This window comes from Pagrus major, chromosome 2 (genome assembly GCF_040436345.1).
Source record: "Pagrus major chromosome 2, Pma_NU_1.0".
Lineage (NCBI taxonomy): Eukaryota > Metazoa > Chordata > Actinopteri > Spariformes > Sparidae > Pagrus > Pagrus major.
In genome coordinates this window covers 4,560,603-4,699,562 of record NC_133216.1, presented here as the reverse complement: position 1 = coordinate 4,699,562, position 138,960 = coordinate 4,560,603, and the positions used below count along the sequence as shown (strand labels likewise).

The 138,960-nt window shown below is 39.9% G+C and overlaps 13 protein-coding genes across 16 annotated transcripts; 9 read left to right on the top strand and 4 right to left on the bottom strand.

The window, feature by feature from the left end:
* The first annotated feature begins 11,120 nt into the window (after positions 1 to 11,120).
* Positions 11,121 to 18,619, top strand: ppp5c (protein phosphatase 5, catalytic subunit). The gene is made up of 13 exons (XM_073493676.1): positions 11,121 to 11,217; positions 12,784 to 13,025; positions 13,681 to 13,828; positions 14,031 to 14,152; positions 14,239 to 14,304; positions 14,541 to 14,639; positions 14,872 to 14,977; positions 15,153 to 15,295; positions 15,602 to 15,689; positions 16,229 to 16,269; positions 16,408 to 16,586; positions 16,681 to 16,762; positions 17,460 to 18,619. The coding sequence occupies exons 1-13, from the start codon at positions 11,121 to 11,123 to the stop codon at positions 17,520 to 17,522; spliced, it is 1,476 nt and encodes a 491-aa protein (XP_073349777.1). The 3' UTR covers positions 17,523 to 18,619.
* An 804-nt stretch (positions 18,620 to 19,423) lies between these two features.
* On the top strand, positions 19,424 to 23,310 carry LOC141013691 (THAP domain-containing protein 5-like). Its single transcript, XM_073487514.1, has 5 exons — positions 19,424 to 19,594; positions 21,312 to 21,495; positions 21,739 to 22,547; positions 22,753 to 22,939; positions 23,105 to 23,310. Exons 1-5 carry the CDS (start codon positions 19,521 to 19,523, stop codon positions 23,222 to 23,224), a joined length of 1,374 nt encoding a protein of 457 aa, XP_073343615.1. The 5' UTR covers positions 19,424 to 19,520; the 3' UTR covers positions 23,225 to 23,310.
* Positions 23,311 to 25,592: 2,282 nt separating this feature from the next.
* Positions 25,593 to 31,817, bottom strand: gipr (gastric inhibitory polypeptide receptor). The gene is made up of 14 exons (XM_073485266.1): positions 31,767 to 31,817; positions 31,190 to 31,286; positions 30,943 to 31,050; positions 30,707 to 30,828; positions 30,504 to 30,610; positions 29,451 to 29,595; positions 28,651 to 28,810; positions 28,385 to 28,445; positions 28,229 to 28,298; positions 27,588 to 27,676; positions 26,827 to 26,965; positions 26,653 to 26,694; positions 26,382 to 26,483; positions 25,593 to 25,751 (listed from the first exon to the last, which is right to left on the bottom strand). The coding sequence occupies exons 1-14, from the start codon at positions 31,815 to 31,817 to the stop codon at positions 25,593 to 25,595; spliced, it is 1,452 nt and encodes a 483-aa protein (XP_073341367.1).
* Positions 31,818 to 40,740: 8,923 nt separating this feature from the next.
* LOC141009733 (claudin-3-like) lies at positions 40,741 to 45,523 on the bottom strand. The gene is made up of 2 exons (XM_073482428.1): positions 44,907 to 45,523; positions 40,741 to 42,027 (listed from the first exon to the last, which is right to left on the bottom strand). The coding sequence occupies exons 1-2, from the start codon at positions 45,395 to 45,397 to the stop codon at positions 41,364 to 41,366; spliced, it is 1,155 nt and encodes a 384-aa protein (XP_073338529.1). The 5' UTR covers positions 45,398 to 45,523; the 3' UTR covers positions 40,741 to 41,363.
* Positions 45,524 to 49,414: 3,891 nt separating this feature from the next.
* On the bottom strand, positions 49,415 to 50,083 carry LOC141012570 (claudin-4). The gene has a single exon (XM_073486080.1). The coding sequence runs from the start codon at positions 50,081 to 50,083 to the stop codon at positions 49,415 to 49,417; it is 669 nt and encodes a 222-aa protein (XP_073342181.1).
* Positions 50,084 to 58,231: 8,148 nt separating this feature from the next.
* LOC141008623 (claudin-4-like) lies at positions 58,232 to 75,129 on the top strand. 3 transcript variants are annotated; one of them, XM_073481077.1, is made up of 3 exons: positions 58,291 to 58,316; positions 62,415 to 62,446; positions 74,357 to 75,129. In XM_073481077.1, the coding sequence occupies exon 3, from the start codon at positions 74,384 to 74,386 to the stop codon at positions 75,017 to 75,019; it is 636 nt and encodes a 211-aa protein (XP_073337178.1). In that variant the 5' UTR covers positions 58,291 to 58,316; positions 62,415 to 62,446; positions 74,357 to 74,383; the 3' UTR covers positions 75,020 to 75,129. The 3 variants fall into 3 exon arrangements, with proteins under 3 accessions (XP_073337171.1, XP_073337178.1, XP_073337185.1); XM_073481084.1 differs by lacking the exon at positions 58,291 to 58,316 and adding an exon at positions 58,594 to 58,626; XM_073481070.1 differs by lacking the exon at positions 62,415 to 62,446 and having other exon boundaries at positions 58,232 to 58,316.
* Positions 58,266 to 63,796, top strand: LOC141008648 (claudin-4-like). 2 transcript variants are annotated; one of them, XM_073481095.1, is made up of 3 exons: positions 58,266 to 58,316; positions 62,415 to 62,446; positions 62,547 to 63,796. In XM_073481095.1, the coding sequence occupies exon 3, from the start codon at positions 62,626 to 62,628 to the stop codon at positions 63,259 to 63,261; it is 636 nt and encodes a 211-aa protein (XP_073337196.1). In that variant the 5' UTR covers positions 58,266 to 58,316; positions 62,415 to 62,446; positions 62,547 to 62,625; the 3' UTR covers positions 63,262 to 63,796. The 2 variants fall into 2 exon arrangements, with proteins under 2 accessions (XP_073337196.1, XP_073337205.1); XM_073481104.1 differs by lacking the exon at positions 58,266 to 58,316 and adding an exon at positions 58,597 to 58,626.
* Positions 59,640 to 60,767, top strand: LOC141008659 (claudin-4-like). The gene has a single exon (XM_073481110.1). The coding sequence runs from the start codon at positions 59,714 to 59,716 to the stop codon at positions 60,335 to 60,337; it is 624 nt and encodes a 207-aa protein (XP_073337211.1). The 5' UTR covers positions 59,640 to 59,713; the 3' UTR covers positions 60,338 to 60,767.
* On the top strand, positions 65,825 to 68,454 carry LOC141015290 (claudin-4-like). The gene is made up of 2 exons (XM_073489273.1): positions 65,825 to 66,463; positions 68,056 to 68,454. The coding sequence occupies exons 1-2, from the start codon at positions 65,825 to 65,827 to the stop codon at positions 68,452 to 68,454; spliced, it is 1,038 nt and encodes a 345-aa protein (XP_073345374.1).
* LOC141008614 (claudin-4-like) lies at positions 71,575 to 72,240 on the top strand. The gene has a single exon (XM_073481058.1). The coding sequence runs from the start codon at positions 71,575 to 71,577 to the stop codon at positions 72,238 to 72,240; it is 666 nt and encodes a 221-aa protein (XP_073337159.1).
* A 1,797-nt stretch (positions 75,130 to 76,926) lies between the features above and the next one.
* Positions 76,927 to 78,181, top strand: LOC141018113 (claudin-9-like). The gene is made up of 2 exons (XM_073493006.1): positions 76,927 to 77,639; positions 78,113 to 78,181. The coding sequence occupies exon 1, from the start codon at positions 76,927 to 76,929 to the stop codon at positions 77,608 to 77,610; it is 684 nt and encodes a 227-aa protein (XP_073349107.1). The 3' UTR covers positions 77,611 to 77,639; positions 78,113 to 78,181.
* Positions 78,182 to 79,168: 987 nt separating this feature from the next.
* Positions 79,169 to 81,305, bottom strand: sbds (SBDS ribosome maturation factor). Its single transcript, XM_073484435.1, has 5 exons — positions 81,085 to 81,305; positions 80,768 to 80,897; positions 80,487 to 80,687; positions 79,971 to 80,135; positions 79,169 to 79,749 (listed from the first exon to the last, which is right to left on the bottom strand). Exons 1-5 carry the CDS (start codon positions 81,210 to 81,212, stop codon positions 79,624 to 79,626), a joined length of 750 nt encoding a protein of 249 aa, XP_073340536.1. The 5' UTR covers positions 81,213 to 81,305; the 3' UTR covers positions 79,169 to 79,623.
* Positions 81,306 to 82,179: 874 nt separating this feature from the next.
* tyw1 (tRNA-yW synthesizing protein 1 homolog (S. cerevisiae)) lies at positions 82,180 to 133,542 on the top strand. Its single transcript, XM_073491633.1, has 16 exons — positions 82,180 to 82,268; positions 82,537 to 82,664; positions 82,813 to 82,935; positions 83,347 to 83,448; positions 84,813 to 85,007; positions 85,215 to 85,505; positions 86,897 to 87,016; positions 94,052 to 94,184; positions 98,690 to 98,742; positions 98,834 to 98,952; positions 100,941 to 101,050; positions 105,961 to 106,138; positions 109,031 to 109,166; positions 114,621 to 114,731; positions 126,635 to 126,802; positions 131,837 to 133,542. Exons 1-16 carry the CDS (start codon positions 82,205 to 82,207, stop codon positions 132,056 to 132,058), a joined length of 2,253 nt encoding a protein of 750 aa, XP_073347734.1. The 5' UTR covers positions 82,180 to 82,204; the 3' UTR covers positions 132,059 to 133,542.
* Positions 133,543 to 138,960: the final 5,418 nt, after the last annotated feature.

Sequence of the window (138,960 nt, the reverse complement as noted above, 5' to 3'; positions counted from 1 at the left end):
AGCCCCTAGCGTGCCTCTATTGCATTAGCATCTGTAACTCAATGAGTTTTTAATAGTAGGTTTCTTTTGACGGTCTTTTCTAAACTCTGGAAATCTTTATGGAGTTTTCTGTCCACGTTAAAAACTAAATGCTTTTCAACAATCATGATGCTGTGTAAAATTTAAATAAAAACAGAATGAAATCATTTGAAAATAACCTGTTTATACAATCATTTTTTTCACAAAGTGGCGAACCTCGCTCCATCCTGTGAACATCTGAGCCCTCCAGGATTCCTCTTCCATACCCAATCATGATACAATCACCTGTTATCAGTGAACCTGTTTACCTGTGAAATGTTCCAGACAGGTGTTTTTGGAGCATCCACAACTTTCCCAGTCTTTTGTTTGAAACATGTTGCTGGCGTCAAATACAGAATAAGGATATATTCACAAACAATTAATGAAATTAATGAAGTAAAACTTGAAATACAGTATATTGTATTTGTACTGTTTTCACTATATATGCCGAAAAGGCTTGGCAAATTATCACATACTGTTTAATTTATGTTTTACACACCTACCGGCTTGTTCTGAATAGGGGTTTTAACTACCATTCTGGCTGAAAATATGTACACCACAACAACAATTTTGAATGTGCATCAGTTATTTTTGGCCACTTGGGGACAGAATGATTCTAAAGCTGAAAGACAGATAGCCTTGCTTAATTATTACCTACTTGTTCACACTGTTTTGTTGCACCAATTGCTGAGAAAAATATCCCACTGTATAGCTAGATATTTGACTTGACTGAGTTAATCAGAGTTTGTTTTTTCAAAACAGCTACCTGCTGCTGCTAGTAAATGGGCTGGCAAAACCAAAACAATGAGCTAAAAGAGGCTAAAAGGCTTTGAAGAGCTCAGATTTGTCACTGTGAGTTCGCCCTTTCACATGACTACCCAGAGAAATTCTTAATTTTATTCAAGTTGATGGTGCGTTTCATCAGGTCGTCTGTCGCTCTAACTTCCTGGAGAGAACCAGAGATTGAAGAAAGAAGTCGGTGAACATAACTTAACTTAACTAAAACTTTGAAACATTACCTCGTCTGTGAACATTTCTGCCTGGTTTCATCAGCAGCGGTGGTTGTTTAGCAATGAAGACAACAACTCTCATGATCCCACGCTACTTTGTTGTACTGTTGAATCATTTGTGCCCTCTGTATAGGGTAAATTAATTATATCTCACATTAAACACCATGTAGTGCACTATATAGTGAAGAGTGGAAGATTTTGGGCACAGCCAAGTAGTTACAAAAGCAAGTGGAACAAAAGCATGCTGGGAGATGAGGCCGGGCTTCAGCTGTCCAAAAACCTGAGTTTGGCTGAACTGAGGCTGTGACCCACACCAGTGGGAACAAACTGAAGTTCAGTCACACTCTATTACTCATCCCACTGCCTCCTTCATCAACACACACACACACACACACACACACACACACCCACACACACACACACACACACACACACACACACACACACACACACACATACACACACAGTAAAAACTGCTGACTCCAATTAAGTGAGGTGTGACTAAAGTCACAAATCACACAGTGGCGTTAAAATGACACAACGGACAGGAAGAAATATCATCTTCCTGTTCTGTGAAAGCACACACACACACACACACACACATGCCTACATACACTCATATTGTCTGTAATGTATCACATGGTAACCTGACTCTTCATATTGGATAAATGGGAGGTAAGGGAGGTGTTAGGTTTTCGAGGAGAGCTTGGTACAGGGTCTGTTTTAGATTAGTCAGCCGTGATCCGTGGCCTCCTGTGTCAGTGGCGCTCTCACATGTATTGATGGGCTTACAAGGGTTATGACAGCAGAGAAAAAGGCCCGGCAGCCTGTTCCTCCATTGCCTACACTCAGTTGGACATTAGGTCAGCGTGCCCCCACCCCTCCTTCCTCTCCCCACTGGCTCCGAAATTCCCCAATGAACAACACATTCCTCCTTCCCAGTCCCTCTGTTTATGACACGCCATCCTTTGAAGCAGCATGTCAGTGTTTGTGTACGTGTATGTGCTTGGGTGCACGAATGAGTGTGTGTGTTTGTTAGCCTTGAGCAACTCAGCCTTTGTGAATACATAAACGTTTCAGCATGACGCTATCAAAGTTGGAGCATATGTTTGAGCATTTTGTGAGTATTTTGCACATCAGACGCACCTGAGCAGGTATGATAAGGGCATACATCTGTGTAACAGCTGTTTTTTTACATTGCTGCACCAAAGGCAGAATCTAGGCCAATTGAATTACACAGAGAGGGAGAGTGCATGAGAGCGATGGGTGGAGGAGAAAGCTATGACTCATCACCAAACTTGGGATGCGCTCCTTTTAAAAGGAAGAGATTGAGAGGGGCAGACTGGCTGTTGAGACTAAGAAAAATAAACTTGTTGCTTTTCTAATTAAAGCAGCCCTGAAGGAGAGGGTGGGGGTGTTAGGGAGTTGGGGGGTGGCGGAGGTCAAAGCAAGCTGAGTCATTCCTTTACACCCATTTCCTGTGATCGGGGCACTTTGGGAGCGGGCAGCAGGGTGAAATTATGTGTTTGGTTTATGCAATCCTTCCTCATTTCTCCTCCCATTCAAGCACTCTCACACGCAATCATATTATACATGTACACCCATGAGAACTCTTTAAACGCACACGTCCATACACGTGCAGTATGTACGGCATATATGCATGCGTGCTCACACACAACTCATTTCTGTATGAACAATGGAATACATCACAGAGCTTTTTGCAATATCTGCACTAAGTTACTGATAACGATTCTCCTCAATCCGGCAAGTCAATCAGTGTATTTTTCAAGCTTTACTATTATTTGCTCATTTTCTACTGATATGTTCTATGTGTATTATTTTGCACTTTTAACCAGTGTTGGAAAGTACATTCACTACACAGCATTGTACGACTTTGAATTACCTGTACTCAACTTGACTATTTTAATTATTTGCTGCATTTAACTTCAACTCTAGTAATATGGTAATCTTTAGTCCATGTTACTTTGCAGATTTTACCTGAAAAAGAATTTGATTCAATATAATATGATTAATTTCTATATGTTAAACCACACAATGGTAGGTAAAATTACTCCATTCCAACCAGTTACATTAAAATGCTGTTTACTCATGAATGCACCAGTAATTGATCAATTATCGAGCAGGTTAACATGTATTTTAGATATAGTACATTTCTATAGGAAGCTGAGAACGGCCGTACTTGCAATTATTTTTTTAAAGCTGTTATGTCGAGATCACAAGTGAATTATTATGCAATCTTAAGATAATCAGATAATCAACCAGTCATAATGAGAAAACCGAAGGTCATCATTGTGTAATAAATGTATTTTTCATATAAAAACAACAGCGCCATGGCAGCATGCATAGATTGCATATTGACAACTGCGGCAACTGATGACTGATTACAACATTACTGATTAATTCATCAGATTGTACTTCAATCTTACTTATTTATTTCCATTTTTTTATACAATTAGAACACACAACAATTATTTTGGTTGTAGCTTAGTGTACAGTAACACATCTGCTTTAGGTTGACCAATGTATGTAAGCCCATTGTTTCATTCTGCCCTGTCTTTATACTATACAGACTGAACAAATAAAGTATTTTCCACTTACACTATTTTTAAATCCATCACAGCTTTACATACATAGTGTAATGAACATTCTAGCCATCTTTATAAAGTCTTAACTTAACAACACTATACTGTTGGACTTTATTGTATATAATTAGCTGCTACGTCAGTTACGTACGTCGGTTACATATGTCAGTTACGTACATTAGTTACGTAAGTACACATTACAACTCTCAGAAACCTTGTGCACTGTGTGTTTACCTTTTCATTATGGAGGACACTATACGGGGCTAAATCCAAACGTATCCCTTACAGTGATTAGCCATAATGTAAAAAGGTAAAACAATCCAAAGTTCATAAACAGCTCATATCGTTTGCTTTAAAACTCCCACCCCACAGAGCAGTGTGTGTATGCCATGGTCCACTATTATAAATCTTATGAAATAGTCTTCTTGTGGTAAATTATCTCATGAACTTGAGTCAGCTATATGTTTCCTCAAGATAATAAAATAAATGAAGCCTTTATCACGAGAAAACAGGCTTTGTTATCTTGAGATAACAAACATCTTGAGATAATGGCACGCAATCTTTTTTTTTTTTTTGCAAGTACGGTCCTTGTTGGCTTCCATACATGTCAAATCTGTATAATGACTACTTTCAATATATAAGTTAATTTCTGAAGTTAATACTGTTAAAAGTTTGAAAGCAGGACTTGTAATTCAAATGGAATTTTTATTATTTATTTTACAGGAGGTCCAGATCAAGATCAAGATCTCTTTAATAAGAGAGACCGGGCCAAGATAGCAGCCGTATCAAAGTCACAACATAATAAAATGCAGCATATAAAACATGATATACAGTCATTCACAATAAAACAGGAGAACAGGATGTAGCGTTATTGATACTTTCATTTACTGCACACTGACAAAAAAGGAGTAGGGGTGGGCACATATAACAGAACCTGGACTTTAAAAGCGGGCACTAATTCAATTCAGTCTATCTTCGAATCGGCACCACAGTCCGGCCCTCCGGCACTGCTGAATCACAAAGGCTAACGCTCAACACACTGGAACCCGGAGAGCACCACACACAGCCCGTCTTCCTTAGTTGCATTTGAGCAATCTTTGACAAAATGAATTTTGGCTGATCAGCTTTTTCGACCACAGTGATGATAAAGAGGGAGATCATAAAGTCTACTGCATTCCACTGAAGTCCAGTGAGAGTTTGAAAGATGGTATCTGTGACTGATTACTGCTTCACACCACCTGATGAACACATGTGGTGATGCCATTGAGTGTGGTCCTCATTTTCTTTTGGATATATACCCGCTGGTCTCTGCGGTGCAAATAGGTGCAAAGAGGCCGTCTGCTCCAGAGGATACCTACAACTAACGCTGTCTCCTCTGCCTGGCCACCCAAGTGTACAGGATGTGAACTAATACTTTACAGTAAGGAATCATACTCCCTAGAGATAAAAAAAAAAAGGCTCAGGGATGAGTCTGGAAGGCACCCAAAGGTCTGTCAGTAGTTAATACTAACTGACAGGAAAGTCCAACAGTAAGAGCAACAGGAAGAGGAAACTCTCCCCCACAACATCCTGGATGGCCTGCCTATGTGTGAATGGATATTTTCAGACCCTGCGTAGGGTTTGTGAGCCTGTATTTGTGCCTCACAGCTGGTATTGACATGGCAAAGTTTTAGTGTATCATTAGTGACTTAAAAAGCATCTGTGTTCCAGTTTGTGTGTGCCCACTATTATGCTGCGGTTAGGAAAGTAATGTTGTTCTACTGACGGATATTTAGGGTTTGTCTTAAACACTTGTGACATGTCAGTCTGTCTGCTGTTTTGCTTGACTGTTACTGCCGTCTCACCACATCAGATCCCAGCTATTCACGCCACTTGAGACAATTCAGCCCCGTTAGAAGAGGCTGGGGTGGTTTTCTCAACAATCCGTGTCTCTTTCCACCTTGTTTGCGGAGCTCTATGGAAGTCTTCCTTCCCTTTTAAGTCCCATAGTCATCTAATAGTCCAAGTATTTGCAGCCCAGACATCCTGAGTCACTTATGATGCGGGTTCCTTTCTGTGGGAAAGCTTGACCATGTGGGCCGCGCTCGACCGTTCATTGCTCATAAACAGTAGGAGCACAGCCTGCGATGTAAAATAAACTAGCTGCCACAACATGTCGTCGCTACCGTTAACTAGCGTGAAAACAACAACCGCACTGCCAGATGAAAGGTTTGCAGCGGGTCACACTGCCCTGCTGGTGCGCCACTGTCGCTTTGATAGATAATCCTAAGGCTCTGACTTGTTTTATGAGCTCAACTGCTAGAGGGTTGCCGTCTGGCACATTAGTACAACTGTGAGACGTGGGTGTGATGCAGAGCCTGTTGCAAAGCTGGTGTTACCTCCAGGTGAAAAGAGCAAACACTGCACTGTCTGACTCCAAGTGAGCTGTTGGTGTCTTCCACAGCTTGAAATGGGAACTGAAGAGGTGTCTTTGAGATTGAGAAAATGAAGATGAGATTACAGGTGCAGTTAAATGGAAGTTTTCGTCACCCTCGATGGGTTTCAGTGGGATGGTTGATGTCATAGGGTGAGACAGAGCAGCATCTGGGGTGGTCACTGTCTATAAATATCATACTTGGGGTGTTCCTCCTCTCTCTTTGCTCGTGCTCACACAACAACCTTTTCAACTCGAAAATACACAGCCTCTTGATTCAGTGTGTCTATTTCACATCCTCCACCGTCTGCCCCGCTCTATCTATCTGCATTCCTCCCCGCAAGTTTCTGTCTTTCTCTCTGAGGCACACAGACACGGGTCTATTTGCTTGAATTTCTCATTTCCTGTTTGGGGTGTGTATCCGATCCCTTGTTCTCGTGCCCAGCACACATCAAACACTCATGTTGTTCAAAATGAGAAAAAAAAGACAGAAAGGAGGATACACAGAAAGCATATAAATGAGGGAATGATGGCAAAAGTAGATGGGAGAGGGTGTGTGTGTGTGTGTGGGGGGGGCGAATCAGGATGAACATGGAAAATCCTGAGTAATGACACAGTGTTATACAATGGAAAATGAAAAAGGAGTAGAGAATACAAAGTGGTTAATTATCATTCCGTCCACAGATATGGCCAAATAAGGCCAGACTCATGCCAAACAGAGTTAATACAGCAGAATCCTAATCTAATTTTCAAGGAATCTGGCCTGCTTTCACTTCCCGTAGCATTTGTTTTTATTTATTTCAATTATCTGTTTAGTCGGTCATTTTCTAAATTTGCTTTAACAGGCCCGTGGTGCCAGTCGATCGGGGGAGCCCGCTGAGTTCGAGCCATTAAAAGAAAAACAACCTCACATAGTCTGTTTCACATTTCCACAGTCAAGAATTCCATTCAGTCTGTGTGTGGGCTCACACTCAGGTATGGAGCTGTGGTTTCAGTGGCTAATGCAACTACTCTTATTGCATTAGTTTAAAAAAACCTGACTTGACTTGTATTAGTTTGCAACGTTCTGTACTGGGCTCTATAAAATGGTTAGGGGGGGGCTCATGGTATGGAACAGTCATATTCAATTTGTATTACAGCTTTGGGACCTGTCTGATGAACCAAATTAACAATCTGAACTGATCGTATCTGACAATTACACACCCAGACACACGCTTCAGCTTGTACGCACCCAGACACACGCTTCAGCCTGCACAATTTTCATATTTTCTGTTGTTGTTGTGTTCCAGAAAGAAAGAAAATGGACATTTCATTTGGTTGGAAAATAATTCTAAAAATGAGCCACATGCCAGTGCATACTCAAAGTCTGATCTACCAGCAAATATGAAATAAAACCAAACACTAGTTTTGGTTCAAACTGGACTGGATCAAAAAATGTTTTCTATGTGGAAAGAAGTATCTGTTCAAAATCAAATCAGACTCCTCCGCAACAGTCATCAACTTATGCATTTATACTAGCGAAACTTGTATTTAGTCATTATAATTAAACATAGAAAATGACTGAACTGTTATTTGTGGTTATTTATTGTACTCAAATAACTTTAAACTGGCAATACACAAGGTTTTTGCCTTAACTTATCATTATGAAGTAAATGCTGATTGCACAGTGTAATTGCTATAGAATAATGACACATCTGCATTTAGATTGGTACCCTTTAAAACTGGTTTCACTATGCTTTTCTGTTTGCCACTGGGTACAAACTCTCCGGGAAAACGAAGGCAGGCCGCCTGTAACCATTTTGATCTGCTTTCACATCTCATGTTTCATTCTAGACTAAATGAATAAACTCGTTTTTTTTCGCCCTGTGTTGTTTGTAGTTGCTACTCTGAAGAGAACATAAAGCAATCCAGTTGTTTTTGAGACAGTGGCGCCAACAATAATGCCACTTGAAAACACTCAAGTGGGTAATGTTGTCTGCTTCCACTTTAAGTTCAGCAAAAAGCATCAGCCATTGCCTTTTAACTAAGCCCTATTAATAGCTTCATAGTTTCCAAAAATGTGTGTTCAAATGCAAAAGTTAGAAATTAATTCTCTTTCTCTTCAAATCACAAATTGTTATTGTTAATTAACATTGTTATAAAATCATATCTGGTCACCAGGGCTTACACTGCAGCTGCTTTTATTGCAGGACAACCTTGCTTTAAATTTAAAACAGCCCTACATGAAATGTAAACAGACGCTCAACAAAATATAAACACAATTGCGTTATATACCCTCCTCCAGTCCCCACCCCTGACCACCCTGGTTTAAAGTCCCAGAAACAAAGGAGAAAACAGAGGAGGTTTTAATGTGGAAAGGTAAAGCCCGCAGCAGACTCTTTAGGCAGGTATGCATCATGTTTCTTTTTCCATTTCCATGAAATTTCCAACTCATTCCCCCCGTAGCACAAATAACTGTAGTGAACATGTGATGTGTCATTTCAGGATGTTGAGTTACACACTGGCTGATGGCTACACTGATCAACAGGAGCTCCCACTGAAACACGGAGGAGAGACTTGGTAATGCTCTTTTATAATATGAGCAACCCACGCGATTCATAGATGACTCAAAGAGACGATCAGCAAAAAACGCTGGCTTATAGAGGAACCAAATGGCTAAACCAAGCATAAGCAAGAAAGAGGGAAATAAGAAAAAGGAGGAAGGGTGGAGCGCAAGAGGATGGGTTTTTTTCCCCAATTTATCTTTAATTTTGCTTGAAGTCCTTTGCCCTGCCCACTAGAAAAACATATGGTTCAAATAAGTGCGACCCCCCACAGACCCCCTGAAGTCATGCTCTCATTAGTGAATTATTTGGGCAGAGTGGAGCTGAGAAGGGGCAACACGACTTTTTCAGCTTCTACAAAATACTGGCAAAGTCCGACACAACAGTTAAAGGAGTGGAGTCAAAGACACATTGGTCTTACATGCTACAGGATAATAAATAGTAAGAAGGTCTAGATCAGGCCTATGTAACATATACTCCACTCGCTCTGAGGCCTCATCATTCATTGGCTTGCGACCTTGGAATGTCACTCACATTCGCCCTGACCTTCATCTGTCTCTTTCTCTGGTTGCTCGTATATCTCCTCGCTCCTCCATTCGTGTTTGTTTTAACTTTCTCAGGACCCCTCCAAAGCCCACGCTCATGCATCGCGCACCCAAGAGAACAGCAATTTCCCTCCTCAGTCCTCGCAGCAAAGCCAGATTTTCTCTACCTCTCTTCCTCCCACACTGTCTCTCCCACTCTCTGTCTGCGTTTACTCTCATGTGGGGCTGAGGCTGTAACGTCAGCTCGGTCTCAGGCAATCCTTTTTTTCCCTCCCGCAAGCGCTACTAGTAAAACCATCACAGAGCTAGACGTGTTATGCCTCACAGAAAAAAGGACGACTCATAGATAATCTTGCTAAGAGAAAGTGAACTCACACTCTACAGTAAGTAAGTGTTCGACAGGGGTCACAGTGAGTCACCCGACTGTTTGGCCTCTTACTCTTCACTGCGGGATGTCGCTTATGAGTCAGGGCAGCAGACTGGACTGGGCTGTATCCTCTGTGTCACATGCTTCTCTTCAGCGTCTCTTACTCTGTTGAACTTCTAACCCTAACCATCTAAAACCCAAACACACCAAACCACAAACCTACGTCTCAAATTGTTGACTTTTCCTTTCTGGTGCACATGACAGATGTCCTTTTCTTGACTCCAGTGACGCAAAGTACTATTTGACAAGAGTTTCTGGCAAAGAAAAAGGTGTCTAAGCTTGGATGTGTTTCTGCTTAAGGTTGCGTGTTGTTTTTGCAAACCAGTTATTTGAGGCTGGGGTGCGTCAGATGCCATGTGTGAGTGAGTAAAAGTTGTGGAGATGTGCACCTGTGCCATGATTGTCCCCTCGCTGCCACATCTGTGGATGCCGGAGGCCGACATTGCTGCGTTCAGATGGCAGGAAACTTCCACTTCAACATGCTCAGGCCTTGAAGCAACTGGAAGAATACCAACAGGAAATGTGACCGAGGCTGTACTTTTGTGTCACAGGAGCAGGCATTTTAATTGATGGAAATTGTATTGCAGTTGAGCCAGAGAGGTAGGACTTGAGGACAGGCTTTCACTCTAAATTAAAGTAATTATTCCAGAGAAGGCAGGGAAAAACGGCTCCCCCATGAATCATTAACCTAATCTTAAACTAATGATTCGGTTGTAACATATTACTCACCATCAGAATATTTTTTTGGTTAACCTCATAATGAACACACCGGTATTTTCCTCTAGGCCCCTTTCCCAACCAGTTATGCTGCTCAGTTTCATGACAATGTCATGGTTATTTCAGTGAAGGTCTATATTGACCCCTGCTGGTTAATAAACTTAAAGAACGAAAATGTAAATATTATTCCTGCTTGATATTTTCTACCTTCTACCATCCTGACTTTATTGTCAATGCCTCTGTCTCACACCTAGCAATCCACACACACACACACTTTACTTTTATCAAAACTAATGGGACACTTAATTATTATTATTGGACAGTGTAACACAAAACTTAGCTATAGCCACAATCAGTACAGAAAGCCCTCTCAAAAACAAGCAGTTTCCTCAACACAGGCATGAAAACATCAACACATGCTACACTTGTGATTTACCCACATAGGGCTATAGTTAACCTGATTAATTAGCGTAATGTAGTTTCACAATTAAGCTTAATTGAGACAAACTCAATCAAATTCTTTATATTTTCCTTTCTTGTTTTTGTATGTGAGAGATCTTTGTACTACATTGTCATAGGTTGTATTTTAGTGAGAGAGGAGTGGGCCTGTCTTCACTTACATCTCAAATAATTAACTTACAATGTTACACTACGGGTTGTTTTCCAGTTTCTGTGTAAGGTTTTTCTTTTGAGGTAAACTTTGAAAGTTATCTTTAAAAAATATATATAAATATATATGTTTCCTATTTATTATGATTATTCAAAAAAAAAAAAAAAAGGCACTTTGCGACCTTTGCGACCGTCAATGGCGAACGGATCGGAATACGGCAGTGAGAAGAAGATGGCGGAGGGAGGTAATGATGCAGAGCTGCTGAAGGAGAAGGCGAATAAGTACTTCAAAGGTAATTTGACAGACCTGTCAAGTCGGTGGCTTTTACCAGCGGTTTACAACAGACAGAGATGTGACCACTAATTACAGCAGCGACATAGTTATGTTGCAACACGCTCCGGCTGGAACCGGTCGCTAACGTTAAGCTAAGCTAACATGCTAGCTGTAAACCCCCATTCATTGGATTACGCGGCGCTGAATTGAAACGGGTTAGCGGATTTAGCTAACGCTAGCTAGCAGCTAGTTTAACACCAGCGTGTTAACCCATGCTTGTCACGCGTGTCACGTTAAACGCACCCGCTAACTTTCTCAGATTTGGTCACGTCTTTGGGTTTTAAAACGCACGGCCCCTCCGATGTGACCACCCATTTTGTTTGTATTCAGCCGTGTTGTCAGATTAGCGTGTAGCTAGCTAGCTAGCTGTAGGTGAGGATCAGATGCAACTCAACTAGAATATTCTGCTAGCCAGCGGGCGCGTGTGTGCCAGCAGCAGGGCACAGCCTCGTTTTCACAGAGCTCACAGTGGAAACAGGTGCTGTAATGTTCAGCAGTATGTTGCTTTTGAGCCATTATTCCTGTCTAGTTGTGCATCCATTCCTTTCTAAGCGGTGGGATATAAATATTAACAGTGATGTTGCGCCTCCGCTTTAATCATTAAGGAAGCATCAATAATGAAAGTCAAGTTATCCGACTGTGGGCCGCTGTGTAGTCTTTGTGATGTTTATTTAGATACATTTCAAAATGTACTTCTAATGCGAAATATTACAGGATTTTACTTGTGCATATCAAGTGTTTCTTCTGAACATACTTCCTGATGAAGTTTGATTTCTGTAGGCCTGAACATTACCAGGGCTGACACCCTCATGAGTCATAGCAGATGTAATGTGAATGCTGTCTGTTGAAGGATGGGCATGATTGCCTTTTTTTATGTCTTATGCAGCATAAAATAAGGGACAAGGTTAGATATTTACCCATAATTACCAGGCAATTGCTGTCCCAATATAAAACTTCATGAGACTCTTCATATAATATCATAAATGACAAAAAACAGCAGCAAATCCTCACATCTCACAGCTGGAACCAGACAATGTTTAACATTTTTGCTTGAAAAGTGACTGAAATGATTAATTGATTATCAAAGTAGTTGGCAAGGTTTTCCTTTCTTATTGGTGAATAGTGATTCTGATTTTCTTGACTACTGGAAAAGGGAGGCATACAATTAGGTTTTCATAAATGTTTTATTTGTAACAAATCATTACAACAAAATTCAATCAAGTTATTGTTATAAAATTCAGTCAACAAGTACACTGAAGCATACCAAAGTGGGAAGAAACAAGCACTTGCAAATTAATACCAAACACTGACATATTTCTGAGATTGATACAGTGACATGAGCCCAAATGTCGTCACGATTGTTTCAGCACTCCTTGTATTTTGGCCTTAGTGTTCAGCTGTACTATCACCCAAGTAAGAAATAAAATATGCCTGTACTGCCTGCAGTGTTTGTGACATTTTTATAGGATCTTTGTAGAGCCACAAACTCTGTTTGCCAGTGAAGATGTGACATTTTGTTTTTCAGACAAAGACTATGAAAATGCAATCAAGTACTACTCAGAGGCCCTGGACCTCAATCCATCCAATGCCATCTACTACAGCAACCGCAGCCTGGCATACCTACGCACAGAGTGCTATGGCTATGCCCTGGCTGACGCGACGAAGGCCCTGGATATAGACAAAAACTACATTAAGGGATATTACCGCCGTGCCACCTCCAACATGGCACTGGGCAAGTTCAAGGCTGCGCTTAAGGACTACGAGACGGTAATAAATGCTGCGTCGTTGACTGTTAGCAGCTGCACACTTTAACTGCCATGATGTCTAAACCTAGAATGAATGAATAATGTGCACAGTACAACTACATGTTTTTCCCTGATTTTTCTCAAAACAAAGGACACCACAATTCCATCTGTGATCACCACGAGTTGGGCTCCTCATATTGCTTTAACAGCTTGGAATAGGGATCATCCTTTAATCCAGCCATGATGCCAATTAGACTCTGTGTGAAGGCACTCATACCACAGCTAATATGGTGTCTATTGTTCATGGTGTTCTCATAATTAGAAATATAAATATACCAGGGCTGTGGTAACAAAGACCTACAAACTAGACGAAGCACCATGACAACAGAACATGAGAGCTAATCCTCATGAACTGATGAGAGGTTAGAGCTAAATTTATAGGTTTTTATAGGTCTCTGAAATGTATCGGGCATAAGAGTGTGAATGTTTTAAATTTACAGTACCACAACGAACAAAATATGTATTATCCATTTTAAACTGTTTGCATATTTAAGAAATTAAAACCTTGATATACTTTAATTAGCATTTACATCCGGTTCAGTTTCTCTGTCAGCCTCAATGCCAGTTGATGATTAACCAGTGTGTTTAATTCCTATCATTTCCCTTTCTGATAACAGGTAGTGAGGGTTCGACCGAATGACAAGGATGCAAGGATGAAGTATCAGGAATGTAACAAGATTGTGAAACAGAAGGCTTTTGAGAGAGCCATCGCCAGCGATGAGATAAAAAAATCTGTTGTTGACTCTCTGGACATTGAAAACATGAGTAAGTTCCCTGTGTTATTGGATGAATATATGAAAAAATATATCTGTAATCACATTTGTCCTGATTGAGCAAAACATGTTGTATGTAAAACAGGAACTAATGATAACAACATCCACTGGTGTGAACATTGTGTAAATCATTGGATTCTTAACTGTACTTGGTGATTTTTTAAATCTGAAATTAAGATTATGTTTAATTGCAGCGATTGAGGATGACTATGTAGGCCCCAAACTTGAAGATGGGACTATCACATTGGCGTTCATGAAGGAGATGATGGATTGGTTCAAAGACCAGAAGAAGCTGCACAGAAAGTGTGCTTATCAGGTAAAGATGTTTATTCATATTAAATACACTCACTGAAGGAAACATATCTGTATTTGTAATTTAATGTTTTTTTGTACTCCTTTCAGATCTTGGTGCAAGTTAAAGATGTTCTATCAAAACTACCAAGTCTTGTTGAAATCTCATTAAAAGAGGTGAGGACTTTGCAGATACTCACTTGTAAAGAGACATAAAACTGTGTTTACTTTATATATAGTGAGTGCAACAGTATAATTACATTCTTCAGTTACCGACTCTATGATCAGCCCATAATAACACTACAGAGGTTAGTCACCGCATGAGCGTAAATAAACCATGCAGGTCTAAGATGTTATTCTTCATGGCTGTTTGTCATCTTTTTTGTGACTCTTTTTTCTCTTCTTTTCCACAGACAGAAAAAATAACTATTTGTGGTGACACCCATGGGCAGTACTACGATCTCCTCAACATCTTCAAGTTGAACGGCTTACCCTCAGAGACCAACCCTTATGTATCCTTTCTTTTTGCAGCAGCCACCTATCGGCTATTAAATTTGTGTCCAGGTTTAATAATTAACCAGTGGGCCTACCTGTAAAGGGCTGGGTGAAGAATACACAATATTTTTAGTGTATATCACACTATATATATATATATATATGTCTCAGAATCTGTGTCTGTGTCCAAACCGCCAACAGCCTCAAATCCAAAACTTGTTTGTCATAATTCTTAACCACTGAATTCAGCTGTTCAATGGTGACTTTGTGGATCGCGGCTCTTTCTCTCTCGAGGTCATTCTTACTCTCTTCGGCTTCAAGCTACTCTACCCTGACAACTTCCACTTGCTTAGGGGTGAGAGCAGTCACACTGTGCCTGTGCACGATGAATGTGTAATATCTGCTGAAACACGCCATATTAACGTCTCACACTTTATACATGGGTTGTCATCAAGCTTAAAGCACAACGCAGAAATTCATTTATTAGCCCTTTTCATATTGTGACATCTAACCAAGCTTTTTACCTACAGGTAACCATGAGACAGACAACATGAACCAGATGTATGGATTTGAAGGGGAGGTCAAAGCCAAGTACACAGCCCAGATGTTCCAGCTCTTCAGCGAGGTCTTCCAGTGGCTGCCTCTTGCACAGTGTATCAACAGCAAAGTTCTGGTAAGCAGTGGCACTCACAGGGCCACCCCACTAGTTTTGTTGTTGTTCACGTGTGCTGTTTCTATTTGATAACTAAATTCTACAGACAGTTGTGCTCATGGTGGATTATTTGATTATCTTTAAATACAGTGACTGTTACTGAAAACTGTGTGTGTGGGCTTTTTGTATAATGGACGAACAGCCATAATTTACCCCAATCTTCTCTGAAGATTCGTTCTGTTATTAATGATTTTTGCAACCCTTAATAACGCAGTGGTTTGATATGTTGTACTGTGCACACAGTCCTAATAAGATTCTCCATCTCAGGTCATGCATGGTGGACTGTTCAGTGAAGATGGTGTGACATTGGACGACCTCAGGAAGATTGACAGGAACAGACAGCCTCCAGACTCAGGTAGGGTCATATTCCAGATGTAACATCAGTGTAAATTGGGCTCTAAAAGTGTTTTCGCACCTGTAGTTTCGCTGATATGGTTTGGACGAACAGGAAAAAATGCATTTTAGTTCTGGTCCGGTTCCTGTTCGCACTGAATTTTTACTAATGAGGAGTAACAGAGTGCAGCTTTGGCACACCTTAGGGTCGACATCGACATTATCTTGGGGAGAAGACAACCTGATGAAGGTCTAAGTACCGAAACGTTGTTGTCAATAAACTTAATCGCAAGTGAAGTGGCCAGTGTGCAGGAGTCTTTTCCTGAGGAGTAAACATCAACTCTTGTGGTAAGTTGTGATTGCAGATAGGATTGTCTTCCTGCATCATCAGTGCTCTAATGGGGAAATCAAATTCTGTTGAATGACAGAAGTTTATGCAGCACTTCAATGCTTCTCGTGTGTATATTTATGTTCTTTGGTGTTGCAAAGACCGCGCAAAAGAAATAACTGATTTTAAAGGAAAATTCGTCAATTTCAACGCCTTCCTCTGCTCTTTCACAGGTCCCATGTGTGACCTCCTCTGGTCAGATCCACAGCCTCAGGTCAGTTCCCACACAGAACATCATTAGGTCTATAATGTCAGAGTATGCAGTAGTTTGTTAGAGTAACATTCAGTGTACTTCTACTTTGGATTAATAATTAATTGTCCACTTCTCTCTCTCTCTCTCTGTGTCTTGTAGAATGGCCGGTCCATCAGCAAGCGAGGAGTGAGCTGTCAGTTCGGGCCAGATGTGACAGAGCGCTTCCTGGAACAGAATAAGCTGGACTTCATCGTGCGTAGTCATGAGGTCAAAGCTGAGGGGTACGAGGTCACTCATTCAGGGAAGTGCATCACCGTGTTCTCAGCACCCAACTACTGGTACGTTATTATGCTGGCTAACTTAATTAAGAGTGTGGAATCATCTGTTACTGTTCATTTTAACTGTTGTGTGTTGTATCCTGCCTTCCCTCAGTGATCAGATGGGAAACAAAGGAGCTTATATCCACCTCAGGGGATCAGACCTCAAGCCAGAATTTCACCAGTTCACTGCTGTGGTCAGTATCCTGTACTCTCAATTGTTATATTTATTGTAATTGTCACCTTGTGTCAACTTGCCATCATCATCATGCCCATTGGCTTTGGTAATTACTCACCCAGAGGCTTCATGGCACAGATTTTTTTTCTTATGTAAACTGGTCCTGTTCAGCCCATTTGTCTAAATTGCTGTGCCTTCTTGCTGGTTGATTAGAACTGGAGCCCACTCACCCAGCTCCATTTCTATTGCACCTGAAAACCTCCTCCTCCCATTGGTTCAAAACTCCTGTGCTACAAGTGTAAATGCCAACACCCTGGTGCTCCAAGCTCCCAGTTTCTGGTCTGAGCAGACTCACCTAGCAGCACAGATATCGTCAGCTACAGTTAGCGGCAGTCAGCGGTTACTTTAGCAACAAGTAAAGCTTTCTGTATAAGTCATAGACTTATCATAGTGGGGGACAGAGGACATGAAAGGAAAAAAAAACAATTTCTCAATAAAATATCAGTTTCACTGACACTGGTAGTGTGGGACACAGTGCTCTAAAGTGTCTTGCACTTCTCATCGTTCCTTCTCACCTAAGTTGCATTAAAATGATATTTAAGTGGTTAATTTAAGGTAAAATGGTAACATAATGTTTGGAAGCCCAGCTAGAAAGCTCCTAGAAAGCTTGTTGTATCTTGATCTAATTTTTTTTTGCCTCTGATTCTCTTTTACAGCCTCATCCAAACGTCAAACCCATGGCGTATGCCAACACGCTAATGCAGTTGGGGATGATGTAGAGGCCACGCTAACCTGTCTGTGACACTGACGACCTCCCATCTGACCTGAACCATCCCAGCCACCACACTCCCTCCAGTGCTCGGACATGCTCTTGTTCATGCTTAGCCTAAGGGATCCCTCTCCCCAACAAACTTCCACTAGTTGTATGCAGAAAGCACGTGGTGTAATTGAGATGGGAAGAGATCACTTACACCAGCCCAGTTCAGAACTGGGTCTGTTCTTTCATGTTATCAGTTAAAACTGGAAAATCCCCCATTCCGTTGTCCATTTACCTAATCGTGTGTTCCATCACTGGGTAAAGAAACCAACCCTGAGAATTTCAGATGAGTCTCCTTGGAGCTGTTTGGTTTTTAAATATCTGATAAACTCGGCAGATGGATCAAATAGCTGGTATGTACCAAAGATCTGTAATGAAAATGATTGTTCAGTTTTTACAAGGAGCATCCTCTGATTCTGAAACCTAGCACTGTTGGCCTCTGTACACAGCTTAGAGCATTGTAAACTGGGTTAAGAGCAGCATGTTTATCAGTGTTTCTCAAACCAACCTGCAGTATATCAGTTAATTTTTTATTTTACAGGAATACAAAATGATGATTGATTGATGTATTATCCCAGCCCCCAAAAAATAGATTGATTGTCCCTGGGTACACTCTTAAAGGTGCTGTTTGCCATTAGTGGTGTATTTAGTTGGTTCGGTCATGTAGCTGGTAACATTTATTTTGCACTGCTTCCTGTTGAGGAAGATACTGCTGCTCTCCATGTTTTCATCCCCGACCGTCATTGTGCCACTCACCTGGCAGCTCCTGCACAGTCTCCTCTCCAGACTAGCTTTGGTGTAAAGGCAAACACTGATGGCACTCTAGTCTCCAATACATGTTCGATTGCTGGTGACTTATTATCCCCATATGTGGATTTCTTCAGTACACAAACGTCCAAAATGCAATCCTGTCTTGAAACGCACAGCTGCATTGTCCAGTGGCCCTCAACTTTTTAGATAAAGAAATACACTGATGTGTATGTATATATACTGTATCATTTAAAGATTCCGTGTAATGTTTGGAGAAAATTATTGAATAAAAAAAATACAGTCCGGTGATTTTAGAAACAAGCTGGTATCTTTGTCAATTTAGCAGTCATAAAAAAAGTCATATTAGAGTAAAAGTAAAGATATTGTGTGTGACATATTACTTTGGTTAAAGTGAGAATTACTCATATGAACAGAACTTCAGTAAAAGTCTTAAAGCTTTTTTAATATCGAGACACTTGAGTATAAAGTAATTTTCTGGCTATAAATGCACTTTATACATACATGTCTATATTTTATACTATGGGTCGGCCAGATTATCTCATCAGGTATTCTGCAGTTTTATGATTATCAGAATCATTAGGTTTTCTTTATCTGATTGGCCATAAATTAAATTAATTTTAAAAAGTGCAACTCTGGCTCTGATGCAGCATGTAATCTGCAGAGTAACTAGTAACTACAGTAAATGTCATGTAAGTAGTAAAAGGTACAATATTTACCTTCAAAATGTAGTGCAGTGGAGGTATAAAGCAGCAAAAAAAAAATGGAAATACTTAAGTACAGTATAAATACCTAGAAGTTGTACTTAAGTACAGTACTTGAAAAATAAAGTAATTTTATTTAGTTACATTCCGTTGCTGCAATTAGAGAGTCCACTTGTTTTGGGGAAAGGGGGTTTGCAGTTTAAACTACCTGATGTCAACATGTTGATTTAATAAAAATCCTTTTGTTTTATTATTTGATCATAAATAATTTACTGCGGGTTTCATAATCGATCCGTTTCACGAATGAAAGGCTGCGTCACGCCGCTTCCTGGTCGTGTGGCAGTCGCATTTATTTGACGTCACGAGCCTCAACAGCTGATCCGTCAGTCGTCAACTATGCGCCACGAGTTGACAACACAGCACGAGTTTCACCTTGTTGTGAACCCAGTTGGACACGAAGCCATCGGCAGCAACGACACCGAACTGAGATGCCAAAGTACTGTTCGGTCCCGAACTGCAGGAATGACTCCGGGAGCGGCAGCGACAGGAAAAGCTTCTACAAGTAAGCCGGTTGTGTTTTCACAGACTTTGAGCTAGCTTACTTCAGTGCTCAGGTAGTTCAGGTAGAAGCGTCATCTAACTTTATCCAGCGTCTTCCTGTTTGATGAGTCACACTTAAACAACGTCGATTTTTATAACAGGTTTGTTGACTGAAATACATCATTGTTATGAAATATCATTCATATATTTTTCGGCGTTTTTTTATCACCTGCTAAGTTTGTGTCCTCTTGGTCTGCCCGGTGGGACAGTCCGAGTCCTGATTGAATCATGATTTGAGACTGTCAGCCAGTCTGGAGGTTTACTGCCAAGCAAATTCACCTTATAAATACTTGTATGTAAGGGTGTGGGAGCTTACATAAACACATACATCTAAGTACATATGATGTCGTCCGTACTTATTTTACTATTATTACAATAGTTACATGCTTTATAGTAGAAAAAAGTACTTAAGTTACTAATAATACAGATAATAAAGTGAAAACAAAAAAGAAATGACAGAAGTAACACAGGCTAGTATGGTGGTGTTCATTCTTATACATACTCATATATATTCAGATATACAGTATGCCATCTGCACTCGGCAAAGTGTTTTAACTCTTGATTTCCAATTCTATAAATGAACCTTTACATCTCTATAATGCGGTTTACAGATGATTTCCAGTTATTTTATGAAGGTAGAGTAGATTTTTACCAGTTCGTTCTTATTTGTCTCATAGCTACAAAGTGGTATTCTGTATAGCTTACTGTCTATTTCTGATATAAGCTTGGGTGTTGATATACATAAAATAATGCGCTTTGGTTCAAGTGTTTGTTAAACTTGTTTTTTATTTACAGAAGTTATAACTGGTTGCCAGAACTTTTTTAGTTTCGGGGGAAAAAATATTCAAAAAATTCAACCTGAGATATGCATACAGGAAAAACCTGATTGATGAGAGTAGAAAGATTACAGTCGGGGGCTCTGTTATGCTGTCAGGAGCATTTTGCTGGCATGGTTTCGGTCAACTGGGAAGGGTCACTACTGATCAATCAAAGTGGGTTTAAGTGATCGCCTTTATCTTATGGTGAAACACCGCGATCCTGATGGGACTGGTCTCTTACATGATAATGCTCCCATTCATGGGGCATGAGGAGGGGTCACTGAATGGTTTGAAGGGTGTGAAATCAGTGTGGATCATATGCTGTGGCCTTCGCAGTCACTAGATCTCTACATAACTGAACGCTTACGGGAGGTTTTAGACACGCGACGATTTTACAGGGAGTTTTGGCTTTCATACCCAAATCCTGGAAGTCCTACAGTGAAATTAGATATTACTTACAGTGAATGGGAGAAAATCAAGCTTTTTAGTAACTGTTTTCTAATATTCTGTCCACCTTGCACCAAATATTAGAGACGTCTCTCAATATAAACTTAATCACTTCCAGCACCACCACTAACTCAACCTCATAAACTACCAGTGTTGTTGTCTTACACTATACAGAGTGTAATGGCACAAGCCAAAATGTGATGAGTCCACAGAGTCAGTCAGTTACCTGATCCCAGCATCAGTGCTGATGCTCTGATTTCCAGCTGAGGCAGGAAGTTATAATGCTAATAAATATTGACTTTACTGTCATATCATTGGAACAAGCACAGTGTAAATTCTGTTTTTCTTTGCATTTCTGTTCTTTAATATTTCTGTGGTCAGTGTCTCACATCACTGGTCTTAATTGTATTCTAGGTTCCCTCTGCAGGACACGGCCCGGCTGCATCAGTGGCTGAGGAACATTGGACGTGAGAACTGGACTCCCTCTCGACACCAGTATATCTGCCACGAACATTTTTCACCTTCGTGTTTCAAGGTGCGATGGGGTATCCGTTACCTGGAGAATGATGCTGTGCCCACAGTCTTCCTGGAGGCCGAGGTAAAACAAGAAGAGACCTACCATAGTCTCTGAAATGTTAGGGCTACTGAATTACGAAGATAGATATATAGATAGACACTGTACTGATTGAATTGATCAGCTGCAGTACGTAAAGACCATGCTGTGGCCAATTCTGATGAGTTTTCTGAAGTTAGTAGGACAGTTTTGTTTGCAACACTACACCTGCTCTGTAAAACAATATCATGTTGCTTTTGACAAACACACACTCCTGCTTCTTTCTAGAAACGGAAAGCTACTGATCACTGTGAGAAGAAGGCAAAACGGCTTCGAGCTGACAGCAATGAAAGCATAACGGTGTCGGATGACAGGACGGAGGCTGTTGACGCTGCAGAGATGGAGAGTATGTTGCACACAGTACACCTGTATGAGATCACTGTGGACCCAGCGCAGCAGGGAGATGCCAGCCTGCTGGAGTCAATTGATGTTGGAGAATCTGACCGTTCTCTCCAAACAGACATGAACCCGCTGGCATCGGTGGACGCATTCAAAACAGTGGCAAATTTCCCTTTGACTTTATTCCAGACAGTAACTGATCTAAGTAACAGTGGAGAGAACACAGAGGTGGTGCTGATGTCTGAATGCCCTGCTGGTGAAGGGCAAGATGAGCTGGTGAATGGAATCATTTTAACTCAGGGCCACGGGCTGGTCCTGAATGAATCCACACTCGGCTGTACAGACGAGGCTGTGGCCTCTCTCTGTGTTGAAGATTTGACTTGTACCACCGAGGAGCTCTCAGACGTCCACGAAGGCCATGAAACTCAAGTCATTGCATACTTCGAGACAATACCAAGCGTGTTCCCCAGTGAAACCGCCAATCACATCACCTTCACTCCGGATACCGTGCTGTCATCCGCTCTGAGCTCCAAACCCATCACATCCACTCTGCCCATAGTGTCCAAACATGTACCACCTTCCCCCACGTCCCTGGTCCTCACTGTGGAAAGACTGGACACAGACGAGGGAGAGGGAGACGATGGCCAGTCAGAGGATGACGGTGTAGAACCACTGGATCACCAGCTGGAGGAGCACTGGTGAGCAATTTCAAGGACATGTCTGTACTTTCACTCAGGGAAATATTTATAAAGAATTGGTTGCTGCAATGATTGATAGATTACTCTAGTCAGTCTTGAATTCAATTTCAATAAAGATGTATCAGTCAATAACTAAATATCAAAAATGGATAATTTAAATGATCTTTCAAGCTTTTACAATCGCTTTCCTTTTTTATATGAACAGCTACCATAGGAACAGTTTGAGTAAGGAGCAGCTGGAGGCCATTGTGTCTGAGCTGCAGAAGAAGGTCAAAGTGCTGCAGCAGCGACACCGCCGACACCTGGAGAAACTTCTGGGACTGGAGAACACAGTCAGCCAGCTGAGACAAAGTAACCTGCTGAATGAAGAGCGACTGCAGCTGCTTGAGAGGGTGAAGAGCTTTAAGTATTTACATGAAATAATACCAGATTATTAATTTTCTGTGCAATATACGCAACAATTAGCTCAGCCAGAGATGACAAGGTGTAGGCATCTGAGTCATATTGTGAAAATGTGAAACGGTACATTCCCTTTTTTGTGTTCTCCTCTTTCTCAGGCTTACATACAGACCAGTGCAGCAGTGTCGGATGCTGGTGAGACTGTGGCTATCATCTATGAAGAGGATGATGCTGCATACTTGTACACACCACTGAACAACGCAGATGAGAAGCTGTGAGGCCGGACTGACTGCAGACGTCCCGACTGCGTTTCTGTCTGCTACCCACTGTGCCAAAAGTGATATGGCTAATTCATTTGGCAACTAAATGCTACCTTATTTTTCTGTTAACAAAATGGCATCTATGTATGAAATGTGGTAATGTTTGCATAGATCTGTGGTGAACTTTGCACAAATATGGATGATTAATTAGGGACAATGTTGAATGTGTTTTTTATGGTTTCACTCGTTACCTCTTTTTTCCTTCCTTTCAACCACTTTTGTTTGACTTTTAAAGCGTTTTTGTTGGTGATAATGTTCATATCCAATTAAAAATAACTTCCATTTTGGTGTATTCTTCATTTCTTTCCTTACTGCACACAACAGCTATTAAAAGACTACTAAACCTTTCATTTTCTTCATTTTTTTCTCTTTGGCAGTAGCAGCATAGAAAATGAGTCTACACAGTATTCATACCCTGGTTAGGTCAGCTTAGGATACGTAGTTACAGTAAAGATATCACCAGTTGCAGGGTTGGTTCATGCAAGTTAAAACTCCTGTTTCCAAGTAACATTGACAGCATGTTGCTTTATAGTGATTTAATTAACTTTTTGCTGAAACTTTGTGTCAAATAATTAAGTGTTGAGTGCAGTCAGGGTGTTGGCACAACATGTTTTCTCCAGTTTTCTTCCTTATTGGTGAAATATGAATATGAAACAACACCATTTCAGTTGTACAGTGGTAGTTAGTTTTTTCTTCAAAGTATATTTTTATTCAGGACATCTTATTAAAGGAATACTTTGCAGGATTTGTTGACTGCAGTTTGTAAACACACCATTTAAAAGGTGAAAGGTGGCTGATTGTTGAGTAGCTGTCTGTGTATGAAAGAGACTCAACCATCAAATGTCTTTCTCCAGAATCACCAATGCTACGAAACATCCTCAACAACAAACAAAAAATGATAGAGGCAGAGAGCAGGGTCTATGCAGGTGCAGACACCATCACACACTGCTAGTGGGTCAGAAGTGATGACTGAGTGGGATTACTCTCATACGAGTCTATACATTGTTTTTTAGGAAAATCCTGCATAGTTTATCTGAAACAGGGAAGCAGTCCAACAGTTTTCCAAGAAGAAAAGCGATACTTAACAAATCTCTTTTTACTTCAGTCAGTGTTCAAGATTTGAGGCAGGTTTTGTGTTTTACTCTACAAAGTTTACTGGACAAGATGACTCATTAAACATGCTTCTTGGCTTGATTTCATACAGTGGCTGCTTTCCCATTGTGGCCTGCTCCCACTCTATGTCTCCACTAGATGGCGATAGAGGCTGCTGTTTCACCTGAATTCCAGGTTGTATTCCAAGTATTCATGTTATATTATGATTCGTGACTGGACTCATTTTTAAGAGTAATAAAAAATGTTTTAATGCTGAAAAGAAAGACAAACTACACAACAGGAAATGAATATGTAAAGTGTACTGTGGGGAGTGGAATGACGGCTGAATACCTTTCAGGACGGTTGATAATAACCAACAGTAGATTATCTTAGATGACTGAATAGAGATTTGGCATTTCTCAGAAAGAGAATAATAGTGATTTTATCCACTTTATGGTAAAATTGTTCAATTTAGTTGTTGGGCACATTTCCATCTATAAACAGAAAATAATTACAGAGGTAGTAAAAAAAATGAACTAATTTAATTTCCCCCCTTTTGACAGACTGTTAGAGTCACCAAGGAACCCAAGAAGAAGAAGGGTCATCACGTCACTGAATCTTGCTTTGGTGCCAGACTGTGTTGAGGTCAATGGGAGATGCATGGAGCAACACACTAAAAGCAGTGTATGTTGGGTTTTAGTGTTTCTCCATGCATAGACTCATGACTTGAATACAACCGGCACCGCGGTCTAGCCCCAGAGCAAGATTCAGTGACGTGATGACCCTTCCTTCTTTTTTAGGTTCCTTGAGCTACACCAGGAAATGCTTCGTATTCACCCTGTTGCTTGAGGACTCTTCAAGAGGGTGGCTAAAATGTTGGATACCTAAATACGGATCCTTAAGCTCAAGGACTGTGCCCACACACCTTTCTCTATAATCTCATCAATTTCTGGCACTAAAGAAAATTTGAATCCATGAATCTATTTCTTTTAACACTTATGCTGTATCTGCTTTATCTTGGTAAACAAAACAAGTGTCTTTAGATCCTAATGAAATAGTTTTCTGAATCATAAATCCTCTTAGTCAGTCAGTCATTGAGTGATTTCCATTTAAACATTTATCACTGATATTTCCTTATTTTACTTTAAAGGCTGTTTTGAATTGTCAGCAGTAGCTGATCACAACACGTCTCATCCTCCATCCTTTACATGAGCAGAAATACAGCAGCAGGTCCTCAGATGTTTGGCTCCCAGCTGGTCCTGGTGGGTGAAGGGGTGAGGAAGTTGGCGCTTAGGGTTAGAGGGAGGAGAAGAGGAGTGGGGTGGGATGGAGAGGCAGCTGGTCTCTCGGCATTGGGCGGGTGGCACTGGCTGTATGGTGGCACACTATCAACCTGCATAATGACATAACATTATTTCAGTTTTCTGTAAAAAAGAATCAAGTGTAAAAAACATGAGTAAACTTGGCTGTATGTATTTTGAGACTTTTTCACTTGAATCGCATATTCTTTGTATACCTTTTTAAAGTGGTTGAACTCTTTGTAGCAATCACCATCGGTACCAGTAGTATCTGTTGTAATTTGTGGTTATATTTACTGTACATGTGAAAGTCCCTTTCCTTTCAGCTTCATTAGATAGATTAAATAATTGCGACAAAATCAAATATGTGGCTGTGGCTCATGAGGAGCCATCTTTTCTATCAGTTTCAAATGATGAAAAACAACCTCCTCAAAATTTGTTAAATGACTGAAGTAACATCTAAAGTCTACCAGAAAAAATACGAGATATTCAGGAATTGCTTGCACAGTGTGAAGCCGAGCTTAAGTGTTTCCACTGCTCATCCTTTAAAATGCACGTTTGTAATACAAGCATAGTTTCCATATTTACTAGTCTGCCTGTTTTACTGGCCTTCACACAAATATATTTGATCTAGAGATTGTCTCTCAGATACACAAAGCCTGTAAATAGAAACGCAGCAGGGAAAAAAACTTTTTGTGTAAATATAAAGCATGTATTTACTCGACAGACTCAACCTTCGGCGTGTGGCTGCCAGTGTTTCTCAGGTCATCCAGGTCAGTCATCCCCAGTTTCCACCTCTGCCATTTCTTCTTTATCTCTGCCTGCACCTGAGTTACAGAGAGAAAGAAGAGTGGAAAAGGGTTATAATGCTGAGTACATTTATCATCAGGGGATAAATGAGAAATGACACAAACGTAGGAAGTGACTGCATACTATTAGAAATGAAAACACTGCATTTCCTTACTACACACACACACACACACACACACCACGTACCTCGGTGTTGACAAAACAGTAGAGGATGGCTACAAGTAAACCCTGTGAAGAGGGGAAATGACTCTTAATGTCAAACCAAATGTATAAATACCATGAAATCGCTGCTTCTATCCAGAGAAACTCTTCAGAGTGCAGATATCTTTATACAAATGATATATAAAGTCCTGACATTACCTGGAAAGAGTTGAAGAAGAGTTGGAAAAAGAGAATGATGTAGCGGAGGACGCCCTCCATGTGCTCCTCTGCCAACACTGCAAAGACCACTTCATGGATCCCCAGCAGAGGGATCAGGGTCAATGTGGATTTGGCCAGTCTGGAGTGAAAGCACAAAACAGAAGAAGTTCTTTTTGCTAATTTGTCCATTTAATTTTCACGGACAGGCATTAACCAGGAGCAGCCTTAAATCCAAACTGGATTAGCATGGCCCCCGTCCTGGATCTCCCTTCTCTCCTCCCTGGGGCGATCCAGCTATTCAGGGTGGATATTAAACTACAGAAATACAGTGATGGAGTGTTGCCTTTAGATCTGTTCAATGTTTGCTCTAATACACTTCAGCAGGGTAGATGCTCCACTTTGTTTTTTTCCAGTTGAAGGACAGTGTCATACAGAAACCCAGCTGCCCATGAACTCTGATCAGGGATAAACAGAAAAGTAAGTATCCTTTCTCCGGCAGAACATTGCAGGCGATAAGACAGTAGCACTGCTGGATGGAAATTGTTCCAGTAAATCCCTCCATTTGTGCTAGATAGCCATCAGGATGTGTGTGTGTTTGTGTGTGTGTGTGTGTGAACAAGGTTATGTCGGGACATTATAAGAGAGGCCTCTGTATTTGTAGTGGGAAATGTATTTTTAGTATTTTTTCTTCAGTGTTTTCAGGGGGAGTGAATATAACTTGGGCAGTGTTGGGGCACTACAGCCGTGCCCACGTGTCTTACCTGATTTTGTAGTCTGTGTATCTCATCTGATGGGATTTCAGTTTGGACACCAGAATATGAATGATGCGTATAAAGATGAAGAAGTTCACCTGAAGAGATAAAAACACATCATAGTGTTACAGATAAGATTATATGCCAGTTCATAACACAAATTTAACACAGTTTTTAAATAATCTAATGCTTTGTTGAAGGAAGCTTCTATGAGTCAGCCATGAAACCAGATATAACCACAGAAATGTCCTGCCTCATTATATGTACATGCTGATGTGCATGTGTCCTGTTGGAGTATGTATTTATGTGTGATAATCTGAATAAGACAGTGCTGCATGTCATGGATGTACAGGCATGGTATCTGCACTATATGACAGCTAGCAACCCCCAACACTTCCTGAAGAAGAACTGTGAGGCGGCAGAGAGAGGAAGTCAACACGATGCAGATGAGAAACATCACAGAGAAACACAATTTACAGACCATATGTACAACAGCCAACCTGAAGCTCACAGGGCTGTGATGTTTCTCTTCTCTGCTGTCTGCATTTATTTTATATTTAACGGAGAGAGTAATAGGCTCTGAAACATCCTGAAATTGCCAGTTACCCTGAGTCTATTTGAGTGTGTGAATGCCCCTGGGTGTACATTACCAGAATGACGAGCAGAATGGGAGTGCGAATTATCCACCAGTGTACCATGTTCACATTAATTTCCCAACATCTACAAAGAATGAACACATTAAAAGGCAAAATTGAGTTTAATTAAAATCTGTGGAAATGGCGCACACAAAATTTATTAAAACTTACCTTGTGTTTTCAAACAGGTAACGTACAATAATCCAAGGAACCACAAATAACACTGGAGTGCCTGACGAAAACAAACACATTTAAGTATAGAAAGTTCACAAGACAATTTAATTTATAACAATGTGACAGATAATTAATAGCAAAACCCTTTTTTATTCAATTTCCTTTCAATTTCAGCTGTATTGTGTGTGACTATTTGTGTGTGTGTGTGTGTGTGTGTGTGTGTGTGTGTGTGTGTGTGTGTGTGTGTGTGTGTGTGTGTGTACCCCAGCCTATGATTAGGTATCCAGAGAAGTAGCGGCTGTCAGAGAAGACCACCATCACCAACAGGTTGTGCAGGTACAAACCTTCCACCAGCAGCCAGTAGTAGTTGGCTCCTACACAGTAATGCATCAGCACCTGAGCCACGTGGCAGCCTGTCACTGCCTAATGTGTGAGTGTGAAGGAAGAGATAAAAAGTTCTCGAGACATTACAAGACATCAACAGAAACAGCTCCTAAGTCTTGTGGGTCAAATCCAGTCAAGGCCGCAGCCTCTATGAGCAGATACCAAGTCAAGATTTAAATCTCTTTAACTGTTGTCTTTTTTTAAATGTTTCTCGGATTTACCAGGTCAAAACTTGAAAAACATGATTAGTATTCCTTTTGAATTTCAAGTCAAGCCTCTAGAGAGTCAAGTCCCACAGCAATCAAGTCCAACTTTTTGTGATACAAGTCTGACTACGAGTCCAGAGTTATGATATCGACTACTTAGGGAAGCCCTCAGATGGGAAAGAAATTCTGATGATCCATTTGTTAAGTCTGATCTAAATTATTTTCTCTGCTGTGTTAATGACCAAGAACATTTGGCAGGTGATAAGAAGGATTCATTGTTGTAATACTCATTTTGACCACAAGAGGCAGAAGCACACCACTTTCAGGACTTTTGGAGATACTTGATATAAAAACTTGTTGACTTGTGTATCAGCAATAACTTTCGTTTCCCAAGTTTAGACCTGGTTGAAAATTGTCTTTTGATGCAATTAAGGGTTGGAAAATACAATCAGCCATGTTTTCTGTGCCCCAACCTGATCACTGAGTACATCTGAGACGTCCCTGAGCTCAGGAATGTCTCCACTCAGCAGAGCATCTCTGGTCAGGATGGAAACAGCTCGCAGAATGAACGATGCAAACAAGTTGGTGTGGATGTAGTTTCTGGTGCAGCGCAGCCTCCTGTAGACATCACACACGCACACAGTGATGTTCAACGGTGTTCTAGATTCAGTCGGACTGCTAAATATGTAACACACTGAGTGAAATTTTCAACATTTTAAGAAAAGCATACACTGTGTTTCTTGGGGCCAAACCTGGTCAGAGATTTGCTAAATTCAAGTTTTAATCTGAGGTGTGTTTATTTTTTTTATTTTTTTTAACCATTTCTCATTGTTAGTGCATGCTGCTGTTATGCTTTTACGTTGACACTAAACAATTCAGAGAAGCATGAAGTGTTGGCTGTGTTTTTTTCTGTCAGAATGCAGAATAGGAACAGAAACAGCACCAGAGGTCTGAATTAACTAACTAACTATCTTTATATGGGAGAAAAAACTGTATTAAAGTGTGTAGAATTTAAGGGGCTTTAATGGGATCTATTCACAGAGAGGGAATATAATATTCAGAATGATGTCTTCATTAGTGTAATAATTACCTGAAATAATCACCTGAAACAAAAAATGATGTTGTTTCCAAATAAGAATAAGACTTTTATATCTACAGAGGGAGCAGGTCCTCTTCCACAGAGTCCGCCATGTTGCACCGCCATGTTTTTACAGTAGCCCAGAACGGACAAACCAAACATTGGCTCAAGAGAGGGCCTTGTGCATTTTTAGCAGCCACCATAGGGGATGGGGAGACCAGGGTTATTTCGCTGGTTGCAGCCACGAAGCTAAATGCCACTAAATCATGCATGATAAGATGTTCTACAGAAATATACTGGTTGTGGCAATAATAGCCGTGGTTTACAACAATAATTAACTTTAGCTATTTAACATTTCTAAAGAAAGTTACAAAATGCTTCACTGTGAGTTAACAGAGTGCAAATGAATCCTAAAGCAGAAAACAGATTGAGGAGAAGATGCACCTACCTGAAGAACAGCAGAATAATCAGAGCCAGAGACAGACTAGCCAGACTGATGCAGTAACCTACTGTGTACATGACTCTGAAGTAGGCTAAGATCATCATCTGCCTCTCCTGTGAGAAATGCAACAAGAAGGCAAGAGTGGGTTAATACCGTGGGCAAGAATGGAAAGTTAATTTATGTGTATGTTTATGTTTGTGTGTGTGTACCTGAGCTTCCTGTTGGCTGTTGTCAAAGTTACACTGAGAATGGTCCCTCCAGGTGCTGCTGGAGGTGCTGGCGGTCCACTGACCATCAGGTCCACACTCCCGCAACACAAAGCCATTACGCACTGCACAAACACACCCTTGATTATAGTACATACCTATAGTGAGAATAACACTGTGTGTGTGTGTGTGTGTGTGCGTGTGCATGCGTGTGTGTGTATGTGAGACGGCATTCCCACCTTGATTGTACCAGGGCAGGTACCAGGGGCAGGGCACCTTGACTGTAGAGTTTGGTTTTCCATCTGACCAGCAGGCGTACATGTCAAACATACGACTACAAAACACTCCTGAGGAGAGGAGAGGAGAGGAGAGGAGAGGAGAGGAGAGAAGAGGAGAGGAGAGGGGAGGAGAAGGTACCATAGGTATGGGTGGCTGAACATTTTTGGTATCATTCATTAATAAAATGCACATGTTTGTATTTGTTACCTTTGGGTTTGAGTTCTGTGCTTATCTGGAGCAGACATTCAGTCCTGTAGCGGTTCCATTTCTCCATCGTGTCCTTCACAGTCCTACCTGACACACACTACACAAACTTTCAGTCAAAGGTTAAATACATGATGTTTTAAACTTTAATAAAGCAGCAAACTATTTGCTATGTAAAGATAGAGCGGAGTGATGGCATGAACAGAGAATGACATCGAACTCCCTCTAAAACCATTAAATCAGAGCTTCTCTGTTCTTTGTTTTGGTAGTCTCGACGGCTGCAGCACGTGTATGTGAGTGCACTAACACCTGTCCTCCCTGTGACTGTGTTCGACATGACGATCTGGTAAGAAACATTCTCATATTACATTAACTGTACACTAAAATCTGTTTCTGAAATCATTTTGGGTGAGAAGTAGGCTATGTAGTAACAGAATATTGATTCATATTTGATCAGCACTGTCATTTCAGTTTGATCTGACATACAGTATGTTTCAAGGACTATGTACTAGATTGCATTACAATTAAACAGCTCTACCCAATAAACTGGCATGTCAGCAGGATGTCTGTAGACACATACCAGAGTCCTGTAGGCGAGGAAGATGATGAGGAATATGTGAGAGGCCTTCATCATCCCAGAGCTTTAACCACAGGGATACTGAGAGGTCAGAGGTCACTTATCAGTCCTCTTCCACTCTGCAACACACTGCCTGGAAATACAGAAAAGATTACTTGACAAACAAGAATGAATTCAGGGCCTGACTATGAAGCCTTAGGGTGGGCTCACCAAAGAGCCACTTGGGCTGACCAGAAGGAACAAATGCCACCCAAATGGTCTTCTGATGTAACAATAGGACATTTTTGAATATATATATTTAAATATGGTATTTTGTAAACAAAATCCCACGTGTTGTAGAGTACACACAGAACAGCTGCAGTCTGTGCCAGTACTGTTTTAGTAATGGTAATTTGATTTGAACAAATGTAAATGCTGAATATGAAAAATGTGTTTTACATTGAAAATGTTCTGAGATGTTTAAAGAGAGAAAGAAACATTTTTTGGAGCTAAAATTTCTCATATAAATATTCAGACTGGATTACATTTTCTACAATCCAATGGATAACATCACTAATTTAAAAAATACAATGTAATTTATATTCAGTAACTGTGAGTGACTATATTTCAAATTAATCTGAGCTAACCCTGCTAATGTCATGTAATGTGTCTCACTGTATGAGTTCTTCACAACTTTGGGTTTAGGGAAAGGGTTAGAAACACAACAGCACAACTGTATGAAATTAGATTTTAAATCATTTTAAGAGTTAGCTGTTACTGTGAAAAGTCATTCTTCACCAAACTGGAGTCTATAACCAGATATTTCTCATTTAAGATATCCAAATCCACACAGTTTTATCTATTATTAAGCTGTAGCTTGAGAACTGATTTCTCAAGTCAATAATTATGTCTACTGTTACCTAATAAAAAGACTTTTAGCGCACAGTAATGAAAGTATTAATCAAGATTCAATATCTCTGAATTTAATAAACGCTGATATGCCTTTAGCGATGCAAATGTGCACCATCTGCTCAGTATATTATCTTCATGAAATTAAGTTCATATGCAGTGTTAACTCATAAAAAGAGACACGGGGGAGCGAGAGAGGTTCTAATAATGAACCGTAGCCATTAAAATGAGCCTCTTTCCATGTTAAACAAGGTTCAAATGTTCACTCTCTCCTCTTGTAAAGAGACCACTCCCTCTACATTGGCCATCAATGTTAAAATAAAGGGGGTGAAATGTGTCACATGAGGAGAGAGGAGTTTATTAGCTGGAGACAGAAACATCTTGGTGCTCGTTTAAAGGACAACACAAGCTAAACAAACTTCAGGTGATTCGATGATCATCATCAATTAAATGATCAAATGATATTCACTTGCCTGACATAGAACAGTGTGAGTGACATTTTTGACACCAGTGAACACAGACTAGATATCAAAGCCAGATTTAATGACAATTGCAATCACGAGAAATAATGTATGTGGCTTTTTTTCCTAAAAAAATACAGTATTGTACTGTAAGATGTCTATAATGTAACTGAAGATGATTAACAACAGCTTCTTTCAACAACCAACAACCTGGAGTCCTCCTTGACCTAAAAATACATCAATTTGATCTTGTCCACTGTCTCACCTTCAGCTCTTCTTTGTATTATTTGAGGACAGAAGCTGTGCCCCTATATGTGACCATGTGCACATCACTGCAATGATCCAAATATTCACAATAGCATCCAGTTGCTATATCGTTATCCATACGCTTTTTTTTTCAATCGTCAGTAGAGGTTTTGTTTACTTGTTTACATTTGTTTGTGTCTTTGTCTTGTTGTTTCTGTCACTTCCAATCACTCTGCAGTAAACATGCTTACATATTGCCCACAGGCTAAATTATCATGCGACAATAAACAATCACAGTGTGCTATTCCCAATTATCATTCAGACAAAAGAGGCTTATCAACACTAGAAATGGCTGTGCAGTGGGCACAAAATGTTCATCATAGCACAATTAAAGTAAAGGCTGCATGATCATGTGTGTAACGACAAAGAAGAAATGTGGCCTCACCTCTAGAAAAGTCACGTCGTCACTGTCAAAGTCTGCAGCCAAACCCAGCTCAGCTGTGCAGGAGAAGAATAAGGTCTGCGAGTCAGAACTGTTGTCCTGAAGGCTATCACATCATTCTCTCTCTGTGTTTCTCTCTCTCTCTCTCTCTCTCTCTCTCTCTCTCTCTCTCTCTCTCTCTCTCTCCTCCATCTTCTCTCATTTAAAACAGCTTCTCACTCAGTTTTCCCCCCAAAACGTGGTTTTATTTTACATGACTTTAATGAAGCAGAAATTCAAACTCAGAATTTAAATATTTAAAATATTGATGAGGTAATAATACAAACTCAGAAATATTAATTTTTTCCATAAGTGAATAAAACAAGCTGTTCTTGGAGGAAAATAAGGTCCCCAGAACACTGTTCGAAGCTAGAAAGGTGGCAGGGTCCACCAAATATAAACAAAGTAAAACAGTATGAAATTGTGTTGTCCTTTAAGGTCAGTTTGTTTATTCAGCCATGAAAACAAAGAGAGTTTGTTTATTAAGTTTGTTTTAGCATCAAAAATCAGTCAATGAAGATCTTTCTCTTCTGATTAAAATGTCTTCCCCAAAACTGCATATTGCAGCTTTAAGAAAAGTAATCTTGATATGATTGTAGGACGCTATTGAATTCAATTTAATATGTATTGATCATTGAGAAATGACTGAGTAAGAAACTTTGATCTCCTTGGTTCACTACTACTACTACTACTACTACTACTACTACTACTACCCAGTGAGCAAAAAGTGGTCTAGATCACGTCTTTTAGACGTCCTCTGGGGGGCCAGAATGGAGGTTTTTTATACGTATTTTCTGGACGTTTATATGTCGTTTATCGACTAATTCTGGCTGTCAATGGACGTCCAGATCATGGCCTGGCCCGACAGACATGATATCAGCCTGTTTTGGATGTCCACAGACGTTGCCTGCTCAGTGGGTAATAACAATATTAATCATAGTAATAAAATCAGTCATGCACCTAAGAATGGACCGAATGGACCGAATAACTTACATCTACACCACCTGCACCTAAGTTGCAGGTGGTGTAGATGTAAGTTATTCTTTAGCAGTATTGTAGTGGCAGATTTGACATAAAGCAGGCTAGATAAACACATTTATACACACACAAACATGCACCATGTCATTTCACTTGAATCCATCTCACAGTGGCGGAGAGATGATACTGATAAAATAAAATGACGAGAGCAGGTGATGAGATTTTTATTCTCCTCCAGCAGTCGCTTATTATGATTTTTTCATTCCAGCACTCTGCGGGGGATTTAAGTATTATGGGATGCCAAAGTAATGAAGATGAAATATAGCCCTATTATACAGAACAAAGAGAAATTGCTTCATGAAAAGGTGTGGATATAATGTCCTGAAGGTATTATTTTGGTCGATAGCTGATCAAAATTGATATGCTCTAATATCACCAAGTACACAGAATGAAAGCATGAGTGTGTTTTTCATGTACTTTCACCGTGACTCTATTACAAGCTTATGACAGACACAGGGACATATTTTAGGATGGCGCTCAGTGCGTTATGTGGAACATATTTAGGGGAATGTTTAATCACCCAAGTAATCTATACCCTCAGCTTTGATCAATGAATACATGTTGCTCTAATGGCCTCATCAACATTAAAAGCTGTATCACTTTAGAAGAATATCTCCTATAATACGACATCATGTTAGAAATTGTTGGCTTGTATGGTGTTGACAATGTGTAGTAGCCCTCTTCACATTCATTGCAAAGCCTTGTAAGTGTTTGTTGATATAATTAGAACAGTTATCGTCTCGCTCTGATTACTGCTTGGGGGATTATGTAAATTTGATTGAACTTTACTCAATCCAGTGACAATGATCTAACTGTTATCTACAGTAGGCGCGCTGGCACTCTTAATCCATTTAAGATTTGTGAATGTCTACAAGCTGCCCGATTTGTGTGCAAAAAGCTTAATTGTGCATGTTCATACTGTGCTGGCACACAGTTTGGTATACACACATTTTTGAGTCCACAAGGGGTGGACAGAGTTTCCATTTAATAATGTTTTTAACTAAAGTAGTGCATGGAATGAAAATACAAAACACTGATTAGGAAAAACTTCTTTTTTTTTGCCACAAACCTGGAAAATGTTGATGGAAGGAAACCTTTCAATCTGTGACAAGCAGGAGGTGATTGAGAAAAGGTGCCTCTGTTGTTTATATAATCAACAGCAGTACAGTCTTATCACTGAAAAGTAGTATATCTTTTATGTATTCAGGTAATATTTTGTCATTTGTCTGATCTTTTAAAATTTTTTTTCAGTTTTGGGGCTCCATAATGCTGAGCACAAACTCTTCAAGGACAAAAACTAAATTTTTGCAGACATACCTCATGCTGCAGTGCATTTTCTGGCTCTATTTCCTCCTTCCAAATTTTCCAACTGTGTTCATGTGCAACATCAGCAAGTTAATTTGTCTGTTTTCTGTTAAAAAGCACTGGAAGTTTAGTCATATCAGTTATTAACATTAACATACACTATATATAACCTGTAAGAGCAAATGTATATTTCTTCCACATTACACTGCTGTAAATGAAGGACCTTCTTACAGACCACTGGAGGGCAGCAGAATGTTTTTCTCTGATTGTTTGTCTTGGTGCTATGGCAGATTATTTTTATTCCTCTCATCTCCAATACTTTTAGAAATTAGGGAAAATATATTAGTATGATAAAAGAAATACACTTCTCCTATACACTCAAACATCAAGACCCTTAATTCTCAGACTGAGAAGGATTTTTTTCTCCTTCTGAAGAAGAGTCTGATTTTTGGTGGTCTTTTGGTGTGATAGCACAACATCCATTTATTTTTTAAGTGCCTTGCTTAACTCCTCTCAGCCAGTAACTGTTCTATACATGTTACTTTACTCTCCGACCCACATTTTACCAAATGTGTTGTGATGGTGTTTCTTTTTGAACCAGTGACCTTATATATTTAGCTTCCTCTCTCACTCAGCTACCGCCACCCCAAACTGCCTTAAACTGGAATAATTCTGCTGGAAAAGTGAAAGGTGATGAAGGCGAGTGTTTCTTATCTCTCCTCAGCTGAAAGAGACACACTGCTGGAATGTAACAGGGAGGGGAACTTTGTGAGCAGGTACATTAGCTCACCAATGAGCTAATAGGTCAACCAAATCAACACAGATGCTCCAAAATATGCACACACACGCACACACACACACACACACACAAACCATTGATATTGGCAGTACAACCTGACCCAAATAATCCTGTGGCTCACACTCTGTTCCTGACCTCCTCATAATATTTTGTTGAAGACAAACCGCAGCTTTATTTATGATCAATTCAGAGATTTAATGAGCTTACACCTTGTTGCGTCTTTCCTCTTGAAAACTGTACATTTTCAGATATGTACTTAAAATTTTACTTTAAATATTTACATCTTACTAGTCTTAAAGGTCCCACATTTTGCTCTTTTTCAGTATGTAGGTGTCTATTAGAAAATGTTTACATGCTTTAATGTTCAAAAAAGTGCATTATTATCTAGTTTCTGAATACAGACTGTATGCATTTTTTAGATCCTTTCAAACATGTGATGTGTCAGAATGAATTAAAGTGCTATGAATGAATAAAATAAGATTGACAGCTGTACAATATACTACAATTTAATACCACACTATAAACTAGCTTAAAAAATCACCACTGTGTGACGTAGTCTCAACAGCCTTTGTTTCAGGGCTGTTGTGTCGTCTGTTATTGTATTTATTTTCTGGACATACAAAAGTTTTTAAGATTAGTCAGCCTCCTCATATGGTTTTATATTGTTGTACTGTTGGTCCAAACAGGAATTTCCAGATTTTCATGATAAACTTCCTTTCAGGATGGAAAAGGTTCTTCAGTAGACTTCAGTAGAAAACGCTTGCTGAGAAAATGTATCTTATAAGGACAAACAGAATAACCTATTGTGGTTCTATAACTTTGATTTGAAGAGAAGAGTTCTTGTTGAATCTTTTCCTTTGTGAGTCTGCTGTGGTTTAGATTTGGATTTAGGTTTCTTGCCATTGCAGGTAAAGACCCCGGTGAGTTTCCGTTCCCACTGAGTGGACACAGTGAGCCTGTGTTATTAGAAAGAGAAAGCAACGCCCCTCCTCCCTCTGACTTCAGGTGCCAGGCAACCTCTCTGCCCTTCACATTCCCCAGTATCGGTCATGTGACCAAAGTTTGGACAGAGCCAGCGGAGCATGACCACAGAGACTCACAGAATGGCTTTTTTCTTTCCTCTCTTCACTCTATCACTTTTGTTTACAGTCAACCAGGTTTAGGTATTTGATGAGATTCAGTTTCATTATAGCCTCAGGATCTTTAGGTTTTGCCCTTGTTTGCCTCATACTCTTGTCGTTTTTTTATTGTTTCTTATTAAAACATGAAAAATCTCACACTCTCTCCCTTACACTCACACGTTAAATAATTTAAATGTTTTGAAGTGTTTCAAGTTATATACTCATTGTCGGAGGTTACTCAGTACATTTACTCAAGTACTATACTTCTGTACAAATTTGAGTTTTTTATTTGACAGATTTGCAAATTCAGTTTTGTAACACAAAATATAATCAGCAGATAAATTATTATGTAATATTATAGATTAAGATAAATTGTATTGATCCCTGTGAGGAAATTCACAAGCCATCCAGCAGATAAACTTTATAACTTATTTAAACCACCCTTACCATCTTCAACACTAAAGTAATAGAAATAATAAATCATCAATATTTACAATCCAATAATATAATAGACATTACATCAGTGCAATACTTTGAAATATGCCATTCTGCATAAAGAGTACTTTTACACTTGGTACTGTGAGTATATTTTGATGCTAATACTTAAATGTAAAAGCATTACTTTTACTTGTAACAGTATTTACACACTGTTTTATTACTACGTAAATACAAAATCTGAGTACTGCACCTCTGGATGTGCTACCATTTGGATACCAGAAATCGTGTGTATTTCTGGATGGCTGTGAGGTACACCTGTGTGAGAATCAATGATTAGCTTACGGTCACCAAACATGCCCGAGGCTCTCAGACAAGTCACTGGAACAGCACACATGCTCTGCCATCATGATGCTCTGTCACGACTCTGAGGAAGGAGCTCAGTTTATTTGTTTTGTATTTTGTGGTTTGTGCTGATTTATGTTGGTAAGTGTGATGTGCACAGATGTCCTCACTGTAGCAGATCATTTGTCATGCAGTCACAGACCAAAAGAAACAAAGAAATTGTCATTAACACTAAATTAAACAACAGATTTTAATGTGCGTAGTGTTGCATTTTTAAATTAAATATAAATTGAGCAGGCAAGACAGGTTTATTTACAGTATATAGAACCATTCAGATACAAGGCAATTCGAAGTGCTTTACAGTGGCATAGACACACATTAGAAATAGATTATTATATACATATAATTAGCTTTTAAAAGATAATAAAACAAAGCAAACGAATGAGCAAATAAGTAATTAGCAATACATTCAAAGAATGCTGCAATTTTAACAACACGCCATAGTTTATATTATTTGCATTTGTCATGACAAATGTCACAGCATTCAACAATCTGACTTCTCCTGAACACAAATCTATAAAAAATGTGTTTTGTCCAATATACAAAATGAATGATATGTCCTCATTTGTCATATTGTCTTAAAAAATCTCTTCCTGAAAATCTTAGCACTAGGAAATATTTTAATATATATGTCAACTTATACTATGTTACTTGATATTTATTATGTGTGGTATTTGGATGCATCTGAATTTAATGGAAAGAAAAGATTGATGCATCACCTGCACATAAAATTGTAGATTTGTGTGTATGTATTGCAGGAAATATGAAATTCTTCTATCTGTATGAAGTAACTGGACTGTAAATGACTGTCACATGCCTCAAAAGTCACAAAGAAAAAAAACTTCTACTACTTTTCATGAATACTCATTAGAATTTAAACGAGCTCTAATCTGTAGTTGCTGTAATCATGACCAGATGTCAAGCAGTGTCTTGTCCTTTGTTAGAGGCGACATTGATATGGCAGGAAAAGACAACAGTTGGAAAGTAATGTGATATTGCACTGAGGGGCCTCTCCCATATTTACGATGAGGCGTTCATTAAATTTTCAGGTCGCTGCCTTCGTCAGGTGTGACTTCATGTGTTAGGCTTGACTCACGTCTGTTCCGGAAACTCTGGCTGATGTTTTAAATGTGCCGGCGTCTGAATAACTATGTTCTACTTCGCTGCATATCATCATCACTTAAAGATCAGAGGGATACAGTAGCACTCGAAACAAGACAGTGAAATATTGAAGGGAAGTTAAATGAATGACCTAAAAGAATCTAGGTTGAATCACTGGATGACTTTATAAAAAGAATACTGTGTGCTTTTTGAAGGCACTCCTAATTTTACCAGTTCAGAGCCCAACAGGCAGCTCCCATGAATGATCTGTGTAATGGTATAAGTATGTGTCAGGGTGTAGGAGAGAAGTTTGCAAGCTCAGCCGAGCATCCAATGATAACTAATGTCTAAAGATTAAAAAAAAACAAATGAATCATGTAACCTGTTTGGAAGGACTCCACTCCTCTGTGCTCACACTTCTCACCTCTGCCCGTTAACTGATCCTGTGGCTAATTGCTCAGAGCGTGTGCGGTTAGAGTTGCCAGTTGCCGGTAACGTACCCCTTGGGATCAAATGTCAGGGTACTCTTACGAAGACACCTGTATAGACCGTACTCTGTCATTTTTGTCACCGGCCTACTCACTCATGTGGAAGTGAACATAGAGCTTGATCTTAAGCATGAATGAATCAAAGGTTTAGTCACGGTGAGACACGAGATAAGACAGACACAGCATCTTTAAAAATCAGTCATGTTTATTTAAAAAAAACTTGTGAGATACATGTCCTGCAGTTATAATACACAAAGGCTATACACAAAGTCCCCCCTCCATCTCCACCCTTACCACATTGCGCTAAAAGCTGCGGTGAATACGGTTATCAACTGTCTTGACTGCTGCAGGTGATTAATGATACTCTTACTACAGTATTTACAACACATAATCCTGGTGATAACCCTGCCGCACTGTTTAACACATCCAGTTCTTCCATTTTGTAAGCAGTGTTGCCTTATTATGTAGGTGGCAAATGAAGCAGTCATGTCAGTTTTTATAAAAAATAATCAGTGGTAAACAACAGGACTGTATAAAAAGTATTTGATTATTTAGCGTGTTGACTTTTAAAAGCACAGAGCATAATTTTCCTCGCTTTTTGTCTTGAAATTTGATTATTGGAAATTTCCACTCGAGTGTCCTTTTATGCTTTTTCAGTCTCTGAAAAACAAAGAGCCTACGTCAGACATACGTTACACTAAAGGCAAAATCAAACACATTCTTCATTGTGGAGTCTTCTTGCTTCCTTGAGCTCTTTTCTTCAGTACACCCTCATTTTGGTGTGGAGAGCAGGTTTGAGATTCAATAATGTCTTTTCCTCTTTGACCTTCATTCATACATAGTCTTTCCTTTCTAACCCTGGTCCTCCTGTGGACCTTGGGGCAGAGTAAGCCATTCGTGAAGGGTTGTATCTGGTCTCACGTGGCGGACAGGAGCAGCAGAGCAGTCCACCACCGAGAACCAGGAGGGCAGCAGCCGCCCAGCCAATGTAAAGCGCAGCCCCCAGCTCTCTTCGCTGAGCATCAGTGAGTAAAGGGTTGTAGAAATCCCTGATGATGGTGTTGGCCGACCAGGAGACAGGAATGAGCTGCATGACACCGGAAACAATGAAGAAGACTCCAGAGATGATCATCACCTTGGCCTTGGATGCTTCATCATCAATGCAGTTGGTGCACTTGGCCCCTGCGATGGCAATGAGCACAGCCAGGATGGCCAACAGGATGGAGATGACGGTGAGAGCGCGGGCCGCTTGGAGGTCTTGGGAGAGGGCGAGCATGGAGTCGTAGACCTTACACTGCATCTGACCCGTGCTCTGGACCACGCAAGTCATCCACAGGCCCTCCCAGATGATCTGAGCAGTCACGATGTTGCTGCCGATGAAAGCCGTCACCCTCCACATAGGGAGGGCGCATGCCACAATGGCAATAATCCATCCCAAAATGCAAAGGGAGATGCCTATCAACTCCAGCCCTATAGACATACTGAGATGTCTTCCTCTTCTGCTGCTGAATGTGTGTTACACCTGAGACGAGATCACAGAAAAAGAAGCTGCAAAGGGGAAGAAGAATCAACCGGAGACCAAACTACTAATTAAGTTAATTTCAGGCCTTGCATCTGTGCGTGTGTGGTGATCTGTTGCCTCGACTTCACCAGTATCCTTTATAAGGCAGATCAGGTGGAGGGAGGAGTCCTTCAAGGAGCTGACATCACCAAAAGGGGAGGAAAAGACCTGGACACACTCTGCTCTCAGCTTACATGGCCAGCTTCACAATGGGCCTGGCCACAAAGAGGCCTTATACAGCTGAAAGGGCACACAAGTATTGCATGTGTTGTAATAACTAAAGAAACAGTTCTAAGGTTCTAGGGCTCATTGTAGGATTGAAAATAAGGGTATTCGATTTCAATTCAACTCTTTTATTTATCGTGCTAATGAAACAGGTTGTAAGTGTAATCTTACCTTTTACAGAATCAGTGTATAACATATTTATGGGTTTCTTATAAAGCTGTACATTTAATATTCACTTAAGTCTTAAAGGGGCTCTGTGGATTTCCTCTTTAAAAGGGTGTAATTAATGTCTTTTCAAATGAGTTTGGGATCTTGGGGCTTCTGGAGACTTGGATTACACTGGATGAACATATGGAGCTGTTACATGTTGTGTATAGCATGTGGCTGTGTAGATAAAGGCTGACTTCTTTTTGTTTTGGATAACCTGCTCCTTTTATGCTTTTCAACCATAAAAGTTAAGCATTTGCTGGTTCCACCTTCTTAAATGTGAGGATGTGCCTCTTTTCTTTGTCATTAATGACATTACATGAAGAGTCTTTGGGTTTTGGACTGTTGTTTGAACAAAAGAAGCAATTCAATTAATTGAAGATTAATTTAAAGATGTTGCTTTTGTGCAGTTGTCATGAGTGTCTTTCACAATTTTCTAGACTACACAATGAATCAGTTCATTGTGAAAATAATCTGCAGAATAATTGATACTGAAAAAAACAACAACTAATCTTGCTTTCAAGGCAGTTCATTTTTCAGAAATCATCCACTGGATGATCCAATGAGGATTTGAAAAGGTGTCATAAGACCAAGGATAGGGCAACATTCTCAAACTTTACAGCAATACAAACTCCTTCAGTTTGAGCTGGAGTTACGAGGCTTTCGCCTGACCTGTCTGATGGACCTTAATGACTCTGTCTGTCTGCAGAATGCCCTTGAAATTCTTCGGGGTTAGGATTGTCTCCCTAGAAATGCCCCCACCCCCACCAGCATTCTGTAACCAAGCATTGACAGTCCCCCCAGTCTCCCCCTCTGCCATGAAACAGATCCATTGTCTGGGAGGGCAGTTCAGATAGTTGAGTGTGGGGAAGCTGACAAAGTAGCGGTTCTTGTTATCATAGAGCCAACAGACATGTGGGAGACAGCCAGGTGGAGAGGGGCTGCGATAGAGACTCCCCGTCGTCAGACTAATGGCTGGGTATGCAGGGTGCATGGGATCAGAGACTATCTTTGCACCTGTTGATGTGAAGATCAAACATCTTACTGAGTCTATTTTTGAATGTTTTGTTTCAATTTCCCTTTTGGGGTCAGTTTTGTCATGAAAAGTTTATCTGAACGTACGACCGGCCAATCCAAAATGACCTTTAATGACAGTTTTTTGAAGTATATTCTATGGACAGGGTTGGGTCATTAGTCATCTTAGTGATCATTAGTTACATAATACATTAGTTTCTAAAACATGTAATCAAATATTGAAAATATTGCACCTGATACTAAATAAATGGACGCAGCCACTAAAATTTGAGTTCCACAAATAATCTTTTTTCTCTTTAAACATCTCAAAATGTGGGATGTTTTTTCTTTAGAGAAAGTTTTTGTTGCTGATGGTTTTTGATCAAAGGCCACAGGACCACTTATAACCACTGCTCTTATCACATGATATACATCTGTCCATGTGTACTGTTAAGGTTTGGTAGTAATGGTTTACATGTAATTGGAATTATGTAATCAGATTACATAAAAATAAGTAACTGTAATCATTCCTGACGTTTGCAAATATGTGTCATTAGATTATAGTTATGTATGCAGTTAAGTATGGTACAGTCGGGACATAGTTTGTTCATGAACATGATAAAAACAGACCTGAAAAAGTAATTGATAGATATTTTATATTAAGCCCCTCATCCTCACCAATGATAGTGAAACAGACAAACTGAAAAGATAATTGTAATAAAAGATTTTAATTATCGAGACAATTTAAAATAAAAAACATGGCCTTTAATTGAAGTCGTAACATGTCAGATATTAAAACATTCCAGATGAACTGTTACAAAAAAAGTAAAGACAAATCTTCATACGTGGCGTCATGACAGGCTTCCTCGAACTTCTTAATCAAAACTAAAGTTTCTTTATAAAACACACACCTCAGTGGATACAGTAAAAAAACAAAGTATAAATGCAAAAGTAAAGTATAAAATGCAGGGCACATCACATCACTAACAGTTGTTGGTCTCAGTGCTTCCTACAACTTCATAGTTACACACAAAAAAATAACAAAGGAAAACACGATTGATGCAGGCTCTGTTCAAAAGAACATACATCATGTGGTGGCATGAATATAGAAGTTTTCTCCATCTCAGCATGAAGACAGGTGTGTATAAGTGATGCAGTGTTTTCCATGAAGGCAAAGTCGTGAGAAAAGAGCAGCTGCGAGTTCAAACATAATCTCTCCTATCGTAACCACTCGGAGCGATCGACCTGGTTTGGGAGTACACCATCTTTGATGGAGGCCCGTACCTTTTCTCAGGTTGTGGGGGGCAACTGGAGCACAGGATGCCACCTCCAATGAGCAGAAATGCAGCTGCAGCCCAGCCCAGGTACAGAGCTGCACCTATCTCCCTCTTCTGTGCCTCAGGTATGACTGGATTGTAGAACTCCATGATGATAGTATGTGCGCACCAGGACACAGGGATCAGCTGGGTCAGAGAAGCCAGGATGATGGCCGACCCGGCAGCTATCATCACCCGGGCTTTGGCTGACTCTTCTTCCACACAGTTAGTACATTTTGCCCCCATTACGGCCACCAAAACTCCCACAATACCCACCACGATAGAGATGATAGTGAGAGCACGGGCGGCCTGGAGATCCCCGCTTAGAGCCAACATGGAGTCGTGGATTTTACACTGCATCTGACCTGTGCTTTGGACCACGCAGTGCATCCAGATGCCTTCCCAGGTGATCTGAGCTGTGACAATGTTCATCCCAATGAAAGCTGACACTCTCCACATGGGTAAGGCGCAGGATACAATGGCTAGGATCCATCCCAGGACAGCCATAGTCACTCCAAGTATCTCCAGTCCCACTGAAGGCATGTTTGAACTCTATTTAGTGCAGGTCCTCAAAAATCTTGTCTATCTCTGTAGTTAAAAGTGGAATGAGTGTCTCCACAATGCTGATTACAAATATAAGCAGCAGATGCCTTTAGAGCAGAAGGTGGAGTCACTTGGTTATTGGCCGGGGAAGAGTTCGAATCATCTTCTGTCCCTCCTCGTTTGTCTAAAAACTCAGCCTTGGCATGTAAACGGCCTCAGCTTAATCATTCAACCTCCTCTGTGCCGGTAGCTCTCCCACCTATTTGGGTGAGGGGAGAGTAAACAGAGGGTGTGTATCTCAGGTCTGGAGTAGTTAAAGAATAACAGACATGGTAAAGATCAGTGGATGAATGATTGAAGGTGGAAGGCTCTGTATAAACTCCTGCAGATTTCTCATTATGATGCTCTCTTAATTGGATAAAAAAAAGTACTCCTTGTTCCTTAGCCCACATAGTAATATCCTTTATGCAATCATGTGTTTGACAAAGTGGTGAACCTCATCCCATCCTTGCTTGTGAACATCTGAGCCTTCTCCATACCCAATCATGATTGCACAACTTTCCCAATCTTTCCTCTTTCCAGTATTTCTGGCATCAAAGTCTGAATCAATGAAGCTGATGAGGTGAAACATTAAGTATATTTTGAGTATATGTCATAAAGGATTTGAAAATGATCACATTCTGTTTCATTTATGTTTCACACAGCTTCCCAGCTAAGGGAGAGGCAAGGAGAGGCATGATGGGAGTGGTTAAAATGACTTTGAATGGGTCCAGAGAATTCTTTGGAAGAAAGTAGGAGTGCTCTGATTATCTAAAGGCGAAATTTCTGTCTGTCTGGCGAAAGCCTCTGTATCCTTCCAGCAAATGTGATGAAACCTTCACCTCCTCTTGTATGGAAGATCAGCAAATGTCCATTTACTGTAACCATTGACTTTAAAAAAGCCTATGATAGGAAATTATGTTTCTTTTTAGCTGCACATACTGTGTGTGGGAGAAAGCTGCAATCTTGTCATAGAGAAGCTAAATCCAGAACTTGTTTGTGGGAGAGATGACACGCAGAATCTTTCCAGTAAAAATGCCTGACAGAATTAACAGTTCAGATGCACGTTCCCTAAATCGAAGCAGTTATAAACGGTGATAGTGTTGTTTCTCTCCACACCTAATGAAACTTCAGATATCAGAGCAACACCTGAAATAATTTAATCAGGAAAATCCACAAGATGATGAAATATTACTTATCAATGTTGGAGAGTGTGCTTCAGTGTGTTGTTAAAAAACAGCTTTTCCCAGCTGTCTCCATGGGAAGTTAATGACTGAGACCACATGTGTTAACTGCAGTGCAAACAACAGACAAAGCCCTCTGAACATACATGTGCAAGGAACACAGAACTCTGGTGAAAATCATTTATGAAAAACATATGTTTGTCTCTCAGGACAAAGACATGTGTGTAATGATTATTCTAAGGAACAGTCATTCAAAGAGAGAGCATACCAGTGTGTCGAAGCTGAAACAATTGTCTGCATGCGTGTGCACAAAGCTGATGGGTCTTATCAGTGTCCTTGTTCTGAAGGGCATAGTGCATCAGGATTTTCAACCTTAGTTTAACTTTTGCACGTGCCACAGAAAAAGGTGCTCCTAAATACACACCTCCAGTAGTTTTACCAGCATCCCTTATCACACTGTGTTGAATCTGCATAGCACTTTGTCAATTTGTAGTCATGCGTTTAACAAAAAAGAAAGAGATTGGAAAGAAAGAGAAGCTGCTTTACCAACGTGACACAATGAATTGAGTCAAAAGCATTACTTCACCTTTAAACACAGCGTGTATTTGATGATTTTTAGAAGTTTCTAAGAGGACAAAAACATTTCTTACCCCAAAAGGGTAACATTTAATTTCTTTTCTCATTTCTCATACTCTCTTTGCCATGAGATGATGTCTTCATAGTTGTACACATCTTACTTGTATAGTATTCAGAGTTTCAGCTCCAGTATCAAACTGCAAAAAAGATCAGCAAACAATACAGCAAATAAACACTGATTTAAAGAGAAAGACTTAATACCAGTCAAATTATCTGTCCATGTAGCAAGATTATTTTTACTTTACAAGAAATCTTCAAATAAGTTGGTTCTGGCCTAGAAATAAATAGGTTCAAAGATTTGAAATTTAAATAAAACATTTTTGCATTCTTGACTTTCGCACAATGTCACAACAAACATCTTAAAATAAGAATAAACCAAAACAGAGTTGCTTATCAAGACAAGGCAAGACATTTACTTGAGTTAAATCCAAGTATGTGCCTTTGAAAGCACCAGATCATACGTTTATTCTTAAAACAAGACCAACTTGATTTTGTATCTAAATATATGTTTATTACTCGTGGTTAAATCTGTAGTTTTTGCAGTGTCTGTTGAGTTTTGTTGCAACTCATATGAAGTGAGGTGGTACTCTTGAGGGTAGAAGTTTATGTCCATTACTGACTGGACTGATGTACATTCCCATTTACACATGACTGCACAGCTAGTAACACAATCCTGCCAGCAGGGTCTGTGGTCACTCAGAGGGAGTGTTCAGGATATTAACCTTTCCTTTAGATCATTAATCTCATAATTCAAACCAAAGAAAGCAAAGAAAGCAAGAAACCTTTTCAACATCAACATTATTTCTTGTTCTTGTATTTTTACTATTGCTTGTAAGGAGTTATGGACTACTTACATGCAAGTCTATATATCTTCCACACATTGTAAATATTATAGTTGACTCAGATTGCCAAGCAGCTAGTGGTCTGGACTGGGAGCACAGGGTGAGCGATTAGTTCAGACCAGGACTTGCAGGTTCAGGCCGGGACGGGAGAGGTGTGAATCGGGAGAGGAGCGACAGGGAGATCAGGCATCAGTCAGCGCCTGCCTCTGGAGGTCTGGGCTATACTAAGGCCTATCAGTAGAAAGTGGCATTACAAGACAGGACTGGCCGGGGATAGCTAGTTAGCATGCTAACTTCTATAGATATCTCCACATTTATACATCATAATATTGTAATCTGACTTCACCTTTAGCTTTTAGTGTTTGATGTCATGATTGTTGTTTGACCCTAAAGGCATCAGGCCCACTGGCCTAACATCTACTGCGGTTAGCAACTTTCTGCAACAAACTGTTTTTTTGCTCCAGTACCTCTTTTTGTTTTTCCATTTAAATTCAAGAGACTCTTTGAGCATTTAGATACACAGATTCCAGTGAGTCCTACCTGGGCCAAGAAGGTTAACAGTAGCAAACCACTTTATCAATGGGGTCTTTGTGGCTCAGTTACAGTGCAGGGTACATCCCCTTGCAGTTGGAGACTTTTATCTCTGACTCAGTTTCACTCTCGCACAGGCTACAATGGAAGGGAAGCATAAGGCCCTCCTCTGAAACAAGCCACCCATTGTTTCTTTCCTCCATTTAAATTGAAATAAAATACCTAATTTCTACGTGCACCAGTCCGGCTCTTATTGGTCAGACTCTGCTGAACTCCACAGCTGGTATCTGCCCTCATTTCCAAGTACCAACGAACGTAAGCAGACATAGTTGTTATGTTACACTCAATTTAAGCATCCATTTCTGACTCTAGTAAGGTTGTCACGCCAAAAAGAAAAAAAATCCTAGGCACACAAAATAGAATATTTTTTTCTTTTCTTTAATCAACAACCTGCACACGTTGCTGGTACAGAAAAAGTGACTGAAAGCATATCTACACATTTGTAAATCAGATTGTGGATCTGTTTTTTACAGCTTTGGTACTTTCGATGCAGATATAAATGCAAAGTTACGAACGGTATCTCCACTATGAAGAAGGCTTCAAAAGTAGTACATTCTTGACAGGTTTTTTTCTTTTATTCATAATGTTTTGTAGAATTATTCAAGATCAGACACCATCTTAATGTTTCTTAAAAGAAGCCAAAATCAACAAGTAAAGTGTACTCCCTGTACAACCCTCTCATGAGCACAGATTTACTAACACTGTCATCATGTGCACCCACATGCTCATACATAGTCCCTTCTTGTGTATCCATTGACTGACATGGTCTTGACGGGTGTGTAGTTCACCCGGGGAGGCACGGAGCCACCACCACTCGGCGCTGTAGCTGCTGTCTGTGGGCAAGAGCAACAGAGCAGGGCTCCCCCTAGGATGAGCAGGCAGGACGCAGCCCATCCAAAGTACAGAGCATTACCAAACTCCCTCTTCCCCGTCTCCTCCAGCATCGGGTCGTAAAAGCCTATGACGATGGCGTGCGCAGTCCAGGACACGGCCACCAACAGCAGCAGTCCAGCCACCACAAAGGTGACTCCAGCAGATACCACGAGCCGAGGTTTACTGCTCACATCTCGGCTACAGTTGGTGCACTTGGCACCAGCCACCGACAGCCCAATGCCCACAATGCACAGTACCATGGAGACGATGACCAGGGCACGGGCTGCCTGCAGGTCCATCGGCAGCCCCAGCATGGAGTCGTGTACTTTGCAGTGCATCTGGCCTGTGCTCTGCACCGAGCAGTTCATCCACAAGCCTTCCCAGATCACCTGGGAGATGACAATGTTCTGACCGATGTAGGCGGCCACCCGCCACATGGGCAGGCCGCAGGCCACCATTACCCCTAGCCAGCCGGCCACGGCCAGGATCATCCCGAGGATCTCCACGCCTGCAGAGTACATATTTAGAGCTGGGGATGAAGAAGGAGCTGAACAAGACTCTCTTCCAGGGATAGAAGGCCCTCTGTGTCCGCAGGCTCAACCCTCCTGAGATGAAGGCGATATCGGATCCCGTTGGCTCAAAGTCCTGCGTAAGACTTTTAGTGGGAGAGAAAGTGAGACGGAGAAACAGATTCTACCTTCTTTATACAGCTTAGACCACTGAAGGTGGAGTCTGCTTCAGGTGGCATCGTGTTTACCTTCAAACTGCACTTGTGGTGATACGTTGATATTCGTTACAAAACTGTGTTCAACTGGAGTTAGTGTCACATGGGAAAACCATTAAAAATGATTTCCGACAAAGTATTTGTCAAGTACATGTAGAGTCTTAGATCACGGTGAACATAAATAATACATATAGATTCTGGGGGATAGTGTTTTAAATCCAAACCACATTCACACAGAAGCAGATTGTACACCAATCATTCATGCACTCAGTCCTGAGTACACTATGTAAAGGTGTTTGTACCAGTCTTCCGTTTAAGTCTTCTGAATTTAAGAAAGAGTATATGTGTATCTGTATGTGTGACGTGTGACAACCTTGAAGAAAAACGCTGAATCACAATCTGAATGAGATCTCCGTGCAAGAAAAAAGAGCAACAATGACAGGCCTTGTTTTTTTTGTTGGTCAGCTACATAATCCCTCCTCGGAGAAAAAAAGACACACACACTGAGGTAATAAGCTTCATTGTTAGTGGGCATGTTCGAGGTGTTTTCCTTAAAATGGAGCACGTATGGTTAAAACAAGCCAAAAATGCACTGAGAATGGTAGTTTATGACATGACATAAGCAGACAACTTTTGAATCTCCAAGGGACAAACGTTGCAAACGTCAAACCATAAATACATACCTGGGACTTAATGGTAGGTCGTCTGCGTAACTAATCCCCTCAGTAAATACCCCCCTTTGTATAGTATCATTTTTGGGAACCTCACAGAGAGACCATTTAGTTTTAGGCTAAAACATTCTTTGTGAGCAAGCATATGAAACAAAAACCAGATCCTACATTTCATGTTTCATTTTAATTACTGTTCTATCTGAAGCTGGAAATGCTCAACTGAAAATCTAAACAAAAAAAGTAAAGTGAAGCACAAAGGCTCTTAAATATCATCATGCTGCACACTGAATTAATCAAAGAATATCTTGTTGTTACTAAAGACAACAGGGCCGTTGATTTAGTCGAGCTCTGTGTCATTACAGGCTTTCCTCTAATTCACAGAGGTCAGCTGGGGTCAGCAGTCAGGATCAGTATCTCTGCTAACTTGTGGTTAACCCCCTACACTGATACACATGGACACACACATGCACACCCTCCCATCCTCCCACACATACACAGACACACACCTGATATACTACCCTAGTACAGAGCAAAGTGTAGTGCTTGTGAATGCAGCCTTGACTCAACTCCTCCCCCAACAAATTCCCTAATCAGGGCCAAGTTATAAGGCACCTGTGTGCCATTGTTCTGCCTCTGCGGTGGCTGGCAGTGATTGGTGTCCCAGGTATGCTGGAAAACCCTTTTCTTTAAATGCATATTCCCACCTGACGTGTATTATAGTGGACTGTCTTTGTTTGAAGCGGCTGTCCATGTGAGGAATCCCTGTTTGCCCCTTACCAGAGTGCTTTCTGTATTTATTTATTTATTTATTTATGAGTGCTTAGTAGGCTTAGTTTTTAAAATGTATTTTAACATGCAGTGAGCCTAGCTAATTTTAGTTTCCCCTTTTTTTTTTTTTTCAGGTTCACTTGCACAAAAACACTGCTGTTTTGCCCACAGTTTTGCCTCTAGTTTAGTTGTGTTTCATTAGTGTTGTAGTTTGAACTATTTGTTTTTTCCTTTTTGTTTAGCTCAATTTTTAGTGCTCCTCGCCACATTCACATATGGAACATTTATGATTTTTGTATTTTTATTTCTGTACAACAGATTTGAAAAAGGTTTGGAGGATAAGATAAAGATAATTATTATAATTATAAATTGAGCTCAATCCTGAGCCAATGTAGTAATATCCTTTTATACAATCATGTGTTTCACAAAGTCTTGAACCTCGCCCCATGCTTGTGAATGACTGAGCCTTTCATACCCAATCATGATACGATTACCTGTGAAATGGTCCAAACAGGTTTTTTTGGCGCGTTCTACAACTTTCAGTCTTTTGTTGCGTCTGTCTCAACTTGTCTGAAACGTGTTGCAGCCATCAAATTCAGAATAAACATTTTTTTACAATCTTTACATTATAAATCAATTTACAAATCAAAGGGGTTGATGAGAGAAAACATTAAATATAATGTCTTTGTACTGTTTGCAATTGATCTGTCAAAGGATTAGCAAATGATCATTCTGTTTCATTCACGTTTCACAGCAGCCTCACTTTTTTTTTTAAGAAATGGGTTTGTACATCAGTAAGAAGCTCTTTCCTCATCGAAACAAAATGCTTTTTTTTTTTTTTTCCATCAGCTTGAATATTTTCATCCAGTTCACAAAATATGACTTTTTGAAACTTCAGCTTGAGTGACTGTTTCCTCTTTTCTGTAGGTGTTTTTGGCCTATTAATCTTAGACCTCAGTGGACCATGTGACAAAGATGGCAGTTTGGGCACCATAACTTCCACTGCTGAGGAAAAGTTACATTTCAGTAGACGGTGCGTAAAGTAATGGCATGTAACCAAGTACATTTAATGAAGTATTGCACCTAAGTCCAACTTTGAGGTACTCGTACTTTATGTGAGTATTTCCCTTTTTACTTTACTTGCTATACTTTAGACCTCCACTCCACTCCATTTCAGAGGCAAACATTGCACTTTTTACTCCACTACGTTTTTGAAAACTCTTAAAAGAACAAAACGCTTTTTGACCATCAGAAAAATGCTGAATATTATATCCAGGCTGATTGATCGACCCATAGACTACAGTTTAAACATACTTGTAAATATGTACATACATATAAGTACATTTATTGTACTTTTACTTAAGTACTATTTGTATGGGTGACTTTCACTTTTACCTAAGTAATATTGTAATAAAATATCTTTACTTTCACTCCATTATGACTTGAGTACTTTTCACAATGAAATGAAAATGTCCTATAGTAACAACCCCATGTCCGATTTAACCAAGAGCAATAAAAAGGCAAAATTCAACAACTAGTGTTGAGAAATTCTGATGTATGTAAAATACTATGAAGAAATACAAATGGAGGGTTAAAACTTTTGCTCAGATTATATGATCAGATTATAGAGGGAGGTCAGAAACAATGCATATGACTTTGGCTACTTGACTTAAAACAAGCCTGTCAAGTTACTGTTTGTGTGCATCATACTGTAAATGTGTGTTTTTACAGGCAGGGGGAGCCACTTTTACATTTGATCAGTGTTTTGCTGACCATATTTGGTTTAGGAGGAAGCACCTGTCTGTCTGGTTACGGTACTGGTGGATTTGTTTATATTTCTTGCCTTGTGTAAATCCCTCTGTATCTTGTGTTTGAAAAGTGCTCTATAAATGTATTATTATGTTGTTAACAAAACATTGCTGGTTTAAGGGATTCTTGATTATTTCTGAAGTGCCTAACACACAAGGCGCTAATGTAGTGTCCTCCTCTTTGGTTTCAACTCGCAGCTGGCAGCCATCCTTGTATTCTGAGTTCTCAGTATTGGGCAGTTCCAACGAAAAACATTTTTATGTCTTGGTACCACCAGGGTTCAGAGCACTGTGCTACCCTCTGGTTTGCCAGATGCAGTCAGATAAAACCAGACACAGCTTGAATTATTACATAATATTTAGAGGAGGATGAGGCGTTCTCCCTACGGGCGTAATCTGTATTTTTAACCTTTTATCAACGGCAGTGAGCTAAACAGGTCTTTTCACACCCAGTCAAAACCCTTGGTAAGAAACCTGTTACCAAAATATCTCAAAACATCATAAAAATTAAAAAAACAAGCAAAAAAACCCCAAAACATTGATGCAAATACCCTGAGATAAACGGTACAACTTGTGACTAAGGTAAAGAAAATGTTTAACATCAGATGATGTGATCAGTGAGTTTTGTATGAAAGTATTTGGCGCTTAGACTCTACAGGGAGATTTGGTGATTGAGAGATGTCCCTGAGCAGCAACAAGAAAAATCCCCTCACGGAGTCCAGACACTGTTGGAGGTGGTGGCTGATGACTCTTCTGAGACTGGAAGGCTGATGAGATGATGAAGCTGGAAACATAATGTAATTAATTTTGTGTATTTACTCTTTAACAGAACAGACTTGAGACTGATTCTGCCTGAGACGAGATGTTTGTGTGGCTTTGGGCAATCCATAACTTTAGTTTCAAAAACACACTGAGAACATCAGTCATTTCTTTCTCTTAATCAAACAATAGGCCCAATGTTACTCAATGTGACACAAAGAAAATGATTCACATTGCAGTGACGTCTTTTCTTGACTTTTGCAACACTTTCCCAGACAACACACAAATCGCAATATAACAAAATGCAGACTTTTAACCAAAGCGTAATATAGTATACATCTTTGTGTCCGTGTAACATTTGACTTTTGCATTTTATACCTTCCGGGGTCTTGATTTGCACCTTTAATCAGCTGAGTGTTGTGTATGGAGGTGCCTTTTTTAGATTAACCTACAGTGAAATGTTTTGTACTAAAATTCAACAACAGCATGATGAATTGTTCGATTAACTTTCCAATTTTTGAACAACTTTTCTTATGATTTTATGTGACGCAGAGACTTTTTATTTGAATCAAACCACTGACATTTATGCAAAAATGTATTTAAATGTTAAATTAACCACATCCACTGAATGTCATACTATATTTACTGAGAGCCATGCATGCCCACAGTTTTTGATCTCATGTACAGATGTGGTGTTTGATGGGTATACACACAATAGATCTCCATAGATCTTTATCTCTGAATTACAGGCCATTATGTGTTGCAGGTGCAGCTTCTTGATTATAGTATATCCTGGAAATATACATGCAGCAACTTGCAGAGCACCTTGCTTAAAGTTCACCTGTGATGGGAACAAGAGCGAGTCAGACCGGTTTCCATGAGGTTCTGCTGTCTACTGTAGGTTGTTTTTTCACAACACGCTCTCCTTTTATACGAAGAAATATAACAATATTCTTTGTGACTTATTAATTCAAACCTTTATTTCTTTAGCTTTTGTTGTTGTGTGTGTTTCACCACCAATGTGCCTGAATAAACAAAAAGTATTTTATTTAAGCCCATGCTGTGTCGTCTATGGTGGATGATGGAAAAAAACATGTATTAGGAAGTTGTTCAATTACTTAAGAAAAGGGAAGCAAAAGTTGTTCCTTTTTTTTTTTGTTCAATTTCAGCAAATCCCACTAAGAAAAACACACACGAGGAACTGAAATTGTCCTCGGGCAAAAACAAACTGTCACTCCCTGTTTCACAACCAAAATGGCTTTTCTATTGACTTGCATGGCAGCTGCTTTGTGCTGTGCTGTTGTATTATTTTATAGATAGCATCTACACTACCTGCCTCTACACATTTACCTGAAATTCTCTTAAGACAAACAGATGACCTTTGCTGATGAATGAGTCCAAGTCACCAACATAACAAAAAAAAAACCTTCCAAGAACACAAAGATCTGAGCCATTATGTCCCGAGAATAGAAAGTGATAATATATTGTTTGATATGAAAACATATTCTACACTCTGGATGTCATAATTTATCAGATATTCTATTAAAGAGCTCTAAAAATCTCTTTCAACTCTTCTGCAGACTCTTGAAAACTTCAGGCACCTGTTTGTGTCATGTGATAATGTGTCATGTCTGAACATGTGACTCACTGAGGAGATACTTGCTGTGCTTAAATTGCCTACTGAAACTGTGACTGTGCCTGAACAATGGCCTCAGGGCTCAAGCTGTGATGGCATCACCAGCACACACATTCCTCCCACTCTGATACATGAAACTACTCGGCATGCTTTTATCTCTTGAAAAACCAAAACAGTGTAACTAAGGACAACTGTTGTAAATTATTAATGCGGTACAGTTTTGTATCTTACACTGAACTTAAAATTCTGTAATACTTAAAATACCTCACACAGGACACAGATCTATGTCAAATATATAGAATTCTGCTACTTATGTCAAGTTAAGCATAAAATTAAACATTTTTGTAATTGTTTAAATTGACAAAGATACATATTAAAGAGAAAGGGGAGGCAGGGTGTGGTTTCTTGATGAAAATATATAAAAATGCATTAAGAACTACTTTATTTGTGTATTTAAGAAACACATTTCCCAGTGCCGGGCAACTTAACTGAAACTAATTCAAGAATCTAAAGGCATATACTACATCTTTAGCTTTATTCAACTTTGTCTGCTTAATTCAAGCAGTCCTGATGAAGGCCACAGACCAAAACGTCTTGGTCATATAATAAAGTTGTTCTGAAGCAACGGCGTATCTTTGTGTTTGTGTTTTTTAAAAATATTCTTCAACATATGTAATTTTAGGCAATGCAATGAGGGATGGTATGAGGTCAGAGTATGTATTTATGATGGGAAAAAAGTTGCATATTGGGGCATCAAAGTTAATTTAATCTCATTTGTTAGTTTACATTTCTTGGTGCAAGATAATTTTTAACTAATTAAGACATGTCCCCAGCAGTGTAAATGACACCTATGATCTGAAGCGTTACTGGAGTTTTGACCACTTTAGACTTTTTCTCTTTTCCATGCACCCTAAAAGTAGCTGAACTTGTGCCATAAATATCAATTAATAAATGCCTGGCTATGGGGGAACCTAAGAATTGCATAGAAGTGGCCCAAGGATGACCAGTGCCACAGCAGGTGAAGTCCAAACAGACTTGATTTATTCATCAATCAAGGGTAGAACAGACTTCAGGCTGAGCACAGCCAAAGAAAATACAAATAAATTAACAGCACTATCTATAAGATTACTGACTAACTTACCTAAAAAGAAAACAACAACAACAAAAATGCAGGCAGCTCAGAGACTGTAACTGCGAACTGAAGCTTACATAACAGGGAAAACTGAATCTGAATCTGCTTAATTGCAGTTACACACCCTGAACATTCAAACTGTGTTTCTTTATGCACATATTTAAACGATATCTAATGAATTACTTTATTTAAAACCTTGGGAAACTTAAAAAACTTAAAATCTAGAAAACCTCACCATCGGGGGAAAAAATAGCTTAATTAACACTCCTGAACTTTTGTCTGCACTGATAGATAATGTTCTTAATAACCCCGCCAGTTTAACTGAAGGGTCCAACCCTCCAGTTAAACTGGTGTGTCAACTCGAGTGACAGCCAAAGCCAGCCGTTACAGTTCGGTTTGGGCATGCCTCAGACTACCTGCTGACACTTGTTGCTTCGGTTCCCTCTGGCATTTTCTCACGGATGTTTCTCTGTTGCTGCAAAATTTGCTATGCTCCCTTTTGCAAAGTTGCCTCAATGAGGAATAAAGAGCTCAAAAGTTTTCTGGGACCGTTCAATGTATCCGCTGAACATTTTCAAGTAATGACACTGTTCAGTTCCTTTACTCTCAAAACACAAAGATTTATATTAGAAACTAAATTTAGCATTTTACTGTCAGTCTGATTTTTAAAAGAATGGTTATGCACATATGAGATTATTCAGTGCTTTTTATAGTTACTAAAGTTGCAGCGTGTGTAGTAACTACTGTGATTTTTTTTCCAAAACATGACGCATGTGATTGTGGCGTCTCGGAGGCCTATCAGTACGTACACATCAGGACTAATCTCACCCTGGAACCATCTCTCCTCAGATTCTTAATTGTGGAAATTCCTCGCTGCCTCCTTGTGTGTGGAACCCAATCTCCTTAGCCAGGCTGAAGTAGCTTTAATGATCCTACCTTGGATAAAATAGAGGCATTATAGTCCTAACGGTAGTTTTGGCTCTTAAACACTGCCTCCATTCATTTCTGAAACAATCTGATTCTCTCTCTACCTCTCTTTGCCCCCTCTCACTATTCCCTCTTTTTGCAACAGTCTGTCAACTGGAATCACTTGGCAGAGTGTTGTCCATTTCCCCAACATCTCCCTCCTGCTGTCTTCTCACTGCTGAGGAAAACTATCGATAAATCAAGTGGGACCCCCCGACTGCGGAGTGCACATTTTATCTCCCAGAACAACCTATAGGAGACGACTACAACCCTTCAGACATCACTGCAAGGTCAGCTCTTATCTCCCTCTATTTCGCCTACGATAAATATTTTCTGTTCATTACTGTTCATATAAAATACTTAATTGAAATTATTTCTAATGGGAACACTGTTAAAAATATTGAGTTCCTTGTTCTACTGATATATTTTCATGGGCATGTCCTTTGGCTGTGCAAATGGCCCTGTTCAGTTGCACTACTGTGTGAGAAGGCCTGTTAAATCAGTTTGATCAGTTTTTAATGTAATATGGACTTGATGAATACCAGAATGGTCAGAGCATTTACACAACCGGTTGCATTCTGTGGTTTAGATCTTATCAAGGTTAGTAGTGGTAGTTGGTAGTTATTAAGGACAAGTTAAGCATGATGTGTTTCTGTTTTCGACATCAACAGTTATCTTGATGTTTTTAAAAGTGTCATTTTCATAACGGTGAATCTTATTACATTCTGTGAACGAAGTATAACTTAACCAAGAAATAATGAAGCAAAGAAGGGAAATTAAAGTATTTAATTTGTACTGAAATGCATATTCAGACACATAGACATTTTCAATGGTGCAATTTTCTATCTGCACAACTGAGCAACTCTGGTCAAAAGTTTTTCTGCCTTTGTCACAAACTGAGGCTCCCACCGCTGAAAAGATCAGAGACAAAGGGTTAAAGGTTAACAGACAACATCACTGGCAAATCTTCGACAAAAGCTGTATTCATTTATTAATTTCAAAAACCTAAACTTAAGACCCTTGTTTTTAAAAAAAAATGGAAATGACAGATATAACTGTTTCATTAAAACCCTGAGACTGAGGAAATCTTTCTTTTTCTTTTTTTTAATCACAAGTGAAACATTAAGTGCTCCTTTGTAGACTGTTAAGTACAATCTTCAGATGTAGGAAACATTTTGAGAAAGAACAACGCTGTTCCTCTAAATTTCCTTTAAAGCTGACATTTTGCACATGCAAGGTTTTCAGCAAAGTAGCATATTCATTGTTATCGCAGTACATAACAGAAAACATGTAAAAAGAAAAACAGGACCAATAAAATGCGAAAACAACTTTGAGGGTGTGGCTGATGGTATTTTTTTTTTAGTCTGCTCAACTGATCCGAGTACCTGTGAGTCACAGAGTGGCCATTCCACCTGTAACGATTACTTGACTGAGACAAAAACTGACATGATGACACATGCCCGTGGCTGCGGGTGGGGAAGTGGTGGTAGTCATCACGTCACAGCCGTGTGACAGTGTGCGTGTGTTTATGTGCCAAGCCCCTCCCGGGTCAAATGTATATAAGACCCACTCCAACCTTGCCCAAACATTCACTCTTGGGGATCTCTCAAGCAACTGACTTCCAGAGACACAACACTTTTGGACGTTTTTTTTTTGGACAACTGTGCAAGAATCTTTCTGAGGAGACATGGTGGCAGCTGGCTTACAGATGTTGGGCATTGCCCTCTGCATTATTGGATGGATTGGGACCATCGTTGTCTGCGCCCTGCCCCAGTGGAAAGTGACAGCCTTCGTCGGCCAGAACATTGTGACTGCTCAAACAACTTGGGAAGGCATCTGGATGAGCTGTGTGGTCCAGAGCACAGGCCAGATGCAGTGCAAGGTTTATGACTCCATGCTGGCCCTTTCCCGTGACCTCCAGGCTGCCCGCGCCCTCATCATCATCGCCATCCTGATTGGCATCCTTGGAGTCCTGCTGTCCATCGCAGGGGGCAAATGCACCAACTGCGTGGAGGATGAGGGTGCCAAAGCTAAAATCGGTGTGGCATCTGGCGTGATCTTCATCATTGCTGGTGTTATGTGCCTCATCCCTGTGTGCTGGACGGCACACACCATCATCAGAAACTTCTACAACCCACTGACAATAGGCTCCCAGAAAAGGGAGCTTGGAGCTGCACTCTTCATCGGCTGGGGGGCCTCAGGCCTCCTCATCGTGGGTGGTGCACTCCTCTGTGCCAACTGCCCTCCCAAGGATAACTACTCTGCCAAGTACTCAGCTGCCCGTTCAAATGGACCCAAGGACTACGTCTGAGGAGAGAAAAGATGAATGACGGAGAGACTGAAAAGAGACTTAAATAAATGCTTTATGGTCCATGAAATTAATTCATACTGCCAAAATGAGCATGATTTGAATTTCATTTTTTATGCTTTCATGTTGAGTTACAGCACTTCAGGATTTGATTCATCGTTGGCAAGATAAAGAGACAGGCACCACACCCAAACAACTCTTTATGTGGACTGAGATTCAAAGTGATTGAATCAATGAGAGTGCAAAAAAAGATACACATTAGAATATTAAGAGAATATACGAGATATTGGAGCAACATTTAACATGTCACTTTGATTAACTGAATTTGTATTACTTTTCGTTCCTTTTCATCCATTTTAGATATCATTTCATTTTACTGTGTGAGTAATTTGTGACTGTCTGAATCTGTAAATAAAGATTTTTTTTATCAACATCTAATTATCATGTTTGTGTGTTCTTTTAGATTTTTATAACATATTAAAACAGCTTCATCTTAAGCTAAAATGGAGGTTACAGAGGGAAGACATAGGGCGTGGCACTGCTAGACACAACGGGTCAATAAGCTTCAGCAACCCTTGACACAACCCATACATTTTATCTGATTAATAACTAAAAAAATAAAAGTAATGATAAATATTTTACAAATAAAATACTAAATTTACTAAATACTAATTCACCTACCATGAAAAATCTGTTTAAAAAGAAGTGTGAAAAACGATTTAACTGAATTGAGTCTTTATATGAGCGGCTACTTTATAATACAGCATAATCATGTTAAAAGCAATAAAAGACTCTAGATTTTATGCACATCTAATACAAATTTGTTAATAAATTAGTCTAAATTTTCATATTAGTCTCATGAATTATGAGACGCATGTATTTTTTTTCAACAGGAAGTATTCCTGATGACTCAGAAGTCATCACCTGTGCAACACTGCCCCTTGCTGTAAACAAAACAACATGTCATGTGGTTTGTCTCACATCCGATCATGTGTAAATACCCAGGTAACAACAGGCCTACTTTTATGACCTTCAGTTCAATCATTTCAAATTCAGAAGTTTGAAAGTTAAGAAATAGGAAAATACCCAAAATAGAATAGGTTTAAAAGAGACTAGAAAATAAAAGCCACAGTGCAGTTTGACAGCACTGAACAACAGCTTGAAAATCATGTTGATGTTACAGTGTCTTGTAACAGGGTGAACGGTGTCTCTGTCACTTGTTTCTACACTGTACTTCAGTGACAGTTACATACATGTTTACTTCAACATACAAGTTTTAAACACATAACATTATGAGGCTGTAATGAGTTATGTTTGTCGTGAGCACCTACATTACGTCTGACAAATTGTTATGGATGTGGGATTTGTAGTAACGACAGTGGTGTTGCACTCAGAAACTGTAGGGGGCACCAAGTTGCACAAAATGCAGATTTTTACATAATGTTGCTTAAACCTGCAGTTGCAATAACCAGTAATACATCTTAGTGCAGAATGATAGATGGCATCCAAGGGCTTTAGAGTTGCAGTTGAAGCATATTATTGTGATAAAAGGTACAGTTCATCCAAAATTATCTACTCACCCCCATACTGATGGAAAGTCAGGTGAAGTTTTGTAGCCCACAAAATATTTCTGGAGCTTCACAGCAAAACAGCGTTGCAGCATTCTCCTAAACAACTGAAGTAGCTGGGGACTATAAAAGAACATCAACAAAAAATTTTAAAAAACTAAACTAAAAATAAAAATAAAATGGCTTCATAAAGCTCAGCGTGCATGGGTGCACAAGCTCGACTACATGTAAAGGTGTAAATCACATCTTTTTTTAAATCAATTTGAAATCTCTGAGCTTCCAGAGACCTACACCGGACCACTGTAGGAGCCTTTTTTTTTTTTTTTTTTTTGCTGTGATGCTGTGAATCTCCAGAAATGTTTGCTAGATCATTTTCATTTTTGGGTGAACTGTTCCTTTAAGGGTTTATAAGGTTGTGAATTTAGAAGAAGACTCATTTTTCACATGCTTTTGTTGTATTTGAAATTGTTGTCAGTTGACAGTTTTTCTTTTGTTTGTGTCTGACCTTGAAGGTTTGGATTCTGGCAGGTCAGCGCTACTAAAGGTCAGTGGGTCTCTGTTTGTGTGTAAACTCCTTCCAGCCAATAGGAGCTGAGGTATGTGGTATCACATACCCTCATGCCTGTGTCCCACTTCTCACACAGCACCCTATAAATACAAGCTCACCTCATTCCACTCGTCTTTTTTCTGGGATTTTCACGTGTGAGGAACGAAGCCGGCAAAATGGTTTCTCAGGGGATCCAGATCATTGGTATATCGATGGCTGTGATTGGCTGGTTCATGGTCATCGTGGTGTGCGCGTTGCCCATGTGGAAGGTCACTGCTTTCATCGGAGCCAACATCATCACGGCTCAGACCATCTGGCAGGGCATGTGGATGAACTGTGTGGTGCAGAGTACAGGCCAGATGCAGTGTAAGGTGTACGACTCCATGCTGGCTCTGCCCCAAGACCTGCAGGCCGCTCGGGCCATGATCATCATCTCCATCCTGACCGGAATCGTTGGAGTGATGTTGTCAATCGCTGGCGGGAAATGCACTAACTGCATCGAGGAGGAGCAATCCAAGTCAAAGGCCTGCATCCTGGCTGGAGTTCTGTTCATCGTCTCAGGGTTGCTCTGTCTCATCCCGGTCTCCTGGTCTGCCAACACCATCATCACCAACTTCTACAACCCCATAACTCTCAATGCCCAGAGGTACGAGTTAGGAGCGGCGCTGTATATCGGCTGGGCAGCTGCTGCACTGCTGCTGTTGGGAGGGGGCCTACTGTGTTGGAACTGCCCGCCCAGACATGAACACCCTCACTACGTGCCCAAATTCACACCTGTGAAGTCAGCCTCCACATCAAGAGAATACGTATAAGATGATTAGCACTTCCTGCACGGACTTCACTTGACTTCAACAAGCTGAATCCTGAGATTTGATTGTGGTTGTCATGTGTCAAAGTGACCTTACTCACAACGGACATTTTGTCCTGTCCGGCAAGTTTAACCAGAAGCGTAAACACTGGATTCATCTCATTTAGTTGTGCTGACGGGTCCCTGAGGTTGTGCAGGCTGGCTCACAGTCACACCTGTAGAATAAAGCCTTCATCAATGTTGCCACTTTGCTTGTCCTGTTATGATCATTCAAAATTGATCTTTATATTCATGTCTCAGTCTAATTTTTAATTTAACTTAATTTTTTACATCCAAGTTGTATTGCGGCTGGCTGATGAATAACAAGGATTATTATTTTTATTATAATTAGGCTAATCTATGTAAATATTTAGTCAGACCATTTGTCAGCTTCCTTCATGTATAACTTCAGCTTAATCAAATTTTGCATTAATTACATCAACAGAAAGGGGTGTTGGTAATTGTTACCCCTTAAGTAAAGTCTGTGCATTTTAATCTGTTTTCCTTTTCATGTTCACACATCCTGCAAATACCACACTTATATTTCTGTGTTTCTGAATCTTGTGAGGTTACTGTAAATAAACTATATACTCACTGAATGATGACTGTTTACTTGCGCATGAAAAAAGCATTAACATTTAATAGCATTATAGAGATTAAAGAGGAGGGAAGAGGTGTTAAAATCAATATCACAAGTTAAGCCTAAGAGATGATTAAGCAGCAATGCAGTTCACATGATGTGATTGTGACCATAATATGCTAGGAGGTCAAAAAAACAGATCAGATTAACATAAACCATAAACGACAACTGTAAGTCTGTCGTATCTTCAGTCCGGCAGAGATCTTCATCAACATCCTGGTAAGCATGATCAGAAAACAAAGGCACTTACTGCATCCATGATGAACCAGTCATATCATGTCTGGGAGTTTCTTTATCTTTGATGGGCTGCAGCCAAAATCATCATTGAGGACTTCAACAACCTGATCTTGTTCAACCTGAGACATGTTTATAATTTTTTATGAAAATATACTCAAACTTAGTTTAAACACAAGTAAAAAGTTGCCACTGTTTTAAAATCTGTTGGGCTGTGAAATAGTAGCATAATGGGTTCTCTCTTAGCTATCATCAGCTTTCACAAACACATTTTCTTCTCTGGATTCTAGTAAGGAAATGGTTGCCAGTGCAGTATCACTGGGTTAGGTGTGTGAAAATGGAGTATCTGTTTGTTTACCCAACAGCGGTATCTGCAGGATGTAGTACTTCTTTTTCTTTTCAAATGCAAAGTGACAGCGTCACTAGACGTGACTGGCTTCCTGTATGTCATCACTCCATCAAACTGACTGTTATCAATGCTGAACAGATAAAGTCTCCTCCTCAGCTTAAGGCTTATTGTTTGTATTAACTGGGCCACATCCTGTCTCCTGTCTCTGAACGGGCCATATTAAGATCTGCTTGCTGTTCTTGCTTTCCATCACCTGTCAGACTGCCACAGAGCTTACAGTCAGCATCAGGGATACAACTAAGTCCATTTCCTGTGTCTTGTGTCTTATTTATCTAGCCTTTAAAAAAATCTAACAAGCCCAGTGGAAAAATATAGAGATACATGATATTGGATTTTTGCAGATATGTGATATGTCAATATATTTCAACTCATTTTGCATTTTTTCCATCTAATTGTACATAAAGTCCCTCCTTGTGTGATGCAATTAACATATTATCTCTACTGAGAAAAAAAAGAAATTATGCATGTAACCCTCTGCTGTGGTTGTATAAAGATACTGTGGTTTACAGCTATAATTCAATGACTAAACCGAATACCTAAACACACTCAGCTTCCTTTGATCAAACCAATTATTGTCACAAAATCCCATCTTGTGAAAACTCTTTAAAGAAGGAAAAAGGAGAAGTAAAAAGCTCGCAATTTCCTTCCATCCTTTCCTAAAACGTTGTCTCAATGTGGTGGTAAATAAAACAGAGTAGTAGTCTTAAAAGACTGTGCATTTCTCTATTCCAAACAATAGACTCTTTAGACTAAAATGAAATATTGACATTAACTCCATAGTAAAATGAGATAATCTCATGAGCTCTTATCAGTTGTGGATTCAACATTGTATTAAATTGCCCCACCACTGCTCTGATTTTAAATTGGCACTGCAAAATGCCTGTTTTTGAATAAAATAACTAGATATAATTTAATTATTTGCCATCTTTTACAGCCTGAACTGGTTTCAGGACCTTTGAAGTCACTGAGTGGTTGTAACTCCATCCAATAACCCCATCCTTACTGAAATCTGCATATGAAAGTGCGTTTTCCAAGAACAAAAGCAAGTCATTGTTTAGTAATGAGTGCCACTCCTTTAGCTCTAGGAGAAGGAATCTTGTTTGGCCAGAAGAGCTCATCTGACAACGTGACATCCCGCCTCTTGCACATTTTCTGACAAACAACAAGTGAGAGAGCTGTGTTATTTCGAAAGAGAACCGGACCTGAAACACTTCTCTCTCCTGCTTTGGACAAAGCCTCTTCAACATGGGGAGGATTGGCAAGGAAGTGGCAGGCCAGGTCATCAGCTTCATAGGTTTTGTCGGGGTGGCAGTGACATGCGGGGTCCCCATGTGGAGAGTGACCTCCTTCATTGGAGCCAACATCGTGACGGGCCAAATAGTGTGGGACGGTCTGTGGATGAACTGTGTGATGCAGAGCACGGGGCAGATGCAGTGCAGGCTGAATGAGTCTGTTTTGAGGTTGTCCAGCGATCTGCAAGCTGCCCGAGCCCTGGTCATCATCGCCCTCATCTTCTGCTTCATAGGCTTCATCGTCTCCTTCATCGGAGCCAAGTGCACCGGCTGCCTGAAGAAAGATTCATCAAAGGCCAAGGTGGTGATTGTAGGTGGCTGTCTTATAATTTTTTCTGCCATCGTGCTCCTGATCCCCGTCTGCTGGTCTGCAGCCATCACCATCACAGACTTCCAGAACCCTTTGACCATTGAGACACAGAGGAGGGAAATCGGAGCCTCCATCTACATCGGTTGGGCTTCTGCTGCATTTCTTCTGATCGGTGGGATCATCCTAACCACATCCTGCCCTCCTCAACGACCCACGTATGGATACCCAGGCTACCCACCAGCACCAATGTACCCTTACACAGCCCCAGGGGCAAACCCAGCAGCATATGGCCCTGTGTATGCTCCCCCATCCAGCCGACCATACACAGCCACCGGGACATACGTACCCAGTAAACCGTATGCAGCACCAAATGCATACTCTCCTGGGGGATACATCTAAAACTGAAACAACATAAAAAGGATAAAGACTGTAAATTCTGCCAGGCTGGCTTCAGGAACTTTGTATGCCATTAGAGTGCAAAAATAAATGCACAGTGTATTTCTAGAGGATGGTATGTTTCCCAAATCATTCATGGGATTTAAAATGAATCGACTAAAACAATCACTGTAAACTGTTTCTCTTTTGGATTGATGTTGTGCTCTTTCTAGTTAATGAAGTCTTGAGACAAGAAGAATATTGTGAAAGTTGCAAATCAGTGTCAATATATTTATTTCCTTGAGAGATGATTTTGTAAATAGTAAAGATTTGTGATGTTTGATTTCTGTAAATGCCACTTTATTTTTGAGATTATACAAAAGATTTTCAATAAAATGTTTGTACTATATTCACTTATGTGTTTGTGGAGTCATTATCACAATACTGATGCTATTTTATGGGAATGTGAAGGTCTGTGTGTGTGTGTATGGGTGAGTAAGATAAATAAATCTATAAGAATTATATCAAAGGACTTTCTACAACAAATCTTTATTTCATTTTGATCTCTGTGTCATTTCACTATGAACTGTGAGAAGTTACAGTACCAAAAACAGACATGAAAAACCTATAAAAAATAAAGACAAAATAAAAATATAAAGCTTTTTAGTATTGATCCAATCAACTGTGACATTGATCAGTAATATAATAAGATAAGTCACCTCCATTCTGATTAGAAAAAAATACATTACTAGAATAGTTTGGAAAATATAAAGCGGTGATTAAACGGAGTAATGAATAAACACAGGGAAAAGGAAACATAAATGGTGTCTCTTTCCGTAAACGTCTGACATCCGGTGATACTCACTCCCTTGTTGGTGTTTTTTTAAAAACCTGAAACCAGTGACTGGACCTGATCTTCCGGTAACCTGTCAAATCAGAGGCCGGTCACTGAGAAATCATTGTTTCAGTGACAAATGCGGTGCCTCTTTACGGCCCTCATTAACATACAGCCGTTTAAGACTGATGTTCATCTCATCGAAACTACTCCGTCCACATGCGAATAATGTCAAGAATCTGGTTGGGCAGGTAAAGTACATCGGTTTCAGGTCAGAGGCAACCTGACTCCACCTTCAAGAGAGGCATCCTTATAACCAGACGAAGCGTGCCACAGCCTTTATTCGACATTACAACTCGAGCTGAGCTGACCTGTTCCTGAAATCTTCAATTCTTCAGTTCAGATCTAAGTGACTCAACAAGACCTCATCATGGTGTCAATGGGACGACAGATGCTGGGCTTTGTCCTGGCCATCATTGGTTTTCTGGGGACCATCATCGTGTGTGCCCTGCCGATGTGGAGGGTCACAGCCTTCATTGGAGCCAACATTGTGACGGCGCAGGTCATCTGGGAAGGCTTATGGATGAACTGTGTGACGCAGAGCACAGGCCAGATGCAGTGCAAGATCTACGATTCTCTGCTGGCCCTGGATGCAGACCTCCAGGCTGCCAGAGCTCTTGTGGTCGTTTCCATCATCGTTGCCGTCTTTGGCGTCATCGTGGGCATCGCAGGAGGCAAGTGCACCAACTTTGTGGAGGAGGAACGCGCCAAAGCCAAAGTGGCCATTGCTGCTGGAGTCATCTTCATTTGTGCTGGTGTTCTCATCCTGATCCCCGTCTGTTGGTCTGCCCACACCATCATCAGAAATTTCTACAACCCCATCTTGACCAACCCCCAGAGGAGAGAGCTGGGGGCTGCGCTTTACATCGGCTGGGGCACAGCTGCACTTCTCATCCTGGGTGGTGGCCTCCTCTGCAGCTCCTGCCCACCCAATGAAGGCCCAGAATATCCAGTCAAGTACGCCCCTGCCAGGTCTACAGCCACCAGCAGAGCCTACGTCTGAGAGGTCCATTCTTCTGAAAAAGACTGCAAATGATTTTACTATTTTTTGAGTGAATCCCCTTCATTGTGAGTTTCTGATAGCCCAATAAGCTGTGTCTCGACACAGAGTGAGGACAATTGTCTGAGAAATTCAGATTTCTTTGGTGGAAGCAAGGAAGTGTTTGTTGTGGCAGAAAGTTTTGATGTGAAACTACAGTGATGGCAAGAAAATCTCCCAACATCATAATGAATGGACTGAGTTATTCCATATTAAGCTTGTATCAAACCAAATGTTTGAATGTATTGAAGAAAACTTGTACAGTACACTGATTGTGAATATATATAATTCAATAGCAATACCAAAAGGCTGCTTTTGTTTACTGAAATCGCTGATTTTAATAAAAATATTTCATAAATGATATTCTTTTGTCATAGTGAATATTTTTAGTTCACAGGGAGTTTACTTGAGTTTTATTATGTTCTCTTGTTTGCTGTTTACATGAATAGTTGTGGTTTTGAATTGACAGTCCAGAGAAACTTGTCAGACAAGTTCAAGATGAAGATGACTTTTAAAAATAAACTCAAACCAGGTCAGGGGTGTGACTGATAGTGAGCATTACATTTAAAATAGATGCTTTCAGTTTGATCACGTCTGAAGGGTTGAGGAAAGCACTGATGACCCAGCTTCACACGCTGGCTGTCAGAAATGAAACTGAGGTGCATTTTTCTGACCGACAGAAACACTGCACACAGGAGATGAAACCATCATGGTGTAAAATTTAAAGAGGTCACAAACTAGAAACTATTGCACAGTACAGTGAAACAACAAAGTCTATTCAAAACATGCAGCAGTTGATTGAATTCTTCATGCAGACGTTAAACTGGTTAAACCAGTTTTACAGTGTTGAGTGCCAGTCAAAACTTTTCATAGAGCTGGTTACAGTGTGTTCGTTTCAACACGTATTAAGAGCCATACCCATACACACACAACCAGCCTTTAAAAACCACCTGGATTAAAACGTAGTGCTATTTGAAAAGACTTAATTCATGTTATAAATTCAAACATTGTGATACATTTTAAAAGATCTTTCAGTCAGTGATCATTCTTGTTTCCTGGAGACATTGCTTTAGAGGGGATATACAATGACTAGGAGGTTTGAGGACTGACTCAGTTTTAAAGGACAAGGCTGCGGTTATTCTACATTTAGTTTGAACAAATATAAAAAGACCAAAACCATCTCTCAATACTTTATGACCTTCTTTCTATGTATCAGCTTCTCAGACACGCAAGCACATCTTTTCTTACTAGGTCATTAAATATGGGTCACAAATGCACGGTATACTTTCATTTTTAAAAAGTATAAATACAATGTACAGATACAGATGTGGGGAACTCGAGCAGTTGAAGCCCACCTCACTGTCACTATTGTTATGTCCTGAAATTTGGTGACTATACTATTTATGTTGTTGTGCTTTAAAACACACTGAATCACAGGTGATGTAATTAGGATTTTTTGAGACTGAAGAAAGACTTGAAATGTGGCAATACTTTGAAAGTCAGGATATTAGTCTCATAGTTTCTGTTTTAATTTCAGAAATGTGCCTCAGACCAGAGTTAAAAATAAAACATTTAACTGCTCAAATGAGACTTTCCTCTCAAGAAAAATGACATTTCAGCAAATGCCCCAAAATGACATGTTTACATTCACTACAAAAGCCCTTCAGCGAACATAGTAATAATAACTTGTCCATTGTGACTAAAGGAGGAAGTCAGGTGACTTAAGCACAGGACACTGCTGCTCAGTTGTCATTTCCAACCAGCAGTGAATGTTGTTTGCCATAGCATGACCACGATGATTTCCAAACCTTATCCAAGTGGTTATTATTGTGACCATGGCGGTCATTTGGTCCCCTGACTTTAACAAAGTAGTAATTTTTATTTAAACCAGGATTTTTGCCTAAAACTAACTGAGATGTTCTGCCAAAATCTCAGAAAAATATTTAGATCATAAAATTAATTTATTGTGACCATTGGAAAAGCACAAAATCACGATGTCATCCTGCAGATTGGGAAGGGCTTGTTTACAAATACTTGTGGCCCGTGTTGTGTGACATCAAGGAAATAACCTGTATTTTTTCTGTCATGTTCCTTATCAAAAACATGATGTCAGCGCAGAATTACAGGGTGTTTCACAGGTGTGGCCCTTTGGTTGGCCTGGTTTCACATTCCTACGTTGCCCTCTGTCATTCAAGAGAGAATCTACCTGGACCTGTTATGTATGAATGATTGTTTGATGTCAGAGTAGACAGTGGAACAAATGAATCACTATAGTCCACCACTAAATAATAAAAAAAATGGGTTTCAGTAAATGAATAATTAAAAGTGAAAAGTATTTTCACAAATGTTACACCTGATCAGTAACACTTTAGTTTCTGCTTTTGCTTTTATATATATTAATCATTGAAAGCACTAAAGATGTATTGACATGGATATTTCAGACTATTTTGCGTAATGTTTGTGTTTCAAACAATAAAAAAGTAAAGTAAAAGAATCCAAGTTGTTTATGAAGTTAAATGCGCAGTATGTAATTTCTGCTGCTCGGGGGCTCTCAATCACAACTAAACACAAGACATGAGTCGTGTGGGATCATGGGTCTTCATTGTTAAACATTCAACATTCATCGGCAATGAAAATCTATCTTACGGGACTCAGGTAGAAATGTTTATGAACGAGGTGATGATTTAAAGTTTTTGTTCATGTTATGTTCAGTCACGTTTGCTGACTTCCTTCCTCGCTCTCTGACTCTCTCCCGGAAGTTATCGCGACAGGTGACCAAATTAAATGCGCCATTTGAAGTTGTATGTGACCATTTTCTGTCACATACATCCTTTTCCTTGTAAAGAATACAAACAAAACTCTGTGTAACACAATACTCATCTCCATCCAGAAGAATAATTGAAACTTCATTGTCTCTGCACACAAAGAATCCTGCACGGCTGGTATTCTTTGGCAGGGCCTCTAATGTGTCCTTAGGAGCTTGTTATCACGCCTCCTATTCTTCACTCTTTGTCTGCTTCAGATGCACATGAACACCTGATCAGCTGTTAATATTCTCTCAGAGACACTCAGAGAGAGAAGACGATGGCTTCCATGGGGATGCAGATGGCCGGCTGCGCCCTGGCTCTTTTCGGCTGGATCGGGGTGCTCATTGTTTGCGGCTCACCCATGTGGCGGGTCACTGCCTTCATTGGCAACAACATAGTGACATCCCAGACCATGTGGGAGGGCCTCTGGATGAACTGCGTGGTCCAGAGTACAGGCCAGATGCAGTGTAAGGTGTACGACTCCATGCTGGCTTTGAGCACTGACCTCCAAGGCGCCCGAGCTCTGGTGGTGGTGTCCATCATCACAGGCATCGCGGGGCTTCTCGCAGCTTTTGCCGGTGGAAAGTGTACCAACTTCATTCCGGAGGAGAGGGCCAAGGCGAGGGCTTCAGTGGCAGCGGGTGTGATGCTGATCATCTGTGGAGTCCTCTGTCTTATACCTGTTTCCTGGACCGCCAGCATCATCATCAGGAACTTCTACAACCCTCAGCTCATAGATGCACAGAAAAGAGAACTTGGGGCCTCTCTTTACATCGGCTGGGGGGCCGCGGCATTGCTGATCTTGGGAGGAGGGCTTCTGTGTGCCAGCTGCCCCCCCAAAGACGATGAGGCTCCTTCTGTGAAGTATCTCATAAACAAGGCTGGAGGAAACAGCAGAGTGGATTCATTCCGGTCTTCTACACCGACAAAGACGTACATTTGACATTTCCAAAGGGACAAAGAGAAGTCTGGTTCATGAAGTTGAGATAGCTGCTGTGGATTATGAAGGAAAAGGACATTTACACAGACAACGGACGATGAAGGAAATATGCACTTTGTCTTTATAAGAGAATCACACTTTAGTTGTATGAAGATGCTTCGTCTGAGATCACTCTGAATATTGTTTTTGGTAATGATCGTGTTTATGTGGTACTTTAAATGACAGAAACTTTGACACGTTTGGGAAAGTGGTTTCAGTTGAAAAGAAACCTTTTTGTAACTGCGCTGTGCATCTTTTTGTTCTTTAATATTTGTAATTCTTTTTCACAATAAATGACCTTCTAGTGGAAGTTTTTTTCCTCTCACGCTTGTTGTTTATGTACATTTGAAAAATGCACCTGTGGCTATTCAAACCAAACACTGAGAGAGGGAACCTGTTTGTCAAGTACTCACCAGAGATCACTATCCAGGGAACAAACATGGTGACTCAGGGACTAACAATCCTGCTGGCTGATCTGTTTAGTAAAGAAAGACCTCCTTTAGCATGTTTTGTAAATCACTGTCAGTGTTTGTTGCATAAATACTTAAGAAAGGAAATGGATTTAAGTAATTAAAAGAGGGTTATCTAAATCTAATCACAAAAGTTTAAACTATTTTTTGCCTTAGAATCTCAAATATTTGGATTTGAGTTGATTTTGAAAGATGGTTTTGATTTGAAGTGTTGATGTTGTTAGTTGACTGTAACGCCAACCTTTTGAGAGTATTGTGTTTTCTCATGTTACCTGGCGGTGGATCAGAGAAAAGGGTCAGATTACTCAATGCCTGAACAACTTAAAATGTTCAGAATGACACAATTCTCCACTAAATGTGTCTGCGTTCTCACTGGTTTATTTTCACATTTCTCTTCACTGACTTTGTGGTCTGAGCACAACAAGATGAGTATTAATAAGGTCTTGCAGGAGCTTTAAGGAAAGGGATATACTGTGTCTTGCACAACATGAACCCCCAGGTTATTTGCAGTAGTTCCACTTAGTCTGGCTACGTAGAGGTCAACATTAATTCCACACTTTTCTTGTCTTAGTGAAATATCTTACATTTACTCTTTACCACTTAACCAATTAATTTCCATGAAATAACACTTAGAACACATATAACAGTACATTTACAGGGTTTACTGTTCAAAATAAAGTCGACACTTACGATAAATGCACAAGATAAAGGATTAAAGTTATCTCAGGCATTTTAACTTCGGTCAGGAAACAACATTTTGATAAACTATAACATGTTTTTTAACAGTGATGAAGTACGTTTACTCAAGTATTGTAAGGTACTTGAGGTACTTGTAGTTTACTTGAGTATTTTCTATTGTCTGATACTCTAAACTTCTTTTGCACTACATTTTGGCAGCAAATATTGTATTTCCTCCATGTTATATACAAACATGTAAATATTATATAATGTACTTTTACTTGTACTTTTGATACTTAAGTACATTTAATATCAGATATTTTAAGACGTTTACGTGAATATATAAGAATATAAAAATAACAGGAACATCATAGAAATCCAGAGGTCATTTCCTGGATGTAGTTTGAGCCTTTTAAAACTGTTACAAATCACTGTTGAAAAATAAATTAATTGACTATACAAAAACGCTGGATTTGAGCCTCAACAAACAGCTATTTGAAAGTAAGAGTTCAAACCTATTCACAGAGTTTGTCATTGTGGCACACTGCTCCCTAGTGGCCCTTTGCCTCCATGGCTAGAAATTCCTTAAATTCTTATCTAATGACTCCAATTACAGGAAACAACTTCAGCTTTATGGAAAAATATCTCTGGGGTTACTGTTATCACTTCTGTTTGGTGTATCTGTATATTTTCTTATTACAGCCTTTGTTTCCACAGCTGACATGTTCCCTTGTTGTATGTTGAAATGAAAAGCCACACATTAACATGATGACCTGATACAGAGGAACACATTTCAGTTTTGTATTAATCACTGAAACATATCACAGAGCAACATATTTAACATTTCAGGATGTGATAAAAGGAAGATTACATCAGTCCATTCTGATTAACACTAAGATGTTATGTTCCTCTCCTCCCTCTGTGTCTCTCAGGGTGTGTGAGAGTCTTCACTGTGCCCCATGGCTCTGCAGGAGCTGGGTATCAGCCTCTCCATGATAGGCGTTGCTGGGACCATCCTGATCTGCGCTCTGCCCATGTGGAAGGTGACTGCATTCATCGGCACCCACCTGGTGGTCATGCAGGTGTTCTGGGAGGGTCTGTGGATGACTTGTGTCAGTGAGTACACGGGTCAGATGCAGTGTAAGCTCTATGATGCCCTGCTGGACCTGTCACCGGACCTCCAGGCAGCTCGAGGCCTCATCTGCATCAGCCTGGTGCTGGGATGTTTGGGATTCCTCATCTTCCTCCTGGGAGCACGCTGCACCAACTGCCTGAGCCACCCCAGGATCAAGGCTCGCTTAGTGCTGAGTTCAGGCGCCACCTTCTGTCTGGGAGCCCTCACCACTATAGTTGCAGTTTCCTGGACAGCCAACTCCATCATCAGTGACTTTCACAACCCACGAGTCCCTGAGGTGCTGAAGAGGGAGCTTGGAGCGGCCATTTATATAGGCTTCGTAACTTCTGGGCTGCTGTTCTTAGGAGGAGCCATTCTGTGCACAAGCTGCCCCCCACAGAGGGCCAGGTTCCCCACCAGTGGGTACACACTAGCCAGGACACCCACACACAGCAGCTACGCCATCAAGAACTACGTGTGAAGTGACGATTGAGGACTGGACATAGATCAGTCAGCGTGTTTCAGTGTTGAATACACATCACAAACAAGTTACCACTTCAGGATTAAAGGATTGAACTGTGTGATATAAGCAAATGGACATATACAGATACACTGATGAGCCATGACTAACAGGTGATTGAATAACATTGATCTTGTAGCAATGCAATGTCCTGTGAGGAAAATCAAGGTTCTGGTATCATGTGGATGACATGCACCACCCACCCAAACACTATTTTTATATTTGGGGTTCAGGGATATCCTTATATGGATATTCTTCATTAGGTTTAAATGGACACAGATCAAGAAGTCTCCTTCAGAACTGGCATGACATTACATTGTTACTACATGTACTGTGTCAGCCTGTCCTCCTTGATCGAGCTTCATTAAATACTTCAACGTGAGGCATCACATCTCCTGGGTCTCCTTCCTCACCCCAGTTGATCAGATGAAAAACAATTCATCAACAAAGCCGTTGACCTGGCCTCCAAATTCTCCAGATCCCAATCCGATTGAGAATCTGTGAGACATGCCGGACAAGCCTGACCAAGGGAGGCCCCACCATGGATTAGACAGCATTGGCTCTGATCCATCAAGGCCTCAATGGATGTGACTTTTTCTGGTGCATCCCATGGTGCTCAATCAAATTGGGATCTGGGAAATCTGGAGGCCAGGTTGATGCCTTGAGCTCTCTGTCATGTTCCTTGGCAGATTTTGTGGTGTGGTACATGTCAGGTGGCATCCACATGAATGCCACGACCGAAGGTTTCCCAGCCGAACATTTAATTTTAACTAGATGATCAATGATATTCACTTCACCTGTTGGAGCTTTTAATGTTTTAGCTTTTTGGCATATCTATATATGGCCAATCACATATGAATGTACGCATGTAATTCATATGTGAAAATGTCCAGTTCACATGACATTATTTTCTTTTCATATGTAAAAGTTTTAGTTTACTTTAGTTTAGTTTAACTGTGGTTTTCACACATTTCACATGTGACATTTTTATAAGGGGGGGACACGTAGATTTGATCATTATCAATACAGTTACATGAATAAAACCAGCCATTTACAGAAGTTTGTCTATGTGGTTTTCATGAAACGTGCAGTTGAATTATTAGATCTTTTTCTGAGGAAAATTTCAATAATTAATTACCTTTTAAAATAGCTGCAATCTGTCTTTTTGGGTTTTATAAAGACCGACTTTAATGCCAGCTCCTTTCACAGAGAAATGATAATTGATTTGTACTCATGTAGCTGAATGTGCATGCATTTTAACTAGTAGAAAGTGAATCATGTTTTAGTTAGTATTTTTAGTGAAATGAAGCTTGTGTGTTTGTGATTTGTATCTCAGAACTCTAAATAAACTCTGCAGAGTGAACATGTGCCACTTGAATCAGTATTCTGCAATATGGAAGGTGTCATTGTTGTTCTCCACCCAGTAGCTCCCCTGAGGGAGTCAGCGGCACTGCTACTGTGACAACACCAATCCAAATATAAGTAGGATCTCGTGGCTCTTTAATTCAAGTTCCCTCAGAAACATGACACAGTGGCCGAGGAATCAGACAACAGTGGATCCTTTGTTGTCCCCTCACTGCAGAAACTGGGAGAAAGGGATTGTTTTGAAACCATGGCAGAGCAAACAGAGGGATTTCCCTCCTCCACCCAGGGCCTTCTTCTTCTTCCCATGAATACCAGAGAACTGGTTTCCCCTTTCTGAGCAGACATGCAAAACATACACACACACACACCTATTCACGCACACACATTATCTCTGCCTCACTCATGCACACACAAGTTAAAAAAACACCCCACCCCACTCTGCTGCCAGCTGTTTCTGGTTAGGCCTGCAGTGAAGAGGAGGAGCAGGCAGGCCGGCCGGAGTCATGGAACGGCAGCTGGAGCTCGCTGCTCTCGGTCTGGGCCTCACAGGGTGGCTGTGTGCCATTCTGACACGCTGCCTGGCTCTGTGGAAGGTGAGCGGCACCCTGGACAACACCACGGCTACTCTGCCTGCCTACTGGGACGGGGTGTGGCTGGAATGGGATCACTGGGACTTGAAACATGATGGCAGCCTGCACTGTTCCTTCTACCAGTCTCTCATGACTCTTTCTGGAAGTTTTCGTACATGGAGGGCCCTCATCATGGCAGCCATCGGTTCTGGGGCTTTCGCTGCAGTGATCGGAGCGGCGGGAGCAGTGTGGTTCCCTCAGCGGGGTCAGATCAAAGTGTTTTCTGGTTCTCTCTTTGTTTCGTCTGGGATCCTGCTGCTGATCCCCACAGCCTGGACATGTCATCATACCAGTCAGCCACTGGAGGGTGCTGAACTGCTGAGGAGAGACTGGGGACCTGCACTGTACCTTGGATGGATCTCCTTTGCTCTGATGCTGGCTGGCGGGTTGTTCCTCACCACCAGGTGCCCCACTAGGGAGACAGAGGTGGAGCAACCTGGAGGGAGCAGAGGGAGCAGGAACCCGAATGTCGAGGATGAGGCTAATCACCCACTGAGCAGGATCAACAGGACTACGTTCACCAACAGCCAGTATGAACGCAGATCAGAGCCTATCTGAGGGGACTGTGATGTAATATTTAACAGAGTGTGAGTGATTAAACTGGATAATCATTAATATGTGAAATGACTGTGGATAGATTTAACAGCTGAGGGAAGCTTCTGACTGCACATGTTGAGCAATGATACACTGGCTTCAGTTAGCATGAACATTAGAAAGTTTAAGTACAGGGAATGTGGTTTGAATGATAGGGGTGTGAGTGAATAGCACTTTGAATTTTCTTCCATTACTATTCAAATTAACACTGAATATACTGTATAGTTTCGTTTTACATTCAATCACCATTTCCCCCCCCGATTCCATATTACAGTAAAATGATACTTGGTTGCTTTACTGACACTAAACTGACATTAAAACATTAAAGCCCTCTGATTCTTTTAATACAGTTATGTATTAAATGTGAAAGAATTAATATTGATATTAAAATTAAATACTGTATTGCACAAACACATTGCCCTACATTAGAGTGATGCAGTTTCATGTTTGTTTTGCTTTTGTTTAGAGTGTTTACATCTGAGATGAATTCTTCTGCACCAAAGGACACTGTGGAATAATAAAGCATTGCAAAAGATTCAGATACATTTGTTTACAAAAGTTATTTGATGTACATAAGTCTTGCATTATAGCGGTTCTGACTCATTTTGCCATTGGTTCGGCTTGTTGATAAGGACCGACTCGACACACATACCAAAAAACCCTTCTTTTTCAATTTTGGCACTCTCAGGAAGTTGAGTTTTAAGTCCCAGAGCTGGGGGTCATGAACACCAACACCAACTTGAAAAGGTTGAGAACCACTGCATTAAGCCACAGAGCACTTGAGGAACAAGGAGAGTACTTATGAAGAATAAACTGTAGTAATCTACCTTTGAGTATGTTTCTTTAAATTACATTAAAAAAAGGAGGACGCATGATGGAAAAGAAGCAGCCAATGTCTTGTGAGCAGGTTGATATATTTATAAACTATTTGGAGGAGTTTGTAAAATTATCAGATGTGAAACTGGACTTTTCAGGCTTCTATTTGCAGATAAACACCAATGTTAGTGGGTATATCATAGAAAAGATGGTAGGATACTTTTTCAGAATGAGGAAAACAGTTACTGAGTTCACTTTTACTCTGTACAGTCTAACTTAAAGTAGAAGTCAAAGATGAAACCTGACAGGTCCTCATGTTGCATCTTCCTTATTTTTGCATCAAATGACTGAAGATATGATTCACGTTTTCTTTTAACTCAGAGAAACATGTCTGATTCAGAGATGACTACACCCTGAACCCAAAAGTGTAGTCACAGCCCTCGGATCAATTTGAGTATGAAAACAATTATTGAAGCTATTTGACTGTGACTTGATTCTTAAGGTCTTTGTGTTCATATTTCTGCAGTTATACCTAAATGTATCTTGTTTTGTGTGTTTCAAAATACATTTTTTCAAGTAAAAACAGCTTTTAAAGATTATTTAAAATCATAGCAGACAGAAAATGAGAATTCTGCAAAACCGATTTCATTTGTTCTCAATCAGCTGCATGTATCTGAGAATGTGTGTATACACAGAAAAGAAAATATTCAGTTAAACATTTATTGCAACAGAGGAAAGTCACTCATTATGACAAAATATATCTTATAAGTTAAAGAAATTATGCATAAAAATGGGATATTGAGTGCGACTACATGGCACAAGGCTGTTGGAAGGCAGAAAAGACTTTGTCCAGATGTTCTGTTAATGGTCCAGAGACCAGAGACATTGGAATCAATGAGTGAAAGCAGCCTGGAGAAATGTACTGATCTGTGTGTGTAAGTATAAATGCTCCAATGTATTTTCAAAATAAATTCCACCCAGCACACACATCTGGTAAATAATAGTAGTCCAATAAATCCTTTAAATATAGAGAGGCAGGGGAACAGGGAGAGCTGACATTAGAATTAATCTCTTCATATTTATAGTCTCTTAAATGAGTGTATGTGCCGCAGTGAAGCTTGTTAGTGTGGATAAGGTGCGGAGTCCTGACAGGTTGGTTTATTAGAATTTCTCCTCTCCCTCCTCCACATCCTTCAGACTGAGAACCTCCAGAGAACCTTTGCCTTTAGTCTCACAGCGGATCAGCTCGTCGATCTCCCTGAAGCAGCCAGGATCCACCAGACACACCTGAGGAGAGAAACAGAGGCCGCAGTTAATACAGAGAGAAAGTAGAAGTGTGCATCTGCCCCACTTGATCTTATGATCACAGCAGGAGACAAGAGTCATCAGTTTAAGCTGGGAGCATTCAGCTGGTGTCTGATTGTAGTTCCCCACTGCACAGATCAACAGTCCTGAATTTATATTAGTTTGTGTAACATCATTCAGTAACTGTAGAGATTACTCCTCACCATTTCCAGCTGCTCATCAAAGTCCTCACTCTCCACAACCTGCAGCAGAGGTTTCAGCTTCTCCTTTAGCTTCTTGGCCTCCTTGGCTGGCAGCACCAACCGCAGCCTCATGTGGGCTCTCTGGATCTCCATGGTCTCCTTCAGCTGCCGGATCACTTCCAGAGCCTGCAAACAACAAGACAGAGCAGTTAGTGAGGACTTAATTGACACTTTCACACTCTCATGCACACTTCACTTAAAAGGTGGCCACCACACAGTGTCAACAATAATAAAAGCCATCACCAGACTGACTGAAAATGTATTTGTGGTGGCCAAAGCAGTGGTTTTTGTGACATTTCAATCAGTTGGCAAATTTGAGTACATTTCCACACATTCTTTTGAAAGGACTGATAAATACAGTAAGACATGCTAATAATAAAGTCTTCAGGGGCAGATCTGTGTGGAACAGCACCTCAAATAAACTCTACATACGATTACAACAATGAGAACAAACAAATAAGGCTCGTGTCTCCTGACCTGCTGTTTGGTGTTCTTGCCGGCCTTGACAGAGTAGTGGATGTCCTTCATGGCGCGCTCAATGAGGTTGACTGTATACGGCCTCTTGGTCTCAGGGTTGACACACTTCTCTGCCACAATAGTCGCAATGTCCCTGAACATCGTCTCCAGCTGAGAATGCCTCTCCTTGTCTGACACCTGGAGCTCTCCTTTGGCCAGGATCTGGGAAACAGCAGGTAAAAGGTGAGGAAGTGGAGAGGATACACTGTGAAACTTGAGGTGGGAAGGAAAACATGTGCTACCTGTTTACAGATTTCTGTCAGGTCATCCGTCCCAAACGCTTTGGTCAAGTCATCCTTCTTTGCCACCTGTCCTTTGGATACATTGACGAAAACTGAGTGGGTCTGTAAAACCTCATCCAGGTCTTTCTCTCTGGGAGAAAACACACGCAGTTTGGATTCATGTTTGTTCTCGGTAGTTTTATAATGGCGCTTCGAGAGGCATTTAACAGACAGGCGAGTGGGTTTAATACATTTATAAAGCAAACCAACTAACTAACTAACTTAAATAGATTTAAAACAGTTAATCGGTGTGGGTGATGACATGTTACGTTACTCACGCTCCTGCTCTCCAGTTCATCACTTTATTCTTGTAGCAGGCGATTTCAAACCGCTTCCCTCCTTTTTTTATCCGCACCACCGCCACGTTTGTCAGCCGGATCTGATTTGTCGGCGTAAATATCGACATGTTGGCGTCTAATGAGACAGACTGCTCTGTCCAAAACAACAAGCTACGTTGTTAGTTTACAACGCCTTCGGTGAGCCCCACGTACGTCTCTCATCTGTGTCCGCAGTAAAACATCGATGTCGAACAACAGTTCCGCTCCCGTTTTGTTTCTTCAGTAGTTGTAAATAACTCGGTGAATTATCTTTTTAAAAACAACGATCGATAAATAATAAATTAATGACTGATTTAACAATAACATATAACAACACCAATAGTAAAATAACCGTGTAAAGCGTATTGTTAAAGTGCGTCACTACAACTTTTTTAAGTTTAAAATAGTTTACAGGGACATGTAGCACACTACTGCCGGTGCCTTAACACTTGGTAGAGTTGATGGTTTAGATGAGCGCATTTATAATCACGAGTACACACAAGATAACAATTAATTTATGTTGATTCGTTCCTGTTTATGCCTCATTTTGGTCTCCGTATTTTGAAAGTATTGACCGGAAGTGTGGGTACCACCAGAGGGCAGTAAACACACACATCTGAATAATACTCCGCTCAACTGTTGTGTGTTAAAATATGAATTATTACAGTAAAACGATGTGTTTTGGTCAACTGCCCACTTGAATTTGCTTCAACGTTTCGCGACAGCCATCGACTTTATAAATAATAAAGTCTGACACAACCATGGAGGTGATCGTCAAGGTAGACATGTTACAATAGCAACACTTCCGGTTAAGAAGAAATTCTAAATAAAACTTAAAATTAGGCAGACGTGTAAATTAGGGGCTCTGTCTCGGGGGATCGTTACAAAACACAAAATGTATAGTCTGTGTTGTCTTTCGATGTATTTTTGCCACGATACTTCAAAGACTGCCTCGAGCGTAACGTCAACAATACAAAGAACTACGCTTCCCGGCATGCTCAGCGGCCAAACAACATGGTGGCATACACTGCTCCAGCTGCAGAGGATTGTGTACTTTAATATAACCTCACAATTTGCAGCCATGTCGAGTTTCTTCGTGGTTGTTTTGCTCTCCGTCGGTCGGGTGTCTACCTCGGATACTAAAGGTGAGCTTATTGCACATTTTAACGGATCTGGAAACGAACTTTAGGTTTTGTTTTAGCTAATGTTAGTATCATTATTAGCATGCTAACCTGTCATCCGCCTTTAGATTTGGCTGACCTAAAGGTTGTTGTCTTGTTGCTGCTTTAGGCTCAGCCATTGTTGCGTTGAATTAACAGACATAGAGGATGTTAGCCATAGAGGAAGTCCTTTATTATTTATTCCACCTGTCTGCAAACAGAGGACGCAGTGTTTTGTCTCTTCTCCCTGCAGTCTCACAGGATGCCTACAGTCCCACTGAGAGCTATGTCATGTCGATATGGCACAACAGGCTGTACTTGTATTCAGCTGTTGCACTTGTCTTTGGGATCTGGTTCTCACTGAAGGTGGCACTGAAGAAGGTGAATCCTCACTTGCTCATATCTCACAGTCACTTCCTGTTTACAAACATGTGAGACCTTTGTCTCAGCAGGAAAAGGAAGCTCAGCGTACAAAACTACCTGACATTTATTTGTCTTTTCATATTTGTTGTCCTCTGTATGGTTTTAGAAAAGCTTCTCCAAAGACGTTGGCACGTTGGTCTACAGAGCTGTGAAGAACAATGACAGAGACACTGTGGTTCACGTGTCAGGAGTTAAAATCTTCTACGGCTCACAAACTGGAACAGCAAAGGTACAGAGATCGTTTACTGAAAGCTTTCACATCGTCACCGGGTTATGATGTTAACATATAAACAACCTGATGCTATATTAATATGATGTAAAATCCAGGGAGACGGACCAGTAGGGTTCACAATACTCTAAATCTTAGGAACACAAAAAGCAGTAACACAATCGAGTGTAAAAACACTACTAACAATCGAATCACAAACCAAATGTGAACATTATAAAAAACATCACTAAAACACTTAATTCAGGGCTTTACAAATGGATCTAGTAAGCCATAACCATGTACAAACCTGTGTAAACTAATGTTTCACAAACAATCAAAAGTAAAGGTCACAACTGATTGACAGACCGGCAACTCACACATAGTATAATACCGTTCTGAGAAAGCATCAACTGTGGCTCTTCATTTGTTCAGGGCTTTGCACAAGAGCTGTCCGAGGAGGTGAAGACTTTGGGTTTACCAGCAGAGGTGATTGACATGAAAGACTACGATCCAGACGATCAGCTTGCTGATGAGGTAAGACTGGTCCAAAGAGAAGATTCCTTGTTTATTAAAGCGCAGAAAGATGGCAAAAAACAGCAGCTGTGGAGACATATGGCCCTCAACTTGAGGATGTCACTTCTCTTAAATTAATCCTAAACCCCTGCCAACTTCAGAGCTGCTCCTCACTACGTAACCCTTGAATTTGGCATTATATAACTTGAAGTGACTAATTAATGCATCTGTGAATTGTGGCGTCTCCGTTAAGAGGATAAACACACTGTATAGACTGCACTAAGAAGTTGCTCCAGGGTGTTAATTAAATCTCTAAAATGTAACTTCAAGCACATAAGACCTGGCAATGTCTACTTACAGGCGAGGCTTAATTAGAACTGAATTAATCAAAGTGAAATAAATCATAACTGTTTTTTTTTTTAATGAAAGCTTGACAACAAACAGTACAGTAAGCCTCACGTTGTGTAATGTTCCAGCTCAGCCTTTCTTCAAACGGCTGTCACAGAGGACTAATGTGTTACACAAATCCTGCTCAGCTGAAGAGAGATGGATTATTTTCATCAGCGTTCCCTTGTTATTTTGTGGGCTCAGGCACTGTGCGGTGCATCAAGAGAGGAACGGGAGATTGGTTGGCTGGTACACCGCAGGAAAGAAAATGTCTTTTTGCTCTATAGGACCGTGATAAAGTTTTCAATGAAGGAAAATCTCCACAAGAGAAATGATTGCAGACACCAGTCATGGCCTAGATGAAGCTGAACCTGCGTGCACTGAGTCATTGACCAGCCATCAATCAAGACGACACTATGTGTTTGAATGAGATGAAGTTTTCTGTTTATTTAGACAGGGTCAAGGACACAATGTCTGCTTACTTTAGGTTTAATCTACAATGATTTTCTGCTGTCTGTTGCATGAAATCTGAGTCTTGGAGGCAAAAGTCGGCCGAATCAATTTTGTTTAATCATCACTCATCACACAGCTGCCATAAGTAATATGGCTCAGACTTAAAGTAGGTGGGCAAGTTCTTCTTGTTGTCTCAGTTCTGCGCCACCGTGTGGTGAAATAAATTATTACATAGTTTTTTCCCCTAATTCCAAATAATCAGTGGTGTTTAATTAATGTTCCTAACGACTCATTTACCTGAAGTTTAATGGAAGATGTCAATATGTAATTTAAATGTATAAAATAATAATAATGAGGTTAACCTGGTATTTCTGGTATTTCTATTGAGGGTAGCAACGTCGAATAGAACAGTCGACTACTTCGTTTTAATATTGCTGAATAATGTCTCAAAAAAAGCTACATTTACAAATGTCTCCTCTTTGTGTTTAATAAAATCTTTAATGATGCTTAATCATTTCCCTGTCTTCTTCTATGTCTCCATTCAGTGCTCCAACAAGTCCGTCTGTGTGTTCCTAGTGGCCACCTACACTGACGGACAGCCCACTGAGAATGCTGAGTGGTTCTGCAAGTGGTTGGAGGAGGCGTCCACTGACTTCAGATACGGGAAGACCTACCTCAAAGGTCTCAGATATGCAGTGTTTGGTCTTGGCAACTCTGTCTATGTCGGCCACTACAACACAGTGAGAAATGGTTTCCATATGCTTCTATGTGAATAATAACTTGATAATATGCTTTAGATATTCAAGGATTATCCAAAGCTTAAAAATGTCAGCAGCAGTAGCTCAGTGGTGGGAAATGTATTCCAGGTCAAAAATGTCAAAACTCAAGACCAGCCGGACCTTATTTGTTTAAACCCAAATAACCCACTTTCCCTTTTGCCTCACCAGGTGGGTAAAAACGTGGACAAGTGGCTGTGGATGCTGAGTGGCATGCGAGTCATGACCAGGGGAGAGGGCGACTGCAATGTGGTGAAGAGCCGTAATGGCAGCGTCCAAGCAGACTTCCTGGCCTGGAAGGTCAAGTTCCTGAACCGCCTTCAGGCTCTGGCCAAGGGAGAGAAGAAGAGCTGCAGTGGGAACTGTAAGACTGGAGGCTCCTGTAAGAACAAGAGGAGAGACACACAGGAGGAGGAGGAGGAGGAGGAGGAGAAGGCAGCGCTGCAGAATAACACCTCTGAGGTAATGGCAGAAAAAAGTTTATTTCACTGACGTGTTTTTATTGACACTGAACATTTTTACTTTTGGGGCAGTAGGGTGACTTAGCAGTTAAAAAGATTCCCTCAAGCAAAATAAGTGGGTTGAGCTCACTTTGCTGAAGTGCCCCTGAGCAAAAAGATGAATGCCTATCTGCCCCTGGAGCAGTGTTCTGATGATGACGATGATGTTTTCTTTATAACTGGGGGCTACAGATCTGGCCAACTGTCCAATGCCTGTCACGCATCATATCTCCCTTTATGAAATATGCTCTGCTGATCTAGATTAGCTGAACATAAACACAGTGATTTCATGCCTCTGTGCTGGTGTGTGCTAAGTTGAACATGTGTGTGAAGCATCCTCGTTTCAGAAGTTGTAGCTTCTTTGTGTCCAATCAGAATCAGCTTTATTGGCCAAACATGTGAACACAGGTAAGGATACAATGAACTCTCACAGTAATAGACATACAGAAGTCGTCCAACACAAGCTGATATTAGGCTTCAGTTGATTGTCGTTGCACCATGTGATGAAGCTCTATCAATCGTCTTCACTCCGCTGTAAAAATCATCTCCAAGCTAAGGTGTAGGAAATGTTTCTCACTGGAATGTCGTCTTTCAACATTACAAGGGCACACACAACATCCCAGTAGGCCTCAGTAGTCTGAATGGGCCGACAGCCTCCTGCTGCACTTCAACAATGTGATTAAAGTCTGATAAGGATTCAGGAAGATGAGTGTTACTCTCTTTATCCGCTTCTTATTTAGCAGCACTGATGTTGTGTAATTTCAATAGTAAGCACGGTGTTCTGCACAGCTTACATGAAATTTGTCATCGCTGTCAACACTGTCCGTCATGTCAAAATAGCATTCATACGCATCACCGCACACACAGATGACCAGTTGTCATGGTAGCAGGCACCTCGGAGCCAAATCTAGCTGAGACTTCTTCCCCTCTGTCCTCAACACTCGGTGCACTCAGCTGAGGTGACATTCAGCCGGAACCAAGAGCAGCTGAGAACTGTAGCGAAGGGATCATCATCGTGATTTATCTTCCCACAGTACCGCTCATACACTTTATCCTGCCGCCGCGCATGTGGTCAGAAGCTTCAACACTGCATTGTGATAAATCCTCCAAAAGACCATAAACATGCACATGGCTTTTGTTATTTAATCAGGCAGCCCAAGAGGAGATGACGGTGTACAATAAGTGTGTTCCATATGGGCTCCCTCACTTAATCATGTCAGTCTTCACAGGTTTTTAATTGGTTATGTGGTGGGACATGTGTGAGTCTCTCTACGCTGGAGGATCATTTACATTTGTCCTTGATCTTCTTTAACCTTATTTTGGGGTTTCTGATTCTTTTTGTTCTTGTTTCAGGAGGAACTGATAGAGTCCAGCAGTGATGAGGAGTCTGGCCTGCAAGATGAGAAGAAATCTGCTTCAGTGGTCGACATGGAGGATCTGGGCACCATCATGAGCAGTGTGAAGAAAGCAAAGGTCAGATTCTGATACAAGTGATGGAAAGTGAGGAGTACATTTACTCAAGTGTTGCACTTAAGTACAGTTTGGAGTCTTTGTACTTGACTTGAGTTTTTCCTTTTTTCCTACTTTAAACTTCTACTTCACTACAATTCAGAGGCAAATATCAAACTTTTTACTCAACTCCATTTATTTGACAGCTTCGGCTACTAGCTCTTTTGCAGGTTTAGTTTAATAACACAAAATATAATGATGTAATGTTATAGATGAAGATAAACCTCCTTCATCAGCTCGAATGCATCAATAATTACAATCCAATAGTATAACATACATTATTCTGAAATATGCCATCCTGCATAATGAGTACTTTTACTGTTGGTGCTTTAAGTATTTTATCGACATTTTTAAATATTTTTACTTGTGATAGAGTATTTCTGCACTTCGGTACAAAATGAGTACTTCTTCCACCTCTGCAGTAAACAACATAATTCGCCATATTCCTCTACAGCTGATGTTCATGTATAAAAGCAACTTAGAATGACTTAAGTTACTTTATTCCACCTTTCCCTGGCTTCAAAAAGCAACTACCCCTCAGACATCCCACAGAATCAAAATGAGCTTTCAGAAATGTAAACTGTACAAGTAAGATGGTACTTAACAGCCTGCTTCACAGTATTACAGTTAAACGGTTGTACGATTATTTTAAGCTGGAGCTCCAGTTATCATCCAACAGGTTTATTTTCAGCGTTTCCACGTTGATGTCTATAAGCAGGCACCATCAGGGCATTAAGCTTCCACCACCTTAGTCCGATCTAAGTGTGTTGAGTGAGGAGAAAAAGAGGTGTCACTGAAGGAGAAATGGCAGATGGGTTGATAGACACCAGACCCCCGGCAGGCGAGAAGCGGAGGCTTGCATAAGAGCGAAGACGCCCACCTCGCAGACTTGTGAGGAACGAGTGAGTCAAGAAAGCAGAAAAAAATCAGAAGGCAGAAGCATTATCTGTCTCCTTTATAGACTGTAGTGTAAAGAATATAGCGATGAAGTGAACATGGGGGATCAAGGGAAGGAAAAGACAGGCAGGTATTCAGTGTAACATTCACTTTACTTTTCTGGGATCCATGTGCAGTTGTAAACTTATTTGTGTTTTTCAGTAACTCCAGAGAATACCAGAGATAATATTGCAGTTGATCGGAGACTTTCTGGTTCCTAAAATTTGTTTCATGAAATGATAATGCTTCATGACAAAGTTAATGTTGTGCTACTAGAGCTGGATTGCAGTGGGAGTGTACAGTACATTGTGTGTCGGCTCTGTGAGGTTTGGACAGGCCTCTTTGTAAGCACTGCATGGATGTGTTTATACATCACGGCTTGAAAGTTGAAGAGGCATCAGTTGATGACTTGAGGAGCCTGCGAAGCTCACGGCAGTGGAAGGAGGCAGACTTCTTTTTAAAATGTTCATGAAGTGTTTTTATTTAGTATTTATGAGGAAGCCGTGGGGTTCCCATTGTCATTCTTCACTCTGAGGATATTCCCATTTATTTTTGTGATGGCCGAACACAAACATGGACATAGACTTTTAATAGAATTGACTCCAATTGTCTTGTAACATTTCAGTATAATTGTAATTATTTGCTGCGGTGACTGGTATCATCACACTTGGATGTCAGGATGACAACTTTGCTGTGTGTCTGTGGTAACAAATTAGTGTTTTTGCATAATTTGGTCACAGAGAGCAGGCAGTGCAAGATGTAATTAGTTTGTACACTAAAAATTTGCTATTGCCAAGAGACGACAAGTATTTAGCCAAGCTGCAAATTAAGTGTGAAGAAGGAAATTCCCCTGACAGGAATATGTTAGTTGGCTAATTTACAGCATAGAGCCGACTGAGGTCCACAAGTTTAATGTCCGTGTTTTTGATAAACTGGATTTTGGTTTGTAGGATAGTTTTGTTTTTTGTTAAATCTAATGTTATAAAGGTTAAATATAAATCACTCTCATGTTGCAGTTTTCAAAAGGGAGCTTGAGATACAATATTTCATCATAACTGCAGGTGGAAGTACACTCTGGCCACGTTTGACCACTAGGTGATGGCAGAGACTCTCAGTTGCAGACACCTCAAATCGCTGAATGAACCACTGGTCTGACATTTAACACCACACTGTCATTTCACTTCCAAAGCGATTTGCTTTAATGCTCTGTGCACACCAGCAGGACAGACGTTTAACAGATTTTATTACATTACATTAAAGTGAATTACTCCAAGATTATGTCCAGGTGATTTACTAACACCAGTCACACACATGCAGAAAAACAAATTATGTTCATGTCACTGTGGTATTGTCACTGATTACTGGCTTTGACTGCACTGTAGGTGACTGTGCTTTTATCTCAAGCCGTTTGGATTTAATGCTTAACGTGATGGTACTTTTTCTTACTGGTGATGGCAATGTTTGATCATATTTCTTTGCTAATGTTCTTGTTTTTTTTCGTATTTATTCCACAACTACATCACCCCCTAGGGCTGCATGAAAAATGCAGTAAACATCAGCACATTTCCATTCACTGGTACTAATTTGTATCATATCTCAAGGCTCTGTTCCTTATGTACAGTGGTAGGTAGGGCTGCAACTAACGATTATTTTTATAATCATTTCATCTGACAGTTACATTAACGATTAATTATTCAATTGTTTAGTCGGTAAAATGTCAAAAAATTGTGAGAAATGCCATCATCACGATTTCCTAGAACCCAACATGACATCTTCTGACAAGAAATGTTGCAAATCCTCACATTTAAGAAGCTGGAACCAGCAAACGCTTGAAATTTTTCATTAAAAAATTATTAAAATACTTACTGATTTACTAATGCTGATTTTGTTTCGATCGATAAATAAATTAATCAGCTAATTGTTGCAGCTGTAATGGTCCTGTTAGAACATATTCTCATAAAAGTAAGAGAGCGCATAGGCATAATTGTTGATATGTTGTTATTTAATAGAGGAATTGTTTTTAGAGGTGTGTGTGTGTGTGTGTGTGTGTGTATCCAGACTGATACAAGAAAAATGTTTCAAACACAGTATCGATCAGTCAGCCAGTTATTGGACTGAGCCGTCCAGAGATTAGGGCTGTTTTCACCCACTAATGAGTTTCATTTGCTGTGGCATTTCATGCTCTCAAAGCCATTACACTCAAATGAGCATCTGTCTCCAGTTGATTTTGATCTTACAGTTACTGAAATGAAGTGTCAGTAGCTGTCATGTCTAAGTAAGTCACCTCACCCAACCCTGAATGTTCTTTTTGCCGTCATGACTGCTTGTTGTGGCCGACCCATAAAAAGCAGAAGACTGTAGAGCTAAATATGGCACTGACGGATGTCTGTATTGATGTCAGTGGTGCTTGTAGGAATGAGGATGAGTGGACCACTGCTAAACCTGATGACATGATTTGCTCATATTGCCCAACCTTAGTCTGTATCAGTCTTTGGTTGTAGTTTTATTTGTTTTCTGCCAAGTTCCAGTAAGCTTCATTTTCTTTGTTTCTCTAATTGATTGTGCACTAAAGGTGTTGCACTGGCATCTCAACTTTGTCCAAGGAGGCTTTTGTTTTTCCAGAGAGGTCCAGTTCATGTTGTGGGACTATTAACAGATAGGAGTTTGTGTCAAGCGGATCATTAAACTTAGTGGCCACGCAGATTTCTGAGCTGGATTTTGATGTTTTCAGCTCAGTGTCCAGTAGAGGTGGGAATCTCTTGGCACCTCATGATTCAATGAGATTCTGAATCAGAGGGATTATAAAATGATTATGGATACATTTTGATGCACAATTTATAATTTCAGTTCATGATTTATTTCATCTCGTATTTATGTGCCCAAATCTTCTTTCCCTCTTTCCACTTGATCCGTCTCGTTTGTGCTCCGTTTCCCATGTGTACCATTATGTTTGTCCCTCGATCACCTGCTTGCACTGTGTGTTGTCGCTGTACTGTCCGTCTGCATCAACCCCATGTTGTGTCATGGTTCCAGAGCACAACATGGTGCTGTGAGATGTCCCAGTTCTGTTAGTCCAGACACGTCCGGGCATAACTGGATGTCTGTGAGCTCTCGAGCGAGGGTGAAAGCGGAGCAGTGGGAACCAGAGACTGGGGCCAGATGAATCGCTAGTGCTGCACGCAAACACCACAGGGACAGATTGTTGCACTGTCGGCTACATGTAGCGTATGCTGTCAGAATTTTGCATGCAGTAAGTGAAGGTGGACATTTGTGCTGGCTGACGGTGTCAAACTAGTCTTATCCCATTTTAGGGTTTAAATTGCAGGCCACCGAGTTTTCACCTGCCGTATAAAAATCTGGCAAACCTAAAACAGCTATTTGAGCCACATCCTCCTGATAAGTGAACCTCAGGGTGGCTGATGTTTTTCCAGATTAATTATTTGTGTGAGTGACTGTACACCAGAAATGATAACTGGAATAGAGCATGGCTTAAAGCATCATTTAAACCAGCTAAAGTAAGGCAGAATTATTTGCAGAGACAAATTAAGTTTCCAAATCCTTTTCCACCTTGGAACATGATGTGGGTGGATTACACAGCTTGATGGCTTACTTATTCACAGTGTCCCCTTTCAACAAAGAAGCTGCTCATTCAAGGGACCACTTCTGCTGTCCATGCTCTGGGCCAGTGCTTGTTAATGGTAGGCACACATGGCCTCAGATGGACGGAGCAGTTTGGGCTGCTAGATAACTACATGAGTTTAGATTTTTTTCTGGTTTAAGGTTGAGGAACACCATTGTCAGGTTTCTCAGCAGAAGGTTGGTTCTGATTACCTGAGGTCATGCACAGATTGACAAGATATGGGCTTTGTATTTACACACACATGTTGGAGCCTGGTTTCTTTTAGGTGATGTTCAGTATAATTTTTTTAAAGTTTGTAGGATGCAAGAAGCAGGTTACATAAATGTTCTCTTTATTTTGTTTTTCACATGAAGATATTTTGATAAAATCGACGAGTAGTGTGTCGCGGCTGCACTAGGTTGTTTTGCAAAGTAATTCATTGCAGTTAAATAAAACCTAGAAAAGCAGAAACAAGTCAACATTTTGAAACTGAAATAAGGGAATATTTAGCATTTTTGCTTGACAGATGATTTGCAAGTAACCAAATATTCAAATTGTTTTAGTTTTGTTTTCTGTTGATTAACCAATCAATGAATTTACTATTAATGTCAGCCCTAATCCAGATTAAAAAAGAAAAAAGACCAGACCTTTTCTCCCTCAGAATAGAGTAATTGAGTTATAATATTATCAGAACTACAAATACATGCAACACATGCCAAATGATACCATTTAAATGACTTCAAAAGACTTGGAGCATCTATAGTTCATATTTTTGTAAAATAACAATGTATCAAATAATACAAAGCTTTGTAGTGAGTTTAAGCTCATTGTTGAGCTGTCAGGCCTTTACTGTTTCACTGGTTCACTGCCACTGTTCTCATAGAATCGTTTTCGCTGCAGCATGCAATAACAAAATCTTTTAAAACATTTAGCAGCTAAAAAAACAGATGTGTCCCTCAGAAGCTGGAAGAAACCGTCATCACATTGCCAAAAACAACACTTCAAATTAATGATCTGTCGGTCCGACTGAATGTGTAAATAAACAGCTGTTTGCTAATGAGTTTGCCACATCAACTTTAAAGTTGTTGTGTCTAAACGCTCTGATCCAGGGGGAATCATTTGGAAAATATAGAATTGGGGAGTGTAAAGCAACCCATGGATTTTTAGTAAATATTGATATTTACCCTTCTCTATATCAAGTGGTAATCAGACTGACTTGTCTTAAACACACAGCTCATTTCAGCAGTCTTCTCAGAACCATTACTAAGACTCAGTGGTGCATGTCTCTAGCACTTAGAGCTGTGTGTCCAATAAACAAGGGATAGCGCCCTACAGCATGCTGCACAGAAACCAGTGAACTGTCTCATTTCTTCAGACATGCACACAAACATTCGTCAATGTTTGCTGACAGAGTATCAGCCCCTTATGAGCAGTACTGTGCTGAGAAGATGACATATAGATCCCGACAGACAAGCTGAAGCAGTGGCAGCAGTACCATAATTGGGTGGAGCTGTCACTTAACAGGGTTAATCTCAGAGACATCTCGTCCATCACACTCCTCTGAAAGTAGTACCTGTTCCCATCCACCAGACAACTTTTCACACAAGACTTAATCAATCTTGTGTTGCATCTGTAAACAGCACAGCTCTGAGATACTTAGATTTACATACAAATGTTGTACACCGCAATGAAGTAGTCCTGGCCTGAAGGAAGTTTTTAATCTTTAAAATGCTGCTGCGGTTTCAGCAACTGTTGGTGTAAAGCTTAACAATTGTTGTGTTACCTTTCGTTGCATTTCAAAAAAGACCCCTGAGGGGTCTTAAATCAACATTACCTTCCACTGTCTAGACAGGAATATGGTCCTTTATTAGAAAAATGAATTTGTCATGCACTGGTTAATGGTTATGTCACATACAAAGTCATGCAAGGATGGCTGAATCATAATCCTTGATCTTCTCTCCTGTCAAACATCAAACACTTAGAGGAGCTCATTAGAATTTCTTACTTTTAACTTAGTTCCTTTAAGTGGTAAGCATCAGATCATGTGGCAAGCAGGTATTACACATTCAAAATGTTTTTTGAAGCTTTTCTGGATGCTGTTTCCTACAGTTGGAGTCTGGTTGAAAAGAATTGCACATTGTTTTTTCTCTTTCACCTGCTAGCCTTATCGTATCTATTAGTTATGTTTTTGTTTGATGCATTTGTAAAATTGTCTTCAGGGGGTGTCGCAGTGAAGTTATTGGCTGAAACAATGTTGTTTTTTGCACAGAATGCATTTTACAAGAGTAGCTGAATTCTTTTTTTTTTTTTGCTAATGTCAGAATGTATGGCATGATAGTCTATGATTTTATAGTTGTGACAAAGTCACAACACAGCAACAGTCTGATCTTCATAGATACCAGCAAGGTCATAAACAATAACTGAGGTTTTTCTGTCTGCCACAGAGTAAAGATGACGGTCGAGGAGACGGCCAGATGGTGAAACTGTCCAAGTCGAACGGAATGAGGAAGATTGAAGATGAAGGGGAAAGAAGAGAGATGATCACCCCTGCCCTGAGAGAAGCCCTGACAAAGCAAGGTGAGGAAAAGGATAATTTGGTTATAAAAGTTATAGATTAGCAAGTTTATATGAAACAAATTAGAAACAAGGACGAACACACTGTTAATATGGTCTATAAATGACAGTGCTTCATTTGTTGGGAGAATTTTATGAATCTTTTGACTTCTGCGTGTAAAACTGTGTATTCATTTCCAAAATAACATCTGCTGAGTGTCACTCGGTAATATATTCATATTATCTAGCTGCTATGCTCCACAATAAAAAAATCACATTACAGACCTTGCACACCAGCTGCTTGTCAGCATATCCTTAACCTTGCTCTTTCCACAAGGGCAGCAGAGTTGTAATTCACTTTAAAACATGAATTATGAGTCATGCCATTTTTTTTTATTTCTGCAGTAAATCTAACAAGGATATGCAGCTTGCCAGTGGAGAAATCCATTTAGATTTTCTTTCCTTAAAAGTATTATTTCATGATCAAAGTCACTGATAGAGGTGTCCCCTCTCAAACTCAGTTTAAGTCAGGTATCTAAATATGTTTTTGGAATTAATCAGCTGTCCTGTTTATAGCTCTCAAATGCTTATTACTTTTGTATACCACGCATAAAGAAGTGATATGTTGGTACTTCTGTTTGGATTATGTTAAAGTTTATCAGCTGCTAATATTGCATCCTGTTTTCCAGCCTTTTTTTCTTATTTTCTAAAAGAGAAATGTGTCAGTTAAACATACAGCATGTAATGTCTGCCTCTATTGGGTCTCTCAGTCAAAACAAAACAAAAGAAGTGAGTAGCGTGGGATCACGGGAGTTGTCTTCATTGTTAAACAATCGCTGCTGCTGCTGATGAAAATCTATCGATATGACTCAGGCAGAAATGTTCACAGACATGCTAATGTTTTCAAAGTTTTATTGACATTATGTTTAATCACGTTTGCAGACTTCTTTTCTTTTCTCTGACTCTTTCCTGGAAGTTATAGCGACAGACGACCAAATGAAACGCAGCGTTACCTTGAATACAATTACAGATTTCTCTGAGTTGGAACATTGTTGGAAACATTTAGGATAATAAAAGTAAACAACCCAACAGAATATATAACAAAGGTCTAAATGTTTTTAGACATTTTAATGTGGAAATGTTACATATGATATTTTAAAATCTAATCTGAGGTGTTCATGAGGAGAAATGTCGAGCTAGTGAATGTGTGTTGTCTACTGGCACTTAATGATGCATTGCAGTCCAATTAGCCTCGCTGCCTCCACCTGTCCTCAGGGTGCAGTACCAGGAGTTTCACTCCTCTCTCCTCCCACACAAACAGTCCTAGCTGGTGTCATAAAGTTCTTAATTCATCATTCAGACCCTGTAGTTGAACTTGCGTAATGTCACCTTGACTGAGAAGAAAATTCCTCTTGTGTCTGTCCTGTATAGACCATGTGTTTTTATACCTAATTCATTTGATGAAACGTCTGCTTGTCTACATTTGAGGATGAGACATTTACTCACTGAAATCTCAAATCTCTGATTTCACATGCACATCTGATAACCCTAATGCCCAGGCAATACTACTTTTAGTTCAGGTTTTTTTTAATTTAGATTTTCAATTTAAGTTAGATTAAGGAGATGTGAAACTTTATAGTGTATATATATTTTAAGAATAGTACAGCCTAAGATTCATGTCACTCTCGCCTCTATCTGAATGCTTAACTCTGAGTAAGGCTCAATATTTATGATATTGCATCTGTGTTTTGGTAAATGAAGCTGCATGTAGTGTATCCATATGTTCTCTGTGTAGGTGTTTGCCTCTCATAAGGCCTGAGAGTCTCAGTTGTTGACTCATTAGCACAGCCTGAAAAATTTTACAATCTCTCCTCTCTTTAGTCCATTCACAAGTGTAACACAGGCCAGTCATTTTCAGCCAAACCCCCCCCCCCCCCCCGACTGTTAGCTTACACAACAGTCTATAAATAGGACTCTGTGAGCAAGACTTCACTTTATTTGACCAAATGGTGACCTATTTCATGGTGGTTTTGTTGGCAAAAGTCAGTCCCCGGGGACGGGTTTGTTTTATTTGCAATAAAAGAATGAAGGATGAAAGTTTTGGCATTGTTTTAATGATACTGTGTCTTGGAAGGCTGTATTTTCTGTGCCGCCATTTTCTGGCATGACATGGATGCAAAAGTCACTCTTCCATTGAAACTCTTGTGTAGCGTTCAAGAACGTTTTAACATAGTGCTGCACACAATAATCTACAGATGAGGCTGAAACGTTTATACCTGTACCTAAAATCTGTTTCATTAATATGCATTTGCAAAGAATAAATGTAGAGGGCAGACATCCATTTGCAACAGTCACTGTAATGGGTTAAGCCACATGCATCTCGTCAACTATAATCAAAGGCAATGTTTTTTTTTGTTTTTTTTCCCCACATGATTTATGAACTGGCACATGTGTGAGTAAGGAGTTAAAAATGAGATCATATCCAAGTCAGTAAGAATTAACAGGACAGCAGGGCACTAAACATTGGGCAAATTTCTCATCAGAATATTCAGATTGTGCAGTTGAAATTTATTATTTTGCCAAGTGTCTCTTTGTTTAATTGTTGGAAGTCTAGTACCTCCGAGATCCTAAAAAAGGATGCTGCAAACCTTTCCAAACAAATTATGCTTATTTTCCAGCTCTTTGATTATTCACATGCTCCCCTTGCTCATTTTATTTCCCTCAATGCTCAGAGTAGAGGACAGAGTATCACATATCTGAGTCTGAATTGTCTGCAGAACTGTCAATAGTGTTGTACCCAAATCGCTCAGGCACCACTGATTTTGTGCTTTACAAATTAGAGGCCCTGTGGGTAAAGACTTGTTTCTCTTTAGCAGTTATTTGTAGCAGCAGGCCACCTGTAAGCTTTAGTTGATTAGATCTAGTGGCAATTTATCTTTTTAAAGAGTTGTTAGAGAAGCAGGTGGTCACTAATATAATCAAAGAAACAGATGTTTTATGAACAGACTTTGAATACGTTATCAATCTGTTTTTGATTTTGATGACACATATCCAAATACATGCATTTAATGAACACCTGTCCATGAGCTCATGAACCTCAGCACTTTCAGGCTTTATCGGTGTTGCATGATGCCTCCTGGTGAAGCTCTTGGTCATTTTCCTTTGTCTCAACTATTGATGCATTTCACGTTAAAGCGTAAGTATTCACAGCACATATTCTACTTTTGCAGTGATAACAGAGAAAGGGGGAAAGATCAACCTTTTTCTTTTTTTTCTCTCTGTCCACCACCCACTCACTCTGGCTTGATCCTCTCCAGTGACACATTAAAGGACGTGAGGGCATTGGAAATCAATTTTCCTAAGAAACACAAGAGGGGAAACGTTGCTTACATTAAGATCATTAATAGTTAAATAAACTGCCAGCAGGTCCAATTCCTTACTGTTATTTCCACAGTCTTGTTGACCTGGGATTATATATTTTTATGTATCTTGCAGTTGCTAGGATCGAGGTTAAAGGAAGACATGTGCTCTCGAGGTAATTTGATGCTAGTCAGCATGTTTTTGCCCCAAAGAAAAAAAGCAAAGCAAACATTAGGTGAGAAAAAAAGAAACTGAATTCTGTGTCTGTGCATTTATTGTTATCAAGAAGAACTTATCAAAATAACATCCTTGATTAATGTCAAGCTGTTTCAATCAGGTGCTAAATCAAAGAAATTTTCATCCACCGACCTTCTCTACAAATAAACTCTAAACAGCTTTGATGAATAACAGTAGTATTTGACTCATCTAGCATCAAACTTGAGAGAGATCATACACACCCTTACTCAAATCATTCTCTGTTTTAATTGAGTATTTCAGCTACAAGGATTTAATATCAAAACCCATATAATGGTCCAAATGAAACGTCACTACCTGGATTCCACATCAGGCTGTTCTGCTGCTGCATGGCTTAAATATAAAGCCTCTTTAAATATTGGGACTTTAAAGTGAGCCCTCCTTGATTCCCCCAGAAGCAATCCCCATGTTCTGCTATTTATTGAGCAGATTAAGTGTTAAATGATTAAAAGATAAAAGTATTCTCTTCGACAGACATCACAGAGGAGGATGTGTTTAAAAGACCTGCAGGGACTCACCTAAACGTGACCATTCACAGCTTGTGGTTTTAGGCTTTGGTAATATCAGAGGATAGAGAGGCAGACTTGTGAAGAAAGTGAATTTGAAACACTTTATCCTCCTTTTGTGCTGAAGGGGAATTTGAAATGCTATCCCCTCCTTCTTTCGGTGGATGTGCCCTTGAGCTGCCCGCTTTATTGGAGATGTTCAGTAGCCTATCAGAGGGCTGTGAATGAAGATGACTTTGTGAATGTTGAGCAGGGCTTTGTTAATGCACCAGTCAAAGTAAATATTATCTCCACTTGTATGTGTATTGATTATCTGCTGAATGTGGCCTTGTTGTTCTGGGTCAGATAAATGTTTACTGATTGAGAGCCTTATTCTTCTCACTTGTTGTTCTGTCTCGTTCTGTGCAGGGTACAAACTAATTGGAAGTCACTCGGGAGTAAAGTTGTGTCGATGGACCAAGGTAATGGATCTTACTCTTCTCAGTAAAACATTAGAGTTTGTGAAATACTGAATGCATGAATCACAATAAAGCTGTTGTTTCTGGTTTTTAGTCTATGTTGCGGGGGAGAGGAGGCTGTTACAAGCACACTTTCTATGGTATTGAGTCCCACCGATGCATGGAGACGACCCCCAGCCTCGCCTGTGCTAACAAGTGTGTCTTCTGTTGGAGGTACGTGCCTGAGGAATAAAGCCAGTTTCACAAAGAGGGACTTTCACTGTGGTTACTTCTGATAGACGTCTCAATGTAACTGTTGCAGAGTATAGTAATTTGCAATGAATTCTGGGTAAATTAAGTCTTTCTGCAAACTTACTTAGCAATTGGGGCAACTGCTTCGATTCACTTCGTTTCGACAGAAAATGTTGTGCTTCTAGACGATTTCAGCTGTTTCAAGGCAACTTGCAGATGCATAAAACCTTATTGCAGTACAGACCTGAAGCAAGGCAGAGAATCTTTGAGTTATTAATATAACAGGGCCAAGTACCTCTGCTAACTCATCAGGATAGTTTCCTTGGTTAAACAAAAACAACTGATGCTGCCTTCACCACTTTAGATTTCAAGCAGGGTACTGCACAATCTCACAATAAAATCAAGACCAGCCTACAACTATAGACCAGTCTAAAGACCAAGTGTTATTCGAGAAAACAGGATTGTTATTGGCTGTTTTTGGTCCTTCCAATTCCAACTTCCTCTCGGTCTGGTTGGGTTTAGTGACCTCATTAAGGAGAATCTGTGGAAATTCAGAGAAATTTAATTTGCCCCCTATCCCCGTCAGTATCCCCTCCGCGCTGGTTGTCCGAGCCGCTCAATGCATGCGCATAGGTCAGGTGCTAATCCTGACCGATGGGTAATTCAAACCCTAACCAATTCCCAACCACAGGCACAGGCATAGCACAGATCTGCTTTCCGGTACGGATCGAGTACTGACAATCCCTTCAATGCTAATTGCTACTAAAGTGACCACTGTTGAGCAAAAATGAACTTGCTTAAACTGTATTTTATCAAAGTCACCTGACCAGAAACTACCCATACCTCAAATTGTGCATTGCTGTAAATTATAACTCTGTGTCTTAGGTTTGATATTTTGATATCTGATATTTTGGTCCTTATTGGCATCCATTTGGCTATATTTCTTTTACTGATTTTATAAACACATGAAGAATGAAGATTTTACTGCTGTCACATGACCTAAAACTTTTAACGTGTTGTCACTCAGGGTACTCAGAGTTTTCATAGCATTTTCGGTCTTTTGCCTGCGTGCTAAGTTTTCTCTTTCTCTAAACTTATTAACCTACTTAGTCTGGCTGTCATTGAGCGATGATCTCTCTGTGGCAAACAAGTGAATGATTTACGTGCAGAAGACTAATGGCCAGCATAACTGTGAGGCCTAAAGGTGGACACTGATTCATCACGACATTAGTGCGAGACGGGCCCGTTCACTCCCCTCAACTTCCATTTGAAAAGGTGACTGTGTTGAGCACTGAAAGGTCGCTGTCAGAATGTGCTGCGGTGAACTGCTTCCCTGTCACCGCAGATATGCCAGTGTCTCTTAAGGCTGAAATGTGGGATGACAGGAAATAAGCAGTTTCAGGGCATAGATGTATTGTTGCAGCTGCCCTCTCCATCCACCTCTCTCTATCGCAACAGGTGGAATTAGATTTGATGTGTGAGGCCAGCATGTGTGGAGTGAGTGTGTGCATATGCATGCGACAGAGTGACAGTTTTGTAATGCCTCAGGATTTGTTGTTGCACCTAGACATCACACTTACAGAGTCAGAGGGTGTTATTAACACCTAAAGGAGGTGCAATTTTTTACAGAAGGATGCACTCATTCACTTCATGTTTTTGTAGGGTGAAAATATGCATTAGCCTTCATTATCCACTTTCAGTTTGTGAATAAACTTGTTTTGGTCTTGACATTTGTCACATTGTTAGAAGGATGCTCCTGTCAATCCAGTGAAATAACTGTTATTTGTGTCAAGTCTAATGGCCTAAATCTATCTAAATCTAAGTATTGCCTTGGAGTGATACTATCTGTCAGTCAGAGCTCCGGTAGGCAGTAAACAAGTGCTATAGTAGCGTTCCTAACTGGGGTGTTCCAGTATGTCAATGTGTCTGCTGTTATTACCCACCTGTTCATCCGTGTGCCCCACTGACAGACATCACACCAACCCTGTGGGCACAGAGTGGCGCTGGAAGATGGATCCTGCTGAAAAAATCCTGCAGGATGCCCTGGAGAAGCATCAGAACATGATTCGACAGTTCAGAGGTTGGTCCTTAAACAGGTCACACATGCAGACTAGGGCGATTATTTTCATTAGCAATTAATCTACCGATTATTTTTGTGATAAATCCATTGTTTAGAAAATAAAATGTCTGACAAATTGTGAGAATGCTCATCACAATTTCAAAGAGCCCAAAGTGATGTCTTCAAAGAAAGAAAAGCAGCTAATCCTTACATTTAAGAAGCTGGAACCAGACAATGCTTGACATTTTTGCTGGAAAAAAATGACTGAAATAATGAATCGACTCATCGTTTCACCTTTTCCATCTCTTCGTTAAACTTTGTTTCTCTAGCAGACTGTCTGGCCATGTGTGTATGTATCCATCAGCTACACTGTTGAGTTCACATCATAAATTTTATTCCTTGTCAAATTAAACATGAACTCATTGGCACGCGTCTACACCCAGGTTCTATAGAAAATGAGCTGAATTGTGGTTTACAGTGCAGATTTTCCGGCTCCATTTGTACTACTTGTGCTAATACTATTGGCATTTAGGACATAATTTTTCTGGCTGCTTCGAGCATTGGCTGAGGATGGCTGGTTGGAAGCCCAAAGCTCAATCAAAACTGAATTTAGTGATCATCCTGTCAGTACTCCCTAAGCAGATTTTCTTTGAGAGGTTTTGATAAATGTTGTCAAAACATGGTGGTGACACATTTATCAGACATTTATTAAGGCAAACAAGTATTGGTGGGCTTGTTTTCCAGATAGATTTAAAGGTTTTAAACAAGATCTTCACTGTTGATTGATTGTTTATAATGTGTGGAAATTCATGCATCGGTACGCTTTTCACGTAAAAGATTTGTAAATGAATCTCTTCTCAAAATAGTGTGAGAACTGCCGGTACAGTTTCCCAAAATATGAGGCGATGGCTTCGCATATCTTGCTTTCTCTGATCACCAGTCTAAAAGCCAACTTACAATGATATAAAATAAAAAATCAACAACTTCTCACAGCAGCTGTAACATGCAAATTCAATATATTTGCCTGATGATTAATTTATATGATTAATTGATTATCTAGTTTTTTTGTCAATTGACTGATCATTCCAGCACAAAATGTTTTTTTCTTCAACTGAGTATTGATTGAGTGATGTGTGTGTTTGTGTTGTGACCTGCTCAAAAGGTTACAGATATTTCATCACCATATTTAGAACACAATTAATCACACATGCACAAATGGCAAGAAATAGTTTTGTCCTTCTCAGTACTGTTGTATTTTGATCTTCTTTCACTCTAGCATCAGTTGCAAGTACAGCAATAAGCTCTTACATTGCTCCAATCCAAACTACATCCTGTTCATTATTTAACAGGTACGCTACATAGTTAACACTTGGTTTTTTGTGACATGACTCTGGCTGTGCAGCCCGTTGAGACTTGGAACTAATTTAGCCTGCAGGTCCCTGTAAGCACAGACACACACACAAAGACTATTCTGGTCAAACCCAATCTCAGTTTGTCTTCTTTTCAGTTAATCTCATTGTTTATTTCTTTTGTGTTTTTGGCGTAACTCATACTGAAGCCAGAAGCCAGTACCAACACTTTACTTTGTGATCCATAGTTGTCTCTGGCTGACAAGTGGCCCGTTTTGGAAAAAAAAAAAAATTAAACACAATTTAACGAAATATAATCTACAGTATATTGACATAAAAAAAAGATTGCATAGCTGACATATATGAATGTACCTCCAGCCCATATATTCATAAGGCCTGGCTTGATTCTGCAACCTCACAGTCAGAATGGCTGCCTCTCTAACCTCAAAGCCACTGCTGATCCCATTATAAAACAGAGAAGCAATTGTACTCAGGAAATGACATAGATGCCAAACGCTAAAAGCTTTTGAGACGTATCTTCTTCAAAGGGCTACTTTTATAGCTAATATCATTCTCAGAGCAGTCATTTATGATGTTTCATAATGCGTGTCATCATAGAAGATGTAATTTCCTGATGTGATTATAATGGAACAATAGCACACATAAGCTTATGTTGACAGTAAGCTGTTTCTAAGTTCACTTAGCATTAAAAAAAAACAAAACCACATTGTTGCAAAAAGGATTACAGTTTTGTTGAGTTGTGCATTAAATAATAGAACATACATTTTCAGCAAAGCTTTGCAATTCCAATTAGAAACAAACTAGAGCAAAGTGCAAGCCTATATTATCATTTTCATCCATAATTTTCTTTCCAGTTGTGCTATAAAATCACGAGGCAGCCGTCATCTCCATTTACCATTGACAGTGGTAGCACAGTCTAGCACAATGAGCTATCCAGACAATATCTCCGAAAACCTACAGTGTTGTTTAAGCTGTTGGTTTCTGCTCTGACTACCTGATGATCTGCTGCTTAAAAGGTCTTATCAAATAGCAGTTTTAAACATCATGCACCAGTTTATAATGAGAAGTTATTAGTCATCATTTAAATGTGGGTAAAAATGTTGTTATTGTCCTGTTTGTAGTGACTTAAGTTTTGTCTCTCAAGTCCTTCTACCTGTAAAGACTTAGTGTGATCTTGAGGACTGAAACTTGGATTAACTCTGGTTATAACACTGTTAATTGGATTATTTTAAACTATAAAACAATAGAAGTCACCATGCAGAACATGTTCATATGAGGAAGAAGCTTGGTGATGTTCTAACTTTAGCAGCTAAGTCGATGCATAAATTAAATATTTTATGTTATTCTTTGAGCTACATCAACACAGCACTTTAATTTTTTAAAATGACTCACTCCAATCAGTCATGCATACTGTACTTCTACACTACACCCTTCCATCCAAGCACATATTTCCTTGTTTAATATTAAAAAGACAGTGCATCAAGTAGACACCAAACAAAGGTGTGAAGTATGTTTCCCTGAATCACACATCTAGGGCAAATTTATGAGGAGAAAAATCCATTAAACTAGAGGATAATGACTTAACCATCTTCTATGAGTATTAAAAACCAAAGGTGATGCAGTCAAGGTCAGACGACACTGAAGGTCTTTGATTTGAGTCTTCTTCCCTTGAATCTGTTCTAATTCAGTAACGATCATTACATGGCTTGTAATAAAGCCCTATGTCCTCGCTGACAGACTTTATATCTGAGCCATCCACTTCAGAAAAGAGCACCCCTCACCTTCCCAAAGGACCTCCAGGGAGGTTAGAATATAATGGAATTTCCCATCACTAATACCATAAGATGTATACTTTTAATGAGGTTTCACACACTTGTCTTAACACACTTGCACCGCCCTCCTCAGTCGGTTGTTATGAACACAGTAAAGTGGGATTTTTCCTGAGGGACAGTTTGTTGTTTGATGTCTTTGTAGCTGTTCCGGGATGTAATTTGTCCTTGAAAGATGGCACAGTAACAGCTGATTTCTGTGCTTCATCTGTAGAAAATGTTGCAAATGTATCAAGAATTCAGAGACCGTTTTATAAAGCTTATGAAGGCAACAGTCCAAAGTTTTATTTGATTAAGATTCACTGCATGTACTCTTAAATTAACTGGCAGCTGCTGTAGCTTCAGTAATATCACATTAAATCCCCATGACAGAGTGTGAAACTTTTCCCCTCAAGCTTTTACTGTTTGTTTATTTCCTGTCTCCATCAAATCCTATACTTTAAACTGTGGGCAGAAAGCGGGCTAATATGCTTATATATTGCTTCTTGTATGTTTACTTGACACCCCCTACTTGCCCACCCCCTCTAAATCCCCAAAGATATGCATATTCAAATGAAGATGCACATCATCTCTCTGCTCTTTGTCAGTCTAATGTCCCAGGTGGTTTTTTTCATTAATCTAACTTTGCTTGGCGAGGGAAAACAGTGTAATTTACAGCAACATTTGATGCATAAAGCTGAGGTTTGATCTGTGTTTAATGAAGCAGCTTCCTCCAGAACTGAAAAATGAAGCCAATGCAGAAGTGCCAGTTCCTTCCTGCAGTTCCTTAAATGGCCACTTGAGGCTGGCTCCAACAGTGAGTCAATCCCCTTTAGAGCCCATATTGAAATGCCAAACTTTATAGTAGAAATAAACATGTTTACAGCCAAACCAATTTTTTTTCTCTAAAGCTAATTTCCCTCTTCATGACAGCTGTACAGGGGGTGGAATTTTTGTATGACTCACTAGTTTAAATCATATCAAAGCTTAAAATTATACCTAATTAAGGGTGTGGCTGCTTTGAGCGACAGCAAAACGATAGCTGTCCAATCAGGCTTCATTTTTGCCCGCTCAACTCCACCCATGCGGCACCTCTTTGCCCATTTTTGGATTAGCCAGGAGTCGGGCGGAGTCGAGGACTGCCAAAGCCACCATGCTGCACGATGGCTCTTCAGAAAGTCTATGGCTGATGTCACAGAGACTGCATCTGTTTTCCTCACACTTAATGCTTCTTAGTTATCTTCTCAACTGTTACTCAGCTGTTGTTTTCTTTTTGTATGTAATGATCTTCTAGCTGTAGTTAATTAAACTTTATAACAGTTATCCTTCATACTCAGGAACTTACGCTGAGCATATTTTTACAGCACCCTGTAGTCTTCTGCTTCACTGAACATAGGGAGAGTCCAAGACCACCCACAGGAAAGAAAGAGAGGGGGAGTGGAAGAGAGATGAACTGGGCTTTGGGCCCAACTCTCAAAGCTCAAACTTTTACTGTTTCTCCTCTCTTCCTTTCTCCTCTCCTCTCCCCATTTTTCAGCAGCACCACATGTCTCACTTGTGCCTTTTGGGTTTTATGTAATTGCTCAGTTTGACCTCACTTCAAAGTCTGACCTCATGCTGTTCATTCTCGCAGCGCTCCTAAACTTTGCGGTGCTTTGATTTATGGTTCCAGATGTGAGGCTCCTTATTTTATTGTAGGGAGACATTGATTAAGTCAAAGGTGGAGCTGACTCTAGTACCTTTCTCACTCCAGGTGTCCCCGGAGTGAAGCCTGAGCGATACGAGGAGGGCTTGGCAGTCAAACACTGTGCACTCTCCCTGGTGGGTGAGCCAATCATGTACCCCGAAATCAACACTTTCATCCGCCTTCTCCACTCCCACCACATCTCCAGTTTCCTGGTCACCAATGCACAGTTTCCACAGGAAATCAGGTAGGAGCAAAACAGACACACACACACCTTGTTTGTGTGGATGTTGCTATTTCTTCTCTGCTCTCAAAATATCCGTTCCAGCCAATCTGTTTTGGCTAAGTATCTTTCAGTGGTATATTTTTATTCACTGCCATTCGCAAGCTCTTTTCTTTGAAGTCTGGGAGGATGAATTGGAAAGTAGGGAGTGTGAGTGTGTCTTAGGCTCTTAGCAATTAGATTATTCCATAGCAGGAAGGATCAAAGGTTCAGCTCCACAAGTGCTGTGTGTTCTTAACAAGGAGGCTACAATGCTCAGTTGTTTGTTGTACTCAAAACATGAATAATCAGCAATACTTTGTTAAACTAAATTAAACTTTTAGTGCTGTGAGCAACACAAACAAAATCCCAGTAATTTATTAGGCTGGCATCATAAGTAGTGATGCATGATATCTGATAATTACCTGCTTACGATAAATGATGATTTCACACCTGAGGGTAAGGAAAGCTAAGATGTATTTAAAACTTGCTCTTCTCCTCCTCTGTATTTATTGGTGGATCTCAAACCAATTTTTAAGGTGCAAACAGCCACCTACTGTATCAGAGTTTGCAAATGCTCATGTTAAATCAATGAAAGCAAGCAGCTTCATATTATTTGCTAATAATAATAATAATAATAATAATAACCTCTAATCACAAGTTTCAGTGCGGACATGTCTGAACCTTTGCACATTTAACTGATTCTGTCTACATGACCAGATGCCACGTAAAATAAGGGAGATGTTTTTTATATAAGTTAGGTGAACTGGCCCTTTAAACCATTGTTGCTTAATGTTGAGCCCTGAGACATGAATTCTTTCTAATGACCACTTGCTGCTGGTTCAACAGGAGGTCTTATTGTACTAAAGTGATCAGGAATTATCTAACGTTTTTCCACAAAAAGTGAGGGTCTGTAGGTGATGCCACAGACGCTACAACCATTTTTTTTGCTGTCTGTGAGTTTACATGTGCCCAATATGACTTCTCTGAAGTGCTGCATTGCACATCGTAACCCAGCTAGAAGAGTTTAGGTATTCAGGTTCTGCATCCATGTTTCTTTGAGAGAGGAGTTCAACACAGGGTCAGGTCCTAGAGGCCTTATGCACCTACAGAAACTGTATGAAAAATTCATAAAAGACAGTACCACCTCAGACGGCTTTATTTGCAAAAGATCAACAATCCAGACACACACACACACACACACACACACATCGACATAAAAAGTTTTATGTCTGAGGAAGAAATGCACTGAATTGACGTTAGAGTGTCATTATTCTCTGCATTGTGGCTTCTATTCACGCTCTGTCAGCGCAACATTGAGCTGTTACCTCTCTGACATCCCTTTGTGTAGAAAATAAAAATAAAATGGAGCCCTTTTCCATTATAAGTACAGTATACAGTGTGAAGTGAAAGAGGAACTTGCCCAAAGAGTTTTCAGGGCAACAATGCCATGCACTGAAAAACAACAACAACAGCATTTTTTCCAGTTACTCAAGATCAACAGTTACATGTGCTTTCATTTTATTGAGTCAGTCATTCACTTCTTCTTATTATTATTAATAGTATTATAAATAATATATACAAATATATAATTATATATTTAGTTGGTCTTGTTTTAAATTCTAAAAATATAATTTACTTCACACAGAAAAATTGCAACTATTTGTGAGAAATCACAGTGTCATGTATGTTCTCATGTATATAAGGAAGCACATTGATGACAAGTATATTGTCTGTATCTTAAAAGTCTAAATTTGTTTTGTACTCTGTCAAATCCTTTGTTGTCAATATTTTTTCCATAGTTTTAATATACAGTTACTGGTTTCTCAAACAACGTAGACTGGAGGCTGTACGTCCTTAACCTGTTTGAAATGAACACTATGTTTACCCTGGTTTCTGTCTTCTCTATGTGCCCATTGACCCCTAAATCTAGAGACATCACTCTGTCCAGAAGCCTTGGAAGTTGTCATCAAGACATACACTGACATTATAGGCGATATTTCAGCTAACTTTCCTGTCAAACGCTGACATGTCATATACTCATTGAGTAGGTTAAAGGCAAGGACAACAGCCATCAGCCATTTTTTCCCTATCTGCCAGTTCGGTTGAGCAGCTTATTGAGTGTCTCCTCCAGCACGGTTTTGATAAGGGGAGATTTTTTGGGGGGATGGAGATTCACCAGAAACGGTGAGTTTCCTGACTTTAAGTCTTATTGCTCATTTTGGTTATTGGTTTGGATGTTTGCATCCTTACATAATTGCCTCTCTCACTAAGCTAATATGTTCATCTCTTATCTAAAGACACATGAAAGGGTAGTGCCCTTCATGTTTAAGTAGTGTCTTTCACACTTTGTTGGTCCTACTACTCTGGTGCCTTCTGCTTCTCTCACAGATTGTGTCAGAGTGCAGTAACACACAAATAAGTTAATGTCTCTCCTCATTCATTATTGATGAGAGGCACTCCTAGTTTTTCCACAGCTTCTCCTTCTCTGCTCCCTCAATTTGCTTTCATCTGCCCATGCAACAAATTAGTTGCATTTAGCACAGCTACAGAGAGTGTTTGACTTGTTGTATGTATATTATTGTACCAAGATGGTAAAAGAAAGATATACTGAGTGGAACTGAGCGACAGGTCTATGTTCAGTCCAGATGTTTTCTCTTCTATCTCAGACTGAAGGGGTACAACAGCTTGATTCGAGAGCTGATAAAATACACTTGTGATCTTAGGAGTCTCCCTACTGAGGGAGACGGAGACTCAAGTAAAATATTTGTATATATTGCTTTTGTTCAAATGCCCTCTAGGCTTTGTACTACCTTTCTCTCTCAAATTGGGTCATTCTTATCCTCATCTCTCCTCCATATTTTCTGTAATGTCCAGGAGCCTGGTGCCAGTTACCCAGTTGTATGTTAGTGTGGATGCCAGCACCAAAGACAGTCTGAAGAAGATTGACCGGCCACTTTTCAAGGACTTCTGGCCACGCTTCCTGGACAGCCTCAGGGCCCTTGGAGAGAAGGTAAGCTACCCACTGAGCAGGTTTGGTTTTCACCCAGAGATTAATGTATTCTAATACTCAAAACATATTCATTAAAATTTATAATATAGGTAAATAATGTGAAACAGTTTCTGCACAGTTGCAAAATGCACAGTTCAGGCATAAATGTGCAGCTTTAGCAGAGTATGTGTCATTGAATGTACTATATGGTGTGGATATATTCAATTTGTCATTATACACATCGCCCTTAAGTTAAATTGCACATTTGAGGTTATACAAGGAAACAGTTGGCTTCACAATCAAATTATAATAATTATACATTATTATATTATTAATAAGGTTTTTTATTAGCAGGTTGTTAAAATAATGTGGGACTAGGGGCTCATTATATATCGTTTCAGCATAGACCAATGAGCACATGCGCAATTCTGTACAATGACAGTGCCATCAACATAACTGCAAATAAGGTCTCTGGGATTGTTTTAGTACCTATGAAGCGTTGTGTTCTCCCAGATCAAAATAGCTTATTGCCTCTAGCTTTATCAGGTCTCTTTAATAACTTTGGCTTCGTAATTATACAATATTTTTTGAGCCTGTAATTAAGTGTAGAACAAATTGTCCCCTGGAAAAATTTATCCACTATTAATTACTTGCATTCATTTTGTTTGATACATTTTATGGGTATTTTCTTCTTCTTCTTCTTCTTCTTCTTCTGCTTCTTCTTCTTCTTATTATTATTATTATTGTTATTGTTATTATTGCTATTATTGTTATTGTTATTATTATTATATTGTTATTATTATTATTATTATTGTTATTATTATTATTGTTATTATTATCATCTCACTGCCCAATCTTCAGAATCCAAAAAAATTCCAGAAAATTGATCCGGCACATACGCCTGATCACATGATTGCTGTCAGTGAAATATAAATTTAAAATACATTAAAATATTTTAGTAACTTTTGTGTTTGTCGGTTATACCAGATAAATTCATGAGGGAAGCTTCTGACAGCACATTCATTTCATCGACTGAGGAGCCACATGGCATCCTGGGAGTTTTCCCACCAATTCTCACCATTTTCTGTCATTATCTTTACTTCAAACTGAGAGGAGCGAGAGGATTGCATACGCTGCAAGTTATGACCCCTGCGTTCATATTCAACTGCAGTGCACAATGTTTATCTTGCTATATCACGAGGACAGATGTAAAGATTGCAAAAGCATACACATATTGGTATCCTACATTAAACTCAACATCAAATTCATATTCATTATGAAATAGATAATTGGAGCCTAAATAATAGTGATTTCTTGGACAGCTGAAGATTTGATAGCAGGCCTGAGGTGAAATATTAATGACCTTTAGTGGAACAAAATGATAAAACAAGCCAGAGATTCCAGTTCCTGATATTACCCACACTCGGAAAGCATCATCCTGATATGTTGTGGCTTTTCTCCTCTAATCATTTGTTTTTGTCATGGTTTCTTGTTCTCTCGGCTCACAGAGAAATGCCCAGACTGTGTCTGAGAGATTGTTTTGTATATAGTCCTTGATAAGCAGATGAGGTTTGCTGCTCACTGCCAGAGTATCTTATCTAAGTGCTTGTCAGATGCACCAAGAACAAAACAATCAGACTCAAATCTCGGGATGTAGGGAGTTTATTTTTCTCTGCACCCTTAGGGGATTGTTGACAGGTAATGTTTTGTTGTTTTTAACCTTTTGAATAGAAAAGAAACTTTGTCCATAGTACTATAAACTTTTAAACGATTCTGTCTCACCCTGCCATGAAAATGTACTGAAGCTACAACAATTGAAGATCTTGACAACATGCTCATTTCTTGGAAAACTGTGACTAGAAATATGCTGTGGTGATGATTTTAACAAAAGTAATCTCTTATCACCAACTCACTGTCAGATTGTCAGATATGACAGATTCTTACCTCTTGTGCAGACTCATCTTTTTTGTTTTGATTTGAGTGAATCAGAGCAGCTGATGTCTGAGTCCTCCCAGAAAACGCTGAGATCTCCTCTCTATTTACTGGCAGCAAGATGCCAATAAATTATAGACTCTTCAAACCTTTAACACTTTACTCAAGTGGGGAAGGGTGTCTTATTATTGATTTCTCAACCTTTTAACAGTCTGGCTTTATCAGAGTGTATAATGCTGCTGCTGCCACCATAAGAATGAAAACATCCGGTGGTGTTCATTCTATTAAATGTGTGATCTGTGTCCAGATAACCCTGTAGCAGACAGTTCAAAAAAGTGCATCCTATAACCATGCAGGCCTTTTCATTATTCCTGAGCAGAGGGAAAGTCTCCATTCAGTCACCACACCCTCTGTGTAAATCGGTTCTCTCTGTTAGTTTGTTTCCTAAAAAGCCAAAGTGAGGAGAAAATGGTGCTTGGGTGCACTGGCAAAACGACCTTGAGGAAGATGTGGGCTGTGAAGTCTCACTGTGAAGATGGAGCCTCTATTACACCTATCTGTAATGGGCCAACTTCCTCTTGATTAATCCTTTAGCAAACAATGAGCAAATTCATTACCACTCAGTCTGAGGTGTTGGTGACTGCACTGCTTGAGGCAAATCACTGCCGATGGATCATTGCGCAGTGATTGCATCTAGATCCCCATTTTCACCACATGACAACGAGCAAATGTCAGTGTGAGGTAGCAGCAGGAGTAGATACAATAACAGGGAACATCTTAGAATTAAATGAATCAATAGCCTTGTATTAGATACTACCATTGTAAAGTAAGATATTTAATTTTCTGTCAGCACTCTGTCAAGTCTGTGGTAGGTTTTAAGGTCATTACAGTGAGGTACACTACATGTTGTGGACCCAGAACTGTTTGCATACATCCTCATACAACCTCCACACCTTTATAACATTTTGCATTCCTTTTAACAAAAACCTACATTCAAACAACCAGTCATCATCAAATATATTTAATATAGGATGCTGGTTATTATGGGTACGTTACTATCTCTGGTTTCCTACCCTCTAAGGAGTTTAGGGCAGATGGGTGACAGTAAAGTCATGCTGCACATGCACTACAAACTTAATATCATTAATTTGAATGGAATCAGAGGAGCAGTCAGTCTAACGAATTACTTTTTAACTTTAATTATATCAGAGTTTCCAGACTCATATGTCTCATGTGCATACCACATCTCAGACAACTCTGTATTGTGACAATGTCAGCAACAACAATCGTGTGCCATATCACCGGCTTCATGCAGCTTCTTTTCTCCAGAATCAGTTTCTGCCATGAAAATCGTATTTATCTTTTAAGTGTCATGTGTTTGAAGGGTGATCATTTGACTTTCTTTTGTGGGACAGTAGATCATCATGGTAGCCAGCAATATGTAGTATTTCAGTCTTACTACTGATGTATTTCACTGTGCACAGTCGTGATGGATTTGCATGGTGTGGGATGATTGTTGAACAGAGATAATGCTGCACCAGTCATGATAATTTATGGTCATATCTGTGGTAGAACATGGTTTGATCCCTGGCATATTTAAGCAAAGTTAAAAATGAAATGGAAAGCACTGGATGTGAATAGTGAATGTTTTATAAATGCTTTAAATATTAAAGAGAACATTTGCATAACAAACCCTTGAGTCAGTAGTGTGTTATACTTGAAAGACAACACTAGACTAAAAAGACATTTGTGCACACAAGCATATATGATTATTTACTTTATAGATTAATATGATTATATTTGTCCCAGAAGGTTGAACTTGTGTGTTTGCTTTAGCCAGTGTGACAATATGGTTTTTGCTGTGTGCAACTTCCCCATTTCCAAAAATAAACTCTGTTCCCCCCCACCCCCGCTGCCTTCCTGTCTCAGCTCCATATTCCTAAGTCTCCATTTCATGGTGGGCTCTATCTCCATCCCTCCTGAGTGCTTATCCCTCTCTGTTCTCTGTTAGCTCTCATGCTTTCCTCCACCTGGCCTCCCTGACAGTGCACTAGGGGATTGATAGAGTTGTGCCTCTGTGTCGGATTTGGAATAGAGGCAGCTCACCTCCCTGCTTCCACTGGCCAATTATCCCCTTCCCTACTGGGCTGAAAGGGCCGAGTGTTACAGATAACCTTCCAGTGAGAGAGGGAGAGAATGAGGAGATGAGGGAAGGGGTGCTCTCTCCTTTCCCATTGTCATCACCTGTTTCTTTTGTTATCCATTTCTCATGTCCTCTGTCCTTATCATTCCCCTTCTTCTACTTTTTTTCCTGGTCTGTATTCCTCTTCATCGCATTCTCAGTAATCCTTTCCCTCCTGCTATACAGCAACAACAATGGCCTGAATCTAGACCATTGAACTGAGATCAAGGCTTTTTTCAGTACTTTTATATACCCAGGGAAAGTTAGCTGAGCACATATGAGTGTTGTCCAGATCAGATATTCTTGGCTCTGACCTTAGATTGGACTATGTTTTGGCTGATAGTTAAAACTACCATACTTTTTATTTATACTTTTGTTTTTCATTTTCTAAATAAACCATCTTTACATTGCACAAAGAACACATGTAGGCCAGCATTAATATGTTGAAACCACAGTTCCCTCCCTGTTCACTTGCTGAGAATACTGTTGCTTTTTAGTATTTTTGGATGTCCAGTAGGACATTGTTGACAGCTGGAAGAGTAAACAAAGTATTGGAAATGTAATTTTGAAAATTGGTGTATAGTAATATTATTCATGAAAAGTGCCTCTACTGGCCCCTGATCTTTCAGATAAACTTGGGAAATACTCAACATATGCAGCTCTGCTGCAATACAGCAGTTGTTGAGCATTAGCAAACATGCAAACCCCCCCACTGACTTCCTTGTTATGATTCAGACAGAAAGTAGGTGGTTGGCAGGACATCTGTGAGCTGCTGTGTTGCCTGTTGAGGACAGATGTCCGTGACAACAAACTTTCTCGGCCAAGTGCAGAAACATGAAAGTTTGAATTTAATTGAATTGTTAGCATAACTGTGCTAGCGAAGAATGTGTGTCTTCCCTGATTTGAATGAATAACACATACAGCACCTCCTCTTCAGAGTGGTCATATTGAACTATTTATTTTGCAAACAAAATGACAGTATGAGCTCCAACAAGTGTGTTGTTTTGTTTTGCTCTGATTGTTGAGTTTTTACAGTTGAGATGATGATCGGACCGCCTCAATCAAACCACTTAGCTTAAGGCAGAACACAAAAAACTGTGATTTCAGTTATAAAGATGCGTCTTTCTCTAAAGAAGAGGCTTACATTTTCTCAAGAAAAATCTATATAAGTGTTGCACAAACAATTTGATTAATAAATAAATGAAATGTTTTTATCAAATGTGATTTAAGAAGAGGAATATAGAAAGTTAGGTCTCTTATACATTAAATATGCTGCACACTATTTACTACAACAATAACATGTTAATGCATTCAGTTTTTGACTCTTTACATTGATCCCTGACCCCTGTCTGTCCATCCAGAGACAGAGGACGGTGTACAGACTGACGCTGGTGAAGGCCTGGAACGTGGAGGAGATGCAGGCCTACTCGGAGCTCATTGCTTTGGGCCAGCCGGACTTCGTCGAGGTTAAGGTGGGTTCAGCAGCATGTACTTCATATCTGCTTGTGTTTACTCTTTAAACTTTCAGTCAATATCTTCAGTAATCAGTAATTATCATGATGCACTTATTATCTTTTTTTGTTTTCATGTCCCATTTCTTATTCTTTATTTCTCTATCAATGTCTCTGCTGTCACAATATTTGTATGTACTGAGCTTTAATGTGTAAACCCTTCTAATAAGGTAGCCTGTCAATTGTTTCTCCTCATCAATGAGTTTCCTTAAAATGTAACTCTTGCCAAAATGCAACCTAGGCTTTTTTTGTGAATGTACCCCAGTCAAACCTCCTTGTAAAAGCATAATTATGACGAAAAAGCCACTTTTAAGATTTACCGTAGTTTCGTTTTCGGGTCAAAATCATTTTCAATTGCGTGCTAGGGGCAGCTGTATGGTAGCATCAAAATCACTATTTTTAAAACACTAAGAAGACTCGACACAACATGAAACTTTGCTCGTGGTATCACCAGGTTCTCTACACATGAACACGAGCATTGAGAACATTGTTTGTGTACACAGTTTACTAAAAAGAAGGTTTTTGAACAACTCACGTAAGCAGCCGCTTGTTCCGCTCGTCGCCGTCCTGCCAGTCGAGATGCGTCGATCACTGCACTTCTTCATATATAGCTGCTCAGTCTGTTGGTATATCAACTTTTTTACTCTTTTAAGCACTTTGTAACTCTGTGTTTACAGTGCTGTTCTTTATTATTACATACACTACACCTCTAACGTCCCCCTTTTCAGTTTATGTTGCCTTTGAGCGTGAAATACTGTACTCATAGTGAAATAGTTGGACGAGGAACTTTGTTTTGATAATGTATTCTGCTACCACGCAGTAAAAAAACTGTTCATGAATTTGCTGTCTAGCGCAGTTTATCCTGTGTTCCTTTTAAACAGTGCCTAGACTCTGTAAAATTAGGCCAGCACAATTAATTGTCTCCACCTCAGATAGCAGAGATGAGAGAGAGCCCTGACCTTTGAAATCAAATAAAGTTGAGTCAGTTGTATTCTATTTTAATTTCACTGCAGGGGTGCAAGTTAATTGGTATGAACAAGTGATCTGCTCATTTGTCAGGCCTCATTCCACCTCCCCACACATGCACACATGAATACACATGCCGGGACGCACCTCATCCGTCCCCTTGCGTGTCCCATTACATCCCTCCCTCATCCTGAACGTACTGCTATAAAGGCAAAAGAAGAGAAAAGGCTTCCCACAGGCAAAGTTGGCATTCATGAAGCACCTCCTGCAACATGGAGTCACCCACAAGGGAATACCTCCACACATCCTCTCATTCAGAATCCAGAGCACATCTCATTCGTGTACTACCTGCTAATGCAGTTCCATCACTGACCAGTCTCCACTGGGATCCCACTGCTCACAGCTATTACTTTCTTTAACCTTCGTTTTTCAAGGAGAGGTTTACTTAGCTGAATGGTCTCATTCTGTGCAAGTGTGTAGGTTCTGTGTAAATGCTCACAGAACCTCACCTGGGAACTGCCCAGTACAAACGCACTTATCTGTTGGCCAGCAGCAGAAAGGAGAATTCAAGAGTAAATCTCCTTATTCAAGGACACCTAAACAGTGAATGATGAGGGAGAGCAGTAGAGTCCAAATGTGTGGCCTATAGTATCAGCCAGCATTAGCTTATCTCACATACTGATTAGTGACGAATTAAAGGAAAAAACAACATCAAGATGGAGGAAAATACACCATTTAGTGTTTCAGTAATTGTGGTGGAGAAGGCATCACACATTTTCTGTTGTTCAGTTTGAGATCAGGTGATTGTGAAGGCCAAAGCACATAATCCTTTACATTCTCAAATCATTCCCCTGTGCCATGTTTGGGAGCATATGCATGATTCTCCACTTTTTTTTCTGATCATATTGTGATACAGAAAATGGCAGTAGAGAAATGCCAGATATATTGGAGATAGCTTGGAAACAGAGTTGCCACTGGATAGTTTCTCCATGAGAGAGCTCTGACAAGTTTAATTTTCAATTGTAAAATGTCGCTCTAAGTATTAATAAAAAAAACAAAAGTATTCAAGGCTTTCATTTGAATCAAGCTTTTATTAAATCAGGCTTTTTATTTATAATTCCCTCTGTTTGATGAGTATGTTTGGTCATATTTTAGCCCAAAGCCTTCTTGCTTTATGATCTGCTTTCATTTGCACTGATACATTTTAGTTTCTGCATTGTACAATTAACATGAACCAAACACTTACTGCATCTGTTTTAAAATTAAAGGCTCTCTAGTGTTTTAGTGGACAGAACTCCCTCATTTGTTAAGAAGCCTTTTATTGTGAAATATTTGCAGGAACGTGTGGCGAAAAGTTAATTGACTGTCACTGTTCAATTATGGTACTTAAACCCTGCTTTTATTTGACTGCTGTATTTGTGATAAATGACATGGTACATCCTTTACAGGTATCCTGTAGCTTTAGAAAATGTATTTAAGGCGCAGCTGGGGCAGGTCTGTTCATAGTTTTACAAATGCAGTAAAGATTTAAAAAAAAGAAGAGGAGCACTGTTCATTAAAATGTACTGGATATATATATATATTTAACTAGGAAACATTTTTCTTCTTTCTTAAGCAGCGGACACAACCTGTTTTTCCTCTCCCTCTCTGTATTATTTTCCCTCTGGTGCTGGAGAATGGTGCTGATGATGCAGAAATAAGTGTACACCACACACACACACACACATTTGCACCAGAATTAGTTATGAGCCAACTTTAACTTGGTGAAAATGTGCATACAGGACTGCTGAAATAATAGTGTTGTTGCTTGAGCAGCCTATTGATTTAGGTGTTAACACTTAAGCACAATCTGCAGACAGTCAGTTAGCCATTACTGCATCACTGTAAAAAAAGAGGCAGACCAATGAAAGTAAACACACTCATCTCAAGCGAGTGATGTCCATTTGAGCTCACAGTTCACACTGATAGAAATAAGAAAATCATCAGATCAGGGTTTTCTTTATTTTTTTATTCAGAACAAAATAAAATGAATTTGTTTAGAACAAAGTTTTAACTGTTGTGTATCTGAAATAACCTGACTATTAACACCTTGCATTTTGTTTGGTCGCCTGTTGCGATAACTTACCGGAAGAAGTGACTAAACATAACGTAAATAAAACTTTGAAACATTAGCACATCCATAAACATTTCTCCCCGAGTCAGGTAGATAGATTTTCATCAGCAATGGTGTCTTTTTGTTTTTTTTTAACAATGAGTACAACAACTCCCATGATCCCACTCTACATCTTTTGTTTTGTTTTGACTGAGAGTCCCCTGTAGCGGCAGACACACTGTGCGTTTGATTGTATTAATATCAGGCCTGTTGAGAGCACTATGGAGTAACAACAAATGAATTACAGAGAAAGACTTTGCTGTCATAAAACACACTTGATTTTGCCAGTCTGACATGCTGTCTGATTTACCCTCTACCTATGTCTATGTGTCCAGTGCTGTTAGGATGCAGCCAGGCTCCGTGAGTTATGAGTCTGCATACCATACCAAACCATAGAAATTATAGTGTAGGTTCAGAAATTCAGTATTCAGTTCACTCTCTCCGAAGAGCTTATTTCCTCTTAGTAACTCTCTTAGCATATTAATTACTTTGTCCTTTTATTCTGTAATTTCTGGCCTCATCCCTGTCTCTTATGTCTCTTCACTGTTGTGTCATGACACACCCATGCTCAACTCATCTCTCTTAACTTTCCTCTATTTTTTCCTCTGTCTCTATCGGTTCTCCTCATTGTGTTCAGATCCTCTCTTGTACTCAAACTTGTCATGTGCTGTAAATGTCAAAGCATTTTTGTGCCATCTGCGCAAAAATGAATTCGACCAGCTGTGTGACAATTAAATGTTCCCCGTCTCTATCTCCTCTCTCTCTTTCTTCTACATTAAGCTAATCTCGTCTACTTACATGCTGTGTTTTATCGCTACTTGAGTAATCAACAACTGGCTTTATGATGAGGTTTATAATGTTAATGGGTGAGAAACACACACTGAATCTTAAGTTGCCCCCCTGAGACGTGGCTGGCTTTTCTATTAAAGATTTTTTTGTAGGAGTGTGCATTGATCCACTGCTACATGGCATTTCACCACATCAGAGAGAGCACAACACTAACAAGACAGCAGGGAGCATTGGATTGGACAGGTAATGTGGCTACCCATCAAATGTAGCTTTACACAGGATCTAAGATGTTAATATAATTAAGCTGCACTCACATTTTCCCCTTTGTTCATGCACTGCTTCCTTTCATTGCACAGAGGAGAGAGGAGCAAAGAACAAAATCAAAACAAATCAATTCTTGGCATTTTTCTTATGCTGTGGAGGGAATGAAGATGGATAACAAGAAGCATACACACAAAAAAACACTCTAAACACCTTCATGGTCGATCAGTGGATTCAACAATATAATAATCAACTAATTGCAAGTCATTTATCAGTGCCAAAAATGAATTGGTTCACCAATGCAAATACTTGCTGCTGCCTTGTTTTATATCATTGTGAAGTATAGCTGCAATGACTGGTCAATTAATCCATTAGTCAGTCAAAAGAAAATTAATTGCAAACTTTTTTGATAATCCTGAATAGTTTCAGTCTTTTTTAAAAAAGCAAGAATGTCAAACACTTGCAGTTTCTAGCATCTTAAATATGAGGATTTGCTGCTCTTTTGTATAATTTATGACAGTAAATGAAAAGTCTGTGGGTTTTGGACTGTTGGTTGGACACGTTTTTTTTTTCTTTTTACACTAATCATCAGTTTAATCTATAATGAAAATAATTATTGCTTATTGTGAAGTGACTTAAAGCTGCTGTAAGCGACCAAACACTCCATAGCAGTGATAACTGTCGGAATATAGAGCTGTATAATACTTACAGCAGCTTTTACCTTCTTTCATTATTTATAGGCTAAATTGAGAAATAATTTGGAGATTATTACATTTTAACATTAATTTCGGTGCTACTTACTCACAAACACATGATCAGTTGGTAGAGGTTGTGACGGCGTATTTAATTTTATCACTTTATACCCACCTTTGCCCTGGCATTTGTCCAATACCCTAATCCACAGCTGAGAATGACTAATGTCCCTGTCTTTATATATTAAGTGTTTAATGCTGTCAAAGTCTGACCTTCAGGACTGTGAAAATCTCAGAAGAATCTTCCTCTAACCCAGACAATCAATTATTTACCCAGTCTCACTGGCACAGGTAAAGGGTCGCTGTCAGAGTGAACCCCTTTCTTTCTTATCTCCTTGTTGTCTTTCCTCCCTAAATTATCTCCCCTGTGTCTCTCTTATCTCTTTGCTTTCCACTTCTCCTTCCTCCTGCCTCCGAGTAGTTTACTGTATCTTCCTCCCAACGAACTGATGAACCCCTCTTGCTGCTAAGCTTTGGGCAAGCTATCGACTTCAGCATCATGAGCCCAGTAATTAGTGTGTCCCAGGATGAACTGGTGACAGTATGATGGAGTGAGGTGCACTTTCATATCACCAGCTCTCAAATAAGCCCTCGCTGCTGACTGATGGGAGACGGGGGTGTTACCAACAGGTCTATTTTAAATTTACACTACCCCCTTCAAAAGTTTGGAATTGCCTGCTACAAATTCTTGATTCTGTACACTTAGATGGCTGCGAGGAGTACTCTATATTTAAGATGAAATCACCAGGTGTGTTGTTTATGCAAAGGTTCCTAAAATGTTTAGAGCCCAATCTATAATAATAATCTAGGTTCTCTTTTGTTTGAGGGACTGGAAAACAAACTCATAACCGAAGCACATTTGGGGGGAAAACAACGCTGTGGGGATATTGGCTAAATTGAATTTTTAATCATTTAATTTAACTTCTTTTCTTTTTCTGTTTGGGGCCAATAGTAGTTAAACTTGAAATAATACATTTGGTGTCCTATTTCTGCAGTTTTTGTCTATGTAAAAATAGCCATTATGAAAGAAAGAAGAAAAACATCAGTATAACGGGTGATTCCAAACATTAGAAAGGGTATATATTTTCAGTATAAGAACCATAGGGCCTTAAAGACCAAGAAGAATGATAAACCATGGGCAGACATGTTAATCAATACTCGCAGCTATTAGGGAAGCTGCAGTAATAAAAATGAATCTCAGCTGATAGAAATTAAAGCTTCTGTCGTTGTAGGTATTTGGGTCTGGAACTGCAAACTCACGGATACTTTTATTCTTTAGTCTGCTTCCAGAGACTCTAGGGGAAAAAGAGTTTTGTGAGAGATTTTACTGAAGTTAAGAGAGTAGGGACATAAAAGCTCTGCAATTTCAGTAGAAGTGGGACAAACGGAAAGTAAACTAATTAGTAACTAAAGTAATTAGTAAGATTTTAAAAACAATTTGAAAATCCCCTGGGAGCTAATGCAGGAATGCTTAAATGGAGGATATGTGATCTTTCCTTATTGGTGTAGATAAAAATCCTTCTGCTGTGTTTTAATTTAGCTGAAGAGGAAAGAAAGCTTTACGTCCATGACCAGAAGGCAAGGATTAAAAATAAATATTGGTGATGGCCATGGTCAGAGACGTTTCTATGTACAGGATAAAGGACCCAAACCATGCCAGGATATGGCTTCTTATGTACAGTGGGGTCCAAAAGTCTGAGGCCAGCAGTCAATGTACCTACGTATTGAGTTACTGCTCCGTTTGTTGAATAGAAAAGATCTCCCTCCTGGTAATTTAGCTGAGATCAACAGATGTAAACAAAGTTAAAGAATGTATTATCATTATATTTTTCCCTTCCTTTGTTTGGCTTTATCCTTTAATTTGTCACCGATCTTTATAGCGAAGGAGACATACGAGTGTTGTGTATGCATTTGATCAAGATGAAGTGTGGATCTGTGAAAATGATGTATTGCATGGATGTGTGTGTCCACCGTCGCCAGCAGCAAGATCTTTGTTATTGACCCATTAATTATTAGTCCATCATCTTATATGGTGCAACACATTGTGCCTACGCAATTTACCATCCACTGTCCAACTGTGTGATTTATCATCTCACTGTTGCATCGATACCACTTACCTGCCACTGGTTCCTCACTCGCCCAGGAAGGAAATGGATTACTGAAAGAGAGAGAGGAGGGACTGGGCAAGGGTGTGAATGTACAGAGATAAATGTATTCAAACACACACTGCTGTATGTTGGGCACCGTGAGGGGGGCCTCGAGGATCAGCATTTATGATTTGCATAGAAGGCGAAAGACAGATTATTAGTGAACAGGTGAAGAGCTCTTACTCTTTCCCTCCGTCTCTTGCACACTCGCACATAACTTCCTTGATGATACAGCTCATTCATTCCCTCTGTATATCTCAAAGATCTTTTCCCATCTCCTCCTATTGCTCCCTCCTCCTGCCTGGCCCATTCCTGGTGATTTATACTGAGTCCTGGATAGTTGATCTTTATTCAGCGGGCCTCCAGGCAAGGCTGATAACACCAAGGTCCCTCATCAATTCTGTCCAGCGCCCCTGCCCTGCCTTACCCCCAGCAGCATCCTTACTCTCTCTCCAAATTCAACCTCTAAAGATACGGTTCACTTTCTGTTTGTCTTAGTTCTGTTTGTGCGGTGAATTCACAAGCAGCCGTACAAGACATATGTGGTTGGCCACAGTTCACAAGCAGAGACAGAGATCCCCTGTGACTGCTTAGTGGACAGGCTGGAATAGATGTGAATGGCACTCTTGAAATAACTGGTCCGATGGGAGAAAGAGATCAGTTGTAAGAATATTTCTTGTGTGGTCTGCTACAGAGTTTGAGTTTTCTGTCTCCTCAGACAAATCATTTCTTTCATGGGTATAAATTCTGCTTTTGAGATTTAGGGAATTGGCCTCAGCCAACAGATTGTTGCACTTTTGATGTCTGGCTCGGTGAAATGGTGAAACATCTGGTTTTTCATCTTCATGAAACATGTAATTTTTTTCAGTGGTTAGAATTTTTGACTTCCTAGAGTTCAGATGTATACTGTATATATTATTAGCAAAAGTCAGAGTATTGCTCGGTGAGAGGTCAGAAGCTCACAGCAACTCATCGCCTCTCACTAAACAAAGTGAAACAGTTTTAACCAACTGAGATTTTCATAATTTAGCACCACTTCACTCTGCGCATTAAATGTTTAAAAATGTATCCCGCTGAAATCTGATCAGTGAGTCTTCTCAGCAGGTCTCACCAACTTTCACAGATCTGTCCAATTATTTTCTCTGTGCAGTAGACGCACAACAACCAGAATATAAATGCAAAGTTATTAAAATAATTGTGGATACTGGAGCTGATATACTCGGGTAAGATCTTTTCAATGGTTTGATTGGTTTTATCTGAAGATTCTTTTTAAACAAGATCTTCAACGATTCGTCAATTTACAAGAAAAAATGTGAAACATTTGCTGGTTCATACTTCTTAAATGTAAAGATTTGCTTCCTTTCGTTGTGATTGATGACAGTAAATGGAGACTCTGGCGTTTGGACTGTAGGTTCGACAAACAAGCCGTTTGAGACGTCACCTAGGGCTCTGGGAGATTGTGATGAGCATTTTTATCTATTTTAGTCAATCTGTTCTAATTATCAATTAATCTGCCGATTACTTTCCACAGTTTGAGAATGACGTTTTTGAGAGTGGCTAGTTACCACAGGAATATGACTCAGTATGTGAGCTGTACAGCTGTACAGCAGGGGTCGATAATGAAAGGCTGCCTCGAACAGTGGGCCTATGCAGCTATCTTTATATTTACAGTACAGAGCTTCCTGTTTGCTGCTGTTTTTGGAGATCCAACCGTTGCCAGAACGACAGAAGGGAGAATGCCTAGATGCCTGATTTAACTTGAAACATGCTCACAAACATTATTTTCCTCGAACATGCAGACATACACATAAACACACACAGACAGTTACCCTTGGTTTTCCTCCATGAGATACCTGGGTGGGGATCAGACGTTGTTCCTGGCCAACAGATCAGAGGATTATGGGAGCACAGCTGCTCTCTTGGCTCTTTTGCAGCACATTTATACACAGGTGGTGTGTGTGTTTGTGTGTGCACAGACATTTGTGTGTCTAAAGACTGAAACCCGGTAAGAAAATGTGAAGTGAGTAAAACAACTATGATTTCAATTCAGCATGTTTGCACCAGTGGGATGTGGTAACATAGTGTCACTAAGAATCTCAAACAAACCATTACAACTTGTGTATAACTGGCTGCCTGCTCTGTAAGCACACACCATAATATGTAGGTATCTTAAGAAAGCCTATATAATTCACTTAAGCTGTACATATTTCAAAAAGCTGAAAGCTTTACACACAAAGTCGCACACAGACACCATTTCTGGTAAAATGTTTCAGAGATGATCGTGCTGCTGTGTTTGTTGGGGTACATGTCATTCCTCTCACTGTTACCTAAACATAACCATCTCTCTAATCACTGAACTGGTTCAGAATAAAATGGTGAAAGGGCTACTGCTGTTATGGATACGTTAGAACCACTTTATTTTTGTTTTATTTTTCACTTTTATAAAAAAAAAGTGTGTCCTCAGCTCACATTTGACTAATTATTCCCTTAAATACTCTTAATTACTCCCCTGATCGCCTCTCCCTTTGTGCTTCTCTGCTCGCTTTCTCTCTTCTTCCAGTTTGAGGAGACTCTGCAGAAGCAACAACATTGAATCAGCCTCTCGGACTCTAAATCAGTTGTATCTGCTTCCTCTACAATATGTCAACGTGCAATTCAAGAGCTCTACAAATGAGAGCAATATATTAAAAAGAAAACGTCAGTCTGGGTTTAATTGACTTGGTCCATGGTGGCAGCTTGCCGCTGAACTGAAACATAGAATGTGTCACAAAACAGCATTATAATGAACTACTGTAGTGCTATAGAGATACCTCGGCCTACACATTTTGTTCTCCAGATGTAAGAAAACATGTTTCTTTGGTACAGATCCCAACAAATTCCACACCACTGTGATTTTCATAGATCTTTCAGTGAAAATGAAAATTGTGATGCAAAAATGATCATTCCCACTAATCATCAATCATATTGCAATCTTTATACTTGTAAAAGTAATTGCAGATTCATTGTTTTTCTTTTTCTTCTCGTACAGTATATTGTGCATCCCTACCTTTGAGTTATGATTAATCTGATTGCTGATGCAGGTCCTGTGTTGAGGGTACTGGTTGGCAGCTTGCTGCAGATTCCCTCAGTTCTTACTAAATTGGCATCAAAGATGCCCTCCCTTCACTGCTCCCTCACACCTCTCTGCTCTCAGCCCAACTTGTCAATAGTTTGTCTCTGCCACTGGGAGCTGTTGTTGTCTCTCAGCGCCTCTCCCTCCTCATCACTTGTAACCACAGCTCAACTTCACCAGTATTGATCAGAAAACACTCAGCATCCAGCCTGCTGTTTTGATTGATTTTTTTGTAGCCAAGGCCAGATGGTTTTACACCTCCTACCTCATTTCTCTCACCTGCTGAACAGGAAATTATATGTGAGCTCACAAGTTTTAGTAGCTGTTACCATGTATGAAGCCTTTTTGTCAGTCATAAACTCCAGCCTACCAAAATGTGTATTCTTGTAAAGTACAGGTAGTTTTTTGTCTTTACTTTAATTATTTTGGTGACATGAAAGCTTTTGTTGACCTGATCTGATTTTTTGATCATCATAGTCTTGCATTTTTATCTGCCGATCTGTCAACCTTTTGTTCCCGCCCTGTTGCTGTACAAGATGCTACGTTTTATAGCTTGTGTCTAGCTTTCCATAATTATTTATGGCAGTCCAACTAACATCCATGCTTAACTATTTCTGTGGAAACTTTTTAGTGACCACCAAAGAGGATACAGTCACTGGTTCTAAACGTTGTTTCAACTTCATGGTGCCAAGTAGCTATGAGGCCAGATGGCAAGTCACTTTTTTGATTTGCTAGTTTGTTTGTAATATGTTGGTATGAACCTGTAAATAGCCATACTTGTGTTTTGCCTCTGCATAGTGCTTAGTTTTTCCTAAGTACTGTTGGTACTCAGCCACTGATCAGGCAGGCAGACGCATCCAAGAAGCTTGAATAAATTTTCTGATGCTCTGGCACCTTGAAACAATCTAGAGTTAGTGCTGCCAGGTGCTACAACTGTGTGTGTGTGTGTGTGTGTGTGTGTGTGTGTGTGTGTGTGTGTGTGTGTGTGTGTGTGTGTGTGTGTGTGTGTGTGTGTGTGTGTGTGTGTGTGTGTGTGTGTGTGTGTGTGTGTGTGTGTGTGTGTGTGTGTGTGTGTGTGTGTGTGTGTGTGTGAGAATTATAAACACCTCAATTTAATACACTAGTGACACAATGCATCATAGACATTTGCTAGCTAGAGGCTCGCTAACTGGAATGTCATTGACAGTTAGGTGTCATTTTCATGAAGCTGCTGAAAGTAGGTATTACAGGACGAGAATTTTCTCTCAGTGGGCAGATTTTTTATGATAGTCTGGGATTCAGATCGCCAACCTATTAGTTAGTCTCACTTCTAGGCTCTGCTTCCCCTTATAGTCATCTGAAATATACAAAGTATAGTCCAACTAAAACTAAAAACAACAATGATTTCATTATTTGTCAGATATCTGGATTTCAGGGTTAGGGTTAACTGGTTCGTGCTCTTTCCAACAGTTTATTCCTTAAAATCAGAGCCCATGATCAGATGGTATCCAGTGATCCTGTGTGATACCGGTTTAGCATTGAAAACTGAGCCCTTTATCTGATATCTATTTATGGACAAAACAACCTGCTCAAATATATAATATGAGAGTTTTTTCTTGTATTTGCTCTTTTTCATGTGTTAATAAATTGTAAAGCCTGCCTCTTTTCTGTGCTTTGCTTCTGATCATGTGCTTATGTGTTTGCAGGGAGTGACGTACTGTGGGGAAAGCTCTGCCAGCAGTCTCACCATGGCTAACGTGCCTTGGCACCAGGAAGTGGTCGCCTTCGTCCAGCAGTTGGCTGACATGTTGCCTCAGTATGAGATTGCCTGCGAGCACGAGCACTCCAACTGTTTGCTCATCGCACACACCAAGGTAAGAACTCCGCGTCAGAGGGTCAGACACAACATAGCATACCATATCCAAAGATATATAAGATAAAGAGCTGATATATAGTTATTTATTTTATATATATTTACCCTCTTCTTGTCAAGGTGAAGCAGAAACTGCACAGCTCTAACACTCTAATTAGGTGACACATGCATGTTCATTAGGTGTTGCTTTATGTTTATACGTTGCAACTTACTGGCTGCTGCTGTTTTTGCATATAAGCATTTCTAAGTAATCATCATAATCAGTGGACCCAGACAGTGGATTCTGCATTAAGCATCCCTTCACACATAATGATGAATAATGTGCACCTGGTGATCCTCTGTGAATCTGTAGTGATTGTAGAGGAGTTCTGTTCAGACACAAACATAAACATCCTTAATCTCCATTTTCTTTCAAAGTAGCTTTCCAGACAGCTGAACAACTTTCTGCAGTTTCCTAGTTTTTAAATCATTGTTTTGATTTAGTCTTGTTTTATTATTTATCTTATTTTGTCGCCTGTCTGCCTTCCTATCGAAATATGTAACCATCAGAGAGTTTTATTCTGGCTCACCCGCCCCAGAACGTATCAGGCAGCGGTGGGTTCTGCCAAGGCAACTGTCCATCAATAATTAATGAATGATTAATTGCCTTCTTGGCTCTCCCTGACAGAGTAGAAATTCGAGCCAGCCAGCTAGTCACCCACACCTCCTTAACACACACACACACACAAAACACACATAAACATAAACGTTGTGCTCGATGTGTGATCGCAGTTTATTTAAGCATCCAAACTCCTAATCCTCGTTTGTTTTTATTTACTGGAGCTCTGTTTTCATGGGACTGCTTACAGATTTGTTTACCTCTGTGCTGTCTGTAGGCTCTTTCTGGGCCATTAATGCCTAGAGGGATAACAGGAGAGAGAGACGGAGAGAGAAGGCTCAGGATGTTTGTACTTTATTCTGCAGGTTTTCTGCCACAGTGAATTGCATGTTTTAAGTTACTTTGAGAAAAAATAATCAGTGGTTTTACAGTCACAAGAAAAAATAGTACAGTAGTGTCTTACTTCAGTAATTCAAGATCAAGAGGTGGTTTAAACAGGATGTTGGCAGCGCAAACGTTATGGAGTTGCTGGTGTCATATTATGGCTGGGGTGGAGGGAAGTTTTTCATGAAATCTGGATCAACATTTCATTTTACTGCTATAAAATACTATATAATTACTAAAACTGGAACTATATTTGACAACAAAAAATACATTTATCATCCCACCAGCAAGGATACAAATCAATATTTCACTGAACCGATTTCCACTTTCCTCTCTTCATCCCCCTCTCTTTCCTCTTTCATCTCTATTTTCATCTCACCAACACAAATATAACGGAGGCCATTTGTGCACCTGCTTCAGACACCGTAATTCATTTGCACCTCCTCGTCTACAACTGTCAGTATTTCTTAATATACACACTCACGCACACATTCTCTGCGTGTCTTCCTGCTTTCAGTCACGCAGATTGCAGTATTAGTGCTTGATGCTCTGAAGCGGGATCTATCTGCCTGTTAACTAATAGCCCCAGCTGAGCCACCGTGAGAAGAATGAACAGCGTTTTGCACTCACGGCATCTTTTGAGGCTTTTTAAGCATCACAAAGGCTTTCACAAGAAAAACCAGAGCAAAGGAGCTTCATTTTCATGCACACACGCAATGTACCTCCAATTATTATTTTTCCCCACTGTGTGCATTTGTTTCTCTATATCCATTTATGAATGCACATGCACATACAAGATAATGTATTAAGGTTTTTTATTGTAAAATGAGACTGGAGCAAAAATTAAGATGAATAAGGAATAAGTTATAATGTGGGAGAGATGCAAGAGCAGGACAAAAATGCAACATAAACATAAAAACACTTTCTGCAGAATGAAAACAGTGGATAATGTTTAGGGTTTGTTCATGTGGACTATTGTGGCTTCCACTACTTTCTTTTTTTAATTTAACAGCATGTGTAGAATAAGTTACTTGTCATTTTTTTCGTTTTCTCGTCAATAATCCAGCAGTTTGGGAACTGAACGCATTTTGAGGTTCCTCCTGTGGACGGAGAGTGATGTTTTTTCTGTTAGGTGTCTTCTGCGTCCTGAATGTCTTTTTGCAGCACGGTCTCAGCAGAAAGAGAATATGAACTCCTCCAAGTTTGAATGTTCACTTATGTAACAGCAGAGTTTAAAACGTAGCGCAGGAAAGCACATCAGTCTCATTTTATGTGTGTGTGCTGACTGCACAGTCCTCAGATCTTCTACTTCCAGTTAGATGAGATCACTGTTTGATGTAGTCCTTTAAAAGACATCAGAGGTGTGTGTGTGTGTGTGTGTGTGTGTGTGTGTGTGTGTGTGTGTGTGTGTGTGTGTGTGTGTGTGTGTGTGTGTGTGTGTGTGTGTGTGTCACTTTTACTGATAGATCCTCCGTGCACTGACACATCATCATCATTAGTTCCTTTTCAACCCCTGGGATCTTCCCATTGATAGGCATTTCTCTCTTGTTACGAAACTCAGACTCTCTCACACCTCATTCTACTTTCTCTACCAGCCGTTTTCTCTCTTTCATCTCCCCCTCTTTCGTCTCTCCTTCCCCTCCACCATCTCTTTTTCCTCTTATCCTCCAACCTCCTTCATCCATCTCAGTTCCATTTCCCTCGGAGGACGATGTAATGAAAACAGCAAACCTCCCAGAGATAATCTTCCTGAAAGACCTGTTGACTCACAAATCAGTGCTATCAGTAGACCTGTTGTGTTTAATGTCCAAGGAGTCATCCCCTTTAGGGTTAGGGTTAGGGTTAGGAGTTAGGAATTGTTGCTTTTCTTTGTCATTTGTGATAATAAATAAAGAGTCTCTTGGGTTTTGGGCTGTTGGTTGGAAAAAAGTAGCAATTTGAAGTGATCACTTTGGGTTCTGGGAAATCATAATGACCTTTTTTCTTTTGCATTTTCTTACATTTTTATAGGATAAACAATTAATCGAGAAAGAAAATAATGTTAAGTTAGGACACATTGTCAATGTCAGAAATTCCCATTGTCCCCTGACTCGTAATTACAACTAGATGGCACAAGGTTTTTCACACTTGACTGCTCATCTGTGCAGCATGGCAGGAAGGCAGCATTTTTACCTTGGTGGATGTTTGCTTTACAATATGCATAACAAAATCTGTGTCCCTGCCTATAGATAAGAAAAAGACATTGGCTTCATTTTAGTTGGAGTTTGAAGTCTGAAATTATTAGGTTGGATGCAAACAAATGTCACTTTATATGCAAACAACAACAGCTCTCTGAGTGCAGAAGAAATGTAATTTACAGGGTTGATCTCCGTACTGGGATAGAAAAGGATACAATTTAATTTCTTGAAGACAGAGATGGGATGTGATTGTCCTCCATTAATTGTCTGTGATTGTGTGTTTGTGATATAGCTCATTGGCATGAGCTCATACATGAAGACACCTCCTGTGGTGCTCAGTGAAGAAGCTGTCCTCAGCATCCTCACTGATCCTCAGCAAATACGCTGTCAGTAAAAACAACAGGCCATCTTGTTCTCGTCCCAGACAGCAGAGCTTTCCTTTGTTGCTTAGAGACATAAATTGTTTGCCGAGATGCCGGCTGAACAAATATCGTCCTTTCTCATTACCAGAAACATTAACTCCCTATAGGCGCTGTTTTCATTTTTTCCCTCCTTTCTCAGGCCTCATTAGCAATGCGGCGGGCAGCTTTTCTCTAATGGCTGAGGCAGGCGCAAGGCATCTGAAGGCTACAGCTCAAACGCTTAATGCCATTGCTTCCTCAGCGGGCCATCATCTCCAGCACTAAAGTCTTCAACTTTGCAAATAAATGTTGGCTCTTCATGAGTACATTTTGTGTCGTTTTGGGTTGCTGTTTTTGTTCAGTCAGTGATGTAATGGCACTCTTTTTCCCTCCCGTTGTGTGAATTGCAGTTTAGTTTAAGTCTGAGACTTTTAAAGAAGCCAGTGCACACATGGGGGTCTGGTCAAAGCAGCCAGGAACCTGAAAGAGCTTTTAAATTCTAAATGCTGAGCACTAAAGCACAACAGTCGTCCCCAATGACAACTTACCACCATTTTGCATTCAGTTACAGCTTATCAAAAAACTCCAAACAATACCCACGGGTGACCTCAAGTCAACAAGGAGCATTTCAAACATCAAACTTTGCTACTTGCTGCCATAAAAGCCATTAAACTTCAGAGGACAGGTGGTGTTCTATGTAATACTTCCTATTTTGCTTGTTCTGTTTCTTCTTATTCTTTCCCACCTTTACTGACACCAAAGGATACATGGTATTGTGTCAACTGGAGTGCTCTGGTGCCTGCTGGGACAGTAGAGGTCACACTCTGGTCTGGGAAAACAAACAGGATTAGAGAAGCAGAATGATGTGAGAGGGTTTTTCCTCACCGTCAAACACTTAAGCTCCTCTCTCTCTCTGGTAGTTAGTGTGCCTCTCACAAATAAACACACACACACACACTTTTGTGGTCCCCACTCTCCTTCTGTTCATTTATTTCCCTCTTTTTTCTCTTTAGTAAGATGGATGGCGATTTGGGTGGAGAAGTAAGAAGCAGTGATTGATTACAGAAAAGATGTGAGGAGAAGGGAGGAGGTGGACTTGGTGAATCCACCAACTATTTAAAGAAAGGCTGAAATAACAGCAAGTGGCAGATGTGAGCAAGAAGCTCCAAACTCACTGTCGGGCTGTTCCATCACATCTGTGCAGTCTTTAGGCACCACGGTCAATACGGGAACACATATTAGCCATTAATTAGTTGCTTATTAGCTTGCTAATTAGTTTAATGATTTTTTTTTAAAAAAGATTCTTCTTTATTTCATGTTAAATTAATTAATTCCAGGTCTCATTGTAAATGTTTTGAAAGTCTTATTAAATGTCTTTCAGAAGCCTGCAGGTCTCCACATATAGATCATTTTACACTGCTTGGATTACCACTTCTCGCTCATCTACCACTTTGTTTCTCTCTGCCTTCTTTCAGTTCAAGGTGGATGGCGAGTGGTGGACATGGATCGACTATGAGCGTTTCCAGGAGCTGGTCCAGATTCACGAGGAGAGTGGGGCACAGCAGAGCTTCTCAGCCTTGGATTACATTGCCAAGACTCCCAGCTGGGCTCTGTTTGGAGCCAATGAGCAGGGTTTTGACCCCGCCGACACACGCTTCCAACGACGCAACAAAACCAAAGACATCTCAGGATGCTGAGAGAGAGAGAGAGATAGTAATAATGAAGTAGTTGAGTTTCAATGTTTCCTTTTGCTGGACAGCTTTTTTACTGTCCACAGCTGCACTAATTCTAATGTGAAACTCCTTCTCCCTCTTTTCATTTCCTGTCAATTTAAAGACCTACGTTTTATTCTCAGATCAGATGAAACCTGCCAGAATCAGTTACTTTACCCTAATTTTCTAGACATTCCCCTTCATTTACTTTCAGTGCTTGTTTTGCTTCGTATATGTACATAGATCTTTGTTAATTCTCTTTATTTTTGAAGGGGTCATTATTATAACGTCATTGGGTTTGATCTATAGAACCGTCTGGCAGCACTTTATACTCTTAAAGTTGAACCTGGCTGTGGCTTCATCACCAGCCTCATTTCTTATAATCCAGTTCCTAGTTTGGCAGCTGTACAGTTCAGGACATGATCAGAATGTAAGGAGCAGATCATCTCCTCGTGTCGTCTGTGGGAGCGGCACATCTTTCCCAGACACCTTTGCTCTTCCTCCCACTCATTAGGACAGTGGTTGTATTAACTTGGCGGTGAGAGACTCGAGCAGTGAGAGAAAAGCATTAAAGCTGTGTCTCCACTGGGAGAGTCAAGCTTCTTATTGCTCTTTGTGCTTTTTTTTTTTTTTTTTAGTCCAAACGTTGCACTATAGCACATTCCCAGCATTGTCAGCTTTGCTTGGTTTCAGAGCTCTGAGCCTGGAGGAAGACAATATAGCAGGTCTTGAACAGGTGTTTCTACCCTTCTGACAGTTTGGCTGTATGTTAGTAAAAGGAAGGTAACATTTTAACAAACAAACATCACAACATACAGTATTTGACTTATTTTAGTATCTTGATATAAAAAATCAGAACTTTTGGGGTATGATGGTTACTGCTTTTGCAGTATTTGAGCAAACTAGGGATGGATGATACAGTCTCATATTTGTACAGTACAGATGTACTGTACACGTTAGCCAGATCAAGATCTGATTACAGGAGGCGGCGCTGCTCTGACCACTTTTGTCCACAGGGGCTGCTAGAATCAACAAAAAAATAAAGTTTCTTGTAGTCGCTTTAAATAGACAGACCACTGGACACAAATATAAATAACTACTGTACTAATGTACGACACATTTAAAATATTCATCCATCACCCAAAAGTATACTGTTTAATTTACATTCAGCCACCATCCAGGATAAGGCAGCAGTATGAAAGAAGCCATGTGGGTGGTGATGTAGCTTCACATTGGTCTAACTCATGGACGCCTTCTTGCGTCCATCTTGCCAGATTTAAGCCGTTACTGATATTTTAGTAAATCCAGATGTCGATTTGAATTTGTTTTTTATTTGAATGTAAACCCAGATGTAAACGTTTAAGTCCTTTTTGTATTTGTTTTGTATCTTCTTCAATGTTGTAGCGACTCCATGTTGGGAGAAACAGCAGGTGTGCGATTAATCACTGTAGTAAATGTATTTGAAATACTGTGCTTTGTGTTTTGTGAATGTCACATGCAACATACACACTCATGCATGTAAGTGCATTAATGCACATGTGTCATACTCTATTTCTGGCAGACACCTCTTTTTTCTGGCAACGTGGTAAGTTGACATTTTAAGACTACTATTATTTTGGCAAAAGCTTTCTGGGCTGCACTTAAAGGCCAACAGAAGAGCCCTCTGCCAAGGATGAAGGCAGAGGTGAAGTTCAAGATTGATAAGACAAAACAGAAGCTCTGGTTTTTCCTTTTTCAAGTACACTCATATAATACTGCTGTAGTTTAGACATGTAAAACTGCAGTAAGTTAATAGTATTAGTGGTGGAGGCTAATTCTTTTTTTTTTGTCAATCACAATTATTATATATAATTAAGTAATTATTGTAATTGGTTCATGGGACGTACCACTGTCAAATTCAAAAACCAAATTCTGTCAAGCCCACAAGATCCTGTTTTTTTTTTTTTCAAAACGGCAAAATATGCATCATGTTTCCAGGGATGGGCTGATGACATTAAATATGTGCTATTGGCTTAATTTGTATCTATATTTGTATTGTAAAACCAACCTTATGTTCAGCTCTTATATAGGTTGTCATGGTGAAGATGTTCGGGGAACTCAAAGACTATCAGAATGGTACCATGGGCAAACCATAAATCACTATCATCTGGTTGTCTGCCTCCATGAGAGAGTTGATGGTTAGCTTTGCGGCACAAAATTTGGATTTTTTGTTTTGTAGCTAACAAAACATTCCACTCCATGTAAGTAATGCAGAATGTTTTAATTCAATTGTAATGGTAATTTCCTCTCAGTGGCTCTTAATCTTGGTGTTCTTTAAAAAAGAAACTGTAAAGTCAGAGAGACACAAATCTTAAAGTACTAGCATCCTCTCTGCAGCAAGAAGCGATGGCTTAATTATAGGAATGATCCTGCAAAACAAATGTAACAATCAACAGCTATCCAACATAACTACTCATCTGTTATACCTGAGCATGGGTACAGATACAAACTGTCCCACAGTGAATGATCTTAAATTGGGCAAATTTTTTTTTGATTGAGGTTGCTGGTTGTGAAGTCATGTTAATATAAACGCGTAGCAAGAAGGACACTGCTTATATTATGTGTAAACAAGGCTGGAAAATTTGATGAGTTAAACTCTCTTGTCCTGCAACTGCTGTGCCAAAAAACATCAAACATTCAAACCCCCTTTGAATAAATGAAGGTTAAAAGAAGTCACTTTAAGTTGACCCTGCTGGTTTACCCAATGGTGTTTCCAGCTGCACTTGTTTCACTCCACACATCCCAGCTCGTGTAGTGAGATAAATGACAGGAGCAGATTGCACGTCTCAGAGGAGAAAACCTGCCTGGAGATGGTGAGAAGGCCCTGGGGGCTGATGGGTGATTGCTGTAGTGCCCCAGGGAACACAAGGTAACAGGTTGTTGAGGTGCTTGTGCATCTTCTGCTAGCACTGACGGTTTGTCAGCTCTCTTCTGCCTCCTTAGATGTTCAGGTGTCATTTCAAAACATGAGGCAGTTTTCAGACAGTGTTGTGTAGCTGTCACTGAGAACTGGTTGTTATTATGTCAAGGGACAGTCACTCTAATATCAATATGGTTCCTCCAGCACGTCCTCTGAGATTACTCCAACACTGCAGTTATGAATTATTCTAAAGTGTGTACTTATGGTGTGAAAGTATAGATGTGAATGTACTTTGATAATAATTCAGTGATTCGTAGACGTTTGTTACCTTTGACATTCCTTTCTACTGGAATACGCTGAAGAATATTACATTTTCAGGGGCTTCTCTCAGTGGCATCATCACCTTTAACACAGGCTCTAAGTGCCGTTGTGCCGCTGGTCAGACACGCCATCACTCAAGACAGAAACCATATGCTTCCACAAGAGAGGTAAAACATTGGGAGGATGTGTGATATTTCCACAGCTCCTTGTGACTGGGTTGATTGATATATATATACCTTTCCTATCCAGTGTAAACCATGTATGGTATCTCCAAATTGGGTGATTTTGAATTTGAAGTGCTCCTAAGGAGTGAGAAAATGATCCTACTTCTTTATAATCTTTATCTCCTAATACAGTTTAAAAACCCTCTTGGATTAGCTAGAAAATGCATCATCACAACAGCTGAAAACAGGCTGAGTTTCTGACACCATGAAACTTTTTAAAGGTGCATGGTTCTCACAGGACAACCACGCTACAAACAAAAGTATAATTGAGCTCGACATTAAACGGCAATAAAATGCAACATTCACTGACAGGGAACATATAACTGCACAATGAGTACCTTTACTTTTCATTTGAGTACATTGTGTTGATAATACTTGCATATTTTTACTTAAGGTTTTGAAAGCAAGACTACATGTACTTGAGTATTTTCACAGTGTGGTATTTCATATTTTTGCTGAAGTAAAGCATCAGACTACTTCCTCCATCACTACTAAAAAAATAGGTACCGGTATGTAACAAGAGTCTGTGTCTGCTGTTGTGTATTTTATGTATTTATGTCATTACAGAAGGTGAAGTGTTAATGACGTAAGGGACGTAAAATAAATTATTTTAAAATGTGTGATTCAGTCCACGGTGGAATGATGAAAATAAGTTTGTAGGATTAAAAAGGATTATTGTTGCATGACTCTGACATCAGCACTCGTGTATATTTGCAGCTCTTGTGGTATATTTTTATTTAAGCGGCTTACTCGGTCATCCTGATTGCTTCAGCTATGACTAAAATATATAAATTATGAATGGTTTCAGTCGTGATTTTTAATGTACAGTACCGATAAATTTAACTCTAAATGCCATTAGAAGTTAAAAAGACGATGTTTATCTAGTTGACTTGTTGCAGCCACATTTGCACAATGTCTGCTAAAGACTTTTTATGGTTATGAGATAGTTTGCATTGCATTCCATTCACTAAATATGTCTCCTTAACCTTGTCAAGGAAAATCCAGAGATTGAGATTGAGGTTTGCAAGAAGGCCATTGAACTACACACAACAATAAAAATGTAATTGAACAAGAATAAAAACATTTCCAGTGTCAGGAAAATGAAGTAAAACTAACAGTGAAGGGGAGAAAGATTAGCTTAGTGGAACAGTAAATCATGGCGCCAACTATATTTGGCACAACTCTATTCTCTCTTATTGTCACATACAGTACACTTCACCGTCACAGAATATGGCTCTGTCATCCAAGCATTTTTCTGGGCGCAGACCACAGTCCCCAGAAGTGTAAGATGAATTTTTCATAATGTGAATGCATGCAGTGATGACTTTTGAATGAGAAATTTGTTTTTATCGTCCTCCAGCAATCCTCCCTCAACACCAAAGAGACAAATAATAAATAATTAATAATTGAGGCCAAATGAAAGAGAAAAGATTAGAGTAATTATTTTTAACAGAGAGACTGTTCGTGCTTTGTAGGAGGGCTGAGAGAGGAACAGAAAGGGGATGCCATCTGATTTTGTTGTCTTACATAAATGTTTGTAATTATATTCAAGTACGCACACACACACACATTGCTGAAGACTGATTTTTTTTTTCACATCTTAAAATCTCATATCTCCTGGATCACAAGTCACAAAGCCTCTTAATAAGCATTTAGCTAAAACATATGTGAAGCTTAAACACACTCACACACACACACACACACACACACACACACACACACACACACACACTTGGCTGTGCCCAAACAATGACAGATGGAGACTTAAATGGCTTCAGTTCATCCAGAATGCTTTGTACTGTTCCTTTGCGGAGTTTGGTGCACTGGAAAGTGACATTTCAAAGCAAGGACCCAAAAGAAAGGAGATATATTTGGCATCTACAGTATTGAATGTATTTAACTTGAAATATTTTTCCAGTTAAGTTTGGAGCCGAGGATACGTCTCTGGAGGCCGACAGAATAAGTCAGAATATTGACAGGATATCCATTAAAAGTTGAACATGTGCCCACAAAGTAAGCCTAATATTCTCTCAGGGTGATATTGCTGAGCAGAAGTCAGGCTGGTCGTCCGTCATTAGAACAGCAGGGCGTCCACTGAGCTCAGAAACGGTCACCAGCCCTGTAGAGACTGCTGAAATATAGCAGTAGGTGGTGATGTTTTTTTCCCTGCTTTTCTCCCAAAGGCTCTGTCATCCATTTTTAAGCTGCTGCTGCTGGTGTGTACAGGCTCAGAGTCAGCCTGTGATGGCAGGACTGTAAACAGTTTGTGTGCGAGTCCATGTGTCATGCCGCCTGTCAGTTTCTGCTCAGTGCTCGGACTCAGGGATAATCTGTGTATTTATAAAGGTGATGTCTTCAAGTTTGTCTCCGTATGCGTGCCTAATGATGATGTGCCCAAAACTCAAGGGTATGTGAAAGTGATAAGGGTTCTTACAGACGGCTGGTGAATGTGTTAGAGGATATTATCTGTGTGATTTCATGTTTGCCAGATAGAGATGTGGAAACAGTCTGTTCGCCTCAGTGGAGAGTGCTCACAGACTGTTCTGCACCACTACCAGCTCCAACCATTACTGATGCCCCTTCCTTCACTCAGCTTCTGTTTGTATGTATGTGTGTCCTGTTTGGGCCAGATGTCCCGACAATCTGGGCTCAAAGCAGTCCTCCATTCTACAGTTTTTCTCATCTGTGTCCATCTGTAACCCAGCACGTCTCCGAGCTAATGTGTGTTGTCTCCATGTTAACTCATCATGAAACAGACTTCATTCAGACTCGACAGAAACAAAATTAAACTAATCAAATACGTCTTGGTTTGTCTTTCCACTTTTCCAACAATCGACAGCTCAGGTTTGGTGAAAATAAAGTTCGATCAGAAAATATTCCAGCTGCTTTTCCACATGAGTGATGACCGACGTTCATCTTGCTCCTCTGCCGCTTCACGGCTCTCCTGACCCCTGACCCATCTTTGTCAGCCCTGGAGTCAAAGTCCTGGTTGGAGTCATTGTAAATAATCTCAGCACTTCATTCCCAGTCTTCAGACTTCGGTTGTGTTCTGGCAGGTTCTGTTGCCTGCAGTGTAAACACCAGCACTTCCCAGTGCTTCAAACTCTCGACCTAGGCTCAGTTAGTGGGACAAAGTTAATCAAAATTAACATCCATTAGATTGTTTTATATTTGATTTTGAAGGATATTTTATGGATTTTTACATTCACAATATAATTTATATGACCATTATGTGACTAATCTTGTTTGTACTGTTTGGATCGATTTCTAACATCTTGTGTCAGCACCAGTTTCTGCTGACTGGGAACGAGGCCTCTTTTAAATACAATATACAGTACAATGCAATATTATACAATTTACTTTTTTTTTTACATTTTATGGCACTCCTGTTCATCACATCAAATATTTATTTCCGCTTGAACATCACCACTGAGTATTTTTTT

What these genes read in the sequence shown, in the direction of transcription:
- ppp5c (XM_073493676.1), top strand. Translation starts at nt 11,121, where the DNA reads ATGGCGAACGGATCGGAATACGGCAGTGAGAAGAAGATGGCGGAGGGA. An exon ending in CGCTTAAGGACTACGAGACG is followed by an intron (nt 13,026 to 13,680) that starts GTAATAAATGCT and finishes TTCTGATAACAG; the next exon opens with GTAGTGAGGGTTCGACCGAA. An exon ending in TTCTCAGCACCCAACTACTG is followed by an intron (nt 16,587 to 16,680) that starts GTACGTTATTAT and finishes GCCTTCCCTCAG; the next exon opens with TGATCAGATGGGAAACAAAG.
- LOC141013691 (XM_073487514.1), top strand. Translation starts at nt 19,521, where the DNA reads ATGCCAAAGTACTGTTCGGTCCCGAACTGCAGGAATGACTCCGGGAGC. An exon ending in GACAGGAAAAGCTTCTACAA is followed by an intron (nt 19,595 to 21,311) that starts GTAAGCCGGTTG and finishes ATTGTATTCTAG; the next exon opens with GTTCCCTCTGCAGGACACGG. An exon ending in GACTGCAGCTGCTTGAGAGG is followed by an intron (nt 22,940 to 23,104) that starts GTGAAGAGCTTT and finishes CCTCTTTCTCAG; the next exon opens with GCTTACATACAGACCAGTGC.
- gipr (XM_073485266.1), bottom strand. Translation starts at nt 31,817, where the DNA reads ATGAAGGCCTCTCACATATTCCTCATCATCTTCCTCGCCTACAGGACT. An exon ending in ACAGCCAACAGGAAGCTCAG is followed by an intron (nt 30,611 to 30,706) that starts GTACACACACAC and finishes CATTTCTCACAG; the next exon opens with GAGAGGCAGATGATGATCTT. An exon ending in ATTATTCTGCTGTTCTTCAG is followed by an intron (nt 29,596 to 30,503) that starts GTAGGTGCATCT and finishes TGATGTCTACAG; the next exon opens with GAGGCTGCGCTGCACCAGAA.
- LOC141009733 (XM_073482428.1), bottom strand. Translation starts at nt 45,397, where the DNA reads ATGCCTTCAGTGGGACTGGAGATACTTGGAGTGACTATGGCTGTCCTG. An exon ending in AGGGAGATAGGTGCAGCTCT is followed by an intron (nt 42,028 to 44,906) that starts GTACCTGGGCTG and finishes CAGCAGCAGAAG; the next exon opens with AGGAAGACATCTCAGTATGT.
- LOC141012570 (XM_073486080.1), bottom strand. Translation starts at nt 50,083, where the DNA reads ATGTACTCTGCAGGCGTGGAGATCCTCGGGATGATCCTGGCCGTGGCC.
- LOC141008659 (XM_073481110.1), top strand. Translation starts at nt 59,714, where the DNA reads ATGGTGGCAGCTGGCTTACAGATGTTGGGCATTGCCCTCTGCATTATT.
- LOC141008648 (XM_073481095.1), top strand. Translation starts at nt 62,626, where the DNA reads ATGGTTTCTCAGGGGATCCAGATCATTGGTATATCGATGGCTGTGATT.
- LOC141015290 (XM_073489273.1), top strand. Translation starts at nt 65,825, where the DNA reads ATGGGGAGGATTGGCAAGGAAGTGGCAGGCCAGGTCATCAGCTTCATA. An exon ending in CCCCAGGGGCAAACCCAGCA is followed by an intron (nt 66,464 to 68,055) that starts GCATATGGCCCT and finishes GCAGACCTCCAG; the next exon opens with GCTGCCAGAGCTCTTGTGGT.
- LOC141008614 (XM_073481058.1), top strand. Translation starts at nt 71,575, where the DNA reads ATGGCTTCCATGGGGATGCAGATGGCCGGCTGCGCCCTGGCTCTTTTC.
- LOC141008623 (XM_073481070.1), top strand. Translation starts at nt 74,384, where the DNA reads ATGGCTCTGCAGGAGCTGGGTATCAGCCTCTCCATGATAGGCGTTGCT.
- LOC141018113 (XM_073493006.1), top strand. Translation starts at nt 76,927, where the DNA reads ATGGAACGGCAGCTGGAGCTCGCTGCTCTCGGTCTGGGCCTCACAGGG.
- sbds (XM_073484435.1), bottom strand. Translation starts at nt 81,212, where the DNA reads ATGTCGATATTTACGCCGACAAATCAGATCCGGCTGACAAACGTGGCG. An exon ending in ATGAACTGGAGAGCAGGAGC is followed by an intron (nt 80,898 to 81,084) that starts GTGAGTAACGTA and finishes GTTTTCTCCCAG; the next exon opens with AGAGAAAGACCTGGATGAGG. An exon ending in GCAAGAACACCAAACAGCAG is followed by an intron (nt 80,136 to 80,486) that starts GTCAGGAGACAC and finishes TGTTGTTTGCAG; the next exon opens with GCTCTGGAAGTGATCCGGCA.
- tyw1 (XM_073491633.1), top strand. Translation starts at nt 82,205, where the DNA reads ATGTCGAGTTTCTTCGTGGTTGTTTTGCTCTCCGTCGGTCGGGTGTCT. An exon ending in AGAAGCCCTGACAAAGCAAG is followed by an intron (nt 94,185 to 98,689) that starts GTGAGGAAAAGG and finishes CGTTCTGTGCAG; the next exon opens with GGTACAAACTAATTGGAAGT. An exon ending in CGGACTTCGTCGAGGTTAAG is followed by an intron (nt 114,732 to 126,634) that starts GTGGGTTCAGCA and finishes ATGTGTTTGCAG; the next exon opens with GGAGTGACGTACTGTGGGGA.